Source organism: Drosophila tropicalis, unplaced genomic scaffold (genome assembly GCF_018151085.1).
Source record: "Drosophila tropicalis isolate 14030-0801.00 unplaced genomic scaffold, ASM1815108v1 contig_445, whole genome shotgun sequence".
NCBI classification, from domain to species: domain Eukaryota; kingdom Metazoa; phylum Arthropoda; class Insecta; order Diptera; family Drosophilidae; genus Drosophila; species Drosophila tropicalis.
Window position 1 is genome coordinate 261473 of NW_027172909.1, and position 144179 is coordinate 405651.

At 38.7% G+C, this 144179-nt stretch overlaps 2 protein-coding genes across 3 annotated transcripts; both read right to left on the bottom strand.

Annotated features, from left to right (window-relative positions):
* Nucleotides 1-33092: 33092 nt before the first annotated feature.
* me31B (ATP-dependent RNA helicase me31b) lies at nucleotides 33093-75074 on the bottom strand. Of its 2 annotated transcripts, none has more exons than XM_068286678.1 (6): nucleotides 74937-75074; nucleotides 74784-74872; nucleotides 58231-58324; nucleotides 57790-58168; nucleotides 45517-46164; nucleotides 33093-33402 (listed from the first exon to the last, which is right to left on the bottom strand). In XM_068286678.1, exons 2-6 carry the CDS (start codon nucleotides 74846-74848, stop codon nucleotides 33200-33202), a joined length of 1389 nt encoding a protein of 462 aa, XP_068142779.1. In that variant the 5' UTR covers nucleotides 74849-74872; nucleotides 74937-75074; the 3' UTR covers nucleotides 33093-33199. The 2 variants fall into 2 exon arrangements, with proteins under 2 accessions (XP_068142779.1, XP_068142780.1); XM_068286679.1 differs by having other exon boundaries at nucleotides 75016-75058.
* A 6634-nt stretch (nucleotides 75075-81708) lies between these two features.
* LOC137574383 (uncharacterized) lies at nucleotides 81709-82146 on the bottom strand. Its single transcript, XM_068286677.1, has one exon. The coding sequence runs from the start codon at nucleotides 82144-82146 to the stop codon at nucleotides 81709-81711; it is 438 nt and encodes a 145-aa protein (XP_068142778.1).
* Nucleotides 82147-144179: the final 62033 nt, after the last annotated feature.

Sequence of the window (144179 nt, forward strand, 5' to 3'; positions counted from 1 at the left end):
ATAAAGCAATTTGTATGTTTGACGTTGGTTTAACTTTGTCCACTTTTTGTTTTTCATGCATTTACATTAGTATTATAGTATTGATAGTAGAATTATGAATGATACCGAGTGGTTAGGTTACAGTATATTGTTTATGTAAAAGACAACTAAGAACAACTATGATTGAGTTTCGCGACGACTTTCGACTTTCAACTCTAAACTGCAATTGACTACTGACGACTCTCGCTCCGATTCGCTCTCTCTGTGTTCTTGTAGATGCTCTTTCAATTGCCAGGGACGGGTATAACCGTTCTGATTTGGACAAAATCTCTTCACATACATAGATGTTATAGCGACTTACATATGTATACATATGTACATGTATGTATGTAAACGTGATTTTTGTGATTTTGGTTTTTACTCTTTTTGGTGTCGTTCAAGAATCTGTAGTTAGTTATTTATATTAAAATTTTTTCTTGTTGTTAGGAGTTTGCTTGCATCCTTTTTTTTTGCTGCAGGTCCTTTAGGACCATGACTCGGTCGCCATGTAATGACCGGGTTCCAGTCGACAAAAATAATATTACGACGGACACGTCATTGTCAGTTGATTGTAGTTTTCAGATTGATTTTTATTCAGAAAAATATTCTTTGCTTAACCTATGTACATATGTTTACATATGTATATATTCTTATGCTGCGACTTATGCGCCACAGCCACAAAAAGAGGGAGAGTGTCAGTACATTTATACATACATATGTATAATTTGGAACGCTTGCATAAAAGTGCTCGGTCAGCGTTGACACGTTGGCTTGGCTCTAGCTTAAGTGACGCATGTGCATTGTTGCTTATGTGAATTTATGTATGTGCATATACAAATATATGAAATTGCTTTGCTATATATTTATGCGAATATGTTTATGTAAATATATAGAGGGCCAGCGGCACGCTCTTAGCCCGAGTGGATAGTGAAAACAATTTACAGGCCATACCATATACAAGCATCATTACAAAGCAAAAACAGCAGTTCGTTTTGAATTGCGACTGATAAACTCATTCATCAAATCATCCAAATTGAGCTTATCAACTGCTTCTGAGTACGAATGTAATATTGCCACATGATTTAGTCTACTTTGCACAGCTGATGATCTTAGATAATTTTTGATTCGACGCAAAACCGAGAAGCTCCTTTAATTAAAGCACGTTTATCCAAGAATCGTAATTATCAATCGAATGAATCGCACAAATTCCGGAATAAGGTCCATATAACATTTGTTTTCTCTCAAAAAATTAACTATTTCACGCGCCGTAACTTAACTTTCTTTCGCGCTTAGGATCTTTGGATTTTCTGATTTCTTCCAAGTTGTTCGCCATGATTTCTAAAATTTCATTTTGTACGTATGATGCAACCACTTGTCTTGTGTTTTTTCAGCCATGGTTCCAACTGTGACACATCTTCGGCCCGTGCTCGTAGAATTTTCATAAAATTTGAATCCTCGTCATTTGCAGCCCCATGAATCGCTAATCTTCTCTAACGCTGTACGATGGTCCATCATTTGTTTATGCGTACCGGTGGAAAGTTGCTGAACAACGTTTAATGATTTTTGATTTTTTAAAGATTCAGTGCACTTAAAATGCAAATTACTCGTAGAATGTTTTCTAAGTCGATCGGCTGCATGTTTCTAGTATGAGAATCCAGTCTGAACCCACGTTTCTTTAGATTTAAGTTCAAGTGAGTCGAGGTCTAGTACCAAGTTTTTACTACAGGCTTCAGTGCAGTTTGTACAAATCGCCCAATTTTTTTATTATGGACTAACCACAAAAAATTCACGTATAATCAAACGGGCCTCTGCTGTGCTGTGATATCGTATGAAATTCGAAAAATCTAGCATTCGTTCAACGACAAAATTAACAATATTTTTTCCCAAATTACCAATAAAAAAAGTAGATTCGTTATTGCCTTCCAACCGCGGCTTTTTACCAGACAAACGGTCACACGTCGATTGCACGATAGGTTTACTGGTCGAAGTTGTCGCACTCTCCTCTTGCCGACAAGCACTTTCACTGTTCAGCTTTAAATTCCGAATGAAAAACTGGTCTATGCTCTTCTATTAAGCTCCAAATCACTCCTTCGAAAAAATCACTTTGGTACAAGAATCGTCTGCACGGGCGCGACTCGCGATGCTAATACACTCATACATTGACACGTATTGACGCGTACATATTTTATTGTTTATACTTTTATTTATTTATTTATTTTTATTTATTTATTTATTTACGTCAACTAACACAGCAGTCGACGAAAAAGCTTAAGCTAAAGACAGATAGTAATTAAATGAAGAAGGTAGCTTAGCTTTATATACAACTAAACATCCCCAGCCCGGTGGAGGTGTTTTATTTGCACAAGGTGCCAGCTATGCCCCGATTCACAGCCAATGTGGCCAGGAATGAGTTGCAGCCAATCCAAGTCCAGAATATTTTCATGGTTTCGCTGTAGATGATTAAAAAGTATAGCGCGAAGAGAAGTGACAGAAAGATGAGGAGAAATTTTTCATTTTGGATATATTTTTTAGTTTGCCATATGAGGTAAATATGACTTATATATCGATTTCTTCTTCATGCATTCGACCTAAATCATCCTTATTTATTGTAGAAATATTGTTAATGGTTAAATAAATTCATTTTATAAATGTTATATAACCCAAAATGACTTTTTCAGCTACAGTTCTAGAAAAAAATACAATTAAGTCCTTTTTAGAGTAGTTATGGAAGTATTTTTAATTTATAACTATTTTTTTGTGAGAATAATAATAACATTTTGGAAGTATTTTTAATTTATCACTATTTTTTGTGAGAATTGTATCAAGATTAATTTAAAACAAAAAAATTTAGACATACATACTTTCAGAAAGGAAAAAGTAATGATTTGAGTCTAGATTGCAAGATTCTCGTATGTTCTTTAAAGCGAGGCATTCCAACGGAACATATATGTAAATTATAAAAAAAAATCTCCGTTCGGATTCTAATAGAATATAGTTCAAAGTATATGAGCGATAGCAATTGACTCCGGTAAGTAACGGCATATCCTCAAGCACAGCTTACAAAACTTACGGTAAGCTTACTTACTGTCGTAAAAATCAGTATTAAGAACAGGTGCCCGCAGTTTAAAGTCCCAAGCTAATATTAATAAGTTCTGCTACTGTTGCGGACGTTTTACCCCGGCGAGTGATAAGCACGGATCAATTAGTGAAAATTTTGTTACGGCATTTCGACATTGTTTTAATTGTGATGTTATACTTAATGAATCGCGGGCGCCAAATACAGTTTGCAGAGCTTGTTATGTCGGGTTAGTTAACTGGATGCATAAGAAGCAAAAAAAAAATGTAATTTGGTGTACCAATGATGTTGTAGAATCCAGGAGAACATGACCCAAAAAATTGTTATGCTTGTGCCAAAAATGTGACTGGACTTAACAAAAGACAGGCGAAAATCAAACTCTACGTCTCCGTTCCGAGTGTGTAACTGCCTCTGGATCATTCCGAAAATATTCCAGTACCAAAATACCACTGTATTTGATGATTATTCCGAGTATATCCCCGCACCATCAGTATCAAATCACCCAGTTCTTATAACACAAGGCAAGTTGGATGAAATGGTTGCAAAATTAGAGCTAACACAGAGAAAATGAGATATGTAAGCATCTTTTTTAAAATCCCATAATTTAATAGCAACAGGTTCAAGAGTCACAGCGTATAGAAATCGCAAGGAACACTTCAAAAAGTTTTTTACGGTGAACCAAGAAAATACTTTGGAATATTGTCACGATATTTTGTCTCTCATGAATGAAATGGGTGTTCAGTACAGGCCAAACGATTGGAGACTATTCATTGATAGTTCAAAATTTAGCTTGAAAGCCCTATTGCTTGAAAAAAACAATTCAATGCCATCGATCCCGATGCGTATGGAACTGATACTAAAGAGCCGTTTGAAAAAATGAAATGGATTTTAGAATTGGTGGAGTACAAAAAGTGTTGCGACTTGAAAGTCGTTGCCGGACTCCAAGGCGCCCATACTAAACAACTGTGTTTTTTATGCGATTGGGGCACTCGGTTCAAAAGCGATCAGAAAAAGGATGTCAACAGAATTCATAAAGAACTTGTATCTCCAGAAAAAATCATTTTTCCTCCACTTCACATCAAACTCGGAATTGTCAAAAATTTCTTGAATGTTGTCGGTAGAAGAGACGCTGTTTTTTGCTGTTTACGACAAAGCTTTCCAAAGATTAGTGATGCAAAATTAAAAAATGGTTAGTACACCATGAAATGGTGTATTAAAGTCGCCAAAATGTATGTAACAGGCAGAAGCAATCTTCTCCGACCCTATAAAGTATATATATTCTTGATCAGGATCTACAGCCGAGTCGATCTAGCCATGCCCATCTGTCCGTCCGTCCGTCTGTATGAACACGCAGATCTCTGAGGCTATAAGAGCTAGAGCCACCAAATTTGGTATGTATACTCGTGTAGTATCATCGGAATTTTGGCCACGCCCCCTTACGCCCCCAGAAATTACATAAAACTGTTTTTCTTAAAAAGTATAACAGCTAGAGACATCAAATTTGGTTTATATACTCAATTAGTTAGCGCGCAGTAACCAATTGTTTAAACTTTTTGCCACGCCCCCTTCCGGTCCCGTAATTTACATAAAACTGATTTTCTTAAAAACTATGACAGCTACCGACATCAAATTTGGTATGCGTACTAGCGTAATAGACGCGCAGATATTGACTATTTAAAAATTTTGTTACGCCCACTTCCCCCCCCGCAAATCAAACAAAACTGATTTTATCAAAAACTAACAGAGCTAAAATCACCAGCATGTACACTGCCTTGGTATTCGCGCAGAGTATATATATTTTCATATTTTGCCACGCCCACTTCCGCTTCCATAATTTAGAAAAAAACGATTTCCTCCTGTAGTTTTTTGCCTATCGCAATCAAATTCGGCAGTCTAATTAATCTTATCTATTTCTACCAAACTACCTAATTTTATTGAAATCGGACTTGAAACATGTAAAATATGCGTATGAACGTATTTTACTAAGCGGTCCACAAGGCTAGAATTGGCCGTTGGCTAGTGGCGGCGCTAGAGTGCTCGTGTGTTTGTAGAGTGAGCGAGATAGCACTTAGTATGAAGCATGTAAAAACAATTCAATAGACATACATTTGGTTTTCGAAATTTGAAATATTTGTTTCACCTGGTTTATGGTATACCCAAGTCGGCGAGACGACTTACTTACTTCATTTTATATCCACACGAATACTTTTGACTTATATCAAATGTTTTAGGCGTTTTGAATGGACCTGATATTCGGAGATTGGTAAAGTCTGAAGATTTCATCAAAGTTTTTCTGGCGACGATTTCATTACGTGGATATCGATAAAGGAGACCATCGTTGGTCTTTTAGGCAAAAATCGTTCGCCTAATTGTGACGAGTCCGTGAAAAGAATGCTTAATTCAGTTTCGAAAGTTGGAGTCCACATGTCGCTGCAAATTCACTTTCTTCACCACCATTTGGACCAATTAAGTCGACAGCTATCGACTGAATCATATGAACAGGGAGAGCGGTACCATCAAATTAAGGTATCAGAAAAAACGAGCTCCAGATGCTATACTGACCGAAATATGTTGGTGGACTAAGCAAATATTTCAATTGGAAGAAGATGAAAGTCAAAATGAAGAAGTGCAGGAAGATGAACGCGACAGAATGGAGTTCTCCACTGACGATTTGGATTACTTTGATCTTGATAAAAAAAATTGAACCACAACCTAAAAGAACTCGTTTCTAATTTGGCATATTTCAAAGTATATTTGTTGTTTTAAATTAATCTTGATATTATTCTTGTTTGTGTAGGGGGTGTGTTTTATTCACTTGTAAGTTTTACATTACATTAAGCTAGTATTAAGAGCAGGGCACCAAGCCCCGCTTGGAGCGAAGTGTGGGGAGTTCTTTTGTGGGGAGAGCGATGGGCATCATCGGGAGAGCTGCGCGAAGTGAAAGTTTTCTCCGCTTTCTCCGCCCCAATATTGACGGCTGTCAATTTAAAGGCCGTGGTCAGTGACGTCGCCATCGATGATACCGCCGAACAAGGGTCCACGAGGGCCTTCACGTCGAAGGTTTTCCCTCCCGTCTCGAGACGTACCATCGCCGTTGGCATCAGATGTGGATTGCGGTGCTGCAGCAGTGTGGCCAGTGTCAGCTTAGGATCGGAGGCTGGCGTTGGTGCGACCCTTCGTCTGGAGGACTCGGGGGTGACTCGGCGTACGACGGAGCATGGAGTGCGTCGACGTGGCTCCTCATGGAAATGGAGTAGTGTGTGGTGGTCCTCCTTACATACGCGGCACCTATCACCGCTCAAGCAGCTTCCTCCAGAGTGTTGGTGGGCTAGGCAGTTGGCAGTTGCTTGCGAACAAGTACTGCCCTCATCCTCTTCTCCACGTTTAGCCGCAGGAAGCGACGGCTTTGCTTCAGAGGATGGATTCCGCGACAGACTCGGCAACGGAAGGAACGTACGTGATTCCATGGGGAGCTATTTGTTGCCGTCACAATTTTGGCTACCCGATTTGTGACAAACAATGAAACCTTTTTAACCGGGGCTACTCTAGATTTCGCTGCAAGAAGGCAGCACGATATGCCTTGGTCATTGCTAACGCGCACGTAAATTGCGGCACCATAAGCCCGCTGTGACGCTGTGAATTGAATGTTAGAATTTGGATCATGGAGCACCCACCGTGGAATTCGGATCTGGTCAAGGAAGCAGTAGCTCTTTGTAAAATCCTGCCACCTGTGATGGGGTTCACTGTGCAATTGATAATCCCACCCTAGCTCTTGTAGCCAAAGCTCTTGCAGAAACACCTTGGCTTGAATTACAAAGGGAGCCAACCAGCCAGCGGGATGGAATAACTTGGCGATCTGCCCGAGGACTTCTCGCTTAGTATAAGCTGACTTGATATCTTGGGGTGAGATTACAAAATAAAACTCATCCGTAGTCGCTTTCCATCGGATTCCCAGTGTTTTTGCTGTGCTAGCCTCTTCGATATCGAGGAAATCAGCATTCAGCAAATGACACTTTGGAATGCAACTGAGCACGCTCTTCACATTCGACGTCCACTTGCGCAAAGGAAAGCCAGCTGAACCAAGAGCGTCTTGAAGTTCATTGACCATTGCGATTGCCGTTGCTTCATTGTGAGCCCCTGCCAGGACATCATCGACATACATATAGGACTTAATAATATAGCTAGCCAAAGGAAATTTGGATTGTACATCACTTGCGAGTTGCTGAAGTACTCGGATGGTTAAGAACGGAGCACAGTTAATGCCACCGTGACGGTATCCATCTCGTAATCACCAAGTTGCCCCTCTTTGTTTCGGAACAGGATCCTCTGAAATGGCGTATGGATTGGATCGAGCATAATTTGGCGGTACATTTTTGTGATGTCGGCATTGAAAACTACTCGAAAAAACGCCAATTGAGGATCTGAGTAGTGAGATCGGACTGAAGTACCGGACCAGGGTAAAGTATGTCGTTGAGACTTACTCCGTTTGTGGACTTGCTAGAGGCGTTAAAGACTACCCGTACTTTTGTTGTGGTGCTGTCGGGCTTGAAAACTGCATTGTGTGGCAAATAAAAATTGTTATTACTGCCGTCAAATGGCACCTGACGCATATGGCCCAAGTCCAAATATTCTTGGATGACAGCGTCATACTCAGTTTTTGCCGGAATATTTTTTAGGAGCCGGCCTTCGTTTTTTAGGAACTGAGCCAATGCCCCTGGTCTGGAATGATTAAGGCTGATGTTGGTTGGATCTCGAAACGGAAGTGAGACCGTATATCTCCCCGAAACATCTCTTCTTGTGGTCTTCTGGAAATTAACCTCGCAAACAGAATCAGAATCTTCTACCGGTTTGACCGGTAGATCCTCCACCTCCCAAAACCTTGTGAGAAGAGTTTCAAGTGCGACAGCTAACAGCGACCCTCGTGTTGAAAGCGGCACATGAACTAACGGGGACCCCTTGCAACGGGCCTGAAATGACCTAACCGAATCTCGTCTCTTGAGCCATTAAAGATCCGCACACTTCGGTCTGTATGCCGGAAAGGGTCACCGCTGGTATGACGTCAATGCCAAGAAGTAGATCGATCTTTGCCTTTAATCTGAAGGGTGGGTCGGCTAGAGGAAAATTGGCCATTCCTTCCAGTGTGGCTTGGGCTATCGTACATGACGGCAAATCATCAGCAACTTGGGACAAGACAAAAGCTTCTATCTCTATCTGGACTGGAGGTCCATGCCATGACCGAATGCTTATGTGACAAACCTTCAAGGTTCTATTGACCTTTCCGTTAATGCCTGTCACTTCGGCCCTGACAGTTCGGAATGGTAACTTCATGAGCCGGAACATTCTTTCGGATATAAAATTGGCTTCCGAAGCCGGGTCTAATAGCGCCCGTGAAGCATAAGTAGTGCCCTTGTGCCAAAAATCCACGATGGCTGTACCTAGCAACTTGTCTCGTGAGGACCTTGCCTCAGAGGTTAAGTATGTCCGGACAATATTGTGAGAATATTGTGCGCTGGGACCGGCGTTGGACTATTCTCCGGTCGGGCATCCTTGTGCAAGAGCGTATTGTGACGCCCCTTTCACGTGAAGCAATTGTGCTGACTCGGACCGGGTGATTCTCCTTAATACAGAGATCACAGGATTTTGGTTTGGTGGTCACCTTGGCTTCAAGAAGTGCTCGGAATTGGCTGTTAACGATAAGTCGCCTTTTTTCGCAACGATGTTTGAGTGCGTTCCATGCCGTTTCAAAACCATCATTTGTAAGCGGGAATTTTACTACAATAAGGTTGGCTTCACCCCTCGTTTTCGCTAGGATATGGTACAGCTTTTCAACGGGGGAAATTCGCGAATCGCCTATGTAAATGGCCGTAAACAAATCACGGAACGTGGGCCATTTTAGGTAATCTCCCGTAAAGACCTCTGTGTTAATGGGTGGCAGTCGACAGCCTCGTTCTGCTGGTGCAGAGGTAGACGCATGACGGTTCGGAGGAGTCGGAGCAGACGCTTCATGGATAAGCTCGCTTAATCGAGCCGTGCATCGCTCGTAAACTTGATAGCATTTGTCGTATTTAGCTTGCATGGCTAAATTTTCAGAGCTACCGTCTTTAGTATCTGGGAGTGCCTCACATTTCTCATATTCCTGCTCAACCCTCTCCCACAATGCTCGTACTCGATCACGACGGACTTGGAGCGTAAAAACGCTGACCTCGGACAGTGAAATGACTTGGGTGTCGACTTCAAATTGAATCAGTTTATCGCCGATCGAGGTAAACTTTTGCAAAGCCATAAAGTCTTTTTAGTTTCGGACCGAGTGACTCTTAGGCCGGTTACCAAAATCAGTGGAGGCGGCACCAGGGGCTTGATCTTTTTTTGGCCTGCTCGACGGGGCTCTGAGGTGGATTGCTGAGAAGTCGAACTTTTTGGTGCGGACGGGAGACTAGATGGACTAGAAAGGGTCGGAGACGCTTGTAACCGAGGAGTAGTAGGGCTGATACTCCTCTGACGCGGACCTGGAGCAACAATCGAAGCTTTGCGCGTGGCCGCAGTTTTCATAGCCTCTTTATCGTTTTTTAGCGGGCTTGTGCTCATAAACCTACAGAATGGCGGTTATAAAGTAATGAGCTGGTTTGGCACGGCTTGAAAATTAGCGAAAAACACATACTGGAACGTTTAGAAAACCTGGAACACTACCAAACCACTCAAGGAACGCCTTGAAATTGATTAAAAAACCCACAAAACGGGTTGGTACATTTGGGATAACTTGGAACGCTGCCAAAGAACCCTGGGAACAGCTTGAAACACCTTTGAATTGAAATGTAAATATGGAACACTTTGGAATTGGAACAATCCCCCAAAGATACGACGTGATACGCGTGGAACATTGTGGAATTGGAATATAACCCCAAAGTTACGACTTGGAACGCGTGGAACACTTTGGAATTGCAATATAACCCCACAGAAACGACTATGAACGTTTGGAACACTTTGGAAATGAAATATATTCCCAAAGAAACGACTTTGAACGCTTGGAACACAGCACAGCTACTTTTGGTCGTTTGCTTTGTGCCGCTCTTTGGCACATGAGCTTGCAGCTGTGCTGGTATACTGCAGTTAAGCGGGATTTATGTATGCACGTATGTATGTATGTATATAGGCTGCAAGGAGGGTAGCGGGATTTTGTTCGCGCTGATGGAAAAATATATTTGTGTGCGAAAAAATTAAGAATTTTTGTGGAATATGTATGTATGTATGTAAAAAAAAAAAAAAATTATTCGTTATCCACAATCATTTTCATTTTCCCCGACGGAACTACCTTGCAGTATTGCTTCATCGGGGGGAAACTCCACCTATGTCGGGGTTCGAACTCGAGCACAATAGTATTGTAGTTTTAGTAGGTCTCCATTGAGCCACCGACTAGGCTAATATATATGTATGTATGTGTATGGCTATGTAAAATGTTGGAGTATATGTACATATATGTATATATGTCTTTTTTTAAAATATGAAAATATGGAATGGAAATATGCAGAGGTGTGAATGGATCGGATTTCTTTATACAAATTAATAAATTTTTTTTTTTTTTTATTCTTTTGATGTGTCTAACTGATATGCCCCAACCGGTGTCCTGGGACACAAGAAATGTCTAAGTGTGGCCTTATATGTATGTGAGAGGGTGGTTCACTTTCTTTTTTTTTTTGTTTTAAAAATCTTTATTAATTGTATTGAAAATTTTTTCTCTTCGTTGGAACCACCTTTCACTTCGCGCACACTTATCTCAGGAGTGGACTGTATTTGCACAAAAACCTTTATTGTAGGATTTAAGTTAGCACTGGATAAATTTTGTAATTTTTGTTATGTCACATTCACACACTCTGCTTGCATATATGTATGTATGTACATACATACATATGTGTTAATATTTTTTGGAAATTGCGAAAAAAAAAAAATATATTCTAAATAGGCAAATAAATATGGCGCCTTATATACTTGACCTATGTATATATGCCAGAGTGCGAGAAAAAAATCTTGAAGCGGGCGAACAAATATGGCGCCTTATGCACCGGACACATATGTATATGTATATGTATGAAAAAATTGGGGACCAAAATTTTCACACCTTTGAGGAGGAAAAATTTGCGCGAAAGTAATTTGACTTTGATTAGGAAAATCAAGGGAAACAATTATATGTATGTGAGTATGGGTACGGATGCTGGAGGCATGTACATATACTCATATACATACATATAATTTGGAAAAAATTACTTAGCTTGAAATATTTATAAAATTCCACCGATGCAAATGGTTCGAGAGGATCTTGGTATCCGGCTCGAAGGACCAATGCTTGTGTAGGGAGGTTGAAAATTCCTTGTTAGGCAGCTAAATGAATTTTCTTCCAAACATTTCTTCATTCAATTGCAGCAATTCAATGTTGTGTTTTATTCACTTGTAAGTTTTACATTACATTGAGCTTGTATTAAGAGCAGGGCACCAAGTTCCGCTTGGAGCGAAGTGTGGGGAGTTCTTTTGTGGGGAGAGCGTTGGGCATCATCGGGAGAGCGGCGCGAGCTGAAAGCTACCGCCTCCCTTAACCCTTGTGTTGCCCGTTTGGGCATAAACAATTCTCACAAAAAAAAAAAAAATAAATAAATTAAAAATACTTCCATAACTACTCAAAAAAAAGGGCTTAATTGTATTTTTTGCTAGAACTGTAGCTGAAAAATTCATTTTGGGTTATATAACATTTATAAAATGAATTTATTTAACCATTAAATATATTTCTACAATAAATAAGGATGATTTAGGTCGCATGCATGAAGAAAAAATCGATATATAAGTCATATTTACCTCATATGGCAAACTAAAAAATATATCCAAGATGAAAAATTTCAACTCGCTATAAACAAAAAAAACCAGCTAACTTTGAAAAACCCAAAAAGGTTTTGCTATTCAATACATGTACTTTCAGAAAATAAGGTCCGGTGCGGTTTGATATTAATACTCTACAATTTGTTGCATAGTGTAATTAATATTTGAAAAATTGTTTTATTTGTATCTGGTCAGATAAAATTTCTGTCTCTCTCTCTTTTTTTTTCCTTTTTGAAATTGTTTTTAATTTTATGTATATATTTTTAATTAAATGAATTAGTTATGATAGTCGAATCCATAAAAATATAAATAAAATTTATATGTGTCGAAGCGTTAACAATGTTATTTACTTTACTCATGTCTTTTATAGGTTTCACTTTTGACTTTTCACTTTTATTTAGAACTGTTTGGCTAGTTCCCAGGGGGGGGTTTATTGACCGAGCTCTCTAGCCCGGGGCCCGTCTTTGTATAGGACCTGACCTGAAGACAGATTTCAACATTTGTTTCTAAATATCTCATCCTGCAAACTCAACATTCTCTGCAACATTCCATGTGTCAATCTGTAGCCGCTGCAAAGGTAATGCCAGGGCTACAATTGACACACCTTTTAATTAATTGGAACTAACTAGTAGGCCTGTTCAGTCACTTTATCAACACTATCCGACATACAGTGGCAGACACGAATTTAAGACTTTTTTTTTTTTTTAGTTCTGATTTTCTTGGCTCCTAAATAATTTAACGGATAAATTTTTTCTGTAATTTGTTGGTTATCGTGTTCAGATAATGGACCGTAAGAATGGTCTTCATAGTTTTTAAGCCGTTTTTTTCACAGGTGCATTTGAACAAAGAGAAGTCCGTTTTGTTGGGGGGCTTTTATTTAAGACTTTTTTCCAAAATCTTAAATGTAAAAGATAAAAATTTAAGGGGGGTTTCTACCTTGTGTTGTAAAAAAATTCAATTTTGCATTTTCGGATAGGTATGTGTTTCAAGAATACTGTGTAAATTTCAAGTTGAAATCTATAAAATTACGAAAGTTATCGGCCGTTAAGTGGAGCGATGTCAAGCGTGCTGGGCTCGTTCCTAATTTTCAAAGGCGTTTTTCTCAAAACTACATTTTTAGAGCTCATGGAAGTCCTACAGGGCGCAAAAATTAACCAATCGCTTTGAAATTTTTTTCACAGCTTCTTTAGGATATTGTTCATCGCTGGTAGAATTGGCGAAAAATATTAAAAAATTGTTAATTTTAAAAATTAATTAGTAACGAAAAATGGGCAAATTTTAAATTTTTTTTTTAAAAAGCTCATAACTTTTTAATTTTTAGAGCGAAGCTCTCTTAGGCATGTCGCGGTAGGAAATTAATTTTAAAAATCGTCAGACGTCAGATCTGCAGCGCGTCAGATTTTTTTCCTTGTAGCGCAATAAAACGATAATATATCCATTAACTTCTACATGCCAATGTAGTTCTGAAGGTGTGTGTTGGCCTCCCCTGCACCTGGCCCGTGGTTCAAATGATGTAGAGGTCGTCGAATATTTTTTTTTTTTTTTTTAATTATATACTTTTATTATAAATATGTACATACATATGCATATATACATTGTACATAAATATATCATCTTTCCTTATATATTATGTATGTATGTATATTTTGTATAATAATTATGTTAACAAATTTTTTAGAATATATGTATGTATGTATGTACATATATATATGTATGTATGTACATACATATATGAACGTGAAACTTTATGTATATGTATAACTTTATTATATGTACCTATGTATGTATGTACATATGTAACGTACATTTTTGATGGATTTATTTTAATATTCTTTAGTCGTTTCACCCTTACTTTTTAATACTTCGCGGCAACGACGTCCCATGGAATCAACTAACTAAGCACAGATTGCTGGGTCTATAAGATACCATTCATCCTGGACCTTTTCCCATAAACCTAGACTATTTTTTGGTTTATAACCAGCAATCCTCTCCTTTAATATTCCCGAAAGGTGTTCTATTGGGTTTCAGTACGGGAACTTAGACGGCCACTCCAAAACATTAACTTTGTTGTCTTTGAACCACTTTTTTGCCAGCTTGGACGAGTGTTTGAGATCGTTATCTTGCTGATATTCCCATTTCAAAGGCATTTCTTCTTCAGCATAAGGAAGCATAGTATTGGGAAGGATATTTACGTAGTCGATGGCACACATTTTATCCTTAATCCAAAATTACGGACCGACACCTGAGAAAGAAAAGCGTCCCCAAAGCATAATGTTTCCACATCCGTGCTTAACGGTCTTTACAGTATGTTTTGGATCATAAGTAGTGTTTTTTGACCGTCTTACAGACACCTTGTCATTAGATCCAAACAAATTGACTTTTGTTTCATCCGACAATATCACTTTTTTCCAATTGGCCCGAAGCACATGTTGAGTAGCAAAATCTATTCTCCGTTTTATATTTTGCTTGCTCAAGCACGGTACTTTTTTAGCACTATATGCCTTTAACCCAAATGATACCAATCTTGTCCGGATAGTTCTACTCATCTAGCTTGTTTTTGAGCTTTTACGAAGAAAGGAATGGGTTTTTTTTCGCTTTTCGCAAGATAACCTGGTCAAATTTTGATGTTGTGGTACGTTTCCGACCTCGATAATTTATAATGAATAGATGAAAACACTTTTTTTTTGTTAGCAATTCATTAATTCTGCGATTTCTGCCATTGACCGACCAGAGTTTTTAAGTTTTTTTATGATTCCCTTTTCTTCCTCTGAGGAGTGCGTGCCACGACCCATACTGCATATAATGTTAATAAATTAAAACAGAAATCACAACCAATTTTAATGGATATTAAATACCTTTGATGTAGAATATTAAAATAAAACCAAAAATTAACTTTTATGACATCTAAAATGTTTTTACGTGAAAAATACTGAGCGTTTCTATTATTTTTTCCAACCGAAGCACGTGGTAGTTCTATAAGCGTATAGAAGGAAAAGTTTCGGGAAAATCGGTATAAAAAGGAATGAAAATAACAGTACTACTATCCCACGTTCTTAAACAGAGATTTTCAGGCCGAATAATTTCACCAACACTGAAAAAAATGATTTCAAAAGAAAAAAAGGTTGCCGTTTCTATTATTTCTTCCAACACTGTATGTATATGGAAATACGTATGTACATATGTATGAACATACATACATACATATAAGAGTTACGCTTAAACCAGAGGGCCGGTTGTATACCCTTGCAATATTTTTGGTAACTCTTTCCTTACCTATAGCCATCAAAGTGAAAAAAACGTTTAAGCTAAAAAGGCTAATGTTTCCGAAAAAACGGCGTACAATCTTAGCATAGGAAATAACGAAGTTATTGACAAAAGTCATTGTTTTCGAAAGATCGTTCCTGTAGGAGCTATATGATATAGTCCCCCGATCTTGATCAAATTTGGCATAGTCGTTTATATGTGTAATAAACTCACCAATATTAAATTTCACGACAATAGCTCAGAAAACAACGAAGTTATTAAGAAAAGTCACTGTTCGTGACTTTGTCATTTGTGTAGGAGCTATATGATATAGTGATCCGATCCGGCTGAATCCGAGATATACAAGCCTACATGCAAAATTTCAGCTCTGTAGCTCTTACGGTCTAGGAGGAGTTTGCGTTGATCCAGACGGACGGACGGACGGACGGACATGGCTATTTGAACTCGTCTCGTTGTGCTGATCAAGAATATATATACTTTATATGGTCGGAGATGCTTCCATCTATGCGTTGCACACTTTTGACCAACATTAATATACCCTTTTTGCAAGGGTATAAAAAGTATGTGTACACAAGAGCGTCGCCTAGTACTGGCATGGGGTGTTACCTTCACTCCCCCAATATTGCGATCAATTTAGTGAGACTTCAAATCGAAATGTATTAACAAAATTCAGCTACACTTCAGTGACCCCCTAAATTCGACGAATTCCTAGAGAGCTTCGCTCTACCCGTGTGTCCCGTGACAACTCATTGCTTTTTTTATCCTTTTTTCACAATTCTACTACCAGCGCTGCGGAAAAGTGTCTAGATTAAGAAGAAATTTTCATTTTTAGATTCAGACTTCATTTACGAATGGTAGGACTTTCATAAGGACGAAATAGGGATGCCATTGGAAAATTCCCCCCCTCTCCCCCCTTTTCACGGATCGCCGAAAACAAATTTTTATACATAGAATAAAGTTTTCCCAACAACTGTGGAAAATTTCATCTAATTAAACTATCTAATTTTTATCCGATTTTAATAAAAAATATGTCATTCGACTAGAAATTCAATTCTTACGGTCCATTATCTGAACACAATAACCAACAAATTACAGAACAAATTATTCCATTAAGTTTGTTAGGAGCCGAGAAAACCAAAAACAAAACAAATGACAAAGTCACGAACAGTGACTTTTCTTAATAACTTCGTTATTTCGTGAAATTTAATATTGGTGAGTTTGTTACACATATAAACGACTATGCCAAATTTGATCAAGATCGGGTGACTATGTCATATAGCTCCTACAGGAACGATCTTTCGAAAACAATGACTTTTGTCAATAACTTCGTTATTTCCGTTTTCGGAAACATTAGCCTTTTTAGCTTAAACGTTTTTTCACTTTGATGGCTATATGTAAGGAAAGAGTTACCAAAAATATTGCAAGGGTATACAACCGGCCCTCTGGTTTAAGCGTAACTCTTATACATACATACATACATACATATGTATGTATGTTCATACATATGTATGTATGTTCATACATATGTACATACGTATTTCCATATACATATGTAGCTATATATGTATGTATGTATGTATACGTATGCATACGTTTACAAGACTAAATCTGATATGTACATACTTTTATTCCAAGACTCTCTGCACTTTGGACCAAATTTTTCTTAAGAACATCTAGATAAATATCCTTTGTCATGGTTGTTTCAATAAACTCAAGTCTCCCGACACCCGCTGAGGACATGCAGGCCCAAACCATAACGCTGCCACCGCCATGTTTTACGGTTGGTTTTAAATTTTTGTCATGGAGCTCAGTATTTGCTCTTCGCCAGACATAGGGTCGTCCATCAGAGCCAAAAATGTTGAATTTGGACTCATCAGCGAAAATAACTTGCTCCCAAAAGATATTGTCCTTGCTTATATGCTCCTTTGCAAATCGAAAGCGGCATTCTCGGTTGGTCTTACTTATAAAGGGCTTCTTTCTAGCGATTCTCCCGTGTAGATCGTTATTCCTGAGAACTCTGCGTATGGTTTCAGCAGAACACGTTTTACCAATTGTTTCCTCCATCTCAACAGCTAGTTTTGGAGCCGAAATCTTTGGGTTTTCGTGAATTTTACGGACAATAATCCGTTCATCTGTCGCACTTAATATTTTGTTTGGAGCCTTTCTCCCTTTATTTTCGACTCTGTTTTCCTGGACGAAACGGTTTATAATTCCTTTAACAGTGGACTCGGGAATGTCCACAAACTCAGCTATTTTCCTTCGAGAATGTCCTTCTTTGAAATGTTTAAGGACCAATTCCCGTTTTTCCATCGATGTACGCTTTCCCATGGCTCTAACACGTGCTTTGTCGGAAAAAATCGAATGAAAAGTGCAAAATCTACTTACGGACATAACAACTAAAGCAAACGTCAAAAAATAACCGTTATTCTAAGAAATGAATGATCGCAGCTGTTGAATAAAGTCATTGGGTCGAATAAGCTGTGACATAGAATTGTTCTTTTTTTTTTAGTTTTTGTCAACCCTATTGTAAAATTGAAATAATATATAATAAATGAAGATTGTTTTCTTAAGTTTAAACATTAACAATCATAACTGCATTTAATTTTTGTTAATATCACCACTGCAAAAAAAGTTATGTTGCTTTAAAGTTTGAAATATGAGGTGGGTCGAATAAGCTGTGAGCCACTGTATGTATGTATATATGTATGTACTGACATATGTAGATATATGTACATATACACATGTATATGTATATGTATAGGTTTTACAGGTAAATGAATATGTACATAGCACAAAACATATGTACATATGTACATATGTATATAAGATTAAATATGTTTGTATGAAAAATAATATACATACATACATATGTATGTAATTTAAAGAAAAAGAAAAAAAACATGCGCTGAGGATACTTGGCAGCCGCTGCTACAGGTAGAACCCGTGAAAAAAGTTGATTAGTAATTTATTCAACAATTTAGCAAACACGCCATTCCAAAGCTTTGCAAGAACTCTGCAAATTTTTTAGTTTGTACTTGTACTTACATACATACATACTTACATATATGCATGCACACTTGCCTGCCGAGAATGTATACATACATACATATGTACATACATAGATGTGTGTAGGCATGTGTTTTAAGGCCAAGTGTGTACAAACATTTGAATATGTATGTATGTACGCTTACGTATTCAATAGTAATGATAACATACATACATAAATATGTACATACATATAAATGCATTTATGTACATGGTTGTATATATGTACATACATACATACATGCATGCGTTTTCAAAGCTAAATGAGAAAAATGTACGTTACATATGTACATACATACATAGGTACATATAATAAATTTATACATATACATAAAGTTTCACGTTCATATATGTATGTACATACATACATATATATATGTACATACATACATACATATATTCTAAAAAATTTGTTAACATAATTATTATACAAAATATACATACATACATATATAAGGAAAGATGATATATTTATGTACAATGTATATATGCATATGTATGTACATATTTATAATAAAAGTATATAATTAAAAAAAAAAAAAAAAAATATTCGACGACCTCTACATCATTTAAACCACGGGCCAGGTGCAGGGGAGGCCAACACACACCTTCAGAACTACATTGGCATGTAGAAGTTAATGGATATATTATCGTTTTATTGCGCTACAAGAAAAAAAAATCTGACGCGCTGCAGATCTGACGTCTGACGATTTTTAAAAATAATTTCCTACCGCGACATGCCTAAGAGAGCTTCGCTCTAAAAAAATATAAAAAACGTCTTAAATTCGTGTTAGCCACTGTACATACCAAATGTGGTGTCTCTAGCTAGAATAGTTTTTGATAAAACGCTTTTTTAAATTGCGGGGGCGGAAAGGGACGTGCCAAAAATTTGAAATAAACTTGATCATTTTACATACTACATATGTACATACCAAAATTTGGTGGCTCTAGCTTATATAGTCTTCGAGATCTGCTGGTTCATACGGACAGACGGAGAGACAGACGGACATGGCTAGATCGACTCGGCTGTTGATCCTGATCAAGAATATATATACTTTATGGGGTCGGAGAAGCTTCCTTCTACATGTTACATACATTTTGGCCACTTTAATATACCATTTCACCCTATGGGTGTATGGTATAAAAACGAAAAAAATTCTGTTAGTTTTATAATGGAACGCATTCTCTAGTCAGAGAAAGGGGAGTGGATGCTTAGGAAACAATGTTCTGCAAAGATGGTCTCCAATGCCCTAGTTTACCAAATAAAACCCGGAACACGTGGCGTAAAACGTGCACAAACCGGTTCAGATTTTGGTCACATTGTTCAATACAACAGATCTAATCCGTTTGCGTTTTTCCAATTAATCAAACGAGGTCTAAAAATGTCGGTAAACGATCTTCGTTTTCGGCGAAGACTCCTAGAACAAGAGGTGAACGGACGAAGTCCAAGGAAAATCCCACTCTTGACTTTGAAACATGTAGCGGCCCTTTTGAATTTTGAAAAACCCATATGAATTAGCCCATTGCAAAGATGGGTAGTAGTGCAGAGTCTAAACAGTATGTACGTCGGTCAGAAGATACGGAATACCACCCAAAAAACATGTTAAAAACGGTTATAACGATATTTTCAAAGGTACTTTCATAAAAGTAGGTACATACTTGGTCAGGTTAATAAATTTCTTAATGACTATGTCGATTGATCAAAATCGGACAACTATATTATAGGCTGTCATACAAATGATGATGAAATAAAATGTTAAATGCGCTGAATTGCTCCTGCCTAAAATTGATGACAATTTTTTTGCGAACATAAGAATTTTAATATAAAACGTTTTTTCATTTTGACGGTAAATGAAAAGTAACAAACAAACTTGCATGGTATACAAGGGTATACAAACTTCGGCGCGGTCGAAGTTAGCCCCGGCCTTCTGATTAAAATTAAAATACCCCTCAAAAGTATAATAATGTAGCTTATCTTAAATCTACAGCCACTAAATTATTCCAATTTACTGAACACATGATGATCGAAGATTTCAAAAATGCTTTTCAAATTGATGTCTTTTATAGTGATGAAACAATTCCGACTGCCAGCAATGCCATATATTTGGGCGTCACGATAGAGAGAAGATTAAATTGAAAAAAACATGTTCAAAAAACAATACCAGAAAACTCAGAATGCTAGACTGGGTGCTCAGAGGGTCCAGCACGTTGTCCCTCGAAGCTCATCCGAATCGACAGACGACCAACACCGATTGCTCGATAACATTGACTCAATTTATAAAGCTCAAATTCGTTGAAAAGCTGTCTGAAGCTGACACAACACTAAAAAATATTAACAAAAAAAATAGTGGCTTTAGCAAGTCATTCGGTTCTGTAATTCATACCCTGCTTTTATATAAAGTGAGGTAACTTGGCGTCCCCAGCATTTTGTTTGATTGGATGCTCAAATAGCTTTGCAATCGTACACAACGGGCCCCCTTAAGTAATAATTTTTTGGCTAAAATTGTAACTTTCTACAAAGCTAAACAAATAATAACTTTTACGTATACTGAATACTGAATGCTCTAAAGTATTTCACTACGTGTGTAAGCAAAATAAATAAAAACAGCTTTGTTAGTAATATCCAAAACGGGAAAAAACTAGATCGTGTTAACTTAAATTAGTAAATTTTTATTCTTTTCATTTGTTTTATTCATTCAATTTATTAATTTACGATGCATGTTCTACAAAACTAGCTGTGAAGGATGTTAGATCTACTATTTGCTAACATTGCCTTCTTCAGTTGTAGAGTTATTAAGATCACTGTTGTTACATGTTTCTCCAGATGATCCACCAGAATTTGCCACATACAAGGCAGGGTCAATAACTTTGGGTATTGGCTTTATTTCCGTTCCAAGTTCTTTTTCAATCCTATGAAGGTCAAATCGGTCCTCGTACGTTATCAGATTAATAGCAATACCTGTAATAAAAAAAGGTTATGTAGTTTGTATTAAAAAATTAACCGCAAAATGAAACAATATAAAACAACAGGGCCGGAGCTAACTACGGCCACGCCGAAACATATACAGTGTTAAAAGAAATATTGGAAACGGCAAATTTTGTATACCCTTCCAGAGGGTATTTTAAAATAGGTCAGATGTTTGTAACGCACAGAAGAAGACCTTTCCGATCCCATAAAGTATATATATTCTCGATCAGCATAAGAAGCTGAGTCGATTTAGCCATGTCCGTCTGTCCGTCCGTCTGTACAAACAAATCTACTTCACGCTTCCATCTTAATAGCTCTCGGGATGAAACTTGATATTTGAGCTACTTAAAGCCCAGATTGGAGTATCTCTATGAAATTTACTACTATGTAGTTTTGGGTATAAAACATAAAACATTTCAATCAGACACTAGTTAAAGTCAATAAAAATCAGATCGAACGAATTAACAGAGCACACGCATCCGCACACAGATTCAACAGTACATAAACTGTTCGCCTAAGCAAGCCAATTGTTGCAAGCATGTAAAAGGGGATGGGGAAGAAGAAAAACAAGAAATGGAAAAGATTTTCGGAATGTCTTGTCTGTACATTGATGAATTGAGTTACAGAAAAGGAGTTTATGAGAAGTAAAAATATTATGGTCAAGAACTGCAAGCGTATATAATTTATGTCTAAATAGAATTATTTTAAAAGACAAAGGCAAAAAACTAAATCTATAAATAGGAATATTTTAAAATTTGTGGAAAATCTTATTTGTTTGATCTGCCCAATTGCAGATGGTTTCAATGCTCAATAGCATGTGGGATAGAGTAAGGAAAATAAGGTCTTCTTTTCGATTTTTAGAAAGAAGTCATGCAGGCTGCATAGTGAAATGGTAAATTAAAGTCGCCAAAATGTATGTAACATGCAGATGCTTTTTCGACCCCAAAAAGTATATATATTCTTGATCAGCATCAACAGCCGAGACGATCTAGCCATGCCCGTCCGTCCGAATGAACGAGTAGACCCCGAAGACTATAATCCACCAAATTTGGTATGTAGACTCGTGTCGTATGTACAGTTATCGAGTTTATTTAAAATTTTTGTCACGGCCCCTTTCGGCACTGAAAATTAAATAAAACCAATTTTCTCAAAGAATATACTAGCTAGAGACACCAAATAATACTGGTGTGTATACTAGATAAGTATGCGCGTAGATTTTATCCCTCCAATATTTTTGATAAATTAAAAAAAAGCAATGAGGTGTCACGGGACACCCGGGTAGAGCGAAGCTCTCTAGGAATTCGTCGAATTTAGGGGGTCACTGAAGTGTAGCTGAATTTTGTTAATACATTTCGATTTGAAGTCTCACTAAATTGATCGCAATATTGGGGGACTGAAGGTAACACCCATGCCAGTACTAGGCGACGCCCTTGTGTACACATACTTTTTATACCCTTGCAAAAAGGGTATATTAATGTTGGTCAAAAGTGTGCAACGCATAGAAGGAAGCATCTCCGACTATATAAAGTATATATATTCTTGATCAGCACAACGAGACGAGTTCAAATAGCCATGTCCGTCCGTCCGTCCGTCTGGATCAACGCAAACTCCTCCTAGACCGTAAGAGCTACAGAGCTGAAATTTTGCATGTAGGCTTGTATATCTCGGATTCAGCCGGATCGGATCACTATATCATATAGCTCCTACACAAATGACAAAGTCACGAACAGTGACTTTTCTTAATAACTTCGTTATTTTATATTATATTAATGAGTTTATTACACATATAAACGACTATGCCAAATTTGATCAAGATCGGGGGACTATATCATATAGCTCCTACAGGAACGATCTTTCGAAAACAATGACTTTTGTCAATAACTTCGTTATCGCTAAGATTGTACGCCGTTTTTTCGGAAACATTAGCCTTTTTAGCTTAAACGTTTTTTCACTTTGATGGCTATAGCTAAGGAAGGAGTTACCAAAAATATTGCAAGGGTATACAACCGGCCCTCTGGTTTAAGCGTAACTCTTATATGTATGTATGTATGTTCATACATATGTACATACGTATTTCCATATACATACAGTGTTGGAAGAAATAATAGAAACGGCAACCTTTTTATACCCTTGCAGAGGGTATTATAAAATTGGTCAGATGTTTGTAACGCACAGAAGGAGACGTTTCCGACCCCATAAAGTATATATATTCTTGATCAGCATGAGAAGCTAAGTCGATATAGCCATGTCCGTCTGTCCGTCTGACCGTCTGTCCGTCTGTCCGTCGGTGCGTACGCGTTTTACTCAGCCATCTTAAGAGCTATCGGGATGAAATTTTTTTTGGGAGCTTTTTTTTACCCGGGTGAGATAAAGTATGAAAATCTTTGGGATCGGACTACTATATCATATAACTCTGGAACAAAAATTTTTGCAAAAATTGGAGTATCCCCATGAAATTTACCAATATAATAGAATTTGATATAAAATCTCAGATCCCAAAATTTAACCCTGATCGGATAAATAGAACACAAGTTACAGTCTATATAAATCGGTTCAATCGCTGCCGGCAGCTCTGCTTGCTGCCTACTACGTCATCATCAAATCAACAGAGCACATGCATACACACACAGACGCAACGCTACATAAACTGTATGTGTATGCGTGCGTTGCTTTGCTTAGGGAATGAGGGAAGAAGAAGAACAAATTGTACATAGTATGAAGAGTAAAATTGTTTTGTTTGTATATTAATGAATTGAGTTGCAGAAAACAAATTTTGAACATGTGAAATTATTATTGTCAAGGACTGCAAGGGTATATAAACTTCGGCATAGCCGAATTTAACTTCTTTGATATTTTTCTTTTGAAATCATTTTTTTCAGTGTTGGTGAAATTATTCGGCCTGAAAATCTCTGTTTAAGAACGTGGGATAGTAGTACTGTTATTTTCATTCCTTTTTATACCGATTTTCCCGAAACTTTTCCTTCTATACGCTTTTTAGTAGAACTACCACGTGTTTCGGTTGGAAAAAATAATAGAAACGCTCAGTATTTTTCACGTAAAAAACATTTTAGATCTCATAAAAGTTAATTTTTGGTTTTATTTTAATATTCTTTAGTCGTTTCACCCTTACTTTTTAATACTTCGCGGCAACGACGTCCCATGGAATCAACTAACTAAGCACAGATTGCTGGGTCTATAAGATACCATTCATCCTGGACCTTTTCCCATAAACCTTGACTATTTTTTGGTTTATAACCAGCAATCCTCTCCTTTAATATTCCCGAAAGGTGTTCTATTGGGTTTCAGTACGGGAACTTAGACGGCCACTCCAAAACATTAACTTTGTTGTCTTTGAACCACTTTTTTGCCAGCTTGGACGAGTGTTTGAGATCGTTATCTTGCTGATATTCCCATTTCAAAGGCATTTCTTCTTCAACATAAGGAAGCATAGTATTGGGAAGGATATTTACGTAGTCGATGGCACACATTTTATCCTTAATCCAAAATTACGGACCGACACCTGAGAAAGAAAAGCGTCCCCAAAGCATAATGTTTCCACATCCGTGCTTAACGGTCTTTACAGTATGTTTTGGATCATAAGTAGTGTTTTTTGACCGTCTTACAGACACCTTGTCATTAGATCCAAACAAATTGACTTTTGTTTCATCCGACAATATCACTTTTTTCCAATTGGCCCGAAGCACATGTTGAGTAGCAAAATCTATTCTCCGTTTTATATTTTGCTTGCTCAAGCACGGTACTTTTTTAGCACTATATGCCTTTAACCCAAATGATACCAATCTTGTCCGGATAGTTCTACTCATCTAGCTTGTTTTTGAGCTTTTACGAAGAAAGGAATGGGTTTTTTTTCGCTTTTCGCAAGATAACCTGGTCAAATTTTGATGTTGTGGTACGTTTCCGACCTCGATAATTTATAATGAATAGATGAAAACACTTTTTTTTTGTTAGCAATTCATTAATTCTGCGATTTCTGCCATTGACCGACCAGAGTTTTTAAGTTTTTTTTATGATTCCCTTTTCTTCCTCTGAGGAGTGCGTGCCACGACCCATACTGCATATAATGTTAATAAATTAAAACAGAAATCACAACCAATTTTAATGGATATTAAATACCTTTGATGTAGAATATTAAAATAAAACCAAAAATTAACTTTTATGACATCTAAAATGTTTTTACGTGAAAAATACTGAGCGTTTCTATTATTTTTTCCAACCGAAGCACGTGGTAGTTCTATAAGCGTATAGAAGGAAAAGTTTCGGGAAAATCGGTATAAAAAGGAATGAAAATAACAGTACTACTATCCCACGTTCTTAAACAGAGATTTTCAGGCCGAATAATTTCACCAACACTGAAAAAAATGATTTCAAAAGAAAAAAAGGTTGCCGTTTCTATTATTTCTTCCAACACTGTATGTATATGGAAATACGTATGTACATATGTATGAACATACATACATACATATAAGAGTTACGCTTAAACCAGAGGGCCGGTTGTATACCCTTGCAATATTTTTGGTAACTCTTTCCTTACCTATAGCCATCAAAGTGAAAAAAACGTTTAAGCTAAAAAGGCTAATGTTTCCGAAAAAACGGCGTACAATCTTAGCATAGGAAATAACGAAGTTATTGACAAAAGTCATTGTTTTCGAAAGATCGTTCCTGTAGGAGCTATATGATATAGTCCCCCGATCTTGATCAAATTTGGCATAGTCGTTTATATGTGTAATAAACTCACCAATATTAAATTTCACGACAATAGCTCAGAAAACAACGAAGTTATTAAGAAAAGTCACTGTTCGTGACTTTGTCATTTGTGTAGGAGCTATATGATATAGTGATCCGATCCGGCTGAATCCGAGATATACAAGCCTACATGCAAAATTTCAGCTCTGTAGCTCTTACGGTCTAGGAGGAGTTTGCGTTGATCCAGACGGACGGACGGACGGACGGACATGGCTATTTGAACTCGTCTCGTTGTGCTGATCAAGAATATATATACTTTATATGGTCGGAGATGCTTCCATCTATGCGTTGCACACTTTTGACCAACATTAATATACCCTTTTTGCAAGGGTATAAAAAGTATGTGTACACAAGAGCGTCGCCTAGTACTGGCATGGGGTGTTACCTTCACTCCCCCAATATTGCGATCAATTTAGTGAGACTTCAAATCGAAATGTATTAACAAAATTCAGCTACACTTCAGTGACCCCCTAAATTCGACGAATTCCTAGAGAGCTTCGCTCTACCCGTGTGTCCCGTGACAACTCATTGCTTTTTTTATCCTTTTTTCACAATTCTACTACCAGCGCTGCGGAAAAGTGTCTAGATTAAGAAGAAATTTTCATTTTTAGATTCAGACTTCATTTACGAATGGTAGGACTTTCATAAGGACGAAATAGGGATGCCATTGGAAAATTCCCCCCTCTCCCCCTTTTCACGGATCGCCGAAAACAAATTTTTATACATAGAATAAAGTTTTCCCAACAACTGTGGAAAATTTCATCTAATTAAACTATCTAATTTTTATCCGATTTTAATAAAAAATATGTCATTCGACTAGAAATTCAATTCTTACGGTCCATTATCTGAACACAATAACCAACAAATTACAGAACAAATTATTCCATTAAGTTTGTTAGGAGCCGAGAAAACCAAAAACAAAACAAATGACAAAGTCACGAACAGTGACTTTTCTTAATAACTTCGTTATTTCGTGAAATTTAATATTGGTGAGTTTGTTACACATATAAACGACTATGCCAAATTTGATCAAGATCGGGTGACTATGTCATATAGCTCCTACAGGAACGATCTTTCGAAAACAATGACTTTTGTCAATAACTTCGTTATTTCCGTTTTCGGAAACATTAGCCTTTTTAGCTTAAACGTTTTTTCACTTTGATGGCTATATGTAAGGAAAGAGTTACCAAAAATATTGCAAGGGTATACAACCGGCCCTCTGGTTTAAGCGTAACTCTTATACATACATACATACATACATATGTATGTATGTTCATACATATGTATGTATGTTCATACATATGTACATACGTATTTCCATATACATATGTAGCTATATATGTATGTATGTATGTATACGTATGCATACGTTTACAAGACTAAATCTGATATGTACATACTTTTATTCCAAGACTCTCTGCACTTTGGACCAAATTTTTCTTAAGAACATCTAGATAAATATCCTTTGTCATGGTTGTTTCAATAAACTCAAGTCTCCCGACACCCGCTGAGGACATGCAGGCCCAAACCATAACGCTGCCACCGCCATGTTTTACGGTTGGTTTTAAATTTTTGTCATGGAGCTCAGTATTTGCTCTTCGCCAGACATAGGGTCGTCCATCAGAGCCAAAAATGTTGAATTTGGACTCATCAGCGAAAATAACTTGCTCCCAAAAGATATTGTCCTTGCTTATATGCTCCTTTGCAAATCGAAAGCGGCATTCTCGGTTGGTCTTACTTATAAAGGGCTTCTTTCTAGCGATTCTCCCGTGTAGATCGTTATTCCTGAGAACTCTGCGTATGGTTTCAGCAGAACACGTTTTACCAATTGTTTCCTCCATCTCAACAGCTAGTTTTGGAGCCGAAATCTTTGGGTTTTCGTGAATTTTACGGACAATAATCCGTTCATCTGTCGCACTTAATATTTTGTTTGGAGCCTTTCTCCCTTTATTTTCGACTCTGTTTTCCTGGACGAAACGGTTTATAATTCCTTTAACAGTGGACTCGGGAATGTCCACAAACTCAGCTATTTTCCTTCGAGAATGTCCTTCTTTGAAATGTTTAAGGACCAATTCCCGTTTTTCCATCGATGTACGCTTTCCCATGGCTCTAACACGTGCTTTGTCGGAAAAAATCGAATGAAAAGTGCAAAATCTACTTACGGACATAACAACTAAAGCAAACGTCAAAAAATAACCGTTATTCTAAGAAATGAATGATCGCAGCTGTTGAATAAAGTCATTGGGTCGAATAAGCTGTGACATAGAATTGTTCTTTTTTTTTTAGTTTTTGTCAACCCTATTGTAAAATTGAAATAATATATAATAAATGAAGATTGTTTTCTTAAGTTTAAACATTAACAATCATAACTGCATTTAATTTTTGTTAATATCACCACTGCAAAAAAAGTTATGTTGCTTTAAAGTTTGAAATATGAGGTGGGTCGAATAAGCTGTGAGCCACTGTATGTATGTATATATGTATGTACTGACATACAGTGTTGGAAGAAATAATAGAAACGGCAACCTTTTTTTCTTTTGAAATCATTTTTTTCAGTGTTGGTGAAATTATTCGGCCTGAAAATCTCTGTTTAAGAATGTGGGATAGTAGTACTGTTATTTTCATTCCTTTTTATACCGATCTTCCCGAAACTTTTCCTTCTATACGCTTTTTAGTAGAACTACCACGTGTTTCGGTTGGAAAAAATAATAGAAACGCTTAGTATTTTTCACGTCAAAAGCATTTTAGATCTCATAAAAGTTAATTTTTGGTTTTATTTTAATATTCTTTAGTCGTTCCACCCTTACTTTTCAACACTTCGCGGCAAACGACGTCTTATGGAATCAACTAAGTTAGCACAGATTGCTGGGTCTATAGAATACCATTCATCCTGGATTTTTTCCCATGAACCTTAATTATTTTTTGGTTTATAACCAGCAATCCTCTCCTTTAATATTCCCCGAAGGTGTTCTTTCGGGTTGAAGTCCGGGGACTGAGACGGCCACTCCAAAACATTAGCTTTATTGTCCTTGAACCACTTTTTCGCCAGCTTGGACGAGTGTTTGGGATCGTTATCCTGCTGATATTCCCATTTCAAAGGCATTTCTTCTTCAGCATAAGGAAGCATAGTATTGGGAAGGATATTTACGTAGTCGATGGTACACATTTTATCCTTAATCCAAAATTACGGACCGACACCTGAGAAAGAAAAGCGTCCCCAAAGCATAATGTTTCCACATCCGTGCTTAACGGTCTTTACAGTATGTTTTGGATCATAAGTAGTGTTTTTTGACCGTCTTACAGACACCTTGTCATTAGATCCAAACAAATTGACCTTTGTTTCATCCGACAATAGCACTTTTTTCCAATTGGCCCGAAGCACATGTTGAGTAGCAAAATCTATTCTCCGTTTTATATTTTGCTTGCTCAAGCACGGTACTTTTTTAGCACTATAAGCCTTTAACCCAAATGATACCAATCTTGTCCGGATAGTTCTACTCGTCTAGCTTGTTTTTGAGCTTTTACGATGAAAGGAATGGGTTTTTTTTGGCTTTTCGCAAGATAACCTGGTCAAATTTTGATGTTGTGGTACGTTTTCGACCTCGATTTTCTTGTTTATATTTATAATGAATAGATGAAAACACTTTTTTTTTGTTAGCAATTCATTAATTCTGCGATTTCTGCCATTGAACGACCAGAGTTTTTAAGTTTTTTTTATGATTTCCTTTTCTTCCTCTGAGGAGTGCGTGCCACGACCCATACTGCATATAATGTTAATAAATTAAAACAGAAATCACAACCAATTTTAATGGATATTAAATACCTTTGATGTAGAATATTAAAATAAAACCAAAAATTAACTTTTATGAGATCTAAAATGCTTTTGACGTGAAAAATACTAAGCGTTTCTATTATTTTTTCCAACCGAAACACGTGGTAGTTCTACTAAAAAGCGTATAGAAGGAAAAGTTTCGGGAAGATCGGTATAAAAAGGAATGAAAATAACAGTACTACTATCCCACATTCTTAAACAGAGATTTTCAGGCCGAATAATTTCACCAACATTAAAAAAAATGATTTCAAAAGAAAAAAAGGTTGCCGTTTCTATTATTTCTTCCAACACTGTAGATATATGTACATATACACATGTATATGTATATGTATAGGTTTTACAGGTAAATGAATATGTACATAGCACAAAACATATGTACATATGTACATATGTATATAAGATTAAATATGTTTGTATGAAAAATAATATACATACATACATATGTATGTAATTTAAAGAAAAAGAAAAAAAACATGCGCTGAGGATACTTGGCAGCCGCTGCTACAGGTAGAACCCGTGAAAAAAGTTGATTAGTAATTTATTCAACAATTTAGCAAACACGCCATTCCAAAGCTTTGCAAGAACTCTGCAAATTTTTTAGTTTGTACTTGTACTTACATACATACATACTTACATATATGCATGCACACTTGCCTGCCGAGAATGTATACATACATACATATGTACATACATAGATGTGTGTAGGCATGTGTTTTAAGGCCAAGTGTGTACAAACATTTGAATATGTATGTATGTACGCTTACGTATTCAATAGTAATGATAACATACATACATAAATATGTACATACATATAAATGCATTTATGTACATGGTTGTATATATGTACATACATACATACATGCATGCGTTTTCAAAGCTAAATGAGAAAAATGTACGTTACATATGTACATACATACATAGGTACATATAATAAATTTATACATATACATAAAGTTTCACGTTCATATATGTATGTACATACATACATATATATATGTACATACATACATACATATATTCTAAAAAATTTGTTAACATAATTATTATACAAAATATACATACATACATATATAAGGAAAGATGATATATTTATGTACAATGTATATATGCATATGTATGTACATATTTATAATAAAAGTATATAATTAAAAACAAAAAAAAAAAATATTCGACGACCTCTACATCATTTAAACCACGGGCCAGGTGCAGGGGAGGCCAACACACACCTTCAGAACTACATTGGCATGTAGAAGTTAATGGATATATTATCGTTTTATTGCGCTACAAGAAAAAAATCTGACGCGCTGCAGATCTGACGTCTGACGATTTTTAAAAATAATTTCCTACCGCGACATGCCTAAGAGAGCTTCGCTCTAAAAAATATAAAAAACGTCTTAAATTCGTGTTAGCCACTGTACATACCAAATGTGGTGTCTCTAGCTAGAATAGTTTTTGATAAAACGCTTTTTTAAATTGCGGGGGCGGAAAGGGACGTGCCAAAAATTTGAAATAAACTTGATCATTTTACATACTACATATGTACATACCAAAATTTGGTGGCTCTAGCTTATATAGTCTTCGAGATCTGCTGGTTCATACGGACAGACGGAGAGACAGACGGACATGGCTAGATCGACTCGGCTGTTGATCCTGATCAAGAATATATATACTTTATGGGGTCGGAGAAGCTTCCTTCTACATGTTACATACATTTTGGCCACTTTAATATACCATTTCACCCTATGGGTGTATGGTATAAAAACGAAAAAATTCTGTTAGTTTTATAATGGAACGCATTCTCTAGTCAGAGAAAGGGGAGTGGATGCTTAGGAAACAATGTTCTGCAAAGATGGTCTCCAATGCCCTAGTTTACCAAATAAAACCCGGAACACGTGGCGTAAAACGTGCACAAACCGGTTCAGATTTTGGTCACATTGTTCAATACAACAGATCTAATCCGTTTGCGTTTTTCCAATTAATCAAACGAGGTCTAAAAATGTCGGTAAACGATCTTCGTTTTCGGCGAAGACTCCTAGAACAAGAGGTGAACGGACGAAGTCCAAGGAAAATCCCACTCTTGACTTTGAAACATGTAGCGGCCCTTTTGAATTTTGAAAAACCCATATGAATTAGCCCATTGCAAAGATGGGTAGTAGTGCAGAGTCTAAACAGTATGTACGTCGGTCAGAAGATACGGAATACCACCCAAAAAACATGTTAAAAACGGTTATAACGATATTTTCAAAGGTACTTTCATAAAAGTAGGTACATACTTGGTCAGGTTAATAAATTTCTTAATGACTATGTCGATTGATCAAAATCGGACAACTATATTATAGGCTGTCATACAAATGATGATGAAATAAAATGTTAAATGCGCTGAATTGCTCCTGCCTAAAATTGATGACAATTTTTTTGCGAACATAAGAATTTTAATATAAAACGTTTTTTCATTTTGACGGTAAATGAAAAGTAACAAACAAACTTGCATGGTATACAAGGGTATACAAACTTCGGCGCGGTCGAAGTTAGCCCCGGCCTTCTGATTAAAATTAAAATACCCCTCAAAAGTATAATAATGTAGCTTATCTTAAATCTACAGCCACTAAATTATTCCAATTTACTGAACACATGATGATCGAAGATTTCAAAAATGCTTTTCAAATTGATGTCTTTTATAGTGATGAAACAATTCCGACTGCCAGCAATGCCATATATTTGGGCGTCACGATAGAGAGAAGATTAAATTGAAAAAAACATGTTCAAAAAACAATACCAGAAAACTCAGAATGCTAGACTGGGTGCTCAGAGGGTCCAGCACGTTGTCCCTCGAAGCTCATCCGAATCGACAGACGACCAACACCGATTGCTCGATAACATTGACTCAATTTATAAAGCTCAAATTCGTTGAAAAGCTGTCTGAAGCTGACACAACACTAAAAAATATTAACAAAAAAAATAGTGGCTTTAGCAAGTCATTCGGTTCTGTAATTCATACCCTGCTTTTATATAAAGTGAGGTAACTTGGCGTCCCCAGCATTTTGTTTGATTGGATGCTCAAATAGCTTTGCAATCGTACACAACGGGCCCCCTTAAGTAATAATTTTTTGGCTAAAATTGTAACTTTCTACAAAGCTAAACAAATAATAACTTTTACGTATACTGAATACTGAATGCTCTAAAGTATTTCACTACGTGTGTAAGCAAAATAAATAAAAACAGCTTTGTTAGTAATATCCAAAACGGGAAAAAACTAGATCGTGTTAACTTAAATTAGTAAATTTTTATTCTTTTCATTTGTTTTATTCATTCAATTTATTAATTTACGATGCATGTTCTACAAAACTAGCTGTGAAGGATGTTAGATCTACTATTTGCTAACATTGCCTTCTTCAGTTGTAGAGTTATTAAGATCACTGTTGTTACATGTTTCTCCAGATGATCCACCAGAATTTGCCACATACAAGGCAGGGTCAATAACTTTGGGTATTGGCTTTATTTCCGTTCCAAGTTCTTTTTCAATCCTATGAAGGTCAAATCGGTCCTCGTACGTTATCAGATTAATAGCAATACCTGTAATAAAAAAAGGTTATGTAGTTTGTATTAAAAAATTAACCGCAAAATGAAACAATATAAAACAACAGGGCCGGAGCTAACTACGGCCACGCCGAAACATATACAGTGTTAAAAGAAATATTGGAAACGGCAAATTTTGTATACCCTTCCAGAGGGTATTTTAAAATAGGTCAGATGTTTGTAACGCACAGAAGAAGACCTTTCCGATCCCATAAAGTATATATATTCTCGATCAGCATAAGAAGCTGAGTCGATTTAGCCATGTCCGTCTGTCCGTCCGTCTGTACAAACAAATCTACTTCACGCTTCCATCTTAATAGCTCTCGGGATGAAACTTGATATTTGAGCTACTTAAAGCCCAGATTGGAGTATCTCTATGAAATTTACTACTATGTAGTTTTGGGTATAAAACATAAAACATTTCAATCAGACACTAGTTAAAGTCAATAAAAATCAGATCGAACGAATTAACAGAGCACACGCATCCGCACACAGATTCAACAGTACATAAACTGTTCGCCTAAGCAAGCCAATTGTTGCAAGCATGTAAAAGGGGATGGGGAAGAAGAAAAACAAGAAATGGAAAAGATTTTCGGAATGTCTTGTCTGTACATTGATGAATTGAGTTACAGAAAAGGAGTTTATGAGAAGTAAAAATATTATGGTCAAGAACTGCAAGCGTATATAATTTATGTCTAAATAGAATTATTTTAAAAGACAAAGGCAAAAAACTAAATCTATAAATAGGAATATTTTAAAATTTGTGGAAAATCTTATTTGTTTGATCTGCCCAATTGCAGATGGTTTCAATGCTCAATAGCATGTGGGATAGAGTAAGGAAAATAAGGTCTTCTTTTCGATTTTTAGAAAGAAGTCATGCAGGCTGCATAGTGAAATGGTAAATTAAAGTCGCCAAAATGTATGTAACATGCAGATGCTTTTTCGACCCCAAAAAGTATATATATTCTTGATCAGCATCAACAGCCGAGACGATCTAGCCATGCCCGTCCGTCCGAATGAACGAGTAGACCCCGAAGACTATAATCCACCAAATTTGGTATGTAGACTCGTGTCGTATGTACAGTTATCGAGTTTATTTAAAATTTTTGTCACGGCCCCTTTCGGCACTGAAAATTAAATAAAACCAATTTTCTCAAAGAATATACTAGCTAGAGACACCAAATAATACTGGTGTGTATACTAGATAAGTATGCGCGTAGATTTTATCCCTCCAATATTTTTGATAAATTAAAAAAAGCAATGAGGTGTCACGGGACACCCGGGTAGAGCGAAGCTCTCTAGGAATTCGTCGAATTTAGGGGGTCACTGAAGTGTAGCTGAATTTTGTTAATACATTTCGATTTGAAGTCTCACTAAATTGATCGCAATATTGGGGGACTGAAGGTAACACCCATGCCAGTACTAGGCGACGCCCTTGTGTACACATACTTTTTATACCCTTGCAAAAAGGGTATATTAATGTTGGTCAAAAGTGTGCAACGCATAGAAGGAAGCATCTCCGACTATATAAAGTATATATATTCTTGATCAGCACAACGAGACGAGTTCAAATAGCCATGTCCGTCCGTCCGTCCGTCTGGATCAACGCAAACTCCTCCTAGACCGTAAGAGCTACAGAGCTGAAATTTTGCATGTAGGCTTGTATATCTCGGATTCAGCCGGATCGGATCACTATATCATATAGCTCCTACACAAATGACAAAGTCACGAACAGTGACTTTTCTTAATAACTTCGTTATTTTATATTATATTAATGAGTTTATTACACATATAAACGACTATGCCAAATTTGATCAAGATCGGGGGACTATATCATATAGCTCCTACAGGAACGATCTTTCGAAAACAATGACTTTTGTCAATAACTTCGTTATCGCTAAGATTGTACGCCGTTTTTTCGGAAACATTAGCCTTTTTAGCTTAAACGTTTTTTCACTTTGATGGCTATAGCTAAGGAAGGAGTTACCAAAAATATTGCAAGGGTATACAACCGGCCCTCTGGTTTAAGCGTAACTCTTATATGTATGTATGTATGTTCATACATATGTACATACGTATTTCCATATACATACAGTGTTGGAAGAAATAATAGAAACGGCAACCTTTTTATACCCTTGCAGAGGGTATTATAAAATTGGTCAGATGTTTGTAACGCACAGAAGGAGACGTTTCCGACCCCATAAAGTATATATATTCTTGATCAGCATGAGAAGCTAAGTCGATATAGCCATGTCCGTCTGTCCGTCTGACCGTCTGTCCGTCTGTCCGTCGGTGCGTACGCGTTTTACTCAGCCATCTTAAGAGCTATCGGGATGAAATTTTTTTTGGGAGCTTTTTTTACCCGGGTGAGATAAAGTATGAAAATCTTTGGGATCGGACTACTATATCATATAACTCTGGAACAAAAATTTTTGCAAAAATTGGAGTATCCCCATGAAATTTACCAATATAATAGAATTTGATATAAAATCTCAGATCCCAAAATTTAACCCTGATCGGATAAATAGAACACAAGTTACAGTCTATATAAATCGGTTCAATCGCTGCCGGCAGCTCTGCTTGCTGCCTACTACGTCATCATCAAATCAACAGAGCACATGCATACACACACAGACGCAACGCTACATAAACTGTATGTGTATGCGTGCGTTGCTTTGCTTAGGGAATGAGGGAAGAAGAAGAACAAATTGTACATAGTATGAAGAGTAAAATTGTTTTGTTTGTATATTAATGAATTGAGTTGCAGAAAACAAATTTTGAACATGTGAAATTATTATTGTCAAGGACTGCAAGGGTATATAAACTTCGGCATAGCCGAATTTAACTTCTTTGATATTTTTCTTTTGAAATCATTTTTTTCAGTGTTGGTGAAATTATTCGGCCTGAAAATCTCTGTTTAAGAACGTGGGATAGTAGTACTGTTATTTTCATTCCTTTTTATACCGATTTTCCCGAAACTTTTCCTTCTATACGCTTTTTAGTAGAACTACCACGTGTTTCGGTTGGAAAAAATAATAGAAACGCTCAGTATTTTTCACGTAAAAAACATTTTAGATCTCATAAAAGTTAATTTTTGGTTTTATTTTAATATTCTTTAGTCGTTTCACCCTTACTTTTTAATACTTCGCGGCAACGACGTCCCATGGAATCAACTAACTAAGCACAGATTGCTGGGTCTATAAGATACCATTCATCCTGGACCTTTTCCCATAAACCTTGACTATTTTTTGGTTTATAACCAGCAATCCTCTCCTTTAATATTCCCGAAAGGTGTTCTATTGGGTTTCAGTACGGGAACTTAGACGGCCACTCCAAAACATTAACTTTGTTGTCTTTGAACCACTTTTTTGCCAGCTTGGACGAGTGTTTGAGATCGTTATCTTGCTGATATTCCCATTTCAAAGGCATTTCTTCTTCAACATAAGGAAGCATAGTATTGGGAAGGATATTTACGTAGTCGATGGCACACATTTTATCCTTAATCCAAAATTACGGACCGACACCTGAGAAAGAAAAGCGTCCCCAAAGCATAATGTTTCCACATCCGTGCTTAACGGTCTTTACAGTATGTTTTGGATCATAAGTAGTGTTTTTTGACCGTCTTACAGACACCTTGTCATTAGATCCAAACAAATTGACTTTTGTTTCATCCGACAATATCACTTTTTTCCAATTGGCCCGAAGCACATGTTGAGTAGCAAAATCTATTCTCCGTTTTATATTTTGCTTGCTCAAGCACGGTACTTTTTTAGCACTATATGCCTTTAACCCAAATGATACCAATCTTGTCCGGATAGTTCTACTCATCTAGCTTGTTTTTGAGCTTTTACGAAGAAAGGAATGGGTTTTTTTTCGCTTTTCGCAAGATAACCTGGTCAAATTTTGATGTTGTGGTACGTTTCCGACCTCGATAATTTATAATGAATAGATGAAAACACTTTTTTTTTTGTTAGGAATTCATTAATTCTGCGATTTCTGCCATTGACCGACCAGAGTTTTTAAGTTTTTTTATGATTTCCTTTTCTTCCTCTGAGGAGTGCGTGCCACGACCCATACTGCATATAATGTTAATAAATTAAAACAGAAATCACAACCAATTTTAATGGATATTAAATACCTTTGATGTAGAATATTAAAATAAAACCAAAAATTAACTTTTATGACATCTAAAATGTTTTTTACGTGAAAAATACTGAGCGTTTCTATTATTTTTTCCAACCGAAACACGTGGTAGTTCTATAAGCGTATAGAAGGAAAAGTTTCGGGAAAATCGGTATAAAAAGGAATGAAAATAACAGTACTACTATCCCACGTTCTTAAACAGAGATTTTCAGGCCGAATAATTTCACCAACACTGAAAAAAATGATTTCAAAAGAAAAAAAAGGTTGCCGTTTCTATTATTTCTTCCAACACTGTATGTATATGGAAGTACGTATGTACATATGTATGAACATACATACATACATATAAGAGTTACGCTTAAACCAGAGAGCCGGTTGTATACCCTTGCAATATTTTTGGTAACTCTTTCCTTACCTATAGCCATCAAAGTGAAAAAACGTTTAAGCTAAAAAAGGCTAATGTTTCCGAAAAAACGGCGTACAATCTTAGCATAGGAAATAACGAAGTTATTGACAAAAGTCATTGTTTTCGAAAGATCGTTCCTGTAGGAGCTATATGATATAGTCCCCCGATCTTGATCAAATTTGGATAGTCGTTTATATGTGTAATAAACTCACCAATATTAAATTTCACGACAATAGCTCAGAAAACAACGAAGTTATTAAGAAAAGTCACTGTTCGTGACTTTGTCATTTGTGTAGGAGCTATATGATATAGTGATCCGATCCGGCTGAATCCGAGATATACAAGCCTACATGCAAAATTTCAGCTCTGTAGCTCTTACGGTCTAGGAGGAGTTTGCGTTGATCCAGACGGACGGACGGACGGACGGACATGGCTATTTGAACTCGTCTCGTTGTGCTGATCAAGAATATATATACTTTATATGGTCGGAGATGCTTCCATCTATGCGTTGCACACTTTTGACCAACATTAATATACCCTTTTTGCAAGGGTATAAAAAGTATGTGTACACAAGGGCGTCGCCTAGTACTGGCATGGGGTGTTACCTTCACTCCCCCAATATTGCGATCAATTTAGTGAGACTTCAAATCGAAATGTATTAACAAAATTCAGCTACACTTCAGTGACCCCCTAAATTCGACGAATTCCTAGAGAGCTTCGCTCTACCCGTGTGTCCCGTGACAACTCATTGCTTTTTTTATCCTTTTTTCACAATTCTACTACCAGCGCTGCGGAAAAGTGTCTAGATTAAGAAGAAATTTTCATTTTTAGATTCAGACTTCATTTACGAATGGTAGGACTTTCATAAGGACGAAATAGGGATGCCATTGGAAAATTCCCCCCCTCTCCCCCCTTTTCACGGATCGCCGAAAACAAATTTTTATACATAGAATAAAGTTTTCCCAACAACTGTGGAAAATTTCATCTAATTAAACTATCTAATTTTTATCCGATTTTAATAAAAAATATGTCATTCGACTAGAAATTCAATTCTTACGGTCCATTATCTGAACACAATAACCAACAAATTACAGAACAAATTATTCCATTAAGTTTGTTAGGAGCCGAGAAAACCAAAAACAAAACAAATGACAAAGTCACGAACAGTGACTTTTCTTAATAACTTCGTTATTTCGTGAAATTTAATATTGGTGAGTTTGTTACACATATAAACGACTATGCCAAATTTGATCAAGATCGGGTGACTATGTCATATAGCTCCTACAGGAACGATCTTTCGAAAACAATGACTTTTGTCAATAACTTCGTTATTTCCGTTTTCGGAAACATTAGCCTTTTTAGCTTAAACGTTTTTTCACTTTGATGGCTATAGGTAAGGAAAGAGTTACCAAAAATATTGCAAGGGTATACAACCGGCCCTCTGGTTTAAGCGTAACTCTTATACATACATACATACATACATATGTATGTATGTTCATACATATGTACATACGTATTTCCATATACATATGTAGCTATATATGTATGTATGTATACGTATGCATACGTTTACAAGACTAAATCTGATATGTACATATGTATGTATGTATGTATGTACTGACATAGATATATGTACATATACATAGATATATGTACATATACACATGTATATGTATATGTATAGGTTTTACAGGTAAATGAATATGTACATAGCACAAAACATATGTATGTACATATGTACATATGTATGTATATAAGATTAAATATGTATGTATGAAAAATAATATACATACATACATACATATGTATGTAATTTAAAGAAAAAAGAAAAAAAACATGCGCTGAGGATACTTGGCAGCCGCTGCTACAGGTAGAACCCGTGAAAAAAGTTGATTAGTAATTTATTCAACAATTTAGCAAACACGCCATTCCAAAGCTTTGCAAGAACTCTGCAAATTTTTTAGTTTGTACTTGTACTTACATACATACATACTTACATATATGCATGCACACTTGCCTGCCGAGAATGTATACATACATACATATGTACATACATAGATGTGTGTAGGCATGTGTTTTAAGGCCAAGTGTGTACAAACATTTGAATATGTATGTATGTACGCTTACGTATTCAATAGTAATGATAACATACATAAATATGTACATACATATAAATGCATTTACATGGTTGTATATACATATGTACATACATGCATGCGTTTTCAAAGCTAAATGAGAAAAATGTACGTTACATATGTACATACATACATAGGTACATATAATAAATTTATACATATACATAGTTTCACGTTCATACATACATATATATATGTACATACATACATACATATATTCTAAAAAATTTGTTAACATAATTATTATACAAAATATACATACATACATATATAAGGAAAGATGATATATTTATGTACAATGTATATATGCATATGTATGTACATATTTATAATAAAAGTATATAATTAAAAAAAAAAAAAAAAATATTCGACGACCTCTACATCATTTGAACCACGGGCCAGGTGCAGGGGAGGCCAACACACACCTTCAGAACTACATTGGCATGTAGAAGTTAATGGATAAATTATCGTTTTATTGCGAAACAAGAAAAAAAAATCTGACGCGCTGCAGATCTGACGTCTGACGATTTTTAAAAATATTTTCCTACCGCGACGTGCCTAGGAGAGCTTCGCTCTAAAAAATGCCCTTTTTTAAATGTTAAATTAAAGTTTTTTCAAATGAAAATATCGGTTAAATTTACATTTACATTAAATTTAACTCATTTTCACATGGAGCAGGAGGGAGACATGCTAATTAGTTTAGGTTTTTAGTTTTTATGTCCTTATGGTAAAATAATTTTAGTGGTTCATTAATCATATAAAGGAGTACATATATGTATGTATAAGAAAAATTTTGTTGTGTGCAATATTAAGTTCCGAACTTGCAAACATGTACTCAAATTTTTCTCCTCACTGTATACGGCAAGCTTATTTAGATGTTTTTTCTTTTCTTTTTTTTTAATACCCTTGCAAAAAGTGTATATTAATTTTGGTCAGAAGTGTGCAACGCATAGAACGAAGCATCTCCGACCATACAAAGTATATATATTCTTGATCAGCACGACGAGACGAGTTCAAATAGCCATGTCCGTCCGTCCGTCCGTCCGTCCGTCTGGATCAACGCAAACTCCTCCTAGACCGTAAGAGCTACAGAGCTGAAATTTTGCACGTAGGCTTGTATATACTGCAGGCGTTGTATATCTCGGATTCAGCCGGATCGGACCACTATATCATTAAGCTCCCATACAAATCCCAAAGTCACGAACAGTGACTTTTCGCAATAACTTCGTTGTTTTCTATGCAATTATCGTGAAACTTAATATTAGAGAGTATTACGCTTATAAGCGGTTGTGTCAAATTTGATCAAGATCGGATGACTATATCATATAGCTCCCATAGGAACGATCGGTTGAAAACAGTGACTTTTGTAAATAAACGCTTATTAGTTTAATATATCTGTTAATGACTGTACCGAATTTGATAAAGATCGGGTGACCATATCATATAGCTCCCATATGACCGATCGTTCGAAAACAGTGACTTTTGTAAATAACTTCGTTACTTTTAACGCGACTGCTTTCAAATTAAACATTTGTTAGTTTAATATATCTATTAATGACTGTGCCGAATTTGATAAAGATCGGGTGACTATATCATATAGCTTCCATAGGAACGATCGGTGGAAAACAGTGACTTTGATCAATATCTTCGTTATTTCCTATGATTGTAGGCCATTCTTTCGCAAACATTAGCCATTGATGGCTAATAGGTAAGGAAAGAGTTACCAAAAAAGTTGCAAGGGTATACAAACTTTGGCGCGGTCGAAGTTAGCCCCGGCCCTCTGGTTTATATATTGCGATATATACTGCTTGAAGTCTTTTGCAGCTGGGGGTGTGAATAAAAAGTGTGCCGATCGGGCTGCTGCATACGCTGCTGTGTCTGCGTTTTCGTTTCCCTTTATTCTTTAATGACTGGGGACCCAAAAAAAAAAGATAATCTTTTTCGTGGTGCAGACTCCTAATTTCTTTTATAATATTATGACAGTTTAGATTTTTTACTGCAGAAATCGCGGAGAGGCTGTCAAGAAAAATTACGAATTCCGCTTTATTGTTCTGTGCAAATATACAAGCTATTAGGATAGCTAAGGTGCGGGAAATAAGCAAGTGGGATACTATATTCCTATCTATACCAACCATAGATCGCAAATAACTGTTGACACTTTTCCATTGTCTGCAAATAAGTGTCTTTCTCTCAAACAATAAAAAAGACTCAGACAGAAACTGTTTTTGTCGCGACTGACTTAGATCGCTCGCGCTCTGATCAAGACAGTCATTTCTGTTTTCATTTCGTTCAAGTTAAACACTGATCGATTGCTTGAGTTAAATGAACCAAATTGTCTTGTATGGGTAAACACACGCGATTGATGCGTTTTTATTTACATTTATGTATATGTATGTATGTATGCATTTACATGCACACGATAGGCAAAGATCATTTCTGTTGAGTTTTTTAGTCACACTGTCTTTTGTTGAGACTCACACGAATGAGTCAATGCAAAGCGCTTGGCAAAAACCAATTTAAAACAAAACAAAAAATGCCGCTCAGAGAGAGATCATTTCTGGACAATCTTTTCGGTTATAATACGAAGCAGACCATATGAGAAAAAACGATCAACTGTCATTTGAGAGCTATGATACCAACTAAAACAAATAGGATATTAAAATAAAACAAATTTATTTTTAAAATTCTTTAATTTATAAATATAAACTTATGGCAAAATTAGAAAAAAAATCAAACAAAATATTTTCAAACGAAATAAGTAACTTGGACAAATTGTTAATTTGTGTCCTAATTTTAAAATGAAAAATAACCAGAGGGCCGGGGCTAACTTTGACCGCGTCAAAGTTTGTATACCCTTGCAACTTTTTTGGTAACTCTATCCTTACCTATTAGCCATCAATGTGGAAGAACGTTTTATCTAAAAAGGCTTAAGCTTGAGAAAGAAAGGCCTACAATCATAGGAAATAACGACGTCCAGACGGACGGACGGACATGGCTAGTTTAACTCGTCTCGTCGTGCTGATCAAGAATATATATACATACTTTGTATGGTCGGAGATGCTTCGTTCTATGCGTTGCACACTTCTGACCAAAATTAATATACCCTTTTTGCAAGGGTATAAAAACGAACAGAAACATTTTTAAATTATTGAATAGCCCTCTCCTCTGTTTTTCACCATTTCCAATATACGAGCGCTGCCATTTAATTAAGCATGTTTTGCACCATTTAGATGTCCAATTTGTCCGTCTTGAAAAGTGGCTTTTTATAAGCCTTTTAAATTTGCAAATTGTTTTCCGTGGTCATAAAGCTGTTGAATCAAGATGCCTAATAGATTTTTTATCGGATTTGGGTTTAGTCTGCTTGTTGACCAGTCTAAATTAAGAATTAGAGAGACTTTTAAATAAGCTTCTATGAGCTTTGTTGTACGCTAAAAAACAAATGTATCCTGTCCACATTGCACAAAGAAGATCTTGGACAACTCAACATAGTTTTGTGCATTTATTTTATGCGTTATAAAACACTTTCGAGTACTTTCAATAAACTGGAATTCCGTCCGTCTGGTTTTGGTGCGCGCAAATCGCGAATTTAATAGCGCTAGCCCTCGGGTTTATCTAAATTAAACATTTTTGGTTACTAAAAACAATATTTTTCCACACAGTTCAAACTGAGAGTACAAACTTTGTATTTGTTGGCAAACTGAAAACGAACAGCTTTATGGCTAGGTAGAAGCTCCGGTTTCATGAGTTTTTTTTTTCAATATAAAGCATTATTTGATCGCTGCAGGATTTATGCACACGTCTTGTAGATATCGATAGAGAAAAATTACTGCCTATTTGGGATGCGCTGATATTTTATTTAACGAGCATACTGCCTAGATCGCCTCCATCCAAACATCACGATATTGGACTCATCTGACCACAGTATGTTGCGCCATTTCTCTACAGGCCAATTTAGGTGGAATTTTAAGTATTCAATCCGTTGTTTTATGTTCTGTGAGAGAAGCGGAGCTTTCCGAGGACTGCGAGCGTTCCAGTTATTCAGTGTTAACTCTTATCGCATTTTAAGATTTCGGCCACGTCTTTCTAATATTTTTTTACTTTTTAATGCATTTTGAACTGGACTTTTCTTGGACTTCTCTGTAAGTTTTGCCCTCAGCTATAAGGTTTCTGATCTAAATATTCTTCTTAAAGGACATGTGCGTACAGCAGACCATTTAAGTCTGCAAATTGGAATACTTTAAGGATTCTTTTATCGCGAACACTTAACACATAAAATGGAGTAAAAAAAAAACAACCTTCGAGCAATGGTTTAAGTTTCCCGCATAAAAAGTTTTTTTCACTACTTTTATTTTGCTCGCTTTAAATTTAGCAATTAAGCTTAAAAATGATATAGCATAAAAGTAAAGTCCCCAAGTCAGGTTACAATATAATAGAGAAGTGTTAGACATTGCTAATAACGGTATTTAGAGGTGTTAAACAGATCAGAATATTATCTTGCAAGTAATAGTAATAAATATCAGCGAGTGTTTTGCGCTACTATTTTTTTGCTCGCAACTGTATATACTTTATGGGGTTGAAAATGTCTCCTTCTGTGTGTTTCAAACATCTGAGCAATTTTATATTACCCTCTGCAAGGGTATAAAAATTATCCCAGAATGGGAAGCAGCCAAGGATATCATTGGTATCAACAGAAATTAGTTGACTTCATACAACACTGACAATAAAATAAAAGTTGCGGCAACCGCCTATTCATACAAATCGAATATCGATCAACATATAGTATATATCACATGTATGTTTACATGTCACTGTTTTTCACCGATTGGAGCTATTTGATATAGTCACCCGATCTTTATCAAATTCGACACAGACATTAACAGATACATTAAACTAACAAATAATTTCGCGTCAAAAGTAACAAAGTTACTGACAAAAGTCACTGTTTTTGATCGATTGTTCCCATGGGAGCTATGACACAGTCACCCAATCTTGATCAAATTAGGCACAATCGTTTTTAAGTGTAATATAAACTCACCAATATTTAATTTCGCGACAATAGCTCAGAAAGTAATATTTTTCATATTTATTATTAGATATATTTGCATAAAAATATATATAACCGCAAATTTGAAATAATATAATTTGTTAAAAAATGCAGTTGATCACCAGAAAACCGCAGTACTGCTATTTATGATTCATATTTTAATATTTAAATTTTGAAATTGACTTTTGCATTTTTAAAACCTTATGCATACAACCTTCTAATTTTTTTGTTTATCATGGTTCATAATTTAGTTCTGATTAACAAAATGCTTACAAGATAGACAGATTAAAAATAATTAAACGGACGCTGTATAATTTAAATTGTTTATAAATAATCTACATAAATGTTTCATTTACTGTAGTGCTTTAATTATTCATACTCACCTAAATGTCCAAATCGTCCAGAGCGACCAATGCGGTGCAAGTATGTTTCCGCCATTCGGGGAAAGTCGAAATTAATTACGACATTTACGGCTTGTACGTCTATACCTCTGGTAAATAGGTCAGAGCACACCAAATTCCTGCAGAGTCCTTGACGAAAATCGTGAAACACTCTGTTTCTATGCGCTTGCGCCATTTTAGCATGAATATAGTAACAGCAGTACCCAAGCTCCGTTATTTTTTTTGCTAATAATTCAACACGTTGCGTGGAGTTGCAAAATATGATTGATTGATTTATTTGCAATTTGGAAAATAATGTATTTAAGCAATGAACCTTTTGTCGTTCTTGGACGAAGGCGTAGTATTGAGTAACTCCTTTTAATGTCAATTCTTCCATGAGATTAATTTCATATGGTTCACGTAAATGTTTCTCCATGAAATTTTTTACAGTTAACGGAAATGTTGCAGAAAAGAGTAATATTTGTGGATCCTTTGGTAGTTTCAATATAACATGATCCAGCATGCCTTGAAAATCAAGTGATAACAGTTTATCAGCTTCATCTAAAACCAAAATCTTGCAATGAGACATGTCGGCAACTTTTTTATCCATCAAATCCAAAATTCGTCCAGGTGTTGCAATAATTAACTGAACTGCAAAAAAAATTACATACAAAATCAAAACTCGGTTAGTTTTAGCCTGTTTGAGGTCAATAAATCTTCAACGCTAAAAGTAGTTGGGATTACAAAAAGCGAAAAAAGAACGTCAAAGCTTGTAACTGCAAAGCTTGCAATATAAAATTTATTTAAATATATGTTGGAAAAAATAGACCAGACAACTCCCCCTTAGAAATTATATTATTTAGTGTTAATGCAACTATGTGTTCGATTTAACGATCATTTTTTAAGTGGAAGAAATATAAGTAAAAAGAAAAAAAAGCAAGAATATGGGGAAACAACTAGGTTAAATGGTATCTATAAAAAAAAAAAAAAATAGGCGTCTAACGGTTAGACACGATAGAAGTGAAACCTTCCGTAAAACAAACTGAGAGAGAATGAGACGAAAGCAGCATTAGGAGCGGGATAATTATAGGTTCATTATAATATTGCTATAAAGGTCATATTTTATTTTCTTCATTTTATTATTATTCATCCTCAATGTTTTCAATTTCAACAAATGATACGAGTGGCTTATGATAGCTAAAATATGATACAAATGCTTTGGTTTCGATGTTGTCAACATATCTTTGAAATACCGCGTCAATTGTTGTTTTTGATCGTGTTGTTGATTCAGTGCGATTGTTACACATTTTTAAACTGAATGTTGTATTGAGAAAGTCAATTAAAGGAACCGCTGTGTCCAATGCAAAATTTACGTTAAAATAGCCACTTAAAATCATTGGAACTTTATCGTAATCTTTTCTAAGTATCCGCGATACTTCTGGTGTATACGTTATTAAATTTTCATGAATGAATTCCGTGATGCTATTTATTGATTGATTCCGTGAAATATAAATTGCCACAATTAAAACTGTTTTTCCATTGCTCAATCTGGTTTCGCATGCACATATTTCTCCCACTTTAGAGAGCTGAACAGACAGTGATTCTAGTTGCTGTGCATTCATTCATTATATATTTTGTGATACATTTTTATTTACTTTTTATACCCTTGCAGAGGGTATTGTAAAATTGGTCAGATGTTCGTAACGCACAGAAGGAGGCGTTTACCATAATTTGGAAAAGAAAAATTATTTTATTCAAAAGTTACAACAAAAAATATGAAATTTCAGAATTTCGTGCTTGATGAAAATAATAGGTACACTTTAATTGACTAAGTTTTTTTTTTTTTTTTTTTTGGTTTTGAAATCACTGAAAACCTTTTTTTTTGTTTCATTATCTGATTAATATGGAATGTATCCACCTTAATTTTACCGTTACTTTTCTCATCCGATTGGGGATACTCTTAATCAAAGCTTGGCAGGACTCTATCGAAGTCTTCTTCGACGCACTCCCACAATTGTCGGTTGTTGCCACTTTGTTCTGTTCGAGACTGATCCTATAGCTCACCCTACAAGTTATCGATGAGATTCAGATCCAGAGACTAACTGGGCCAAGCGAAAACCACTCCTAACCTAGAAAATTCGGACACTTTCGAGTCCTTGAGAGCCATTGGATCCAAAATGGACAATGATATTAATGTTTTTCGAATTAGGATATGACTACAAATGGCTAATCTATCAGTTCGTATCGCAAGAAGGGTTCCTTTGATGCGAACCAAAGATTTGATCATGTAGCAAAGATTTCCTAACGACTACTTTACATGGGCATCATCTGAAGTTAAAAAAAACCGGCCTAAAATCCTTCTTAGCAACGAAACTAAAATTTATCTTTTCGGAAATGACTGTTCCTAACATTTAAGGCGCCCTATAACCAAAAACTTTGATCACCGCTACAGTGGTGCATGGTGTTAAAAATATTATAGTGTGGGGTTGTTTGCCTTGGTCAGAACACTGTCCAATATTCCTAATATCTGACATGATGGGAGCAGCCGACTACAGGGATGTCCTGGAAAATATTATGCTAGCATATTCAGAGGAAAAAAAGTCCCTGAGGTGGGTTTATCAACAGGATAACGACGTAAAACACACCTCAAAAATTTTAAAAACTTGGTTAGAGGTCAATATAGTGGTCGTTCTCACCTAGCCCACTTAGTCTCTGGATCTGAATCTCATCGATAACTTGTAGGGTGAGCTATAGGATCAGTCTCGAACAGGAAAAAGTGGCAACAACCGACAATTGTGGGAGTGCGTCGAAGAAGACTTCGATAGAGTCCTGCCAAGCTTTGATTAAGAGTATCCCCAATCGGATGAGAAAAGTAACGGTAAAATTAAGGTGGATACATTCCATATTAATCAGATAATGAAACAAAAAAAAAGGTTTTCAGTGATTTCAAAACCAAAAAAAAAAAAAATAAAACTTAGTCAATTAAAGTGTACCTATTATTTTCATCAAGCACGAAATTCTGAAATTTCATATTTTTTGTTGTAACTTTTGAATAAAATAATTTTTCTTTTCCAAATTTTGGTAAACAATACACAAATGTTCAATAAACAAATGTGCATTTAAATTTTGGTGATTAAGGTAAAAGAAAAAAAGTTGTGCTAATTTAAAGTCAAAAAAATTAATTTTAAGGGGTGAACCTATTATATTCATCATGAGTGTATATGTGTCTCTTTTTAGTGTCGCTTTTTCGTTTCATCGAGTCTGAAATCACTCCCAACGATTCTAAAGACGTTTTCACTTCAAAAAGCTATTTGTGCCAAGTTATTTGATCCATGGGGTGTCGTTGTCGCAGTGTTAATATTTTTTAAAAATAAAAATGACTATGTGTCTTGAACAAAAACTTTATATTTTATACTTTGATGATTATCAGTTCTATTTTATCTTCTAAGGGAATGAAAATAAATGCCTTCGTTTTTACAAGCCTTTTTTTTTTTTTTGGTTTAGCGTCTTGATAATAAACCATTCAGGTAAAAAAAAAATTGGTTTTTCGAAAGACAGACACAAAAGAACAAGACTGTACCTAAACTAACTTGCATACTCTTGCAAGTTTTTTTTTACTTTTCCCTGTCAAAAAAAAAATTAAAAAAAATAAAAATAAAGGCATATGAAAAACGCCAGTTTGTAGAAATTCAGACGCATAAACAGAGACACGAACACAAAGTATAAGCGGAGGCACGAACCAAAAACAGTAACTTCTTGCGCAAAATTAACAAATTATTGATTAATCAAGTAATCAATGCATATTTAAAATAAGTTAATCAGGGCTGGTGAAATGTGCTGTGCAAAAAGGACTTTCACAAAAGTAACATCCGATGAAAAAATTATGATTCAATTATTACAACATGGTTACCACATAATCCAGTTCAAAAAGTGAAATCAAAATTATTTTGTTAATTATTATTTATTAACCAAAATAAATTGAATTGAATTGTAATAAAGTTACGCTTTTAGTGTTTTTGATATACTGCGTAGTTTTTTTTTTTTTTTTTTTTTGTATTTCAAATTCAGTTTTGTTTTCTTGAAACAATAAAAACTATGAATTTTTTAAATTAAACTTTTTGTTATTTAATAAAAACCTAATTTTTTATGTCTCATATGTATAATATATTAATAGAGCTTTATAAAAAAAAGTACGAATACAGGGACAATTTATTGATACATAATAACAGCCCTACCAAACCAACCAACTCTGTTCGAAAAAATCAATTCACTCAAAGTTCTGTGGCAACTCTTTTTTGAAGCGATAAGGATTCCGCGCGGAGTTGAAACTGACAGTGATTTCTGTAGCACACCTGTATGACTTTGCCTTGGCAAACGTTCATTATTATCTTGCCTACTTATTCGCATGGTAGTGACTTTCAGGACTTTATTTTTCATGTCTTGTAAGTCGGATATTGTAATCCCCAATCATGGCATCTGCCACAATATTGGGGATATTTGCCATAAATATTTGGTCGGAAATGTGTAATTGCCCACTGAATTGCTGCTTTTGGTGAATTAACGAAAGCCATATGCAATTGGGTGCCGTTTGTCTTCATATTTATACCCTTGCAAAAAGGGTATAATAATTTTGGTCAGAAGTCTGCAACGCATAGAACGAAGCATCTCCATACAAAGTATATATATTCTTGATCAGCACGACGAGACGAGTTCAAATAGCCATGTCCGTCCGTCCGTCCGTCTGGGTCAACGCAAACTCCTCCTAGACCGTAAGAGCTACAGAGCTGAAATTTTGCACATAGGCTTGTATATACTGCAGGGGCTGTATATCTCGGATTCAGCCGGATCGTACCACCATATCATATAGCTCCTTTACAAACCCCAAAGTCACGAATAGTGACTTTTCTCAATAATTTCGTTATTTTCTGTGCTATTATCGTGAAACTATTAGAGAGTTTATTACGCCTATAAACGACTGTGCCAAATTTGATCAAGATCGGGTGACTATATCATATAGCTGCCATAGAAACGATCGGTCGAAAACAGTGACTTTTGTAAATAGCTTCGTTACTTTTAACGCGATTGCTTTCAAATTAAACATTTCTCAATTTAATATATCTGTTAATGACTGTACCTAATTTGATAAAGATCGGGTGACTATATCATATAGCTCCCATTATTTCCTATGATTGTAGGCCTTTCTTCCGCAAACATAAGCCTTTTTAGATAAAACGTTCCACATTGATGGCTAATAGGTAAGGAAAGAGTTACCAAAAAAGTTGCAAGGGTATACAAACTTCGAAGTTAGCCCCGGCCCTCTGGTTTTGTGTTAGAGCAGCTCCACAGGACGCAGCTCTTGACGCATGTATGTAGGTTCTATTCACACTTTTTTGTTGCCGACTTTGTATATGAAGTCCATGGTTGCGTCGTTGATGATAATCATTCCAGCGTCCACAACGATTAAAGGTTCCAGATGACCTGATCGGAAGTACAATGGGCTTGAGTTCAGGCCACTAGTTGTTGTGTTCAGCCATTTGTGGGCGATCTTTTGCAGAATGTTGCGGTTACGGTCATTACGTAACCCTCGACTGAAAATTGCTCCGTATCACAATCAGCAACTACGTTTCTGTTATTGAAATTTTACAAATTACATTTCTATTAGCGTTTTGATTTTTTGTGTGTCAGTATAAACATTTTAATATGGTCTTCATTAAAGAATTCAGTCGTTTTCCTCGTCTGCGTATGTCAATGTCTCCCTCCAGTATCTGTATAAAGTCTGATTTGGCATTTTCATGGTTATTGTCGCGTATGTACTCAGTATCATCAGTATCAATATAAAGTCCATTCTGTTATTTCAAATATTATAAAATAACCTTATTACTCTAATAGATTCGTTAACCTAATTTTTTTTTTTTTATAATTTTTCCTTTAAAGGGTTTATTTTAGATTGTCTTTAGTTCCCAGGTCTGCCTTGACAACTCCGTTCTTGTACAAAGGAATAGGTTTGTTTGACTTAACCAAAAATTTGTCACCCGCTGGTATTTTTTGTCTATTCGTGATGTTTTCCTGCTGCATTTTTTTGTTTTGAGAGTCTTTTCTCAATCCCTCCTTCCCCTTTTCCAACTTCAAGATAAGATTTTCATAACAAAAATTCACAGAGTGGTGTTTTCCTTGACCTATTATACTTAAAAGTATCGTTTTATTTTAGTGGTGGTGCTTCTAAAATTGATTTTGAACCAGGAACTGTTAAACATATGTTTTTTACAATGCAATCCTGCGAAAAATGACGGTATTTTGCAAAATACTTCAACCGGTGCTATTTTATGTTTCAGATATTTTTTTTAGTATGTCAAGAAGATCGTCGAAAACGTTGAAATTTTTGCAATTTTTAAGTTCGCAGCTGTATTTATGTTTTAGTACAGTTGCGAACTTAAAAATAGCACCACTTGCTGAAGTAATGTGTTCAAGGGAGTCCTAGGCTTATTTTAAGGTTGTGAATGTTTTTAAAAGTAAAATATTTCCTACTAATAGAAACAAAAAAAAATTCTATCAATTCTATCCACTCAATTATATTTAGATAATTCGCTGAGCACCACTGCCTTACTTTCTTACTGGTGTGCTTTGGGCCGATGTCCTTAAAATGGTTAGACATTTGTAACACAGAGAGACGTTTCCGACACGATAAATTATGTTTAACGTGAAAAGTTGAGTCGAGTGAAAAGTGAAAAATGTTTTATATAAAAAGTCTAATGGACGGCCTACAATCTAGGCATGCCAAATGACGAAGTTATTGATCAAAGTTACAAATAAATTTAGGAGAGTTATTAATATCTACATTAAACTGACAAATGTTTAAGTTCGAAGCAATAAGGTCAAATGTAACGACGTAATTCATAAAAGTCACTGTTTTCGACCGATCACTCCTGCTGATCAAGAATATATATACATTATATATTCGGAGATACTTCCTTCTATGCGTTGCCCACTGATATTTACCGTCTTTATAAACGATTTGATCTTGGCCTTTTTGGCCGCAAGAAAGACCGCAGGAAATGCCACAATCCGAGCCTGCGTGGCAGACTGTGACGGCGTGACCAGCGAAACAATCGCTAACATGAGCCTGCTATAAGGTGCAATTAGAGGACACCAGGAGGCAAAGGATGATCTATTGTTGGAGCTGAATCCAGCTGGTGTCGAAAAAGTCTGACAACTGGACGGGACATCCTGAAAATTAATTTCATTGGAATTACTTTTATTAATGCTAATGAAAAAAATTTGATTAAAAAGATTATTTTTCAATGCTAATGAAATGACCAATACATTACATTTATATTGCATTGGAAGCACTGTACCTTTCGAATTAGAGTGCTGGACGGAAAGCAGCCAAGGGGTTTAAAAATAGCAAGTCCCCCGAAAAAGATTGTGTCACCAACTGCGCCATGAAGATAGCTATGTTCGACAACGCCTACTAAACCGCCGTAAAATTTGTATTCCGTTGCATAGCCGTCAAAAAAGAAAAATGTTTTATCTAAAAGTCTAAGGTTTGCGAAAAGTTCGCATCATAAGTAATTCAGACGATATTCATAAAAGTCTCTGTTTTTGAACGATCGTTCGATAAACTTTGTTCTATGGAAGCTGTATGATATAGTCACCCGATCTTAATCAAATTTGGCACAGTCGTTTATAGGTGTAAAAAACTCACCAATATTAAATTTATCATTTGAACAGTAGCTCAGAAAATAACAATAATTGAGAAAAATCACTGTTGGTGACTTTGCCCTTTGTATGGAAGCTATATGATATAGTGATCCGATCCGGCTAAATCCGACATCTACAAACTGTGCAGTATATACAAGCCTACGTGCGAAATTTCAACAATGTAGCTCTAACAATCTAGGAGGTGTTTTCGTTGATGCGGACGGACAATGCTGATCAAGAATATATATACTTTATATGTTCCGAAATGCTTCCTTCTAGGCGTTGAACATCTCTTAAATTTAAAAACAAAAATCGAGGTATTTTAATTCTAACTTCTGATAAAGGAAAGAAAAAGTTGGGAATGAATAAAATGGACTATGATCCTAAGATTTAAAAAAAAAGTTAATGTGTGAATAAACAACAACTGATTGACCTTCATTGAAGTTGATCGAATATAAAAAATTTAAATGGATTTTTTGACAAACAGCATTTTTTAAGTCGATGAGCACACTATCGGTTAAACCGCGTTTGTAACAAAAATTCTACATGTAAATAAGCAGGTCGTCACGAAGCGTTCTTCTTTTCCTCGGATGATCCTGTAACCCAGCATCGTGCTCACCGACAACACATTTTTTTTTCCTAGAGCCTCAGCAGATGCGCTGCCACGAATCGATATACCTATGTATAAACACTTTCGTAGAAGCTATCTAATATAAATTAAAACTAAACTTATATTTACTTCTCAAATAAAGTTTTGCTTTAAAAAGATATTTAGAACTGCGATGACAATTTCGATCATACCGTTTCTTAGTACATTTACATAATTATTAAAGAAGCGAAAAATTAAAGTCCAAAACTAACTATTTTCGGGTGGGGGTTGAACCAGGATTCCGTCCATTTGAGGCAGGACCTCTACCGCTCAGAGTACCAAGCTGCTGGAAGTCCACTCAGCGATTTACTTATGTATAAGTGTCCTTCTATATTTTAGTCCTATTGTTCTTCAGCGATGAGCAAAAAATTGTGAAAAAGTATCACAGGGTTTTCCAGTTACATTAATTTTTAGAAGCCAACGTGTTAAGTTTTGCGAACGAAATAAGTAAATGGGACAGATTGCTTTGTTGTCATTTCTGGTTAAATAATGAAATTGCTACTTTGAATAACAAATTTTTTAAAACTTTTAAAATTAACAAAAAAAAAAAATTGATTTTTGGTTTTATTATATTTGTTGCTATTCTTTTTTTTTTTATTCAAAAAATGCCAAGTTTCGCACTCTTATCCGATGGAGAGGAAGATTTGTGGCACTGAGTGATGTGGAGATCTTAATTAGCAAAATTGCAGAACATTTTGTCGAAAATTAAAACCGTGGAAAATGACGAAAAGACCGGGAAAATTATGAAAGAAACCCCCATTATGATAGCCCAATATTCAGTGACAACTGAATATGAAATCTAGCGATCCAATAAAATATCAGCGCATCCCTAATAGGTAGTAATTTTTGTCTATCGATATCCACGAGATGTGTGCATAAATCCTGCAGTGATCATATGCTTTATATTAAAAAAAATATAATAAAAAATCATAAAACCGGAACTTCTACCTAGCCATAAAGCTGTTCGTTTTCAGTTTGCCAACAAATACAAAGTTTATACTCTCAGTTTGAACTGTGGGGAAAAATATTGTTTTTAGTAACCAAAAATGTTTCATTTAGATAAACCTGAAGCCTAGCGCTATTAAATTCGCGACTTGCGCGCATCAAAACCAGCCCATGTGTAAAGAAATTTGTGTTTGAATTTATGGACGGAATTCCCGTGTATTGAAAGGACTCGAAAGTGTTTTATAACGCACAAAATAAATACACAAAACTATGTTGAGTTCTCCAAGATTATTTTAGTGCAATTTGGACAGGATGCATACATTTTCTAGCATGATAATGCACCCAATCATGCAACAAAACGGTTTTCTTCGAGCACTATATGCCTTTAAGCGTTTAAATATTAATCTATCATCTGCTAATTAATGGATTATTTGTAAGCTCCTCCGATGAAAGAAATGGGTTTTTTTTTCCACTCCCAGCATGATGATCTGTTCAAATTTGACTTTGTGACGCGTTTCTAACCTCGATTTTCTTGCTTATCAGATGTCTCACAGCAATCTCTAAAGATTTTGAGGCAGATTGTTTTTGAAATCTACCAAATGAAAAGCCACAGAAATTACGGCGATTTCATTTGTGGTCACTGTTACCTCTAGAAATATCAGCTATCACGATAAACGATAGTTGCTATTTCGTTTGCGGATGAGTCAAGTAATCTTGTAAATCGTAAGAAAAAAAATAAACGTAACATTTGCTCGCATTTTTGAAACATTTATTAAAATAAATAAGTCCGTTGAAAAGCAATATAAATTAACTTATTTCTAAGAGCTCCCAAAGTTATAACAACCATGAAAACAACCATTTTTAGCCATCGCTTGAATGCAGATCTTTGCAAAAATTATCAAAGTTTATTTCAGCAATGTTTTATTTATGTTTAATGTCTATATTTATGGCGCAACAACTGCTTATCAAAATGTTGGAGGAAAAGCTTGGAGATTTTAAAACTAACAAACGACATTTCTGTGACTCCCACATTTGCTTTTGTGTTGGTTTTAGGTTGTTATCGATTTTTGTGACACCTGTATATTCACAATAAATAGCGGAAAGCGATTTCACTTTTGAGCAATACTATTTCTATTTTTGGGTATTTTTAAAAGCAAATCATACAGAAAGTATGTTTATTTGATATTTTACTAAAAATTTGAGGTATGTATATATATAATAATAAATATACATGTATGTATAAGCAACATTTTTAAAAAGGAAGTGCCAATTAATGGAGCGGCGGTGTGTAGATCACTCAAATGCTTCCTGTAGTTTAAAAATTACAGCTACCGTTAAGTTTTATAACCCGCAGAAAGATGCAAGAATAAATAAGTACTTGTCGGCATTGACCAAACTAATAAAATTAAATATATTGAATATGGGAAAAAGTGCAAATTATTGTGGCGAACAATATTCTCAGACACAATAAAAATCATAATGATTATGCTATTAAGGCGAGCGCGCCTTTGTAGCTTTGATAGAAAAATGCACATGACAAAAATATTTTTAAGGTTGTTTTCTCTTTCATATTCTTGCATCAGAGATCGACTTGAACGATTGAGGCAACATTTGTTCACTTTCATTTTGCGAAGTTTATTCACACACATACATTGACAATTTGGGTTGGGTTTTGGTTAAAAGTCAATACTTTTGCTTAGCGATGCTGGCCAAAACGAAACTTTTGAGAAGGCCATTTTTATTCAAATTTTCTCTCATTCATGGTGAAATTATGAGATTAAACGCGTATTTAGCCAAAGGAATATGGTTAAAATCAAAGCAAATGTTGTCGTGTTTACAAACAACCTTCAAAATCTCTAAGATATTTTTATCGTAGTTGTATGCTTCTATTTTCAGGTAGAATATTAAAATAATGCACAGACTGTTAAGTGGTTCAAAAAATAATTGTAGCGCTTATTAAATACCGACCATTTTAGTATGAGCTTACCTTATATAGACATAAAGGCAAATGTAATATATACGTTGATGTCTGATTTGTCCGATGAAGTGTTTTGAAATGTTTGCACAAGTCAACCACATGTCTATATATAGGGTCGCAACCAAATTGTAGCAAGCAAGACGACTAGACTGACTTCTTTTCACCGAGATCATAAAAAACAAACCATTTATATACGCACAGCAACAAATAGAAACACTTTTCATGGACACTTTGTTATGGGGGTCGTAAGTAATACATTTCAATAATGTTGGACTTAAAAAAAATATCAAAGAAGCTAACATCGGCTATGCCGATGCAGTCTTGCAGTCTTTGGCAATAATATTTTTACATTTTGAAATTTCTTACCCTGCAACTCAATTCATCAATATACAAACAAAACAATTTTACTCTTTTTAATACAATTTGTTCTTCTTCTTTCCTCATTCCCTAAGCAAAGCAACGCACGCATCCACATACAGTTCATGTAGCGTTGCGTCTGTGTGTGTATGCATGTGCTCTGTTGATGACGTATTAGGTAGTTGACAGCAAGCAGCGCTGCCGGCAGAGCTGGGAGCAGCGCAGCGATTATTATATTGACTGTAACTTGTGTTATATTTACCCGATCCGATTCAAATTTTGGGATCTGGGGTTTTATATCTTATATTATCACACATGTAAATTTCATAGCGATACTCCAATTTTTATGAAAATGTTTGTTCTGGAGCTATATGATATAGTAGTCCGATCCTGATTATTCTCATACTTGATCTCCGTCAGATAATAAAAAGCACAGAAAAAAGCCCGATATCTCTTAAGGTGGCTGAGTAAAACGCATTCGCACGGACGGACATGGCTATATCGACTCAGCTTCTCATGCTGATCAAGAATACATATATATACTTTAACGGGTCGGAAACGTCTCCTTCTGTGCGTTACAAACATATGACCAATTTTATAATACCCTCTGCAAGGGTATAAAAACGTATACAAAAAGACATAGACAAACCTTTTTGGTATATACGGAGAATATCGTCCTTAAGTATTGTTCCACCGGTAGTAACCATAACACGAATATCAAGATGCTTCGCAAGTTCAATGCATATTTGGGATGTTTGCAAAGCCAACTCTCGGGTCGGAACCATCACCAACGCTTGTATATAATCTTTAGTAGGATCTATTTGCTCTAGAACAGGAATACAGTAAGCTCCTGTTTTTCCAGTGCCGTTTTTGGCACGAGCCAACACATCTTTTCCACTTAAAGCGATAGGAATCGCAGCTTCTTGAATTGGAGACGGCCGCTCCCATCCTTTTTCGAATATTCCCATAAGAAGCTCTCTTTTCAAACAAAATTCTTCAAATTCATTTCCTCGAGTATCTGTCACATCCTAAAAATATATTTTTTTTTCTTACCATGGTATAATTAGTTTTTACATTTCAAAAAACTTACTGTGGTCTTAAATCGGTTGTCTTTGGGAGGAAGTTTTAATTTTGATTTCCATCCCATATCATCATTACTTATAATTTGATGATCGTTTATAACTCTGAAAAAAGATTGAAGCATAAAAAAAGTAATAAACTGAAAAATAGAAAATGTTTGTATGACATTTAAAAATAATTGGTTGGTTTCTCAATTTTACCGATTTTCTTTAGATTAACAATTTCTGTAATCTGGTTAAAGCCTACTTTTCCTTTACCTAAAACATTTACCTCATAGATAGCTGTAGTTTATTAAGTATGACCTGTTTGGCTTTTTTTTCCATGTATATTTGTGACTTGCGCTATATGCATGCTAACTAGTATTAAATTAACGCTGCACATAGGTAGATTTTACAAAATTAGGCGGCCAAAAGTAAAAAAAAAAAAATCATTTTAAGAACAAACTATTGATGCACATTGTTAGGAGATACTTCCGAGAAACTAACCTCATCATTCCCACCCACCTTTCAAAAAAGCGAATTCGAATTAATTACAGGTAGTCAAACTTCGATTATCATTCACAGTGTTCATATTTAATTCTCGCCGTTTTCAGTGATACATTTTTCCATAGTCAATATTTATTTTTGCAAAGTTACTATCAAAGTAATTGTGATGGATATCAATAGTCCAGATATGTATCTTTATGTGTTATGTAGTACTCACCAATTTTAAGAATGTTTTGCATACATTAGCATTATTATAAAAGACCCCATTTTTTGAGACAGATTTTAAAAAACAAAATAAATTTCAAAGGGGCTTATAACTACTTTCCCTGTCCGTCCCTGTAATATTTCTTAATTTAATAATTTATGCATAGTTTCAATAATTATATGAAAATATAGTTGGCCACCTATAGCCACCTATTCACGAAATATAGTTAGTCAAAGTTAGCCCATATTCAATAGAAAACCTTGCCATTTTAGTATTAAGTTAAAAACCAGAGGGCCGGGGCTAACTGGCCTACAATCATAGGAAATAATGGGAGCTATATGATATAGTCACCCGATCTTTATCAAATTAGGTACAGTCATTAACAGATATATTAAATTAAGAAATGTTTAATTTGAAAGCAATCGCGTTAAAAGTAACGAAGCTATTTACAAAAGTCACTGTTTTCGACCGATCGTTTCTATGGCAGCTATATGATATAGTCACCCGATCTTGATCAAATTTGGCACAGTCGTTTATAGGCGTAATAAACTCTCTAATAGTTTCACGATAATAGCACAGAAAATAACGAAATTATTGAGAAAAGTCACTATTCGTGACTTTGGGGTTTGTAAAGGAGCTATATGATATGGTGGTACGATCCGGCTGAATCCGAGATATACAGCCCCTGCAGTATATACAAGCCTATGTGCAAAATTTCAGCTCTGTAGCTCTTACGGTCTAGGAGGAGTTTGCGTTGACCCAGACGGACGGACGGACATGGCTATTTGAACTCGTCTCGTCGTGGTGATCAAGAATATATATACTTTATATGGTCGGAGATGCTTCGTTCTATGCGTTGCACACTTCTGACCAAAATTAATATACCCTTTTTGCAAGGGTATAAAAAAATTAAATTAATGTATTTTAATAGGAAACAATAATATTTAATTATTTTTTCCATTTAAAGTGTATTTTATTGAAAAAATATTTTTGGCCGCCTAATTTTGCAAAATCTACCTATGTGCGCTGATCACTGCGCTGTACCTACACCTGGCATCGAAAGTTTTACGCGTCTTTCTCGAAATTTTTTTTTTCAACATGTTACATCGTTCTGAAATGTTCAGCATATGTAAACACCTTGAATAGATTTAAATTAAACTATGATATTTAAGAAAAGATGCGTCGTTTTTTACCCTTGCAGAGGTGTAAATTTTTTCTGTGCTTTTTATCACCTGGAGCAGAACAAGTATGAAAATCTTAAGGATCGGACCACTATATCATATAGTTCAATACGAAAAGTAGGTGAAGGAGTTGGAGTACTTGGAGTATCTATTATTATAAAACCCCAGATCGCAAGTTACAGTCAATATAAATCGACAGCACTGCAGACAGCCTAAGTCATTGCTTGAAATCCACTGAGCAGCTGAGCAGCACGCAGCATGCAGCCTAGGGAAGATGAAGAAAAAGATATCGAAATTATATTTGGAAGGGTTTGTCTGTGCATTGAAATAGAAAAACAATTTGGAACAAGTAGAAATATTATGGCCAAGGACTGCAAGGGTGTATAAACTTCGGCAGCCGAAGTTAGCTTCTATCATATCTATTTACTAAAAGAGGACCAGAAAAAGGTGATTTTCATAAAATTTTGTTAATTGTCGTATAAGATTGTTGGTTTTCAGTATTAAAATAAAAAATTTTTTATTAGGGTTAAGGTGAAATTTTTAATTTAAGTGGCCTAACTATACAACAATGTACAGTATGTAAAAAATGGCTGTATGTAACAGGTATAGGGGAGCTTTTCCGACCCATTGTCAAAGATACCCTTGCAGTCCTTGGCCACAATATTTTTCCATGATTCAAACTCTTCTTTATGACATGATTCATCACTGCACTTTATCGTACTTTATCTGCTCCGGGCTATAAGTAGCTCAAATATCAAATTTCATCCCGATATCTTTTAAGATGGCGTGAAGTTGATTTGCCCATACGGATATGGCTATGTCGACTCAGCTTCTCATGCTGATCCAGAATATATATACTTTTTGGTGGATCTGGTCCCAAGCGAAAGTCTACTAATAGAGTGGATGGCCTAATAAAATTGTTAAGCCTTAAAGATCGGTTTAAAAGTGTAGTTACTATTAGGGTAGAGTTAGAGACATATGTATGTATTATGGAGAAAAGTTAAGTGTCCATGCTTACTGCAAAAATGAGAAAAACGCGTCTTTTGTGGTCGGCCGTAAGCCAATTTAGCCTGCAGTGCGCCGAAAACTTTCAGTACGTGCTAAAGAAGTTGTTGGTCCCGGCAATAGAAAAGCATTGGTCGTACAGCTCGGATGCAATTTTCCAAGACGACACTGCGTTATGCCATCGAGCCAAATGTGTAAGTAATGTTTTAATTTGATGCTGATACTACCTTTACCAAACACAAAATTACTAAAAAAGATTCTTTCGTTTTCTAAGGTAATAAAAGTGTTTAAGGACATAGGTATTTCATTTTATCCTTTTAGCATTGAATTTTTGTAAATTTTTCTATATTTTTGCTTGAGGCAAAAATCAAGGATATCCATAGTGAACAAATATTATACTCCATAACGTGTTTTTCCTAAAAAAGAAATCTTATTCTCTTAGTTTTATCTGAGCGATTCCAAAACAAACATGAAATTTTTAAGTGGTGCGTTTTTTACGATCGCCAGTGTATAATACACCCATGTACATATCAGAGAACGGCAAGGGTACACCCTAACAATAAGTGTACTCGAAACATTTATGCGTTTGCGACACTTAGAGTGTGATCGGCACTCTAAAATAAGGTGGTTGCCATATACTGATAATTTCGAACATGCACATACGCACAATTACAAAACGGTTTCGTGTTCTTTTTCTGCATGTATACATGAGATGAGGTCGAGCAAAATGCTAAAGCAGAAGGAATGAGTGAAATTAAGAGCACAACACTTGAGACAAACAATATGTGAGAGACATATGTGTTGTTGTCATTTTTGCATTGTGTGAAATGAAAACAAAAAGCCGTGTTTTGCTATCTCATTGCGTGCTATATACTCATATGTACTTATGTATGTATTTAATTTTAATGTTTACAACAAAGGCGTTACATACTTTATAATTATTATATATCAAGCGATTTTATGCAATCAGTGCTCAATGCCCTGCTCATGCATAAAAGGTGAAGACACTCGAAATCATATACCCTTTTTGCAAGGGTATTAAAAGAATTTAGGGTGAGCACGAAAAACATAAATGCTTCTAAAAGCTAAACAATCCGCTGGTATTGAACCACTTATATTTAGTCAAATAGGATACAAAAGTACCCCTTAGACCTAACAGAAATTTTATTTCTCTATGTTTTAAATACACGCTCTGATTATAATCTGCTTTACCGCGTAATCAGATCAGTGGCTCCTGTTTCTTTTTATAAGCCGTCTAGCTCGTAATCAGCTGTAGATAATCATATTTTATTCGGTGGGCAGCTTTTTATTTGGGCTATCGCGGAACAGGGTATGTCCTGGTGTCGTATGGGTCACTTGACTGTACTTCGCGTTGTACGTTTTAAAGTCTAGACAATACTATGATTTTATGCTTGAAAACTGTCAACAGTTTTGCTGTGTGCTTCTGCTTCGGAATGTACTTATTAACAGCCGAAGCAAGAGCAACAGCAATAAACCGAACACAGAAATCCCGACAGCAAAAGCAACAGCATGTAACCGAAATATAAAATTTAGCACCGTTTTTAACCGTAGCAGCAAAAGCCAAAAACATTGCTAAAAATTTAAGCACCCTACCGCCAATATTGTAAGGTATCAATCAGCTTGCTTTAAGTATGTGAAGGTCTGAGTAATGGTTTAATTGATAGACGGCAATTAATACAATATAGTACAACTTGGGTTCGAATCCCAAATATGCATAAACAACAAAATTAGAAATGGGAATGCGAATCATATTGATTTTGAAATTATTTATTCTCAAGGGTCTTTTACCTGCAAGTGATTACGAAGCTTCTTACTTTTAAACGTAGTAGTGAGGTTGGTAAGTGCCTATAACGGTTTAATAGTAGGTAGTAATAACGTTAGTAGGTATTTAAATTTTGTCTGAATTTAAATAACAGTAATTGTTCAACGTTTCACGACACATAGTGAAATGCGATTACCGACATACAAAAGTTACCTATAGCTGTGTTCAAGTCAATATGGACATTTCCACGGTGTAGCTACAGACGTTCGTACACATTCAAAGTGAACAAAAAGTTATGACTCGACGCTATTTTAAAAAATTTTTTACTTTATTACATTCCTCTTGTCTTAAACTTTATTTAATACTCAAGAAAATGTAAGCTGTAGTGCATTTTTTTTTCTTTTTAATTTTGAAAAATGTGACGCAGTTTGCACGGACAAAAACGGAAGTCTTTTTGGGAACCATTTGCATAATGAAGGATTTCAGCAAAACTAGAGATAGTTTTAAAGTAAAAAAAGTAAGTTTATATACCCTTGCAGTCCTTGACAATAATAATTTTACATGTTGAAAATTAGTTTTCTGCAACTCAATTCAACTCCACAATTTTTCTTCCCTCATTCCCTAAGCAAAGCAACGCACGCATACACATACAGTTTATGTAGCGTTGCGTGCGTGTTTGTCTGCATGTACTCTGTTGATTTGATGATGACGTAGTAGGCAGCAAGCAGCGCTGCCGACAGCGATTGAACCGATTTATATTGACTGTAACTTGTGTTCTATTTATCCGATCGGATTGAAGTTTTGGGATCTCATGTTTTATTTTCAATACTATCATTAGCAAATTTCATGGGGATACTCAAATTTTTATGAAATTTTTTTGAAAATGTTTCTTCTAGAGTTATGTGATATAGTCCAATCCTGACAATTTTCATACTTGATCTGCTCCAGATAATAAAAAGCACACAAAAAAAAATTTTTTTGACGATGCAGTTCAGCTTACCAAATGTACTGCACTTAGCACTTAAGACGGTAGCATGTCGCACATAACGTGTCGAACGGACAAACTTTAAAATTTTTTTAAAATTCGATTAACAAATTTTTCGTTATTTGTTTTTTTTTTTTTCTTTTATAATTGAAACTATACTTGCTCCCAACTTTTCAACTTCTCTTGATTTTTGGGTCTCTTGAATTTTGAGACAATGTAAACTAATCCTCTTTTTGGGTGTCGAACGGAACTTATAAAAGTGTGCAAAGAAAATTCGATAATATACAAATTACGCGGGTTGCATTATAGTCCCGATTCTTTTTTTTTTATTGATTGTAATGGTTGAAACATTTTTTCTTAAATATTTTACCTTGTAAAAGGTTATCTACAAAAGATAGATAACAAAGAAAAAAAGTTATTAAAAGTGCTCAAATAAAAAAAAGGAACATATATTATCACTTTGCATTCGATTTGCTCATTAAATTAAAATTTAAACATTTTCAAATAAGAATTAAAAAAAAAAGTTTCAAGACGGTTTAATTTTTTGCTTTTATTTGCCACCCACTTTCACCCTATTTCGGGTCCTGCGAATCGAACAGGAATCACATAAAACTATTTTTTTAAAAAATATAATAGCTAGAGACATCAAATTTAGTTTGTATACCCGTTTAGTTAGCGCGCAGAAATTAATTGCTCAATTTGCCACGCCCCCTTACGCCCCCAGGAATCACATAAAACTGTTTTTCTTAAGAAGTATAATAGCTAGAGACATCAAATTTTGTATGTAAGACTAGCTTAATAGACACGCAGATATTGGCTATTTAAAAATTTTGACACGCCCACTTCCGCCCCCGCAAATTAAACAAAACTGATTTTATCAAAAACAAATAAAGCTAAAGTCACCAAATTTAGTATGTATACTGGCTTAGTATGCGCGCAGAGGATATATATTTTCATATTTTGCCACGCCCACTTCCGCCCCAATAATTAAGAAAAACCCGATTTCCTCCTGTAGTTTTTTGACTATCGCTATCAAATTCGGCAGTCTAATTATTCTTATCTATTTCTACCAAACTTCCAAATTTTATTGAAATCGGATTAGAAACATGCAAAATATGCGTATGAACGTATTTTACTAAGCGGTCCACAAGGCTAGAATTGGCCGTTGGCTAGTGGCGGCGCTAGAGTGCTCGTGTGTTTGTAGAGTGAGCGAGATAGCACATACTATGAAGCATGTAAAAACAATTGAATAGACTTACATATGTAGGTACATTTGGTTTTCGAAATTTGAAATATTTATTTCACCTGGTGTATGGTATACCCAAGTCAACGAGTCGACTTACTTGCTTCATTTTTAGATATGTTAACAAAATTAGAGCAACAACTTGTAGAGCAACAACTTTTAGGTCAGTACATATTTTCCACTGATGTTTTCTATACTAAACACAATCCGAAATTAGTTTCATTGAATCGATAAACAATCGCCATTCCTTTAGTTTGTATGTGCAATTCATATGTTCCATTAACCCAACGATATTTTTGCAGTATGCAAACGTATTATTGCCGTTTATTTCGAAAAAGTCCAAACGTCTCTTCCTATATCCGTACACTTTTACATCCTTAGACAAAAGGATGCCTTTGCGACAATTTTAGTTGTCTTACCATCTCATTTAATCGAGCTTGGGATATCTGGACATGTTGGCAAGTTTTATCGAATTGGGGATGGATCATACGTTGAAAGTAACTCTTCAGGTTCGGTGACAAATGTTGGCGGATTAAATCTTTCTGTTGGGGTTTGACAGCTTTGTAATTGGAATATACTCCGATTGAGGTACTGTGCAGATTGAATACTTTTATAGACCATAGAACTCTTCTTTAGTTTTGCGAGTTTATTCTGAAATGCGTAGCAGTTATCCGTATAGTGCCATTGTGAATCCTTTTTGACCAATTCTGCAAATTGTTATTGCATTGTGAGCAGATATTGCTTGGTGCCCAATTTACGTCTCTAATCACTGGTAAATTAAAGTACTCCTCATAAATTGCTCCAGTTTAAGGAGATATTTTGCGTCTACTCCTAGGGCTCGTAAATTTCCCACACACGTAGTAAAATCCAGCAAAACTTGTGGGACACTTGTTCGCAAGTCAAACTACGATTAAAATCTATGCTTACACGATCAGTAGAGGTAATTTTTGCTCTCATAAGTAACCACTGATATCAGTAGAATGGCGGTAAAAGGCTTACGTAGTTAAAGCTCATGGGAAATAAATATTTCTAATATCAAGGGCGTAACCAGTATTTAAATTTGTAAGGGGTAAATTGATTTTAATCCACCCATCCCCTCCCCGTGCTCAATCCAGGCTACGCCCTTGACAACTGTTGTCAAATAATTTATATGCAGTTATTATACCGACTGTATACATATTTTCCAACAACTAAAGAACTACAGTTAGTTTTCTTTTGTTAACATATATTAAAAAAGTTCAATTTGATTGTGTGGTTATATTATAAATCGTAAATTAGATAGGTCTGGTGTCTCTTCTGCTGCCATTGAACAAAATAAATTCTCATATAATGATTAAGCTTCAAATGAAAAAATATCAATTTTAGCAAAATGCGAGAAAGACAACATACAAAAAAAAAAAATAGGGTCACGATTCTTTTTAGAGGCTAGATGTCTTTCCAACATTTGTAGTTTCTAAAAAACTTTGCTGAAGAAAGTTTTTTAAAAAATGATTATTTTAGAAGTTAGAAGCAAATAAAAAAATATCCTTTTCGAAAAAATGGCAACTTTGATGAAAAACTTCAGCAAATATTTTGTATGAAACCATCGTGATAACTTAAAAAACTAATGATGCAGTTCGATTCGCAGGTTCCGAAATATGGTGAAACCATCGAATTTTGCCATTTCTTTTTTTTTCTACTATCACAGTGATATTTAATTTTTATTTTATACATTTTAAACAACAGGAGACAACGGGAGGAATAGTGATTAAATTCCGTTTGTTTTTATATTGGTTTTTCAAATTTTGTAATGACTATTGCGAAATATTTCGAAAAGTGCCCGTTCATAATTATAGTAGTAGTGACAACAAAACCACAACCCGCTTAACATCTCCCAATAAGTCCTCGATCGTATTAAGATCTAAGGACTGAGGTGGCCATACCATAGCATCGACGAAGTCCCCTTAAGGCGTTGTCATCGATTCAATGCCCTGCCAATGCGAAAACGAACTCAAAAAATCATTTTTGAATTGAATTAATCTGTTTATTTATTCGGTTTATTTCCCAATAGTCATTAAAAACATTAGAAAAACCAAAGTAAAACAAACGGAGAACCACTTTTATCACCTTGTATCCTATTCTGTGAAATATATGAAATAAAATTAATTTTTAATGTTTAACCAGTCGAAAATTTAATATGAATGTCGCAAAGTGCTGCGCTGCACGAAATGTATGGGAATGGAATCGACAGTGTGTACTAAGTAAGCGATTACTAAATTAACAAAATTCTGACTGGGACACAAAAAACAAAAAAAAAAAGGGAACAAATAATTTTTTTGGATTAAAAAAATGGGTTAATCTCTTACTTTAGCTGTTGTTTTACCAACGAAGCAGTCACCTTAGCAATGCTGCTGAGATAGAAAGAGAGAGCCGAATTTATTATTTTTGTTTTGATTAAATGGATTTATGTTATTTTAAAACCTATTTTCAACATGGTTTCAGATTCAGTTTGAGTTTTAGAAACAGTTGAATTGGTCGAAAAAGGAAAATCTGTAGTCCATGATATTATAAAAAGATAAGGGATGATTAAGGGAACTATTTAAAGATTTTACTTAGTGATGAGAAGAAATTTAACCTGCATAGGTCCGATGGAAAGACGTATCTACGATGTGGGCAAAATACCGATCCCAAAAAAAAAAAAAAAACAAGAAAAAGGCACGGAAGAAGCTCTGTTATGGTCTGGGGATGTATGTCGAGCGCGGGAGTTGGAAATTTGCACTGATGGGATAATGGATAAATTTGGGTACCTCAATTTTTTTTTTTTTTTTTTAACAACGTCAAATTGGGTATTTTAAGCGACTTGCCAAACAAAATATAAATTTGTTTTATTTTCGTTGAAATTTGTCTGTGTCCGATTATGCGTTGAGCACTATAGTCTGACTTTTTTTTTTCGTCTTAAAGACAGTTACCTCGAACATAATGTTGATCTTTTGTTTTACTAGAACTTTAAGACCTTGAACTGCAAATAAAACCAAAAATTCACATGCACACTGCGCACCTATTCAATTTCCGAAAAAATTTCACTATAAAACTGAGAACCCTTTTGCCTGACTATGCGATGAAGCCACTGTATATTTTGATCTGTGTCTGACCAGAAAAATTCTGAAATATTATAAAAAAAGTTTTTTTTGTGAGCCCGATGACACCTCCAATTTCGCCACAAAAATTTAAAAAGGTAAGTATGTATGTAAAAAGATTTAAACAATGAAAATTAATGGCAACAAACAAAAAAAGTGGTGGGAGAAAAGTCTACACCCACCGACACTTCTCCTGTTAATGACTTAAAAAAACAATGACATTTTGAATATTTCAAGACTCTTTCCACAAATTTCGTTTTTTGCTATGAGTTTTTTAAACCGGATTGAATTGCAGTCCTTGGAAAATAATATTTTAACTTTTTAAAATTTCTTTTCTGCAACTCAATTCTTCAGCGGTTGAACCGATTTACAGTGTTGGAAGAAATAATAGAAACGGCATACAATTTTTCTTTTTTTGAGTCTATCTTTGGCAAAACACAACTTTTTTTTAAGCTGAAGGTTTTTTTTTAAAGATACTGTTGCAAGCAATAAAAAAAATAATGTTTTATGTTTTTTGAAATAAATTTAATACAAAAACAAAGGCATATTTTTTCTTTCCCTTGGAAGATAAAATAGAAACGATAACCTTAAAAATACAAAATATAATGTTGTGGTTCAAGGCACATATTAATTTTAGTTTTAAACAAATAGTTAAATTAATATTTAGTCGTTCCACCCTTATTTTTCAACACTTCGCGGCAACGACGTCCCATGGAATCAACTAACTTAGCACAAATTGCTGGGTCTATAGAGTACCATTCATCCTGGACCTTTTCCCATAAATCTTGCTTATTTTTTGGTTTATAACCAGCAATCCTCTTCTTTAATATACCCCAAAGGTGTTCTATTGGGTTTAAGTCCGGGGATTGAGACGGCCACTCCAAAACATTGACTTTATTGTCTTTGAACCAATTTTTTGCCAGCTTGGACGAGTGTTTGAGATCGTTATCTTGCTGATATTCCCATTTCAAAGGCATTTCTTCTTCAACATAAGGAAGCATAGTATTGGGAAGGATATTTACGTAGTCGATGGCACACATTTTATCCTTAATCCAAAATTACGGACCGACACCTGAGAAAGAAAAGCGTCCCCAAAGCATAATGTTTCCACATCCGTGCTTAACGGTCTTTACAGTATGTTTTGGATCATAAGTAGTGTTTTTTGACCGTCTTACAGACACCTTGTCATTAGATCCAAACAAATTGACTTTTGTTTCATCCGACAATATCACTTTTTTCCAATTGGCCCGAAGCACATGTCGAGTAGCAAAATCTATTCTCCGTTTTATATTTTGCTTGCTCAAGCACGGTACTTTTCTAGCACTATAAGCCTTTAACCCAAATGATACCAATCTTGTCCGGATAGTTCTACTAGTTATTGGTGCATCTAGCTTGTTTTTGAGCTTTTCCGATGAAAGGAATGGGTTTGTTTTCGCTTCTCGCAAGATGACCTGGTCAAATTTTGATGTTGTGCCACGTTTTCGACCTCGATTTTCTGGTTTATATATATAATGAATAGCTGAAAACACTTTTTTTTTTGAGCAATTCATTAATTCTGCGATTTCTGCCATTGAACGACCAGTTTTTTAATTTTTTCATGATTTCCCTTTCTTCCTCTGAGGAGTGCATGCCACGACCCATACTGCATATAATGTTAATAAATTAAAACAGAAATCACAACCAATTTTAATGGATATTAAATACCTTTGATGTAGAATATTAAAATAAAACCAAAAATTAACAATTATGACATCTAAAATGTTTTTTACGTGAAAAATACTGAGCGTTTCTATTATTTTTTCCAACCGAAACACGTGGTAGTTCTATAAGCGTATAGAAGGAAAAGTTTCGGGAAAATCGGTATAAAAAGGAATGAAAATAACAGTACTACTATCCCACGTTCTTAAACAGAGATTTTCAGGCCGAATAATTTCACCAACACTGAAAAAAATGATTTCAAAAGAAAAAAAAGGTTGCCGTTTCTATTATTTCTTCCAACACTGTATGTATATGGAAATACGTATGTACATATGTATGAACATACATACATACATATAAGAGTTACGCTTAAACCAGAGGGCCGGTTGTATACCCTTGCAATATTTTTGGTAACTCTTTCCTTACCTATAGCCATCAAAGTGAAAAAACGTTTAAGCTAAAAAAGGCTAATGTTTCCGAAAAAACGGCGTACAATCTTAGCATAGGAAATAACGAAGTTATTGACAAAAGTCATTGTTTTCGAAAGATCGTTCCTGTAGGAGCTATATGATATAGTCCCCCGATCTTGATCAAATTTGGCATAGTCGTTTATATGTGTAATAAACTCATTAATATAATATAAAATAACGAAGTTATTAAGAAAAGTCACTGTTCGTGACTTTGTCATTTGTGTAGGAGCTATATGATATAGTGATCCGATCCGGCTGAATCCGAGATATACAAGCCTACATGCAAAATTTCAGCTCTGTAGCTCTTACGGTCTAGGAGGAGTTTGCGTTGATCCAGACGGACGGACGGACGGACGGACATGGCTATTTGAACTCGTCTCGTTGTGCTGATCAAGAATATATATACTTTATATGGTCGGAGATGCTTCCATCTATGCGTTGCACACTTTTGACCAACATTAATATACCCTTTTTGCAAGGGTATAAAAAGTATGTGTACACAAGGGCGTCGCCTAGTACTGGCATGGGGTGTTACCTTCACTCCCCCAATATTGCGATCAATTTAGTGAGACTTCAAATCGAAATGTATTAACAAAATTCAGCTACACTTCAGTGACCCCCTAAATTCGACGAATTCCTAGAGAGCTTCGCTCTACCCGTGTGTCCCGTGACACCTCATTGCTTTTTGTATCCTTTTTTCACAATTCTACTACCAGCGCTGCGGAAAAGTGTCTAGATTAAGAAGAAATTTTCATTTTTAGATTCAGACTTCATTTACGAATGGTAGGACTTTCATAAGGACGAAATAGGGATGCCATTGGAAAATTCCCCCCTCTCCCCCTTTTCACGGATCGCCGAAAACAAATCTTTATACATAGAATAAAGTTTTCCCAACAACTGTGGAAAATTTCATCTAATTAAACTATCTAATTTTTATCCGATTTTAATAAAAAATATGTCATTCGACTAGAAATTCAATTCTTACGGTCCATTATCTGAACACAATAACCAACAAATTACAGAACAAATTATTCCATTAAGTTTGTTAGGAGCCGAGAAAACCAAAAACAAAACAAATGACAAAGTCACGAACAGTGACTTTTCTTAATAACTTCGTTATTTCGTGAAATTTAATATTGGTGAGTTTGTTACACATATAAACGACTATGCCAAATTTGATCAAGATCGGGTGACTATGTCATATAGCTCCTACAGGAACGATCTTTCGAAAACAATGACTTTTGTCAATAACTTCGTTATTTCCTATGCTAAGATTGTACGCCGTTTTTTCGGAAACATTAGCCTTTTTAGCTTAAACGTTTTTTCACTTTGATGGCTATAGGTAAGGAAAGAGTTACCAAAAATATTGCAAGGGTATACAACCGGCCCTCTGGTTTAAGCGTAACTCTTATATGTATGTATGTATGTTCATACATATGTACATACGTATTTCCATATACATACAGTGTTGGAAGAAATAATAGAAACGGCAACCTTTTTTTCTTTTGAAATCATTTTTTTCAGTGTTGGTGAAATTATTCGGCCTGAAAATCTCTGTTTAAGAACGTGGGATAGTAGTACTGTTATTTTCATTCCTTTTTATACCGATTTTCCCGAAACTTTTCCTTCTATACGCTTATAGAACTACCACGTGTTTCGGTTGGAAAAAATAATAGAAACGCTCAGTATTTTTCACGTAAAAAACATTTTAGATGTCATAAAAGTTAATTTTTGGTTTTATTTTAATATTCTACATCAAAGGTATTTAATATCCATTAAAATTGGTTGTGATTTCTGTTTTAATTTATTAACATTATATGCAGTATGGGTCGTGGCACGCACTCCTCAGAGGAAGAAAAGGGAATCATAAAAAAACTTAAAAACTCTGGTCGGTCAATGGCAGAAATCGCAGAATTAATGAATTGCTAACAAAAAAAAAGTGTTTTCATCTATTCATTATAAATTATCGAGGTCGGAAACGTACCACAACATCAAAATTTGACCAGGTTATCTTGCGAAAAGCGAAAAAAAACCCATTCCTTTCTTCGTAAAAGCTCAAAAACAAGCTAGATGAGTAGAACTATCCGGACAAGATTGGTATCATTTGGGTTAAAGGCATATAGTGCTAAAAAAGTACCGTGCTTGAGCAAGCAAAATATAAAACGGAGAATAGATTTTGCTACTCAACATGTGCTTCGGGCCAATTGGAAAAAAGTGATATTGTCGGATGAAACAAAAGTCAATTTGTTTGGATCTAATGACAAGGTGTCTGTAAGACGGTCAAAAAACACTACTTATGATCCAAAACATACTGTAAAGACCGTTAAGCACGGATGTGGAAACATTATGCTTTGGGGACGCTTTTCTTTCTCAGGTGTCGGTCCGTAATTTTGGATTAAGGATAAAATGTGTGCCATCGACTACGTAAATATCCTTCCCAATACTATGCTTCCTTATGCTGAAGAAGAAATGCCTTTGAAATGGGAATATCAGCAAGATAACGATCTCAAACACTCGTCCAAGCTGGCAAAAAAGTGGTTCAAAGACAACAAAGTTAATGTTTTGGAGTGGCCGTCTAAGTTCCCGTACTGAAACCCAATAGAACACCTTTCGGGAATATTAAAGGAGAGGATTGCTGGTTATAAACCAAAAAATAGTCTAGGTTTATGGGAAAAAGTCCAGGATGAATGGTATCTTATAGACCCAGCAATCTGTGCTTAGTTAGTTGATTCCATGGGACGTCGTTGCCGCGAAGTATTAAAAAGTAAGGGTGAAACGACTAAAGAATATTAAAACAAAACCAAAAATTAACTTTTATGAGCTTTTAAACGTTTTTGACGTGAAAAATACTGAGCGTTTCTATTATTTTTTCCAACCGAAACACGTGGTAGTTCTACTAAAAAGCGTATAGAAGAAAAAGTTTCGCGAAAATCGGTGTAAAAAGGAATGAAAATAACAGTACTACTATCCCACATTCTTAAACACTGATTTTCAGGCCGAAAAATTCCACCAACATTGAAAAAAATGATTTCAAAAGAAAAAAAGGTTGCCGTTTCTATTATTTCTTCCAACACTGCATATTGACTGTAACTTGTGTTCTATTTATCCGATCAGATTCAAATTTTGGAATCTGAGTTTTTATATCCAATACTATCATAGTAGTAAATTTTATGGGGATATTCCAATTTTCATGAAAATGTTTCTTTTAGAGCTATATGATATAGTGGTCCGATCCTGACAATTTTCATACTTTATCTGTTCAAATACCAAGTTTCATCTCGATAGCTCTTAAGATGGCGGCGTGAAGTTGATTTGCACAGACGGACGGACAGGGCTATATCGACTCAGCTTCTCATGCTGATCAAGAATATATATACTTTATGGGGCTGGAAACGTCTCCTTCTATGCGTTACAAACATCTGACCAATTTTATAATACCATCTGCAAGGGTATAAAAATCGGATAACATGTCTATTTTAGAGTACGTTGACAAAAGTCATTAAAGATACAAAACTAGGCAGAAATTGGTACGCAAACTAGCTATTGACGTAACGACACGATCTTTTACATCTATAGTCATTTTTTATGATCATCTAAAAGATGATGTTCTTAAAAGAGATCTGAAAACAAGAAAAGATTTATTTAAGTCATGGCCTGACGCCACAGAGGACTTCTACTTCGAGGGGTTAGACAAGCTTTTATTTTTGGGACTATTTTTTAAAGACCTTAATGGTACCTTTAATAATGCTTTATATATTGATGTTATTTTGTTTCAAATACCGTATGTTCTTTTAGTCCGGTACCTACCCCATCTGTTCCCATTTTTTTACGGTAATTGAATTAAAATTAATTTTAGTTGTAGATTTTTTGAGCCACTGTGCAACTACTAACATACATACATATGTACATATGTATGTATGTACATACAAAATATACATTTTTGTGTTCACAATGCGGTACATGCACACATACCATGTATTTCAAAATACATTTGTTGCGGTATTTTTGTGCCGCATATGGAAAACCTGCACAAACTTATATACATACATATGCATGCATGCATACATACATATGTATGTATCCACAATCATTTCCATTATCCCCGATGGAACTACCTTTCAGTATTGGTTCATCGGGGGGAAATTCCACCTACAAATGTATATATGTACATATGTCGGGGTTCGAACTAGAGAACACCAGAATTGTAGGTTTAATAGGTCTCCACTGAGCCACCGACTACATATGTACATGCATTTCAGAACATACAATATGTATATGTACATATTGCACATTCATACATACATATTTGTGAACATACATATGTACATACATACCAATTACCATCTTAAATAATAGATAAATTTATGGTATTAATCTATAAGTAATACAAACCCTTTATTTATTAAATTCGTATGAGCAGCAGCAACTTTTTCCGTCATCATAATGCGTTGACTCATTTACAACAATATGCAGATGAAAACCTGTAATATTTAAAAATTCAAGGAAATCAAATGATTCTTTTCACACAAAATATTTTTAATTTACTTAATGTTTTATATTTGCAAAAATCTTCGTGAATTGAAAAAATATATTAATCGCAACAAGAGTAATGTCAAACACTAACAATTATATGAGACTAAATTGACGACAGTGACAGAATAATGTAGCGGCTTACAACATGCTATCAATAATGCCAACTGCAAATATTTTTTCTAAAGCCGTCAGTAAATCTAAGTTATAAAGCGAGTAAACATCCCAATCTTTTAGTACATTTCGGAATATCAAAAAAAAAACAGCAAAATCTAAATTTGAGAATTATTTAATAGCATATACCCACAGGGCAGCATACATATGAACTACTAGGTTGTAGGACCTACCATTTTTATGTTGTCGCAATATATTTGAAGTAAAATTTTTTTGGTGTTTGAATTCGATGCAGCGACTTTGTGGCTGAAATAGAGAAATATATTTAACAATGAAGAAGTAAGTTAGATAGCATTATATGATTATAATATGATTTTTAGATTCATACGCATTTGTTGGTAAACGCAACATTTGTACATCCACTATTCGTAGTTTGCACAAACATCGTTGATCAGCTTCAAATGCATGCGAAACTAAAGCACTTAAATTTTGATAGCGGCAACGGACAGTCGGGTTCATTGATACTAAATAATTATACTCTAACCGAATGAAATATTAAAAAAGTCCACTCATTTCAAAACAGCTACAGAAAACACTGTCAGTTACATATCCGGTGCTGCAGAACTTCGAGAGATTTGCTTTTTTCGAACATGGTTGGTTTTGATAGGGCTGTAATTGTGTATCAATAAATTTTCCCAGTATTTTTACTTTTCTATTAAGTTCCATTAATATATTATTTAAGACATAGAAAACGATATAATTATTTATATACCCTTGCAAAAAGGGTATTTTAATTTTGGTCAGAAGTGTGCAACGCATAGAAGGAAGCATTTCCTACCAAATAAAGTATATATATTTTTGATCAGCATGATGAGGCGAGTTCAAATAGCCATGTTCGTCCGTCTGGGTCAACGCAAACTCCTCCTAGACTATTACAGCTACAGAGTTGAAATTCAGCCGGATCGGACCACTATATCATATAACTCCCATACGAACGCCAAAGTTACGAACAGTGACTTTTCTCAATAACTTCGTTATTTTCTGAGCTATTGTCGTGAAACTTAATATTAGTTAGTCTATAGCAGTTTTTAACGACTGTTCCAAATTTGATCAGGATCGGATGACTATAGTTACCATAGGAACGACCGGTCGAAAACAGTGAATTTTGTCGATAACTTTGTTACTTTCTACGCGACTTTTGTCAGTTTTATGCATCTGTTAAAGACTGTCCCAAATTTATTCAAGATCGGGTGACTATATCATATAGCTCCCATAGGAACGATCGGTGGAAAACAGTGACTTTGATCAATATCTTCGTTATTTCCCATGCTAAGATTGTAGGCCATTCTTTCGCAAATTTAAGCCTTTTTAGATAAAACGTTCTTCCACATTGATGGCTAATAGGTAAGGAAAGAGTTACCAAAAAAGTTGCAAGGGTATACAAACTTTGACGCGGTCGAAGTTAGCCCCGGCCCTCTGTTTTTGTTTTTAAATTACCATAAGCTTAATCCAAGAAATTCATAATTTTTATTGTTTTAAGAAAAAATATTGAATTTGAAATAGCGGCCTCACATATTCGGCACACCACAACAATATCAAATCGTTGTTTTTTCGTGCACAATGCACAAAAATAACACGATTTATTAAAAAGCAAAGATCGTCACTTAATTAAAAATGCTTTTATTTATGTTTTATACCATTTACTTTGGTTAATACCAAATTATTAATACAACAATTTTGATTCACTTTTCGAACTGGCCTTTGTGTCAACCATGTTGTTGCCAGCGGAATTCTGCCTGATAACAGTTCTAGTGATTTGCTACACCGCACTGTGGACCAAAATCCAGATTTTGTGGCATTAACTAAAAGGAATGCAGTTACAGAGTTGAAACTTTGCACATATAACCATGTTAGGATGCAGAATAAAAAAAAAAAATTGGATTGATTTGACCACGCTCTCTTGACCTCCCATACTAGCCCACGCAGCGTATACGTAATGTGATTAAAATTAATTTGGTATTAAAATAATTATAGCAATTAAAAGTCAACAACTTAAATTTTAATCTTTTGTTTTGAACTGTTATTAATAAACAAAAAATTTTGTTTCTTGATTAAGAAATACAAACTATAAATAAACAACTTTGGTTTTATTTTAAATAAGATATTTTTGACGTTTGCTTCTAAAATAGATGATAATATAAATTTACCTCGGAAAAACTCGGAAAAAGTAATCATAACAAAATTTAATGCATAGTTTGAGCTGTAATTTACTATAATTAGAAACAGAACAGAAAGTTAGTTTCCATTCCACAATTGACGCACACGTGGGTTAACTTTTCTTTATTTTAGGACATAAACAATCATTACACAAAAAAAAAACAATTAACATATACAAATTAAAATTTCGTGCAGTATTTACATTCTACATACCTTGATTAATGTTATCCATTACAAATGTTATTTTAAAGTTTGTTTGTTAATTTTTTACACAGGCTCAAAGTTTGCCTACAATTTCCCGCTTTTTTGGCAGAGTGAACAGCTGACTAAACACCAGACTTTAAAAGTGTGCCAAAAATTCAGAGGTGCAGTAAAAACAAAAATATTCGATATATTCAAAGTATTCTGTCCAACAAGAAATTGTTTAAATACGATTTTGTTTCAACAAATTTTTAAGGTTAATGCCACAAAATCTGGATTTTGGATTGGATTGTTAAATTAAACAAATAAGTGCATCAATCCTTTCACTGTTTTAATGCAAAATCATCAGTAACTAAACAACTTGCTTAACGACATTCAATTATACCCCACACCCATAGGGTGAAATGCTATATTAAAGTTGCCAAAAACAGGCAGAAGCAAGCTTATCCGACCCTATAAAGTATATATATTCTAGATCAGGATCAACAGCCGAGTCGATCCATATCCGTCTGTCCGTCCGTCCGTCTGTCTGTATGAACCAGCAGATCTCGGAGGCAATATGAGCTAGAGCCACCAAATTTGTTTTGTATATTCGTTTAGTTAACTCGCCGAAAATAATTGTCAAACTTTTTAACACTTCCGCCACCAATAATGAAAAAAAACTGATTTTTTCGAAAACTAACTAGGGGTTATGGATAAAGATCTTAAATTCTAGTCTCCTTAATCTGAATAGATCTTCAATTGGATGGAAAAACTGTCTTTACCCGTTCGCACCACGGTTTCACACAGTTTAATTCATACCTTTCAGCCGTGTTGGAAAACAACACGAAACAACCACTCGATATTACAAGTGGGATTCTTAATTTTTATATCCTCTTTATATTTAACAAAAATTAAACCTAAAAATTCTAGAAAATTTACGTGCGACCTTGCCGGTAATCGATTGTTTTAAATGTTATAGTGCCAACAGTGCGTATGAATGATTTCTGCATTAAGTTTTGAGTTTCTATCCTTATCTACTTGGATTGGCCCCTTCCTTTAACCTTGGGAAGACAGACTTTTTACCCTTGAATTCAAGTGCTTCAGGTTCCATTTGAATTTGATTTAGTTAAAAGTGGAGCACAAAGGAGACCAGCAGACCCGCTGCAATGTATTGTATGGAACCCAGATTTGCTTATAAATGTCCAAAAAACGACAAACTTCACAAGTAACAACAACATCAACAACAAGGACAAGAACAAGAACATGAAACAAATGGAGCTAAGTTTTCCATGCTTAGTATCCGTAAGTAAGCGCAAACGATTATTCAATTTGTTGTCCTGAGAACCTTTAATGTCCTTCTCAGTTGACGCTGCGACGCCGTCTCACTTGAACTCTTGTTAACAAATTCAAAAATCGTTAGGCACTTTGGCAATGACCTCGTTTATGTCCTTGTTAGAAAATGCCAGCGAGTGGCACACTGATGACATTAAGTAGCTGTCGGGATGCTCTGGATTAGATAGCAAAAGTGCCTGATGTTAGTATAAAGTAGATAAACAAAAGCGGTTTCTGATACCCCTTCAACCACCCCATACCCACCACACCAACCCTTCCTCTAGCCGATGCCTTTCGCAGGGTCTCGGCCTGCCATATCCACTTCTGAGAAAATGTGTTTGTGTCTGCGGTTCCATATGAAAACGTGGATGTGGATGTGAATGTGGGTTTCATCTTTTCAGTAACATTTTGTCAACCGCACATTATCTCGGTTCACGGTCAAAGGAGGATTAATCGTACCTTTTGACTCAAGAATATTGTTTCGGGAGTTGACTTGAGTTCAACTCGATGAGAATTTTGAGCTGTTGAACGACCTACATAAAGTGTGATAGAACTTAATTGGCAACCAAAGTAAATACTATATTCTTAAGACTTCAACTCTTTGATTTATGTACATTTGCATATATACTACTCATACGACATGTTGTTCACAAGTTTTGCTTGAATCGTATCCTAATCATGGATAAATATAAGCAATTCGTACGATTTGAGGTTCAACCACTTGTGGGTCAAATTCAAAGCCTATTTCAGTTTCGGACAGAGCTCCGAATGTTTAGCATTGTAAGAGAGTGTTCTTTTTTAAGTTCGTCCACTTGTCTCTTTGTTCTCTCCCTTCTTCACTCTCTTATTTTTTTATTTTAGCTACTTAATACAAGTTTCTTTTACTTTATTTAAGCAAAGTTTTACCGCCAACAGATTTCAGTTTTTCAGGTTCTTCTTGTATTTCTGGTGTTTTCGTTTTGCTTAGACAAAGTTTTGTATATAATATAATTTTTAGTAAATATTAAATATCCAAAAAGGTTAAAATTAATTAAAATGTATGAGCCTTGTTTTTGCTTCTCGCTTTTTTTTTCTTGGGATTCTCTTTAATGGTTTGCTTGACACGGTTTTTGGGTGTTTGTGTATGTTCACTGGGTGTCTGTGATGTTGTTTTTATACCCTTGCAGAGGGTATTATAAAATTGGACAGATGTTTGTAACGCACAGAAGGAGACGTTTTCGACCTCATAAAGTATATATGTATATTATTGATCAGCATGAGAAGCGGAGTCGATATAGCCATGTCCGTCTGTCCGCCCGTCCGTCCGTGCGTATGCGTTTTACTCAGCCATCTATCGCAATGAAATTTTTTTGGGGGCTTTTGATTACCCAGGTGAAATAAAGCATGAAAATTGTCAGGATCGGAATACTATATCATAAAGCTCCAGAACAAACATTTTCATAAAAATTGGAGTATCCCCATGAAATTTACTACTATGATAGTATTGGATATAATAACTCAGATTTCAATCCGATCGGATAGATAGAACACAAGTTACAGTCAATATAAATCGTTTCAATCGCTGCCGGCAGTGCTGCTTGACGCTTACTAGGTCATCATCAAATCAACAGAGCACATGCATACACACACAGACGCAACTCTACATGAACTGTATGTGTTGCTTTGCTTAGGGAATGAGGGAAGAAAAAAAACAAATTGTAGTTTGTATATTGATGAACTTTTTTTAAAATGTAAAATTATTATTGTCAAGGTCTGCAAGGGTATATAAACTTCGGCATAGCCGAATTTAACTTTTTTGATATTTGTTGTTGATATGCTTGTTGTTGTGTGGCTTTCCCCCATTATAAACAGGCAGCTGAAATAAACCTCTTTGGGGCAAACAACGAAAATGCCAAAGGAAATTCCGAACTCATAAAAGACAAAAACGCCCGTCCACATTTGGATATGATATGGCTTGGTTCAAATTATAATTCGTAATACAAAGGACATCATGTTTACTTGTTTAAGGTAGTTGGAACATTAAGGATCAATTAGCAGATAAATGTGAAGTTTCTAATTCAGGTTGAATAAAACTCGAAACTAACGAAAGTTGAATAACAATTTTTAACAACTTTACTAGGGATTCCAAGTAAGACTATTGCCAGGATCTTACTCTCGACCACAACAACAAACGGTCATCTCATTTTTATTTTCCAATTCATTTATTCTATACTCTGATCGATGTATGTGAGAATTTTAAACTTTTATAACCCACCCTCGCAATCATTTGAGTGAAAAGGTATGTGGAAAAGAACGATGAGAAATTTACCAATACAAACACAACAGAATAAAGACGACATTCATATTTATTACCATTCGATCCCTAAGGAAATATTTTATTCGTTTTCCTGTCAGTCCTTGCTGTCCAACAGTTCAGTATGTGTGTGTGTCTTTTTTTTAGTTCGTTTATTTAAGAAAAATAACAACAAGTAACGATAAATTTAAATAACAACAAAAAAAAAGAAGGAAAAGGAGGATAATTCTGAAAGAAAAGATGCCATCGCGGACCTGCGGGACTGCCGTGGAGAATTGTTTCACAGGACGATGACGGGCCTATTATGCCCATCCCAAGTTTCTTAGACGTTCCATTACATTGCTGCATATATACACACAATGCTGACCACTTCTCCTGGCTCTCAGTTATTTGTGGGACCACGTTTTCTACTGTGGGCGTCCGTTCTAGACTGGACTCTAGTTCGAATCTCTCTGAGAAAAATCTTGGACAACTGAATAAGACATGTTCCGGCTCCTAGATCGTGTCATTACGACATAGGGAGCATTCGGGGCTGCTGTCTTTGCCAAAACAATGAAGGTATGACCTGAAACAGCCATGACCGCTCAGAATTTGGGTTAACTCAAATGTTACCTCGCCGTTTCGTCTGGAAAGTGGGGATCAGTCCATCTACCCTTTGTAGAAGTGGACCATCTGCGTTGCCACTCTTCCATGCTCGCTCGTCTTGCAGCTGCTTTTGCTTCGCTTTTTCCCGCCTGTGTCCACGGTTTGCCTCCTATTAAGTGCTAGCAGATCAGTTGGAGTCATCCCAGCTATGACCAGAGCCACCTCGTCAAAGACAGTTCGGAAGCCACGACATACCCGAATCGCTATCAGTCGGTATGTTAACTCCATCCCGCGCCGATATGTTGACTGCTCCATCGCGGATGCCCATACAGGTGCGCCATATAGCATATCCGACGTTAGTACGGACGCTAGCAGTAGCCGTTGCATTTGTCTTGGGCCCCGTTTGTTGCGCATGATGCGATTTATAGCTCGCCCAACGTCTGCAGCTTTTGTGCTGGCGTGCGTCAAGTGCTCTCTAAAGCTGAGTCGATTGTCCAGCATTACTCCCAGGTATTTTAAAGCCCTCACCGATTAGCTCTTTCTACAGTTTTTCGGCTGCTTATTAACACAGCCTTCATTTTGTGATCTGCCAGTTGGAGTCCTGCATTGGCGAGCCACTGCTTCTGTAGTTTTCTCCTCTGCTTCGTGAATGTGTTTTGCAACCGAGGAAAGCGCCACATTGTCAGCAAAACCAATGATTTGCTTGCCAGGTGGTAGAGACAAAACTCCATCATACATTATGTTCCACAATAGGGGGCCCAAAACTGAGCCCTGAGGAACACCTTCTTGTACCAAGTGCATTTTGGAGCCTTTTCTGCTGTATCGCAGTATTCGATTTCTAAAATAATCCTCCACTAGGATAATTAGATGCTCAGGAACTTGAATGGAACGCCGGGAATACAGAATCCTGCTCCAATTCGCCGAGTTTAACGCATTCTTGACCCCCCTTATGATGAAATTTCATATAGTAGAGTAGCAGTTTTTAGTCATTAGGGCCCTTCGTACGAGGTTCCCAGTAAGAATCATTTTTTAAACTTAATAAATGATGGACGCTGGGGCCCCTGGAATTCAGAAGCCCTGTAAGCTACTGGAACTTTAGACATTTTTTTCAAAAGTGAAGAAATATTGTGTAGCAGAGAACTGATTTTATTTTAACTAGGGTCCAAAACAAAAAATTGATAGTAAACAATTTTCTTTTCTTATATAGAATAAACAAAAGGCCTGAGACCCAGACGTTTAGGGGTCCCTTCAATGTACTATAATTGTATAGTTTTTCCATAGATTTTCCTACCAAAGCTATATCATTTTTTCATAATTAAAAAAACTTGAATCAAATTGAAGATAAACGAATTATTAACGCCTTTTCGTTACAGAGCAATTCACTTGAAAAACTTTTGACTGTTTGATGAGTGTTAAAATCTAGTAAAATTACGCCTTACGTACGATCAAACTTGATGTAAAACCTCAAAATGTGTACCTTTCATTTGCCTCGGAAATAATTTTTAGAGCATATAGTATAGGGGGCCCTTCAACTTGTATGCCCGGTGGGCCCTTATAATAAATTGTGCAATGCATTTACAAACAAAAAACAAACACAGAACCAACTATATCTAGAGATAATGAAATCGTCAGCGAATTGAATTTGTAGAAATGAAAAGGAAATGAAAGCGATAGCCACTTGATTAGATTTTTGCTTCTGTCATTGACTGGGGAGTTTGTAAGGAAGGAAGAAGGAGCCAAAGATATGTGTCACAATCAGCTGCCACTTTAACGTGACTGGCCTCGCATCGGCTAAAACTCTTTAATTTTGGATAAACTCAATATTTGCTTTAACTGTGTGTCTGGGCGTGGCAGTCAAGTTGAGCCGCCACTGTGGGTTTCGCTATGGTCCTAAGCTAACAGAACTTGTTTTATTTGTAATTTGAAATTGTAACAGATTTTTGGTTTACATTTCACGTAACACGCGCCTCTTACCTCCTGGTGTTCTATTGCATACTTTTGAGTATATTCACTCAAGATTTTGTGTTGCAAAACTTTCTCCGTCTGGGTTTTAATTACTGATTGTAAGATGAATTCTTTGCCATGCCGTTTTCTCCTTGTTTTACTTAGTTAACCTAATAAAATAAAATGTCTTTCTAAATATCTTCTACTTTCTCCTTCTCTCCCTTTCTATCACTCTCCATCTGCATGCCCAAAAACAAACTTTCAATCTTCTTAGTGGAATTTGAGTTGAATAAACTTTTTGGCCACCGCAGCGGCTAATTGAGTAGTTGGCCTGAATAGGGAAGAAGAATAACCCAATATTCATTCGTTGAATTTAAAATATGAACTGATTTTATTAACAAAAGTATGGAGTTTATATCGGGAATCTTAGGCTCTAGGAGGTAACAATTGTTCTTAAAATATCTTATTCTAATGAGACTCAAACCCAAGATTTCGGCGGTTGAAAATTATTATTATTTTGGGCACGGCGTCGGCCACTTCTACAATGTGTGTGGCTGATTGTAATTCTAGTCATATGCTAGATTAGTTGTTTGTGACAAAGTACAGTTGTATTATGTTTTCTTTAGTGCATTTGATTTGATGATGCCGCTTCAGATGAACACGATGTTTATTCTTAAACATTCTGCAAACATTCCGCCAAATGTGACATTTTTGACTTTATTTTTATACCATACACCCATAGGGTGAAATGGTATATTAAAGTCGCCAAAATGTATGTAACAGGCAGAAGGAAGCTTCAACGACCCTATAAAGTATATATATTCTTAATCAGGATCAACAGCCGAGTCGATCTAGCCATGTCCGTCTGTCCGTCCGTCCGTCTGTATGAACACGCAGATCTCGGAGACTATAAGAGCTAGAGCCACCAAATTTGGTATGTATACTCGTGTATTATGCAAATGTACAGAGTTAATTGGAATTTCGGCCACGCCCCCCTACGCCCCCAGGAATCACATAAAACAGTTTTTCTTAAAAAGTATGACAGCTAGAGACATCAAATTTAGTTTGTATACCCGATTAGTTAGCGCGCAGAAATTAATTGTTCAAACTTTTTGCCACGCCCCCTTAGGCCCCCAGGAATCACACAAAACTGTTTTTCTTAAAAAGTATAATAGATAGAGACATCAAATTTGGTTAATATGCTCGTTTAGTTAGCGCGCAGAAACTAATTGTTTAAACTTTTTGCCACGCCCCCTTCCGCCCCCAGAATTTACATAAAACTGATTTCCCTAAAAACTATGATAGCTACCGACATTAAATTTGGTATGTAGACTAGCTTAATAGACGCGCAGATATTGGCTATTTAAACATTTTGCCACGCCCACTTCCGCCCCCGCAAATTAAACAGAACTGATTTTATCAAAAACTAACAAAGCTAAAGTCACCAAATTTAGTATGTATACTGGCATAGTATGCGCGGAGAATTTATATATTTTCACATTTTGCCACGCCCACTTCCGTCTCCATAATTTAGAAAAAACCGATTTCCTCCTGTAGTTTTTTGACTATCGCATGTGGCAGACTTATTAATCTTAACTATTTCTACCAAACATGCAAAATATGCGTATGAACGTATATTACTACGTGGTCCACAAGGCCAGAATTGGACGTTGGCTAGTGGCGGCGCTAGAGTGCTCGTGTGTTTGTAGAGTGAGCGAGATAGCACATAGTATAAGACATGTAAAAACAATTTAATAGACATACATTTGGTTTTCAAGATTTGAAATATTTGTTTCACCTGGTGTATGGTATACCCAAGTCGACGAGTCGACTTACTTGCTTCATTAATAGCTTGTCTTAGACAAATAATATTATTATTGTCATTAGTAAGATAACTGTTGTTAAAGAAGCATGACGAGCTACATGAGAGAAGTTAACCCTAACAAATGAATGTTATCCTTCTTATAACTGACGTCCTATTCTGTTGTATAGTTTACCAAACTGGTTTGCTAATATCGCCCGATGCCTAACAATTTTTTGTTTCGGGATATCTGGGTAGGAGGGTTCCTAAAGTGTATTACTTTGTGAACTTCTAGCCTTTTTATATGGTGGAGACTTTAAAGACTAACTACTTTTACCTCTCGGCATAAGCCAATGTAGCTTTTGCTGGAATTTGAATTTTGAGTGGTTATTCGGATTAAATGTTGTCCCTTTGTAAAGATTTTGCAATATCCGCCCTTTTTGTAATACAGCCTGAATACAGCTGACAATTTGTTACCGGAATCTATTTTGGCACTATTTCTTAGATGATCATTATTTAATTTAACCATTGCCATCTGAGTATTCTCATTTTGTACTGGCTCTGGGATATATACTTTTGCTTCCTCAGATTTTACTTTACCTCCGAACTGAGGTCCTGCCGGGGGCCAAAAACTTATTTCTTTTGCCTCAGCTTTTATCTTACCTCTAAGGTGAGGTCCTGCCGGGGCCCGAGAGGTTATTTCTTGTTTTGTTTTGTTGTTGAGTTTTTTTGGACTTGTTTGTATTTATTTTCACATTAACTTTTCTTCTTCTCCCAACGCTCTTTAAACCCTGTGACATCTATTGTTGGTGCCACTACAGATTTATTCCTTTTTGATTTGTTGCATACCGAGACGATCCAACCAAATTTAGTATTTCGACCTAGTAGGCCATTTATCCATTTATCCCAGGTTTATCAAAGGTGGGGTCAGCAAGTACGTAGAATTGCCATTTGGACATATCCACGTTTGCTTTATTTTACGGAAGTGCTTTAATTTACTTTGGTAACACAATTGCCTCAACCTTAAGAAGTTTATTCCGTGGATTTCGCGTCTTCACATCTATTTTTACCTTACATTTTGACTTTTTGCCTTTTATTAAGGACACGCCACTTATTTCTGTATATTGTTTAATTTTACGTAATTTCAATATTTGAGCGGCTTTTTCAGATAATATAGTACTGTGGCGCACAAAAGAAAGCCTTTCCGTTGGCATACATTCAAGGGCATGTGCATAAGGTGATCAGCTAGCGACCCAGGATCAGTGAATGAAGATGTATGTAAGAAACTTGTTTTGGTCGCATCTCATTTCCATCAAACCAGCCGGCTCGAGGTCAATCTTGAAACGAAGAATATTTCTATTATTGGAAATAGGTTAAAGCTATTTCAAGTTCTATCGTCGGCAGACTTTGCTGAAGAACTCCAGAATTTGAAAGGCCATTCCATGTCTTTAGCTCTAATTGAAACCAAATAAAAGACTTAACATACTTATATTCTAATACATTTCTAAGTTTTTCAAATACTTGTCCAGCTACTTAGCAAACAGATAAGATTCTGAATTCTTATACCTTTCTGTGTGATAATACACATTTATTTTTCAACATCACGAACCGCAATTTAAAATAATCTATGAACTTTAAGGGCATTTCAACGTCGTTCTCTTTTCTTTGTACTTGTGTATTTTCTTATTATTATTGCGGGCCAAAGTGGATTTATTGCGATTGCCCTAGCACAACCCGCAGCAGAAGCGGGAGCAGAAGCCGTAGCTGGTTGTCCTTGTCAAATGGAATTTCGATTTACATTTAAACTGCACCAGGCATTGCGTGACGGAAGCGTTTCTCCTCCACCCATAGGAATGTATCTGTATCTGAATATCTATCTGTATCTGTATTCGTATCTGTATCTGTGCTTGTAAATACTCACATACATGCATATGCTTATGCAGGGGACTACAACAAAATATTGACTGGTTTTGGGGCCTAAATGGTGTGGCTGGTGGAGCTTGGGCGTTAATAATTTACCCTTAATAAAATGACATATTCTTATACAATGTGCATTTCCTTGGCGCTTTTCCGATGCTTCAAGTGGAAGAGAAAACGCGATGAACTCGGTATTTGTTATGCCAAAGAACAAAAATGTCAAATTCGTAAATAGTATATAGACTCTTTATGATTCATTCATTGTTTTTTTTTTTTTTTACAATCCAAACAAGAAAGATTATGAAATTTTGACAGCTATGATAGCTTTTTGAGTCTTTTTAAGAATTGATAAAGTTGATTTTAAATACATTAATTGACAAGAGTAGAGTTCATTTTGGCCTTAACGAATTTAGACTAAATATCCTGAAATTTTATTTCGTGGTTGTGTTAATTGCCAACCCACAGAGCTCACAGATTACTTTTCTTACATCTAGTCTGACCGCCCGTTAATCTGGACATCCTTTTTAGCTGACATGTTTCAGTATCATATATCCATAGGTGACTTTTGTCAGCAACGCATTTTTGCCATTTTCACCAAGACAGGTTATTACTTACCCATAACCTGTCTATGTTTCAGCTTTTTAGCTGATATGTTTCAGTATCATATATCCATAGGTGACTTTTGTCAGCAACGCATTTTTGCCATTTTCATCAAGACAGGTTATTAACTTACCCATCGACGAAAATCAGTTAACTGTATCGATCATATATACATATACACGTTCGCAGTGGCTAAGGAAAGAAAATCATGTAAGGATATACAAGCTTCGGAACGGTCAAGATTAGCTCAACACTCTGTCTTTATTAGATCTTGAAGGTTATATAAAACTGATTATGAAATGTTAAAAAATTTAACAACAATTAAAAGTTTCGCCCAAGGTTCTCATTCCAATGCCTTTATGGCAAAGCAAATTAATAAAATTTACCCATTTTGGGCATGGCGAATCTATAATCTTTTCAAATATAAGTAGTATATGCATTGTCCTTTCAGTTTCCCGCAATTTTCCCCTTTTAAATGAATGTTAATTTAAAATTGCTTGGGAATGGTTTAGAGGCTCCTAATTTAAATTCACAATTGCTTCGCTTGAATACCATATTTAGGTTGGCTCTTTTCCGCTGCAAAGCTAATGCTAGGGCTACAATTGACACACATGCCAATAGATTGGAACTAACTAGTAGGCTTTGACTTATGTGGATATTTATATTGTCTCTTGCTCTTTAGATTTTTTAACAAATACCTGTCGTTCTCCAAAACTTCAACTATCTACAAAGGACCTCGAAACTTTGGATCCAAATTTGTTTGATTTCTTTCATTGCTACTTATCAATACAAATTCTCCCAATCTAAATTTCTGTAGTTTAGCTTTGTTCTTATCGAATCTTGCTTTTTTATATTCACCCGCAACTTTCATATTTGCTTAAGCTCTCGACCTAGTTTCTTCAAGGTTAACTTCAGTTTCCGACTCGCTGATAGGAATCAAGCCTAAGGGTCGCGCAACTTTTCCAATTAATAATTCTAAAAAACTCGCTTTTGTAACTTCATTAACCGTACAAATAATTGCCAATTGAACATCACCCAGTGCTTCTTGCCACCACCTAGCTAGTTTCTACTGCTGTGAGCAAATTTTTGAGAGTACTCATCACCCTCTCGACTTGTCCGTTAGCGCGGCTTGCTCTTGTTGCTATTAAGTGAAGCTTAATATCAGCCCAGTAAAGCTTGATCAGCCATAATACGATTTGGCACTCCAAACAAAGCACTCGCCACATTATGTAAATGTATGATGTAAATACACGTACTTAGTAAATGCGTCAATGAATACAATTACATATTCCTTACGTTCGCTTTTCCTAAGTTTACCTGTAACTCCATCTGCTCTTTTCCTGACGAAGATTTAGTTACTGTAAACGTTATACAATTTTCTACAAATCTACGAACATATTTTGCCATGCCCACAAACCAGTTGTAATCATAAACTTTGTCTTATTTTTTTTCCTATCCCACCTGCATAATAGATTCATGCATCTGGTTAATTGCGGACCACCTGAAGCCGCGTGGCACAATGAGCAAAAAATGACTCTTTTCGTTTCGTTGAACAATACGACACAAGATCGTAGGTCATAGGTCTCAAATATTTCTAATGGTAAATCGTTTTCTTTTAACTTCAAATGATCTCTTTTATATCTTGATCTCTATTTTGTTCTATTTGAATCCAATCTTAAAATATTTCATTAGGCTCTATTCGTTTTTCAATAACTCTTAAGAATTCTTTCGAGTTTCTCGGAGGTAACGGATTTCTAGACAAGAAATCAACGTGAGCCATCTCGGTATTGTATGTCAAAGTCGAAAGACTGAAGCTGTGACCACCATCGATAAATTATTGACAATAACTCAGTTTTTGTCCTGGATGCTCTCAATAAACTACAGTCAGTGAAAACTGTAAAGTTTCTACCATGTTAGTATTGACGGGAATGCTTAACGGCGTTGACCACAACTAATGCTTCTAACTCATACGAATGGCATTTGAATTCACATGAACTTGTGGTCTTGCTAAAGTATTCCACTACATATGGCTTATTTATATAAATAAATAAATAAATAAACATGAACAATGAACAGATGTCATTAGAAAAGAAGATTTTTTAGCATTGAGTGAAACTCCTGATTTAGTAAGTATATCCAAAACAATTTACAACTTCTCAAGTATTTATTCTTAAGTTGAGGCTATGATCATTAAGTATTAACCCGCTTCTGAGGAGTAGCATTTCTAAACGAATCGATGTAAGTTTTTAACAAAGCGTATAGTTTCTCTTTATCCTGACCGATTAAATCGGGTTTTACTTCGTTAAACGAAACATTAGTGGGTGTAAAATATACATTAACAGTCTTAGATTTAATTATTTCTACCCCATCATTTTGAATTTGTAGTGTGCTACTAACGTTAGAATTACCAATACCTTTTTAAAGCGAAAAGATTGTTTATGTTTTTGCCACTTACCTTTTTATTATTATTTATTAACGAGCACTCCGCTTCAAAGCCAAATGTACTTGGAAAATTCTCACATCGTAACTGCATACTTGATTTTGGCTCGTCTACCACCCATAATTCAGTTCTCTTTTCGGTGCGTGAACAATGAGTAGCGATATGCCCTTTGCCTTACAGCGATAGCACGTTATGTTGTGCTTTGCCTGTGGTAAACCTCCTCGATGGTCTGGTCTCTGGGAACCTATTCAAATGCCTTGACCTCGGACTCCGCATTCGGTCATCTTGTGTACCAGCTTACCACATTTATGGCACTTTTTTAAAAAGACTTTGCCGCTTTTGCTGGCTCCTTATTTTCAATATTGTGTGCGCTCTTGTCGAGCCCAAAGACTTGCAACTCCGCATGAAGATTGCGCGTTGCACACGCCTATCAAAGTTCGCCATATGTCCAAGAACCACGGACACTGCAACTTTTTCTAAATCCATGTTCTTCCATTTCGTGAGAAGTGACGTAGCCAGGCGACTCGCATATATTACAAGAGATTCACCGTTGTTGGGACGACTATTCAGCATATTTAAAATGGCGGCGGCAGACGTCACTGTGTGTTTAAAGCGTTGTTGAAATAATTGCGCAAACTCTGGCCATGTGATTGCAGCAGAACACGCATGCGACAGCCAGTGGGCTGCACTTTGCTTGAACCCAAAATTAATGCAGACCCTTGTAATGGCTTCTTACATAACACAATGTGTTCACTATTGCGTAGCATTGGCGCCAGGCATATACGCGTTGAACTTTGGTAGTATCACAGCACTGCCGAATGACGGTTCTCTTACCGACGGTTGAAATTCCATGAAATTTGTATGTTGCTGCGTTAAGTCGAGTGTGCGGACTGTACAACGCATTACTAAGGAGTGACGACTTGTTGTCTTTTCGGATGAGAAAAAATTTAATTTAGAGGGTCCGGATGGCTATTCGTACTACTTTCACGATCTTAGAAAGGAGTAGCTTGTTTTAGATCGATTGCACAGCTGTGCTGGTGGTGTCATGGTGTGAGGAGCAATAACCTATTATGGAACCATAGAGCTTCAATTTCTGACAAGTCGAATGAATGCCACAGCATACAATGGGGTATTGTAAACGGCTCTTCCCGCAATGAAAGAAATTTTCGGACCATTGAATTGGGAATTCCAGCAGGATAACGCACCTTTTCATACGTCCAAAGTTGTAAAGTCGGCGTTTACATAAGACGCTAAGCAGGGCGTGTCCGGCGTTCCTGAAGGCCTTAAACAAAATCCGGTATGTTTAGAACACTGCAGCTCAACCTCAATCATTGCAGGGCCGCCTATGACTTATTGACTCAGTCAGTCAGGGAGTTACGGGTAGCGGCTGCATTAATAAGTGAGCCTAACCGCCGCATGAGTAGTGGATGCTGGATACAGTCGCTGGATGGAGGATCAGCAATTCGGGCATGTGAAAGTTCGCTATGTCAATTTGAAAATAATCACGCAGCCGTTGAATTTTTAAGAGCGGAGATATCTGGCGTACGAATATATAGCTGTTACTTGGCCCCCAGCCTAACTGCCGATGAGTATTGTAGCATTCTAGATGCCCTCATTGACGACGCCAGAGGCCACGGAAAGGTGGTCATAGCAGGCGATTTTAACGCCTGGTCTGTGGATTGGGGATGCGCAAGCACAAACTGGAGGGGAAAAGCCGTTCTTGAGGCGTTAGCATCCCTCGACGTGGTTCTGCTCAACAAGGGATCCCAACACACTTCTAAAAGGGGTGATGCAGCGTCTATAATTGGCCTGACATTTGCTAGCAGCGGTCTTCTCAACAGTATAAGATGGAGGATCAGCAACCACTAAACCGGCAGTGACCAAGAAGGCATTTTGTGCGACATAGGAGACAATAGCAACAGAGCAGCAACTACGCGCATCTTGTGCAAAGGGTACAAAGGTGAGATGCTAAACCCGCAGCTATTCGCCGAATCGCTGGTTATTAATATCACAAATGACCCTGGGACTGCAGCAGACGCGGTGACAACTTGCCTCATAGGAGCATGTAACAGGAGTATGGCAGGACGGATCACATATCGGCGACACCACGCACCCATATACTGGTGGTCTTACGATATCGCCGCAGCTAGAAGAGACTGCCAAATAGCGCGTCGCCAATATTCTTGGTCAGGAGGCAGCGATAATGCGGAAGCACTGAGGCAGTAGTTTAAGTCGAACTTTGTGAGACTACCGAGGCGTTGGTAGAACTCTTAAACTTATGCATGAGGTCAGGCATATTCCCAAGCAGATGGAAAATACAGAAACTGGTCCTTATTCCCAAGCCTGATAAGCCAAAAGATGATCCCTCAGCATATAGGCCCATTTGCCTGCTCGACACCCTAGGCATAGTGTTTAAAAGAGTCATTTGCAACAGACTGGAAGTGGCCGTAAGAGAGGTGGGGGGACTTGGCTCCGCTCCAGTTCGGGTTTCGCAGAGCACGCTCGACTGTCGATGCCATAAAAACAGTTGTAGACATAGCGGAGACAAGGAGTATTGCCTGATAGTCACACTTGACGTCAAAAATGCATTTAATTCCGCCCGCTGGAATAAAATTCTAGCTGCGTGGGAAGGCTTTGGAGTGCCCATGTAACACGTATTATACGTGGCTACCTCAGCAACCGGACTCTCCTGTACAGCACCGATGACGGGCCAGAACGCATAGCATCTCAGCTGGACATAATGGAATGTAATGTTCGACGGCATTCTTCGTTTGACGCTACCTGCAGGATGCACGATGGTGGGCTTCGCCGACAACTTTGCACTGGTGGTAGTGGCGAAACATCTGAGCTTGGTAGAAACTAACTGCGGATGAAACGGTTGCGTCTAAGCGAGCACTGCGTTACCAGGCTAAGTTTCAGGGAACATTTGGCGATGACTACTACAAAGGCTGCAGGTACTTGCAGGGCACTTTCACGTATCATGCTCAACTTCAGGGGCCCCAAACAATGGAGAAGGCAGCTCCTCATGACGGTTCTCAAATCCGTTATCTTATATGCCGCGCCCATATGGGCCAGAGCAGCAGCAACACCTAGCTAAACTAGAGGATTGGCAGCGACATACCAGCTGAGTGCCCTACGAGTCTGCTGTGCATTCAGGACGGTATTCACGGGGGTAGCACTGGTAATTTCGGGCATGCCACCAATCGATCTACTAGCCCTAGAGGATCAGGAAGTGTGTAGAAGCGAGGCAGCGCACGATTGATAGATGGCAAAGGAGGTGGGATGATAGATGACAGATGGCGGACTCGGCTGGGAACAAAGCTGGGTACATCCATAAACGCGGGAAATCTAATCTGGATTATGTTAGAAAGCGAATCTAACTGGAGGGCATGCAGCGGCTATGCGGCGTCTACAGCAGCTGAGCTTCGCTGGCTAGAACGCGAGAGGGCTAAGATAGGGTAAGTGGGGAATTTTTGTGCTTTTGATGCAATGGCCCACTAGCTAGTCCCGAAAGTAATGTTCCCTACACCCAAAATGCACAAGCCACCAGCAGTAACAAACTTTCTCTTCCTTTTATTTCTGTTTGTTTTTTACATATGTAGCCTATGTTATTACTTGTACTATTTATTGTTAAATTTCTATTACTTACTATACCATATTGCACCATCTAAATAAACGAATAAAAAAAAAAAAAAAAAAAAAGGAAAAAACGATACGCCGACTCCTACAGAACAAGTAGACGCATGCCCAGCACCCCCACCAACGATGATGCAGCAAGACGAGATACCAACAACTAAGTCAAAAGGGTTCAACCATCAAAAAAAGTATGAAAAACAAAACTAACTAGTTCTGGGCGGGGGTTGAACCTGGATTTCTTGACTTTTAGGCAGGAACTCTACCCCTTACACCACCGTGCTGCTGGAAGACCACTCGGAGTTTTACCTATAACTCACCGAAGCTATAACTTTAAACGCGATTTTTCAGGAAAATATAGAATAGTGCGCCGAAATATTTCACACAGCTTCAAATTACGGGGTATTCTACAACATATCCGAAATTCATCCAAATCGGTGATTCGCATACCTGAAGTGCCCTTGTAAGAGAAAAATTAACACAATCAAAAAAAAATTTTTTTTTAATCGTTCTTCTCAATAAAGCGTTACTAGTAGAACGCAAATTAGATGAAGTAGTGTGAACGTATCCGCCGAGGATCAAAAAACCCTCCTCACTCCTCACTGCTCTTCGCCGTTCACTGCTGTTCGCCCGGTGGCGTAAACATACCGCTCCCCTTGCAACATGTTGTAATTGTCACCCTGGCCATATGTAGGATGGGGAACGGAGCGCCTAGGAGCGTCGTCTCGGCGGTTGGTCGGCCATATGAAGTAGGGTGTGATGATTTTGCCCGCACCGTCGGCATCCATGGCGACTCCGGCACGCGTCAGACGAGTGCTCGTGTGCCAAGCTTTTGGGGCAGTACTTATTGATGAGCACCGTCCGGAACCGCTTTTCACCACGGAGGTTCAGTAAGCGCTGACACTGCGGGGTGCGTGAACCCCATGACAGACCCGGCATCGGTTGGAGTTCGTCCCGTGTGGAGCAGACCGCTTGCTGCTGCGGTGCGGCGAACGAGTGGGGGAGAGACGATCTGAACGACTGCAACGAAAGAAATTACGGAGGGGAAAGTTGATTAGTCGATTCACGGGAACGAACAACATGCACCATGCACGGAGACCAGGACATTCGGAAGGAACAGACAGGAACGGAGGCTATTATGGCTTTTTAGGCTCAGGACCCCTGTTGTCTGCAACAGGATGAGCTCTGCAACGGGTCTTCGCTGTTTTGAAATAAGCCACTGGGACTTGACCATCAGCCCCGGGAAGAGTGCGCTCAACTCGTTCTAAGCGCCACTTGTTGGGGGGGGAGGTTGTCTTCGGACACGATCACGAGGTCGCCTATCTGGAGACTGCGATGCGGTGATTTCCACTTATTCCGTTTGTGGAGCTCCTTAAGATATTCGCTCTTCCAACGGCGGCAAAAAGCATGCTGGATTGGCTTCAGTCGCTGCCATCGGTTGATTACCGACATAGGCTCGACTAGAATCTCCGGTTCAGCAATGGATAAGAGGGGTCCTCCAATAAGGAAGTGTCCCGGGCTCCGCAAAAAAAAACTTATCCCAACGGTATATAGGATTTTGGCTCACGGAAAGGATTTAATAGAATATCAGTGTTTACCAATTGGAGAGTTATCCGAAGAAGCACAGGAATGTAAAAACATGGACTACAAAATATTCAGATACACTAATGCTGGCAGCCTCTTCGGACCCACATATTGCATTACTGAGACACGTGCGATCAGGAAAGGAGTTGGAAAATAACATCTATAGTCCCGAAATATTAAGTTTATTAGATATTGATGTAAATATTGATAATTATTTTGAAAAAAATCAGCCGTCAATAGCAAATTTTAAAAATTAACCTAAAAATAAGTCAAGTCAACAAGTCATGATCAACCATGGAGTTGTAAGGCCTTACGAGAAATCTTAAAAGCTCAAGCAAGTAAAAACAAGTTCTGTAAAAAGGACCGAGAAGAAGTACAATAACTGAGAAGGCCTTACGAGTAACCTCTCAAGTTATCAGGCAACCAACAAGTCCTTAGAATAGAACAAGTCCGGAACACCGTGCCCAAGCGATAAAAAGAGAGAAGTCAAGCGGCTCCAGGACGATCCATAGCACATTGGAAGGCACGAGGATATATCCTACTGCCGAAATTCCAGGATCTAAATATCCTGACGAATACCAACCGCTCAGGAAAAATCCTGCGGCATAGCAAACGGCCACGAGATTTGACCTAGAGGTAACGAGCACGCAAAGACCATCTTACAAACACAGCTGAAGGCATCGAGGTGGAAATAACAATACTAGAATATCAGGATACGGCAGGAAACGTAAAAGAAAGGCCATAAGATCTATCCTAAGGCCAATCAACGTTCCAGAGATATTCTGAAGAGGGAGATGCAAGCCAAAGTATCTTCATTGCAAGTCTGAAATATTAACTAGCGGAGACACAAGGAACAAGAGAAAGACTGAAGCAAACAGCAAGGGACCCACACCATAATCAACGCTGCCCGAAATCAGGACTTCTTCAGAGAAATTGGTCATACCCAAACGAGTTCTAATTTCACCAGGGCACAAAATAATTATTGTTGGAGATATTGGAAATATCCAAAGGGTCGAGAAAGGATCGTTACACGCGCACGCCCGGTGTAACTCTTGAAAGGCCCTGCGAAGTCAATGCCGGTGTGTGTGAAAGGCCTAGAGTACGTGATGCGCTCTCGAGCGAGATCACCCATCTTTTAAGTCTGTAGTCGTCGACAATGAACGATGCAGACTTAACACCCCTTGATGTGGGACTTCCCCAGATTCTTAATCTGTGGAATCCAGAATTTGGTTCGCAGATTCCGCACCATTAGTTGATTGCCGCCATGAATGTGACGCGATGGGCGAATCTGACGAGCAGGCGCGTTAAATGGGTACTGTAGGGGAGGAGAATAGGGCGACGTTCGTCATACAGCGGCTCGGAGTCGTCCACAGGAGCGGAGTATCCCATGTTGGTCGAGGAATAGGTTCAAATTGATAAGAGTGCTGGATGATGGAAGGGGTCGCCCTTCACCAAGGGCCCGTATCTCCGAGACGTATTCTCGACGCTGGGAGACCAGAACCAAGGCGCGCTCAGCGGAGAGCAATTCGTCATTGGTTAGGTGGACCGTGGAAGGCGTCGAACTCTTTTTGGCGGCGAAGCGTAGCATTTAGGCGGTGACTCGCAATGCCCTACCATAGTCTGAGAACCACTCGCTGACGTGCGACCAGAGGCTACTGGTCGACAGCTTGGACGCGAAGACTGCACGGCTTGCCAGATCAGCGGGGTTGTCCTCGGAACGCACATGTGACCAGCCCTGGGCATTGGTGCTTTTGGAGATGCTAGATACTCGATTGGCCACAAAGGTGGACCAACTGCACGGGGGTTTATTAAGCCAAGCAAACACAGTGGTGAAGTCGGTCCAAAACTGGGAGGTTGAAGGTTGGATTGGAAGTACAGGAGCGATCGACGCCCAGAGATCGGCTTGAAAACCGCTCCGCACAACTCCAGCCGAGGCAGCGAGACTGTTTTGATTGGGGCTACACTTAGCCGTTAATAAATGGATGCTTACCTGATCGTGATAAGTAACTCGCACATAGAGGGCTGCGCTTTCTGGGACGCGTCACAGAAGCCATGAAGCTCCCACGAGAGAGGTGTTTAGCCAACGGGGGATGCAGAGTTGACTGAGGCCTGGGTAATCCTGCAGGAATTAGTGCCATTGCTGCCGCAGGAGAGGCGACAGAGCGTCATCCAGGCCAAGTTCGGTTAACCAGATTTGCTGCATGAATATCTTCACTCGAATAACAAAATGGGCTAGCCAGCCAGCGGGGTCGAAGAGTTTAGCGATATGGGACAGAACATGCCTCTTGGAGCTCGACTCCGTCAATGGTGGGTCCGCTACGGTGAAGACGTCCTCGGCGGCTTGCCAGGGGATTTCCAAGGTTTTCGCAGTGCTCGCGTCTTTCAGCTCGAGAAAGTCCTCTCGCAGCAGGTGCTCTCTTTGGAGGCAAGGACATCATCAACATACATGTAGTTCCGAAGGATTTCGCTCGCCTGAGGGTACGTCGCTTGCACATCTTGTGCCAATTGTAGAAGGACTCGGATCGCCAAGAATGGCGCGCATTTAACCCCAAACGTGACTAACCTGTTTACTGCCGGAACGATCTCGGTAAAGGATCCGCTGAAAAGGGGTATGCCTGGGGTCGTCTCGTCAGCGTTGAAAACAAAGTGAAAGAACCTCCATTTCAGTACCTGAAGCGTGAGATCGGCTTAAAGAGTGAACCCGGTGTGCAAGACATCGTTAAGGCTGACGCCTCGAGTGGAGGGGCTCGACGCGTTAAATACCACGCGTACCTTGGTGGTGGTACTGTCGGGCTTAAACACCGCGTTATGGGGGAGATAGAAATTTTTTTCATCCTGAGGCGGCGTCACCCCAATTCCTCGTACTCCTGAATGATGGCATCGTACTGCGTTTTTAGGACGGGATCATTAAGAAGACGTGCTTCATTTCGCAGGAATTGGACCAGCGCGATCGGTCTTGAATGACACAAGTCGACACTATTCAGACTTTTGAACGTTAGGGACACAACACATCGGCCGTCCTTCTTTCTTCGGGTGGTCTTCTAGAAATTCCGCTCGCAGAATACATCATCCTCCTTTTCCGGCTTGGCGGGAAGGTCTACCTTCCAAAACTTGGTGAGGAGTAATTCAAGTTTTGCTTCCGGACTGAAATCATCAATATCCTTTTTAATCCGCTCTCCGAGGATGTGGGGAAACAGATCTACACCGATAATCATATCAATAGGAGCGATCGAGACACTGTGTCGGAACCGTGTTAAGGAATGTAGCCGCTGTAATGGCTGCCGACCATTTAGACACGACCAGAGCTGAGACCTCAATCTTGTTTAGCCCGTCACACGAATGAGACAGCATTACTAGATACACCTTGTCGGCACATCCTCCATCACTCTGGCCCATGCCAGTAACGGCGGCGTCTACTGGATAAAAGGGGGGCTGGACCATTTTGGAGACATGTTCGGATAGGAAGGTGGAATTGTCCCCCGAGTCGATCAACGCACGAATATGGTGCTCGACACCACGATTGTGAAGAGTGGCAATCGCAGTGCCTAAGAGCCCTCTCCCAGGGGTTTATGCAAAATAACTTTGAGCATTTGTGAGCTGACCGCTCGTGAACGGACGCTCTGAGGCGCTGAATGGTGGGACTTGCGCAGCGGAGGCACCAAGGTGTGATGACGCTCCTTGCACGTGTGACAATTATGTGCACTTGAGCAGCCCTTCACTTGATGACCGCGAGCAAAAGAGTTCAAACAGAGTCCCTGCTGTGTAATGGTTTCCAAACCCCTCTGAACAGGCATGTCAAGGAAATTTGGGCAACGCCGTATTGGGTGATTTTCCCGATGACAAAGCTTGCACGACGCCGGTTTGAGCTGAGTTTTCGCGGGAAACGCTTGGACCTTCATCGTCGCAGAGGATTTGCGGGGGCCAATGGGGGTAGCTTGGACACTTGGGGCCGACTTATGTTCTTCGGTGGCATTCAGGACACGATACCGATCGGTGAGAAATTGGTTCAAATCGTACCAAGTGGAGACCGCAGCCTTATTTGGCACTGATTGTTTCCACAGGAGGATTGTGGCCTTCGGCAATTTGCTAGTGCATATGGCGATGAGTAAGACATCCCAATTCTCAGTACTAACACCCGAACGCTCAAGAGCGGTTACACACCCTTGAAATGCAGTCTGCAGCTCTCTCAATGCTTTGCCCGATTCTTGTGCCACCGCGGGAATCTGAAGGAGTTGTCTGGCTTGAGTCATGACAAGCAGACGGCTATTTTCGTACCGTGCGGTGAGGTTCTTCCACGCGGCTTGGAAACCCTTATTCGTCAGGGGGGGACTTAGACCCGATGGTTCTCGCCTCCCGTCGCGTGTTGGCGTTCAAGAGGTACAGCTTCTCCACTTCTGACAAGTACGGATTGGCGATATAAATGGCAGCGAACAAATCGCGGAAGGTAGGCCATGCTAGGATGTCGCCATCAATTGTCTCCACCTCACACGGAGGAATTCGATGACCGGAGGCCTCGACGGAGGTCGATATATATATATGGGCACAATAATGGCTGGAAAAAATTATATATATATTTGTTTATAAATCTGGACGTATATATATTTATGGGCACAATAATGGTTGGAAAATATATATATATGTGTATATTTATTTATAAATAAGGACGGATATATATTTAGGCAAAATAAAGGAATCGGAAATAATGTAATTTGAAATTGGCGCAGTTAACTCCAAACGTGACAGTTTGTATCTCATAATCGTGAATACTGCCGGAACGATCTCAGTAGAAGATCGGCTGAAAAGGGGTATGCCTGGGGTCGACACGGATTTGTCGATACATCTGCGTTATGTAAGCGTTGAAAACGAATTGAAAGAACCGCCATTTCAGTACCTGAAGCGTGAGATCGGCCTGAAGAGTAGGCCCGGTGTGCAAGACATCGTTAAGGCTGACGCCTCGTGTGGAGGGGCTCGACGCGTTAAATACCACGCGTACCTTGGTGGTGGTGCTATAGAAGTTTTTCCCATCTTGTGGTGGCGTCACCCAAATCATATGGCCCGATTCCTCGTACTTCTGAATGATGGCATCGTACGGACGGGATCCTTGAGAAGGCGTGCTTCATTTCGCAGGAATTGAGCCAGCGCGATCGGTCTATACATCATCCTCCTTTTCCGGCTTTGCGGGAAGGTGTGCCTCCTCCCTTAACTTGGTGAGGAGTACATCAAGTTTTGCTTCCGGACTAACTCGCGTCTGCGCAGCGAAACCTAAGGAGGATCAGGCATAATAGCTCCACACAGAACCCCTCCAAAGATATTTTCTAACCCGACGAAATCACCAATATACTTTTTAATCCGCTCTCCGAGGATGTGGGGAAACAGGTTTACACCGATAATCATATCAATAGGCGCGGGCTTGTTATGGTACGGGTCAGACAGGGGGCGATCGAGACACTGTGTCGGAATAGTGTTAAGAAATAGAGCCGCTGGAATGGCCCCGGACAATTTGGACACTACCAGAGCTGAGACCTCAATCTTGTTCAGCCTGTCACACGGAGGAGATAGCATTATCAGACACATTTTGTCGGCATATCCTCCATCACTCTGGCCCATGCCAGTAACTGCGGTATCTACTGGATAAAAGAGGGGCTGGACCCTGTTGAAGACACGTTCGGATAGGAAGGTGGAATCGGCCCCCAAACCGATCAACGCACGAATATGGTGCTCTACTCCACGATGGTGGAGAGTGACAATCGCGGTGCCTAAGAGCCCTCTGCATGGGGTGGATGTAAAATAACTTTAAGCATTTGTAAGCTGGCCGCTCGTGGACAGACACTCTGTGGCGCTGACTGATGGGACTTGCGCAGCTGACAGTTATGCGTTCAAACAGAGTCCCTGCTGTCTAATGTTTTCCAAACGCTTCTGAACAGGCATGTCAAGGAAACTTGGGCAAAGCCGTATTGGGTGATTCTCCCGATGGCAAAGCTTGAAAAATGCCGTTTTGAGCTGAGCTTTTGCGGGAAACGCTTGGACCTTCATCGTCGAGGAGGATTTGCGGGGGCCAATGCGGATGGCTTGGACACTTGGGGCCGACTTATGTTCTTCGGTGGCATCCAGTGCGCGATACCGATCGGTGACAAATTGGTTTAAATCGTACCAAGTGGATACGACAGTCTTATTTGGCACTGATTGTTCCCACAGGAGGATTGTGGCCTTCGGCAATTTGCTAGTACAAATGGCGATGAGCAAGACATCCCAATTCTCAGTACTAACACCCGAACGCTCTAGAGCGGTTACACACCCTTGAAACGCAGTCTGCAGCTCTCTTAAGGCTTTGCCCGATTCTTTTGCCACCACGGGAATCTGAAGGAGTTGTCTGGCTTGAGTCATGACAAGCAGACGGTTTTTTTCGTACCGTGCGGTGAGGTTCTCCCACGCGGCTGGGAAACCCTCATTCTTCTTCTTCGTAGGCCATGCTAGGATGTCGCCATCAAACGTTTTCACCTCACACGGAGGAATTCGATGGCCCGGAGGCCTCGACGGATCGGTTTTCTGACGCATAACACCTGCCGTCTGCGCCGAGAGCTGTTCGATGCGTTCTCCGAACAAAGTTCTGCATCGCACACACACCGCGTAAGCGTATTCGTGTTGATGTGGCTTATGTTCTCTATGCTTTTCTCGTCTGTTTGGAAAGTATTCTGTCTCGACGGTCGACCAAAGGGATTTGAGCTGCTCAAAGTGCATTTTAATGGAAAATAAGGGCTTTTCAGACACTAGAGCTTCCCTCTCACGAGCTTCGAGAATCGTTAATGCGTCGCACGCCAAAACGAAATCAGAGAGGGACATTCTGGATTGTTCTCTACGCTGTTGGGATACCGATCGGGTGACGGGATCTGAGGCTGGATTGAAAGTTTGTAACGGCCTTTGTGTTCACTCGAGGCTGCGCGGAGACGGAATCCTCGGAGGCCATACTTTCTCCGGAGTTACAGAGGGAGACGAGGGACCGTTAGACTTCGGCGCGGTATTGACGACCTTCCGACGAAGTCCGAGTTTGCGCGCCTTTTGTTTTGGAAAAACAAAAAAAAAAAAGAAGAGAAGTGGACTGTATGAATACGAGAGAATTTTCATACTAAGGATCGTAGGATGAGAGGGAGATTTTTCTCGCGTTTGGTTCGGACACGGAGCCCGTTTACTGAAGGTATATGCGGATATAATATACGAACGCCCGAATGCGGATCGAAATGTTTACGTAGACAAAGCGGATTGATTACAAAAATTTAGATGGGCTTACAAGTATCGATGGCAGTACGTATAAAAACAAAAGATGGATAAAATATATAAATAAAGATATATCGGGAGAAGAATATAATTTTATATTATTATTCCTGTAAATATATATATATATGGGCGAATAATGGCTGGAAAAAATTATTTACAAATATGTATGTATTTATAAATATGGACGGATATATATATACTTGTTCACAATAATGGCTGGAAATAAATTATATATATATGTATTTATAAATATGGACGCATATATACAAATATTATAAATACAGTGGTGGTCAGTAGGTTAGCCCCTTTTTTAATTTTTAACTTTAAATTTGATTTTCTCGGCTCCCAAGAAATTTAATGAAGATTTTTCAGTTATTTGTTGGTTATTGTATTTAGATGATGATCCGTAATTATTGTCATGTCAACTTTCGTCGTTTATTTTACAGGTGCGTTTGAAGAAAAAGCCCCCACCCAATAATCGGTCAATAGTTTAGCCCAGTCTCTCCAAAATCTTATTATAGCCTTTTTAGCTTAAACGTTTTTTCACTTTGATGGCTTTAGGTAAGGAAAGAGTTACCAAAAATGTTGCAAGGGTATACAAATTTTGACGTGGTCAAAGTTAGCCCCGGCCCTCTGGTTTAAGCGTAACTCTTATACATACATACATACATATGTATGTATGTTCATACATATGTACATACGTATTTCCATATACATATGTAGTTATGTATACGTTATGCATACGTTTACAAGACTAAATCTGATATGTACATATGTATGTATGTATGTATGTACTGACATAGATATATGTACATATACACATGTATATGTATATGTATAGGTTTTACAGGTAAATGAATATGTACATAGCACAAAACATATGTACATATGTACATATGATATAAGATTAAATATGTATGTATGAAAAATAATATACATACATATGTATGTAATTTAAAGGGAAAAAAAAAAAAAAAAAACATGCGCTGAGGATACTTGGCAGCCGCTGCTACAGGTAGAACCCGTGAAAAAAAGTTGATTAGTAATTTATTCAACAATTTAGCAAACACGCCATTCCAAAGTTTTGCAAGAACTCTGCAAATTTTTTAGTTTCGTCGGCCAGCATTGGCAAATGTACTTACATACATACATACTTATATGCATGGACACTTGCCTGCCGAGAATGTATACATACATACATATGTACATACATAGATGTGTGATTGACAATAACAGAGAAAAGTGCGGACGCCTTTACCTGTGTTTACCAAGTTTGAACGTTTTTCCTCCTGAAATTTAGGAACTTTTGGTATCGCCGGTATCAAGTGCAAGTTTCTACTCACGTGTGCCAATTGGTCTGCCGTTCCGTCGCTGCTTGCTGGGATTCCGATCTTCAGTTTTTTTTCCCCCGGTCGCTGGGTCGGTGTTCCTGGGCCTGCCGGAGGGGAGCGGGGGGGCCTTTTTCTTTGCCCGCCCATTTACAGCTCAAGTGGTATTGGTGAGGTGGACTTTTTCACGCTCATTAGTTGCGTTGTGTACTCTTTTGGCACGTGCAGAAAAAATACCAGCTGCTGCCAGGTTTGCCACACATAGATATAAATCTAATCAGCTGAGTTACCAGCACCTGTCTGGCTCGCCTCAATCAGCTGATCGTAACCCAAGCTCTACCCTTAATAAATTCTTCTGCATACTTCCTGGCTGTCTCTGTTATTCGCCGTAACAGACATTCGGATACTAGCAGAGTTCTGAAGGCGCGGCGACAAACGGTCTGCTTGGCGTTGGGTGTGAGTCTTAGCCGCTGGTGCAAAATTCCTAGGTTCGACTCCCACCTTTGGAAATTTCTCTACATCGTTTTTTTATTCCATAATTATTTATTTATTTAAACGAAATTAAATTTGTATAGTCTGGCCATAAATTGTTTTCCATAGTAGTTCCATTGAATACATAGTTCTGTTTACTGTTCTTTGTCTATTGTCGGGCTACGTCAATAGGGGCAATTGTTGGTGTCGCCGCCGAGTTGGAGCGGCATAACTCCCAGCGTTGCGGCAAGAGGAAGCGCGGCCGAGTCAATGATGAAGCGGACGCCGCCACCGCAGCGGCAGCAGGTGGCAAGACCTCTTGCACCCGCACCGTCGGTGCCTGTGGCAACACCAGACGCTGCCCTAGTAGTGGATGGTCACGAGTCAACGCCGAAAAGGCTTAGAAGCCCATCTGTTGGGGCTGAGGGGACCAATGGCGAGGCAGCCAATAACGGGGCCTGCATTAAAAAAAGCAAGGTGGGGCAGGTGCGGCCTACTTGCAACGAGTTGGAGGAAATGGGCCATATTCTGGCCTCAATTGCTACCCATTATAGCAGAGATAAGGATGCTAGTGGCAAAATTAACCGCAGCACACTAACGAGTTTAGGGAGAAGGTTGCTCGGCTGCAAGAACTGAACGTAGCAGTGATCGCCTTGCTTCTAGACAAAGGGCCGATCTCGCAATTGCCAGTGACGTGTGCCACTTGCAGCAAGTCTCCACATACACGTGTGAGTAGGCAACAGCAAACCGAACTGGTGAATTCACCGTCTAAGCGGGATAAGCCTTGTCAAACGTCACCATTCGATGCCTCAGGTCGTCACCAAGCGAGGCCACACCAGCAGAAGACGCAACAGAAGAATCGCCAACACCTACAGAAGTCGTCTACACGGTTTCAGACGGCGCAGTACCAGCAGGGGCAGCAACAGCTCCATCAGCAGAGTCAATCCAGTCAAATTGGATCCCAGCAACAAGCGATGCAGCACCAGCAGCTACCATCGACTGATGTGCAGCAGCCTAGGGCACAGCAAAATGCCCAAAGCAGCCAAGAATGGGTAAAGGTGGGCCCTTTGAGGTCCTCCCGCAAGCCTAACGCGAAAACCAGTGGGAAACTACAGAAATCCCGCCCGGAGGCGCTACTAATTCAGGCGAACGAAGGCTTGAGTTATAGCCAAGTTTGAGAGCGCGTGACGAGGCGCACTGACGGGCAGCTGGATCACGTCCGTGAGCACGTAAAGCGAGTTCGACGCACCGCTAAAGATGGGCTTCTTCTGGAACTCCGGAAATGCACAGCGGACACAACTCAGTCTTAAGTCCTTAAGGAGGCTATCAGTCAAGTCCTTGGCGAGGAGGCAGGCGTGAAAGCTCTAACCCGCCATAAGGCTGTAGCCATTCACGGCATGGACGAGCAAGCAACGCCCCAGGAATTAGTGGCTAATCTGGCTGACCAAGCCAAAGTCGAGGCGACGTCGTTTAGAGTAAGAAGCTTCCGGTCTAGTTTTCGGAATGGTTTGTGCTCCCGAGGCAGTGGTGTTGAAACTCCTAGAGGTGGGCAGAGTTCGAATTGTATGGGATAGCTGCCGAATAAAGGAACTAGAAGCGCAACCTGCGCACTGTTTTCGTTACCTATGTGTTGGCCACATCGCCTCAAACTGTCCAAGCGACACAGATAGGTCAAATTGCTGCTTCAGGTGTGGCAATCCTGGTCACAAGTCTGCAGACTGCTCGGCCGCCGTCAAGTACTTTTTATGTGCCGAGATGGGCTTGAGTCCCTTAAACCACATAGCGGGTAGCCGCGCGTGCCCATCCAGTGGTGCCCAGAAGATGCAGAAAGACGTCAAATGACTCAGCCCCATTTGAAGTTCTTGCAGTTGAACCTGAATCACTGCATAGCGGCTCAGGACCTGCTTCAGCAGACTGTGCGTGAGTTGTCGGCGGATATAGCTCTACTGAGTCAGCCCTATAGAGTAGGAGAAAGTGGTCGCTGGGCCAAGGCAGCGTGCGGCAATGCAGCGATTTGGTGCTGCGGTAGTAACGTGCTAGTCATGCAGAACGTCCTATCTGCGGACGGCTTTGTCAGAGCGCGGATCGGCAGAAACTGGGTGTACAGCTGCTACCTTGCACCCAGCCTGTCACTGGAGCGTTTCGGAAGCATTCTAGACAGCATCTCGAACGACGCAAGAGGACGCCAAGGTCTCATCATCGGTGGGGATTTCAACGCGTGGGCCACCGAGTGGGGCAGCACCCGTACTGACGCCCGCTGCCGTACTCTTCTTGAAGGTTTTGCGAATTTAAGCATATCTCTGCTTAACGTCGGCACACAATACACTTTCCGAAAGGCCAGCACAGGATCGGTGGTGGATCTTTCCTACGCCAGCGACAGTATTGCTGCATCGGCTGTTTGGAGCGTAGGCGTGGCATACTCTGCCAGCGACCATGAAATTGTGACATTCTCCATAGGCAGAAACAGGCACCCGCCAGCGCGAACGTTACCGTTTCGGAAATCCTTCAAGTTGGACACTTTCAACCCGAATTTGTTCGCTGAAAGCCTGGAAGGACTCACGGAGTGCCCCAACCCAAAAGCAGAAGAGGCTGCGAACCTGATCATGTCGAGACTCGATGAAGCGTGTGTTGCCAGCATGGCCCAGCGTGGGTCATTCTCGCGCCACCACACCCCAGTCTGCTGGTGGAACGAGGCAATCGCTGATGCCAGAAGGGCTTGTCTTCGAGCGAGACGGCTATATCAGCGGGCAAGACATTCGCTCAACTTCGAGGCACTCGGTCTGGAGTACAGAAGGCAGAGGAAAGCGCTTAAGGTGGCGATCAGGGATAGCAAGCGAGAATGTTTTCTCGAGCTATGTGATTCGGCAGAACAGGACCCTTGGGGCAAAGCCTACCAGACGGTGGTCAAACGAGTACACGGAAACAGGCAGTCATCCCCATCAGACACAACCACTGTACGCTCCATCGTCAGCAGCCTATTTCCCGACGCCCCGGAGTTATCGCATGTGTCTCCCTTGGGGACACACCTACAAGTGGAAGAATGCTCGCTCGCTGAGGTCATCGAGACGGTAAGGCGTCAAAAGCCAAATAAAGCCCCGGGCCCCGACTCTATCCCCAACACCGCACTTAAACTGGCAGTAACGATACACCCTCATGTATTCACGGAGTTGTACTCAAAATGCATAAGAGAAGTAGTCTTTCCTACCAAGTGGAAGTTACAAAACCTTGTATTGTTGCCCAAGCCCGGAAAACCACCAGACGAGGCCTCCTCGTATAGGCCCATTTGCCTGTTGGATACAGCTGGCAAGGTGCTGGAGTCGATGCTTTGCTCGAGACTGGAGTCGGCGATATTAGCAGGCGGGGGCTTTACCGAGCACCAGTTCGGATTCAGAAAGGCCAGATCCACAATCGACGCAATAAACCGTGTGGTACACCTGGCAGCTGAGGCAATCGACGGCTCTAGATGGAAAGGCGGCAGTAAAGAATACTGTATCGTGGTGACGCTTGACGTGAAGAACGCGTTTAACTCTGCAAGGTGGGATCGCATACTGGACGCGCTGGCAACATCCAATATCCCAAGCTATTTGATGAACTGCGTGCGGAGCTACTTTCGTGACAGGAGAATCCGATACTTAACGGATGATGGCCTGGAAGAAAGAGGGGTATCGGCTGGTGTTCCACAAGGATCCGTCCTGGGCCCCTTGTTATGGAACACCATGTACGACGGAGTCCTGCGCCTTGAGTTCAAGCAGCACACACACATTGTCGGGTTTGCTGACGATGTCGCACTGGTGGTCTCGGCCAAGGACCTTCACGTCGCCGAAGAGCGTTGTAGCGTGGCGTGTATTGCTGAATACGCGTGGCCCGAGGCAAGGACGGCGCCTGCTACTATCGAGCGTCGTAAAATCCACTGCCCTGTACGCAGTTCCTTTGTGGGTTAAAGGTGTGGAGGTTAGGAGCTACAGGAGGAGCCTCGAGTCGACTCATCGTCTGAGTGCTATTAGGGTGTGTAGCGCTTTCCGCACCATATCCGATGACGCACATCTGGTGATCGCTGGAATGATGCCCATCGATGAATGTGCGGCAATTGCGTCGGCCACGTTTGTACCCAACCAAGAAGACAGGCCCGACTCATGGTATGGCAGCACTCCATGCGCAGATGGCAAGAGAGGTGGGACTCCTCGCCCAAGGGACGGTGGACTCATGCACTAATCCCGGACATCACACAATGGGTGTCGAGGAAGCATGGTGAGGTTGACTATTACCTTACTCAGCTCATGAGCGGCCACGGGTGCTTCAGGAGTTACCTGAAGAGGTTTCACCACGATGTCTCCGACGAGTGCACATGGTGCGGCGCTGGCATCATAGAAGATGCGAGTCATGTGCTGCAACACTGCCCAAGATTTGACGAGGAAAGACACCGGTTGGAGAGGGTCATGGGCGAGCCGGTGACGCAGTGTAACCTCACCGGGATGATGGTCGCAAACTCTAACGTATGGCAGGCGGCCGCCGCCTTCGCCGCACACGTGATGAAGAAACTTAGGCAGTTGGAGAGGGAAAGGTCGGCGAATTAAAGAAGCACACGGTCTGCGAAGCAATACCGACAAGTCGTCCCGCAGTAACCGTAATCCTTTTTTCATTATACCCGACTTCGTATGTTTGTTCCCTTGTTATGTTATTTGTAATTATGTTAGCAATGTTTTAAATGAAATAAAAAAAAAACATAGATGTGTGTACGCATGGGTTTTAAGGCCAAGTGTGTACAAACATTTGAATATGTATGTACGCATACGTATTCAATAGTAATGATAACATACATAAATATGTACATACATATAAATGCATTTACATGGTTGTATATACATACATGCATGCGTTTTCAAAGCTAAATGAGAAAAATGTACGTTACATATGTACATACATACATACATAGGTACATATAATAAAGTTATACATATACATAAAGTTTCACGTTCATATATGTACATACATATATATATATACATACATACATACATTCAAAAAAATCTGTTAACATAATTATTATACAAAATATACATATATATGTACAGATGATATATTTATGTACAATGTATATATGCATATGTATGTACATATTTATAATAAAAGCATACATATAATTAAAAAAAAAAAAAAAAAAATCGACGACCTCTACATCATTTGAACCACGGGCATGTAGAAGTTAATGGATAAATTATCGTTTTATTGCGCTACAAGAAAAAAATCTGACGCGCTGCAGATCTGACGTCTGACGATTTTAAAAAAAAATTTCCTACCGCGGCGCGCCTAAAAGAGCTTCGACCTAAAAATTTTTTTTTTGTTGTGGTAAATGTGCGAATGAATTATGTGTATATGGATATGTACATATGCGCGTACATCAACAGATGACGATGTATGTATGTAGGTGGATCCGCGCGTGAGGAAATTAATTTTGCAATTGAACCAATTCGAACACACAGGAATTCGCGGTGCATACGTTAATTGCTATTTAAAATTTTTTTTTTTTTGTTTCGTGGTAAATGTGCGAAGGAATTATATGTACATATATGGATATGTACATATGCGCATACATCAATGGATGACGATGTATGTATGTAAGTAGATACACACGTGAGGAAATTAGTTTGGCATGGAAATAATTCGAACACATATGAAATCGCGAAATTACTATTTTTTCCCCTTTTTTTTTTTTTTTTTACTAAAACAATAATAATTTTAATAATTTTTTTCCTGTTTTTTAAACTTTTTTTTTTTTAAACAGCTGTGGAAACTACATGTACATGTGAATGTAAACGAGTTCTACATATATAAAAAAGGTTGAATTGGACAAGTGTGAGGAAAAGAAAATAAATAAAAATGGGTAATCGTGGAGTGGAAACCAAAAACGTTGGACAAACACGCTAACGATTGGGAACTACCATGTAACCTTGGAACAGGTCATACACATAACATACAATATATAAAAGTGTGTAGGTCGCTATGGAAAAGCGGGAAAACCTCACACATTTTTTTTAATATGTAGGGGCAGATGAAATGAATAATGAAATCTTGTACTTATCGGAATTCCGCCGATGCAAGCTGGAGGAGCGGAAGGATATCCAGCTCGAAGGACCAATGATTGTGGAGGGGCGGAAGGATCCAAAGTAAGCCACAAGTGGTTGGCGGGTGCCAATTTCTTCCTGGGTCTTATTTGTTTTAAGTGACAAGATGTCCCGTCACACACGAGAATGCTTCGGTTTGGAAGCAAATCAAAGGAAAGAACTCGTGTTCGGATGCTCGTACTAGATTAAATGGCGATGCCCATGGGAAAAATCAAGTCACCCCTCCTGGTGTGACCGTAGTTGCCGAGGATCGAAAAACCTTCCTCACTCCTCACTGCTCTTCGCCGCTCACTGCTGTTCACCCGGTGGCGTGAACAAAGGTAGTAACATTTATTTCTTGGCTCACTCATTTGTATGGTGCTGTGTATGCTTATATGGGAGCATCACACTGAAAACTTTAGGTGAGTTCCGGGTCCATTAAACATTATCCGATCGGCCCCAAACTTTTTAGAGATTTTTTTATTTTAATTTGCAGGCCTTTAGTATGCCCGAATTTGGAGTTAACAACGGAGCACCCGCGGAAAGAGATACGTTCTTCCACTAGTCGCGAGATGCGTCTCAAGACAATTGGTGAAAATCGTGTGTGTGTGAAGTTCGCAAGTGAACAGAAAATTGTTAAAATTGCATGCATTAACGTGTAATACATATTCAAAATCAAGGTTGTTGGCGAACGATTTTCACAAAAAGCAACCACTACACTAAACTTGTAGTAGTGGAAGTTGGTGTGACGAGTACGAATGGACGGTGAGCGGTCGGCGTCACCCAGAAATACGGCGCCGTTTAGGCAAAAAGTCAGCGGCTGAAGTTGAGAGCAGCTCGAGAACGGTGGTGACTCGAGAGGAAAAGAGATAGCAGACAGCGGACACGAAGTTGATGATAATTAGTGTTCACTGTGGAAGCGGACATACGGAGAGAGCAGACAGCAGACACGAAGTTGATGATAACCAGTGTTTACTGTGAGAGCAAACAGAGGGCACGAAGTTGATGATAACCAGTGTTCACTGTGGAAGCAGACAGACGGAGAGAGCAGACAGCAGACACGAAGTTGATGATAACTAGTGTTCACTATGGAAGCAGACAGACGGAGAGAACAGAAAGCGGACAACACAAACCGTTACAAGAAGCAGACGACGCCGACACGGCCAAACGAGAAGGCAGGACGAAGTTGAGATAATTGTGGATCGAGACAAAGAGAGACCAAGACAGACGAGTGATCAGCGACAGCACAGTGAGTGGCAACAGAGAGCGAACACAAAATCTATAAGAAGGCTGAGTGAGTTGCTACAGCGATATTGAGTGGCTCCATAGAGCAAGACGACTATAGTTGAGTGAGCTGTTTAATTATTGTCTTGAGTGTGAGTTATCTGCTTGCACGAGGAAACCACACCGGTGGCAAAAATATTGACGAAATTGATGAGTGCTGCAGAGAGCACATTTCTAAGAATCGTCTGAATTAAACCATAACCTACCACAATTTGACCTACATTAACATAGTGTGTAAATCTTGCTAAGTCGTAACAAATTTGATTGATTGATACTAACTATATATTAATATACCAATCTTGTTAAACAATATACCTGTAATTGTGTGAAATGGATCGAGGTGAGATTCTAACTTTGTGTATTGAGGAGTTACGCACTAAATTAAGAGAGAGTTAGGTCTAGAGACTACAGGCCTTAAAGCAGAGCTACAAACGCATCTACTCGCTCACTACGATCTAATAGAAACTGAGAATGACGGGCAGGAGGCAGATTTCGCCTCGACTATAACAATTCGAGAAGTCCCGAACACAGATGGGCAAGGGTCATGGTTCACACTAAAAGATGTGGAGGAAAGCGTTTACGAATTTTGCGGTTTAGGTTCGATTGATGTTGTACAATGGACTAGGGAGCTAAAATAAAGTGGAGTCAGTTACAGCTTTTTGTGTATGGAAAAAAAACAACTGTTAAAAGGAGCTGCATTGTCGTTTATACGTAGTATGAGAGATATTTGTAGTTAGGAGTCCCTGAAAGTAGCTTTGAAAAACGAATTCAGAATAAAGGTTTCATCAGGTGAGAATTTGTACGAATTTTTGTATTAGTTAATGGAAATCGCAAAGCCGATCGATTTGGATGACGAAAGTTTAATCGAGTATTTCGTAGAAGGAATACCAGACATGAGAGCAAATAAGGCATTATTGTATCAAGCCAGAACAGTGGATGCGTTAAAAGTTCAAATAGAGAAAACAACATTGGAGTCATCTTTTCACAAGCAAGGTAAAAATAATAGAAAGAAAAATTCGATAACAAAAGGTGATCGCAAATGTTTTAAGTGTTGTGATCCTTCACACATGATGAGAGACTATAACAAGAAAACGTTTACTTGTTTAAATGTGGCAAAACAGGCCATCGCTCATTTGAATGTAAGGGAAAAGATATCACCAATGTTGTAGATGATAAATTAGTAAAAGCATCAGGTAAATTTACTGATTCGGGTTTGGAGTTGAAAGAAGTAACTTTTCAGAAGAATGGGAAAAAGCGGCTGTGCTGCGATTACAGAAAGCTAAATGAAAAAGTGGTGCGAGATAATTTTCCTATGCCACAGATGGATACCGTGTTAGACAAACAAACAAACGGGTTTTCCCATGTTCCAGTTGAGGCAAAATCTCAGAAGTACACAGCATTCGTAACTCAGAATGGTCAGCATGAATTCCTATATGTACCATTCGGAATTTCCATCTCTCCAGCAGTTTTTACAAGATTTATAATGGCAGTAATGAGAGAATCAGTAAAGAATGGAGATGCAGTTTTAATTAAACTTAAAAGGGTGTTGAAGACAGCTGCGGAAAATGGGTTGAGAATACACTGGGAGAAATGTCAGATACTACAGAGTAAAGTAAATTTTTTGGGCTATATAGTTGAAAATGGAAGTATTATGCCAAGTAAGGAGAAGACTGATGCCATTTCAAGATTCCCGATCCCATGATAAGAAGTCAGTTCAACGATTTTTAGGGTTAACATCGTATTTCCGTAAATTTATCGAAGGATACGCAGTAACAGCTAAGCCCTTGACCGACATTTTACTAAGAGATAACAAGTTTGAGTTTAAAGAATTGCAAATGGTAGCGTTTGAGCAATTGAAGTTAGCATTGATCAAAGGTCCAGTTTTAAAGATATACAATCCTAAGCTAGAGACTGAGATTCACACTGATGCCTCGAAACATGGTTTCGGAGATGCGCTTTTACAGAAAGATTCAGAAGATGGTTCATTTCATCCGGTACAATATATGAGTCGGAAAACTAAACCTTGCGAAGAGAAGTATGATTCATATAAACTGGACGTTTTAGCAGTTATTGGAGCATTAATAAAGTGGCGTATATATGTGTTAGGACTTAGATTTAAGATTGTCACAGATTGTAATGCGTTCACGATGACAATGAAAAAGAAAGAGGTTCCGTTGCGTGTAGCACGTTGGGCAAGATTTCGATTATCAGATTGAACATCGCTCAGGTTCAAAGATGCGGCATGTGGATGCCTTGAGCTGTTTATCTTGTTTTCTGCTAACTGACAAAATTGGACTAAATTAATCAGGAACTTAGTTCAGGAGAAGGGATATGATTTTTACATTGAAAATGAAATATTGTTAAAGGACCCCAATCCAGAACTTATACTTATAATACAGATTGCACACAGACAAGGACATTTTGGAGCCAAAAAGTCTCAGGATATCGTAGAAAAATCGTATTATATTCTAAACTAAAAAAAAAGGTAGCCCGTGTTGTCGAGTGTTGCGTGGAATGTCTTATCGTTAATTCCAAAACCGGTAAAAAGGAAGGATATTTGATGCCACTAAGCAAAGGAGATCAACCATTGATGACATATCACATTGACACGCGTATCACAGAGATGCGTAGTTCTGATGTTCCCAAAATAAGAAAGCTGATAATCGATTCGTTTGTAGAAGAATTAGACCGTGGTCGTAATGAGATTAGAGCGGAGTCTCGAAAGAATATTAATGAAATTCAACAGGGAATGAAAAGGACGTTTGACAAAAACAGGAAATGGGAAAGAGAATACAGTTTAAACGAGTTAGTGGCGATTAAACGTACGCAGTATGGGACAGGTCTAAAGTTGAGAGGTAAATACTTAGGACCATATAAAGTCACGAAGGTGAATAGGCACGGTCGATACGACGTTGAGAAAGTTGGCGATGGTGAAGGACCTTGTGAGAACTCAACAGTGGCTGAGTTCATGAAGCCTTGGCTAGGATCATTCGGGTCGAATGACTTGTCAGGACAGCCGATTGTAGGAAATGAAGTGTCAGGCGGGCATAATCATGGCAATCGTGCAGTACCTAGTGAGCGAGACAGAACGACACGCAGCGGCCGCACCTATCTGGTCGTCTCACTCATTGAAAAGTAAAGCAGAAGCGTCGATCCAAAAAGCACTCGCAATCGTACTATCGCCTCGATCACGTCGCACACCCAAATTTAACACAAAGAAACATTGTTAATAAAATAAGACTAAATAAGCAAAACACATCCTTAAATAATATCGAGATAAATAACCGGGATAAATCCAATTCCACATATATATATATTATTTGGAGCGTTTGCATCAAAGTGCTTGGCCCGCGTCCACACGCTGGCCTGGTTCTAGCTCATGTTATGTGAATATGTTTATGTGAATATATCAATGTATACACATAAAAATATTCAAGTGCACACTTATTTTTTATTGCGTACATATTTTATTGTTTATACTTGCAACAAAGTGTGCTCTTTGTATGGTATGAATATACTACACCTCCCCTTTTTAGAAAATAACGTAATATTATGGAGTTATTTATTAATTACTGATAATGATAAAGTTAGAAAAATTGTTTTGTGTCTGGCCAGACAAATTGTCTTTCTCATTTTTCTTTTTTTTTTATTTTATTGTATCTATATACTTTTAATTAGATGAAGTAGTTATAATCAGGGACCGTAATCATTATAAGTTATATTAAAAAACTTATTTGATAATCATTACATTTCGATTTTTTTAAATTTTCTTCAAAAAAGATCATTAATTTTGAGTAATTTAATAAGAATTATCCATAAAAATCTTTTTTGATCAAAAAAAAATAAAAATCAGAAATAATGATTAAAAATGATCTTTTTTGAAGAAAATTGAAAAAATTGAATTTTTAAAAATCTTTCCAAAAATGCATAGATTAAATATTTTGGTGTAATCTATTCTTTTCTAAGTCCTCTATAAGTAAATGATTTTTTTCATTTAAAGAAAAAAAAAATAATCATTATTTACGGTCCCTAGTTATAATAGTTGAATCCATTAAAAATTTAATATATTTCCTTTTTTTTTATTATTTTTACAGATTTTTAACTATCCTTATGTACTGTTTGTATCTTATTTTTATTGTTCCTAATTTTTATGTTGTTATTTTTAAATATCTCTACAACTTCGAATGTTCCTAAATAGGTTGAATCAAGCTTATGACCAGCTTCGTTTTTTAAGAAAACTTTATCTCCTATTTCTATTATAAAATCTGCTGACTTATTATCATAAAAGTTTTTCGGGTTTTCTTTATGTTTTTTATCCCCTTGCAAAAAGGGTATATTAATTTTGGTCAGAAGTGTGCCTTTTTGTGACTTTTCTCATAAAATTACAATAACTTCGTTACTTTTAACGCGATTGCTTTCAAATTAAACATTTCTTAATTTAATATATATATATAATTTAATGACTGTACCGAATTGGATAAAGATCGGGTGACTATATCATATAGCTCCCATAGAAACGATCGGTCGAAAACAGTGACTTTGATCAATATCTTCGTTATTTCCTATAATTGTAGGCCATTTTTTCGCAAACATAAGCCTTTTAAGATAAAACGTTCTTCCACATTGATAACTAATACATAGGTAAGGAAAGAGTTACCAAAAAAGATGGAAGGGCCCTCTGGTTTAACATTATTTTAGCTCTATTGTATGCTAGTTCTAATCTAAACTTAACTTCTCTAGTATAATCATCTACATTATATAATGGTTCTATTCTATTTAACTATTAAAATGGATTGGTAAATTATTTCGTTTACCAAATACAAGTTCATAGGGACAGTATTTGTGTGTTACTGATGGGGTTGCTTAAAACAGTACACAAAATATTGTAACCATTTGTCCCAATCAGTTTTATCTACTGATGTATATGATCGAATGTACTCATTGAATGTCCTATGACTTCTTTCAACGGTATCCAAGGCCTCCTGGTGGTGTGCAGTAGACGTAATGTTGTCTATTTTTAAATATTTGCACAAGTCATTTATTATTAACTTTTGTATTCTGTTTCCATGATGAACGTCTTCATTGGACCGTACTTCAGAATGAAGGATTCAAAAATAGCGTTCGAGATTGTTGTAGCGCTTTTATTGGGAACTCGTATTGCTACTAATTGTAAGTATTTCGTCAAGTCACATATTAGAGTGACTGCATATTCGTTACCATTTTCGGATTTTGGTAGTGGACTAATGGTGTCTACTATTACCCTATCAATACTTTGGCCAAAGTTTTTGTAATGCCTGTATGGCCACCCTGTATTGGATCAGCATGGTATGTAGACAATATTGCTTCTTTACCTTTATCTGTTGCTATAATGGTCACCGGTTGGAGTAGTGCTACTCTTAATGTTTTCAATATTTTATTGCCCTTTTCTTTAAAAGATTCTATTGAAAATGTTTCAAAGATCTTTTCACTCGGTGACAATTTGAGTTGTTTGATGTGGAGTATACCGGGTATATAGTATATAGATTTCCACACATAAATCGTGTGTTATGCGCAAGGTCACTACTTTTCGTACTTCATAATTGCAGAGTACTTCATGTATTTTGTCTTGGAAGCATCATTAGGTACGTGAAGGTAAATACGTTTGTGGTCTATGGTCTGTTTTGACTCTGATGTGTTTACCATATATATATGGGCGAAAGTGTGTAATAGCCCAGTGTATCGCAGCTAGTTCTTGCTCAGTAGTACTTTTATTACTGAATAGGGATTCCGGAGGAGAAGAATAACCCAATCTTCATTCGTTGAATTCAAAATATGAACTGATTTTATTAACAAAAGTATGGAGTTTATATAGGGAATCTTAGGCTCTAGGAGATAAAAATTGTTCTTAAAATATCTTATTCTAATGAGACTCAAATCCCACGTTATCGGGGGTTGAAAATTATTATTATCTTGGGCACGGCTTCGGCCACATAACCTCCTGCCGTTGTGATATTTTGGGTTAGTTTAGAATTACAAGTGTTTTTCTACAATGTGTGAGACGAATGGTAGTCATATGCTTAGTTGTTTGTGACAAAAGTACAGTTGTTTTATATTTTCTTTAGTGCATCTGATTTGGTGAAGCCGCTTCAGATGAACACGATGTTTATTCTTAAACATTCTGCAAAGGGCCGTCAAATGTGACGTTTTGGATTTTTTTTTATTAAGTTGTCTTAAACAAATTATTATTATTAATATTATTATTAGTCCGATAACTGTTGTTAAAGAAGCATGACGAGCTATATGAGAGAAGTTAACACTATCAAATCAATGTTATCCTTCTTATAAACTGACTTTCTATTATTTTGTATGATTTACCAAATTGGTTTACTAAGATCGCCCGATGCCTAACAATTTTTGCTTCGGGATATCTTCCCACTCCTGATGTGTATTACTGTGCTAGCTTCTAGCCTTTTTATATGGTGGAGACTTTAAAGACCAACTACTTTTACCTCTAGGCTTAAACCAATGTGGCCTGGTATTTGAATTTTGAGTGGTTATTCGGATTAAATGTTGTCCCCTTTTGTAATACAGACTCGGACAATTTGTTACCTTTATTTTGACACTATTTCTTAGATAATCATTATTTAATTTAACCATTGCCATCTGAGTATTCTCATTTTGTACAGGCTCTGGGATATATACTTTTTCTTCCCCAGATTTTACTTTACCTCCGAACTGAGGTCCTGCCAGGGGCCATAAACTTATTTCTTTTACCTCAGCTTTTATCTTACCTCTAAGGTGAGGTCCTGCCGGGGCCCGAGAGGTTATTTCTTGTTTTGTTTTGTTGTTGAGTTTGTTTGGACTTGTGTTGTATTTATTTTGACATTTACCTTTTTTCATCTCCCAACGCTTTTTAAAACCTGTAACATCTATTGTTGGTGCCACTACAGATTTATTTATTTTTGATTTGGTGCATCCCGATACGATCCAACCAAATTTAGTATTTTGACCTAGTAGGCCATTTATCTTTCTAACTCCCGGTTTTAAGATTTGGGTATATACGTCTACCCCTATTATCATGTCAACCCTACCAGGTTTATTAAAGGTAGGATAAGCAAGTACGTAGAATTGGCATTTTGACACATCCACATTTGCTATTTTTAACGGAACATTTTTTATTCACTTTGGCAAAACAATTGCCTCAATCTTAAGAAGTTTATCCCGTGGATTTCGCGTCTTCACATCTGTTTTTACTTTGTATTTTGATTTTTTGGCTTTTACTAAGGAAACGCCACATATTTTTGTATATTGTTTAATTTTACGTAACTTTAATATTTGAGCGGCTTCTTCAGATAATATAGTACTCTGACAACCACTATCAACCAATGCTCTTAATGTTTGAAACCCTCCATTTATTTTCTTAATTTGTATTAGGGCTGTGGCCAATAATTTTTGTTGTGCCGTTACACAGGTATTAACGCTCTCCTGATTTTCTTCAAAATGGAGTAACGTATGGTGTCATCTGCTGCAAAATGAGCAGACCATTTCATTATTGCGTCTCTTGTTGCTTGAATGCTTCAAGCATCGTGTACACAATTGTACTTTTTTTTTTGCTATTTCCAGCCTTTCTTGAGGTGTTAGCGCTTTAAATCTATAGTACTGAAGTGCGTTATGCCAGGGGCCTTTGCAGATCGGACAACTATCATTGAACCCCACAGCCGACGTTTTTTCTAATGGTTTTTTCTCTTCTTTGCTCATGGCACTTAGCGAGCAATATCTTTGCTCCAAGTATTCCATGGCATCAGATAACAATTGTATCTGCCTTGTTTTTCTAATCTGACTCTCGAATAATTGCAGAGCGTCTTTATCAAATTTCCGAAGTATAAGTTGAGTAAATATTATGTCAACTTCAACGGATAAATTGGTTTTAATTTTAATTAAGTGTATTGACTCATTAATTATGTCAATCCCTCCTTTTACACTCTTTGCGGATTCATTGTTGATCATCGGTAAATCAACGATCCGATTTAACTGCTCGGAAAATACCCTCGGATTATTTTCATACCGCTTGGTTAACAGTTCCCAAGCGGCACTATAATTGTCAGCTGAACCTGACAATAGATGAGCTACCATGCTCCTTGCTTCGCCTTTTAACGCGGATTTTAAATAATTGAACTTAAGAGCAAGACTTAAATCTTCTCTTTTTGCAATTAATTCCGTTAACAGTTCTACAAACAGGTCCCATTCTCTAGGTTCTCCAGAAAATGTGGGTACCTGTATTTTTAGCAATACCGGTAGTTCGCCTCTCCCTATTGTTCATTTTCATTTCTAACACTGATAGCGAATACCGGACATCGAATTTTAAATCATCCATAGTATTTTTAACTCTTGCATTATTTGTCAGTACCTGGCACGCCTGAACTTTCTCCCATAAATAATTGATCTTATTAACATATACTATGCATGTCTCATTGCCTGTTGAATTGTCTAAAGTGCGTAAATTTTTGACTACTCTGTCCAAATATTCCTGGAGCTGTTGGGCTCTATCCAAAAATATCTCCTGGTTAACATTAGCGTCCTCATTACTAGAGGTCGCATCCCCGCGCGACTCTTCTTTGCTATCTTCAAACATCTCTGTACTGTTCTCTCCTGCTTCTACGCACACCGACTTACTAGTGCCTGGTTTTTCTGACTCTCCTGTGGCTATAATTTTGGCAACTATCGTTAACGCTTCTTCATGTATTTTATTTCTGAAATAATCATGATCGAAATTTGGAGCAGTCTCAGTCAATTTTTTGTTGTTAGGTATCCATGGATTCCTTATCTCTTTTACTTCCTCTACAACTTTGCTAGTTATGCTTCTAGGATCTAGTGCTTCCAACTGCCTTAATCTGGGATGTAACTCTGCCTGCTTCTTTAACACTTTTGCAGCCTTATTTGTGAACATGTTAACTTATGCGTATATTTGGATATCGATAATAATTAAATATGTAGGTTGATGTAAGTACTCATGACTATTTTAATTTATATCTTATCTGATGATCCTGTTCGCTGCTGCTTGTCCGCCAATGGGTAGAGTTCGCCGTTTTTATTTTTTACTGTTTCGTCGCTCAGATGCTGTTGTCCAGGGCCTATGGGCTCAGGCGGTACCGGTGCCGGATATCGCAACAGATTTCCTTATACTGGCACTTCTCCAGCCTCTTCTTTGCAACTGTCTTGTTACTCTGCTGCTGTTGGTAGTTGCCGACTTGCTACATATACATATGTACATATGTATATACCTATACACTAGTTAACTATTTTTTTTTTTCGATATTAGGGCTTCGAATTCGCCACACACGAACTTTATATTGTTCTTTTTTTTTTTACCGCCGCCGAAATTATTGCAGTTGCTCGACTAGCCAAACTGCCTTTATATATTCGGTCGCACGCACTTTTTATTTATTAAGCAATATTTTGCTTTAATTTTATACTCTGTCTCTTAACATTGGTGAGGGAAAACAAGATATATTTTTTTTGCTACCTTTAGCTGGTCTAAGCATTTACACTTGCATTAGATCTCAAACTCTTAATGAGCTGACTGAACCTCTGAGTCTCTTACCACTGGTGGGGGAAAACTACAGAGTTCTTTCTTTTGCTGCCTTTAGCTGATCTTATCATAAGAATTCAGACTTTAAGGAGCTGATTCATTCTCTGAGTCTCTTACCACTGGTGGGGGAAAACTACAGAGTTCCTTTTTCTCGAAGGACCAAAATGAATAGGGATTCCGGAGGAGAAGAATAACCCAATCTTCATTCGTTGAATTCAAAATTCAACTGATTTTATTAACAAAGGAATGGAGTTTATATAGGGAATCTTAGGCTCTATGAGATAACAATTGTTCTTAAAATATCTTATGCTAATGAGACTCAAATCCCACGTTATCGGGGGTTGAAAATTATTATTATCTTGGGCACGGCTTCGGCCACATAACCTCCTGCCGTTGTGATATTTTGGGTTAGTTTAGAATTACAAGTGTTTTTCTACAATGTGTGAGACTGATTGTAATTCTAGTCATATGCTAGATTAGTTGTTTGTGACAAAAGTACAGTTGTTTTATATTTTCTTTAGTGCATCTGATTTGGTGAAGCCGCTTCAGATGAACAAGATGTTTATTCTTAAACAATTACTTTCACCTTTAGTGAATGAACGGGACGCGTATGCTACTGGCAACTGCTTATCGCCATAAGTTTGAGTTAGCGCTGCTCCACATGCATATTTGCAAGCATCTGTGGGTTCTATTAAGGATTTTTTTTCGATATTTAAATACTTTTTGGCATTCTTCAGACCAAACAAAATCTACGTTTTTCTTAAATAGTTGAACACAACGATAACAATCGGACGTGCATGATCTACGAAATTTTTAATAAAACGTCTGTAGAGTTGCATAAAGCTACGAATCTTCTAGCACTATCAGCATCTGTTGGTACTGGGTATTTTTCCTTTGTCGGTACATTTGTGACCCAAGAATGAACATTTTTCTGGATGCAGTTTTAGCTTGTGTTTTCTGCATATGTCAAAAATATCCTTTATGTTTTTGACCATGTGTTTCTCAGAACAGCCGATGACTATTAAGTCATCCATGTCACAAGCATGACGGATTTAATCCAGAGAAAGCAATTGTCATCATTCATTGAAAGGATTTGGTGCTGTTTTCAGACCATACGGTGGTCTAGTAAACTGATAAGATCCATTGCTAGTGGAAAATGACGTAATGCTTCGCGATTTTTCTTCTAGTTCTATTTGGTGAAAACAGGACATTAAATCTAGACATGAAAAATATTTGGTTCTGCCTAGTTGATCAAGAATATCGTCTAGTCTTGGTAATGGGAATTTATCGGACAACAATTTTTTGTTTCTTTGACGATAGTCTATTACCAATCGCCATCCTTTCTTCTCCGATCCTGGTAAACCCCTTTTTCGGTAGTAACGGTAGTAACGGACCAGTAGTAACGGACTATTATACTCGGACACTGATGGTTCAACTATTTTATCTTCAATGAGTTTATCGACTTGTCTCGTTATTATACCCTTGCAAAAGGGTATTTAAATTTTGGTCAGAAGTGTGCAACGCATAGAACAAAGCATCTCCGACCAGACGAGACGAATTCAAATAGCCATGTCCGTCCGCCCGTCTGTCCGTCCGTCTGAATCAACGCAAACTCCTCCTAGACCGTAAGAGCTACAGAGCTGAAATTTTGCATGTGTGACCTTTTAATTTTGTTTTTTATTAGGCACTTTTCTGTTTCCTCATGGTCGCCTTTTAGTGAATTTATCAAATTCAATGCGTCCATTAAGCTCTAAAGATTTTCTCTTCTGCCATCAAACTGTGGATTAAGGTTTGAGGCCATCCTCAAAGAATCAGTGACTGTTTGAGTCATTTTTGCGTTTTCTATTGAAATGCCTGGTTTATTAAGAGTTATTTTTGTTTGATCTGAGCTCACTGATGGTTCTTCTTGATCCATTACTTCATCAGCCGTTAACTGGGTTTTGTCTTCCAGTGATATTGAAATTTCCAAATTAGTTGTTTGTTTATATTTAATATTATGTCTTTTTAATACAGATTTTTCCCTTTGTTTGCAGTCACTAGAGAATGCATTTTCGGCTGTTTTACGGCCTGCATTTAGCTTACTATAGTATTCTATTAATACTACTCTAATATTTTCTAGGCTCTCTATTATTATTTTTGAGTGTTTTTCTACTGTACCTTGGGATGTTTCCCTATTCTGCGAGAGGCACTTAGAAGATGTATTTAATTCTTGTGCATATATTCTAGCTTTTGTTATTATGTCATCCCAATAAATCATAGGTTGTTGAAAAGAATGTACACTCTTTTTTTTTTTAATTCCTTGAGAGATCAATTGTCTCTATGGGTTGGTCGAATAGGTTATGTACCCAGTCGGGTAGAATTCTGATTTTTCGCTTTAGGCGGTTGTATGCATCTACTATGGATCTTTCTATCAAGTAGGCTAACCTTGATTTAAATTTTCTATTATGTACTATCCAGTATTTTATTTCTTTATAGTTTGATTTCACCTCTGATAAAGAGGAAGACTAGAAATGGAACGTATTTGTTTAAATGTTCAAGTTCTACTCGACCCATTTTTTATACTGTATTTAGGCCATCTGGTCTACTCTGGTATTTTTTTTTAATTTTCTTATTATGCATTGCATACATTTTAAAACCAGAATTATGGCTACTAATATTAGGATAGCTAACAATGATATCCCTATTTCTTTTAAATTTTCTCTATGATCTACTATTTTTACGCTGTTAACGACATTCTGGATTCTGGATTTTGGATTCTTGGGAACCCATCTTACTAAAGAAATTTGCTTTTTGGTCGTTTAGACCTGTTTTTGAAAAACCTCAAAATTTTTTCCTCACTTCCGCGAAATGAAAAATTAAGAAGTTTACCATTTATATATTAACTAAACGCAACTTTTTCCCAAAGAAAGTATGTTTATATGAGTTACTTAAAAAATTTTGGAACAGATTTAATCTGGATATCTTTTTTTAGGCCGAAAAAAAAGTGGCCCAGTTATGACTCACCTTAAGAAATTCACTGAAATAAGAAAATACGAAAGGAATGTCACACCAATTGTTGTGATTTAATTGTTTACTTATTAAGAAGGCCTTCAATGGCAAAAATAATGAAAAACACAAATGAACATTGACTTAAACTATATAAAGTTTTTTTAATCCCAAACATTACTTAATTTGTGTTTTTACCAAATGAAACAACCCCGAACCTTCCCGCTCGAGATCTTCCAGAATATTTTCGGACAAACTGGTCTCATTAAGTAAATTTCCTTTCCTTGTTTTTATACAACAACAAAAATGTTTGAATTTGACAATTTTACATAATCCTATTGCAAAAAAAATTTGGGACATAACTGGGCACCCCAGCTGAGTCATAACCGGGCCTTTTCATGGTTTAAAGTATACATGTATATTTTTTATAGACACTACATTATCACATGAATCCTTATAGAATCACAAAATGTACGGCAAATAGAATATTTTAATGCATTACACTCACATTTTCACTGTTAATTTTAGAAAATTTTGGTACTTTGAAAAAAATCAAAGAAACTTTTTTGCACGTTTTTCAACACGATGTTTGGTACGCGTATATACAATGCGATTATTAACGTTGGTGTCAGTCCAAAAACTGCAGAACGTCTAACAAACATGATTTACAGGACTCAATCTTTCATTCAATACCGCATTTCAAAAATATTTGAGAATGTCACAACTGGGCCTGAGTCACAACTGGGCCCTCTCCCCTATTTAATTCTTGTGCATATATTCTAGCTTTTGTTATTATGTCATCCCAATAAATCATAGGTTGTTGAAAAGAATGTACACTCTCTTTTTTTTTTTTTAATTCCCTGAGAGATCAATTGTCTCTATGGGTTGGTCGAATAGGTTATGTACCCAGTCGGGTAGAATTCTGATTTTTCGCTTTAAGCGGTTGTATACATCTACTATGGATCTTTCTATCAAGTAGGCTAACCTTGATTTAAATATTCTATTATGTACAGTCCAGTATTTTATTTCTTTATAGTTTGGTTTCACCTCTGATAAAGAGGAAGTCTAGAAATGGATATCCAAGTCCTCCGGATGTGACGGTTCGGTGCACGTGCTTTTTTTAAATTTATTTATTTTTGTGTGTTTGTGTTCTCCTTTTTTTTTTTGATTATGTTTGTTTGATATTATTATATTTTTTTAGTCCATTAGGTAAAAATGGAATGTACCTGCTGCGTTTGTGTAGCAGCATATGTTTGGTACACTTTACAAGAATCACATTTGTACTCTTGTGTCTCCTTTCACTGGGAATCCTTCTCCAGCTAGATCGGAGTATGCTGTTCTCATTCGCAATAGAGTTAGCGAGTTTTGAGGGGAGTGACTTTGCTCACTTCTAAACACCGATGTGCTTAGGTCTTACTTTAACCTATTGTCACGGTCGCCATGTAATGACCGGGTTCCACTTGGTTTGAAGTTTTTAGAAATGAACTCGTCAGTTCCGTTTGGTGGTAATATTCAGATTGATTTTTATTCCAAAAATATTTTTTTGCTTAACCTATTGTTACATATGTATATATTCTTATGCTGCGACTTAGGCGACATTTACAAAAGAGAGGGAGATTGTCAGTACATACATGTAAGGTTTAGATTAATTTAATGTTTATTATAATGGTTATTTAATAGGTTCATGTAAATGCAATTAAAAGTTTTAAATGGGCTTTTTACACAACTTCGAGACAACTTCGTACTTTGGGTAACGACCAACGAGAGAGACTGCCAACTGAAAGCCGATTACCCAACGAACACTTGCTTCCGAGTCAGACTACCCAGCAAACAGTGAAGTATGATGCTTTGCCAGCTATCTGGTATCTCTATCTCTTACATTCGGCCCTCCTGTTCATCCTCATCTGTCCCAGATAATAATATCTCGTCATTTTCGGAAGCAAAACGCCATAACTTCATATTATCACAACTTGTTGATGTGATATTTGGTCCTTCGACGCTTGACGCTTTTCTCACGTCATAGCGGCCATTTCGTTTTACCTCAGTGACTTCATATGGGCCTAGATACTCGCTTGCCAGCTTACGTCCTGCGACGAACTGTGTCCTCTTGATCGCTACCATATCTCCCACTCTATAGCCGTGCTCAGGCCGACGTCTTTTATCAAAAATCTTGGCACACGCCCAGGTACCGGATGGCTCGCTTTGAGGTGATTGTGGAACCTTCTACTTGCACTGAGGCATGCTCAACTGTTTTCCTACTGCTGATCAGGACCGCCTCCGTTTTTTCGACTGCCAGGGCTAGGCCAACCGACTGAAGCCACCGCGTGATGCTGGCTATAGCTTGCGAGGCCACTGATTCTGCCTTCTCCAGCTCCTTGGCAACAACAGCAATAGCCACGTCGTCAGCATATCCGATGGCTTCGCAACCTGGCGGGAGTGGGAGACGCAGCACTCCGTCGTACATCAGATTCCAAAGAAGCGGACCCAGAACCGAGACTTGTGGCACTCCAGCAGACACAATTCGACTCTTAGGGCCGTCGGAGGCGCCGTATCTCAGGATGCTCTGCCTAAAAAAGCTCGCTTTGAGGTGATTGTGGAACCTTCTACTTGCACTGAGGTATGCTCAACTGTTTTCCTACTGCTGATCAGGACCGCCTCCGTTTTTTCGGCTGCCAGGGCTAGGTCAATCGACTGAAGCCACCGCGTGATGCTGGCTATAGCTTGCGAGGCCACTGATTCTGCCTTCTCCAGCTCCTTGGAAACAACAACAATAGCCACGTCGTCAGCATATCCGATGGCTTCGCAACCTGGCGGGAGTGGGAGACGCAGCACTCCGTCGTACATCAGGTTCCAAAGAAGCGGACCCAGAACCGAGCCTTGTGGCACTCCAGCAGACACATTACGACTCTTAGGGCGGTCGGAGGCGCCGTATCTCAGGATCCTCTGCCTAAAAAAGCTCGCTTTGAGGTGATTGTGGAACCTTCTACTTGCTCTGAGGCATGCTCAACTGTTTTCCTACTGCTGATCAGGACCGCCTCCGTTTTTTCGGCTGCCAGGGCTAGGCCAATCGACTGAAGCCACCGCGTGATGCGAGCTATAGCTTGCGAGGCCACTGATTCTGCCTTCTCCAGCTCCTTGCCAACAACAACAATAGCCACGTCGTCAGCATATCCGATGGCTTCGCAACCTGGCGGGAGTGGGAGACGCAGCATTCCGTCGTACATCAGGTTCCAAAGAAGCGAACCCAGAACCGAGCCTTGTGGCACTCCAGCAGACACATTACGACTCTTAGGGCCGTCGGAGGTGCCGTATCTCAGGATCCTCTGCCTAAAAAAAGCTCCGAATGATGGCAAGGAGGTACGGGGGGGACGCCGAGTACCATGGATGGTACTGAGTATGCAACTCCAATCCGCGGTGTTGAAGGCGTTCTTTACATCAACCGTGACAACAAGGCAATATTGTTTGGAGCCTCCTTTCCATCTTGTTCCTTCGATGGCGCTGCTGGCGATGCCAACCACCTTGCTGCGTCAATGGTGGATCTTGCCTTGCGAAAACCGAATTGGTTGGCTGAGAGACCGCCGCACTCGCTGACGTAAGCGTTCAGTCTCGTTCCGATGAGGCCTTCAAACACCTTGCCTATAGAGTCCACCAGGCATATCGGTCTATAGGAGGGCGAAGTATCTGTTGGCTTCCCCGACTTTGGAAAATGGGCCAACTTCTGGATCTTCCATTGCTCGGGAAAGACTCCCTCGGTGAGGCAGCGGTTGAAGACGGCTGCGAAGACATCTGGTCGTAGAGACAGGGCCAGTTTAACGGCTCGGTTCGGGATCCGATCTGGACCGGGTGCTTTGCCGAGTTGGAGCGATTTGGCCACCGCCAGGACTTCATCTGACGAGATCGCATCAATGGTGTGTGATGCTGGAACTGGATGCCATGCAGGCTTCGTTCGCCATTTCTTGTGCCGTGGTTGCTGTGAAACTTTGCCGGGACAGCATTGAAGAGAACGCCTGGGGGTCCAGCGTGTCTTCTTTGAAGGACATGTCGACAGGGAGGGGGTGCGCTGCGTGCTGTCGTCTGTCCGCTTCACAGCCTATAGTAACACAGATCACCTCATGGTCGCTCACTGTGTAACAATTATCGAGTTTTCAGTCTGATGTCCTCGCAAGGTCAATGCTTACGTACGTAAGATCTATCACTGATCCCCTACCAGCCCGATTGAACGTGTTTTGGGTGCCATGGTTCAATAGTTCGACGTCTAGGGAGGCCAAAAACGTCGAGCAGAGCGCGGCCACGGGTGTTAGTGGAGGAGCTTCCCCATTCCTGTGCCCATGCGTTGAAGTCGCCCGCGATTATGGTGGGGCTGTGTGTCCTTACGTCGGTCATCAGTTCATCTAGCGCCTTGCAGAAGTCCGTAAGGCACAGACTGGGCGGCGAATAGCAACTGTACAGCCATATCCCTTTGACCTGTGCCCTGATGAAGTGCTCGCCAGCTAGCCTGGAGGCCGGGCTGCCACATGCCCAGATGGCGGCCTTGCCCGACGTGCTATACGCCCAATTGGGTTTGTCCTTGCCACCATGTGTCCAAATTCCAGGCACCTGTAGCATCTTGACGCCGAAGTGCTTACGCGTACCCTGCATACCGAGTATCCAATCTTCAGGTGGGCTGCTTTCAGGATTGCTTCTGCTACCGCTCCTAGGACACAGATTGTTGGCCTCTGATTTCCCCCGTGCGCTGGTCGCAGACTCTCAACATCTGCGGGGACACTTTTCAGACTCAGCTGGTCGGAGACGGCCTGAACGAGCATTCGTAATGGCTCGCTTGCCTCCCTCCTTTTCTGTCTTGATGCGTTCGGCTATTTCCTCCAGTAACGCTCCCATTTCTGCCAACTCGCCCTTGCCCCTTACTTGTTGCAACTTAGATTTCTTTGGTTACATCGCACCGCCTGCTGGTGGACTCTGGGAAACTTCAAGCAGCCTCTTTGGCGTATCGGTCGTGCCAAACAACTCATCTACTGCTACTCGCTCATGACCGAACAGAGCCTCTATCGCAAGCTGACTGCCTGGACTGTCGACGCATACAGATTCAGACCATAGAGCCGGCCCTGAAGCGAACGCCATTGATTGACGCCGCCCACTTGGCCGGGCCATCAAGCCAGCCGATCTCAAGCCCTCCATGCTTGAAGCCAGGTATTTCCCCTTGGGGTTTTTTGGCAGTTATGCCGCTCCCTGCTCGGCTCCACACACTTGAGATTTCGGTCCAAGTTAATTGAAAAATTTCCCACAGGGCGGATTTGAACCTGGTACTTTCGCCTCCAAGGCAGAGTGCTTGTCTCTGACAATTAATTTCTATACCAAAAAAAAAAAAAAACAAAAATATTCCAATTAAATTTTTTTTTTTTAATTTTTAAGCTCCGTTTTAAAGTTTTCAGCGATTTCGCAGAGTTGGCATTGATTTTTATTCAAAAATATTTTTTTGCCTAACCTATTGTTACATATGTATATATTCTTATGCTGCGACTTAGGCGACATTTACAAAAGAGAGGGAGATTGTCAGTACATACATGTAAGGTTTAGATTAATTTAATGTTTATTATAATGGTTATTTAATAGGTTCATGTAAATACATAGTCAATATATATGATGAATTTAATAGTTTTAAATAGGCTTTTTACACAACTTCGAGACAACTTCGTACTTCGGCTAACGACCAACGAGAGAGACTGCCAACTGAAAGCCGATTACTTAACAAACCAGACTACCCAGCAAACAGTGAAGTATGATGCTTTGCCAGCTATCTGGTATCTCTATCTCTTACATTCGGCCCTCCTGTTCATCCTCATCTGTCCCAGATGATAATATCTCGTCATTTTCGGAAGCAAAACGCCATAACTTCATATTATCACAACTTGTTGATGTGATATTTGGTCCTTCGACACTTGCCGCTTTTCTCACGTCATAGCGGCCATTTCGTTTTACCTCAGTGACTTTATATGGGCCTAGATACTCGCTTGCCAGCTTACGTCCTGCGACGAACTGTGTCCTCTTGACCGCTACCATATCTCCCACTCTATAGCCGTGCTCAGGCCGACGTTTTTTATCAAAATTCTTTTTATAAGCTTGTTGAGCGTTTTCAATGTTTTCTTTTGTTCGACGACGCATTTCTTCGCGCTCGATGTTAAACTGCGAAATGAGCTCTTCATTTAGGACCTCTAATAATCTTCCATCCGCGTTATTGTGCATTTTGGTCCCAAACATTACTTCAAACGGTGATGACTTCAACGATGCATCCACATGGGAATTAATCGCTTTCTGGACCTGTGGCACAAACTTGTACCATTTTGCGGAATCATGAGCCGACAGCTTTGCGATGATACTCAAGATCGAACGGTTTACTCTTTCGACTTGGCCGTTACCTCTGGCTACGCCTGTTGTTGTCCACACGTGCTCCACCTTGTTTTCATTAAGAAACTCAGCAAAGGCATTGGATGTAAACGCCACTCCTCTGTCGCTGAGTATAATCATACGCCTTGGGAAACCGAACACAGCAGACCAGTCTGTGATCTTTTTAACAACTTCTTCGTAGCCGGTTGACTTAGTTGGGAACAGCATTAGCCTTGATAACGCCTGTCCTGTGCTCGCTGCTTTCCGTTGAACGTTCTCCAAATGCTCTCTGAAGCATAGACGGGTGTCTAGGCACACGCCAAGGTACCGGATGGCTCGCTTTGAGGTGATTGTGGAACCTTCTACTTGCACTGAGGCATGCTCAACTGTTTTCCTACTGCTGATCAGGACCGCCTCGGTTTTTTCGGCTGCCAGGGCTAGGCCAATCGACTGAAGCCACCGCGTGATGCGAACTATAGCTTGCGAGGCCACTGATTCTGCCTTCTCCAGCTCCTTGCCAACAACAACAATAGCCACGTCGTCAGCATATCCGATGGCTTCGCAACCTGGCGGGAGTGGGAGACGCAGCACTCCGTCGTACATCAGGTTCCAAAGAAGCGGACCCAGAACCGAGCCTTGTGGCACTCCAGCAGACACATTACGACTCTTAGGGCCGTCGGAGGTGCCGCATCTCAAGATCCTCTGCCTAAAAAAGCTCCGAATGATGGCAAGGAGGTACGGGGGGACGCCGAGATCATGGATGGTACTGAGTATGCAACTCCAATCCGCGGTAATGAAGGTGTTCTTTACATCAAGCGTGACAACAAGGCAATATTGTTTGGAGCCTCCTTTCCATCTTAATCCTTCTATGGCGCTCCTGGCGATGCCAACCACCTTGCTGACTGCGTCAATGGTGGATCTTGCCTTGCGAAAACCGAATTGGTTGGCTGAGAGACCGCCGCACTCGCTGACGTAAGCGTTCAGTCTCGTTCCGATGAGGCCTTCAAACACCTTGCCTATAGAGTCCACCAGGCATATCGGTCTATAGGAGGGCGAAGTATCTGTTGGCTTCCCCGACTTTGGAAAATGGGCCAACTTCTGGATCTTCCATTGCTCGGGAATGAGTCCCTCGGTGAGGCAGCGGTTGAAGACGGCTGCGAAGACATCTGGTCGTAGAGACAGGGCCAGTTTAACGGCTCGGTTCGGGATCCGATATGGACCGGGTGCTTTGGCGAGTTGGAGCGATTTGGCCACCGCCAGGACTTCATCCGACGAGATCGCATCTATGGTGTGTGATGCTGGAACTGGATGCTGGGCTATGCTTGGGGAAACCGCTGTGTAACAATTATCGAGTTTTCAGGCTGATGTTCTCGCAAGGTCAATGCTTACGTACGTAAGATCTATCACTGATCCCCTACCAGCCCGATTGAACGTTTTTTGGGTGCCATGGTTCAATAGTTGGACGTCTAGGGAGGCCAAAAGCGTCGAGTAGAGCTTCCCCATTCCTGTGCCCATGCGTTAAATTCGCCCGCGATTATGGTGGGGCTGTGTATCCTTACGTCGGTCGTCAGTTCATCTAGCGCCTTGCAGAAGTCCGTAAGGCACAGACTGGGCGGCAAATAGCAACTGTACAGCCGTATAGCTTTGACCTGTGCCCTGATGAAGTGCTCGCCAGCTAGCCTGGTAAGGAGCTGCGAGGCCGTGCTGCCACATGCCCAGATGGCGGCCTTGCCCGACGTGCTATACGTCCAATTGGGTTTGTCCTTGCCGCCATTTGTCCAAATTCCAGGCACCTGTAGCATCTTGACGCCGAAGTGCTCACGCGTACCCTGCATACCGAGTATCCAATCTTCAGGTGGGCTGCTTTCAGGATTGCTTCTGCTACCGCTCCTGGGACACAGATTGTTGCCCTCTGATTTCTTCCGTGCGCTGGTCGCAGACTCTTAACATCTGCGGGAACAATTTTCAGACTCAGCTGGTCGGAGACGGCCTGAACGATTTCCTCCCATGTAAAGAATATCCAATCTGGTCAGATTCGATAGTGCCCTTGCCTCGACTTGACATTCAAGCGCGGATCCTATGTCCTCCTTCAGCTGGGTGACATTCTCTGCTCCTGCTGCGTTTAGTTCCAGTAGGAGGTCTCCTTTGGCGGTACGTCTCACGGAGCGCACGCTTTCGCCCACTGCCTGCAGCTTGGTATCCTGGCTCCTTGTCACCAGCTTTAGCATGTCGCTATATGTCATCTCACTCTTCCGTTGTACCAAAATAGCGGCAGGACGCTTCTTCGGTAAAGTCCGTGTCGGTCGTAATGGCTCGCTTGCCTCCCTCCTTTTCTGGTTTGATGCGTTCGGCTATTTCCTCCAGTAACGCTCCCATTTCTGCCAACTCGCTCTTGCCCCTTACTTGTTGCAACTTAGATTTCTTTGGTTGCATCGCACCGCCTGCTGGTGGACTCTGGGAAACTTCACGCAGCCTCTTTGGCGTATCGGTCGTGCCAAACAACTCATCTACTGCTACTCGCTCATGACCGAACAGAGCCTCTATCTCAAGCTGACTGTCTGGACTGTCGAAGCAAACAGATTCAGACCATAGAGCCGGCGCTGAAGCAAACGCCATTGATTGACGCCGCCCACTTGGCCCCGCCATCGAGCCAGCCGATCTCAAGCCCTCCATGCTTGAAACCAGGTATTTCGCATTGGGGTTTTTTGGGAGTTATGCCGCTCCCAGCTCGGCTCCACACACTTGAGATTTGGGTCCGAGTTAATTGAAAAATTTTCCACAGGGCGGATTTCAACCTGGTACTTTCGCCTCCAAGGCAGAGTGCTTGTCTCTGACAATTAATTTCTATACAAAAAAAAAAAACAAAAATATTCCAATTGAAATTTTTTTTTTTTTTAATTTTTAAGCTCCGTTTTAAAGCTTTCAGCGATTTCGCGGAGTTGGCAGGTGCCAATGTCGGGACTTTAAAGCCCGGGTTGGCCTGACCAGTGCTCAGCTGATACCTGCACCACGAGTCGGCTATCCAGCTGTGGAAAAAAGGTGGGGAGAAAAAGAAAGAAGAGGAAAAAAAAACACCAAAAATATTTGTGTATGTAAATATATATATTAGAAGAGATGGCTCAAACCAGGAGACACTTCAGTTTGTGTTATCGATGTCGATGATGGTGATAGAAGTGCGGCCCCCCACTTCTACACACGCGCGCGAGAGATGCAAGGAGAGCAATTTACGCCCCTCACCCCCCCTGAACGGATGACCGCAGCAGCCCCAGCAGGTTTTAAAACGAAATCGCGACCGGGTGCCAGTCGATTCGGGATAACCATGAGTAGGCCTGCGTAGCCAACACCGTCTCACACTGTCCGCTTTACTATGCAGATAATAAACGTCCCGTAGACTAGCGAAAAAACCGGATTACAACGGAGCGTCGAATCAGCGTTGTTCCTCTAGCTTCGAGTTCCGTTTGGTGGTAATATTCAGATTGATTTTTATTCCAAAAATATTTTTTTGCTTAACCTATTGTTACATATGTATATATTCTTATGCTGCGACTTAGGCGACATTTACAAAAAAGAGGGAGATTGTCAGTACATACATGTAAGGTTTAGATTAATTTAATGTTTATTATAATGGTTATTTAATAGGTTCATGTTAATACAGAGTCAATATATATGATGCATTTAATAGTTTTAAATCGGCTTTTTACACAACTTCGAGACAACTTCGTACTTCGGCTAACGACCAACGAGAGAGACTGCCAACTGAAAGCCGATTACTTAACAAACCAGACTACCCAGCAAACAGTGTAGTATGGTGCTTTGCCAGCTATCTGGTATCTCTATCTCTTACATTCGGCCCTCCTGTTCATCCTCATCTGTCCCAGATGATAATATCTCGTCATTTTCGGAAGCAAAACGCCATAACTTCATATTATCACAACTTGTTGATGTGATATTTGGTCCTTCGAAACTTGCCGCTTTTCTCACGTCATAGCGGCCATTTCGTTTTACCTCAGTGACTTTATATGGGCCTAGATACTCGCTTGCCAGCTTACGTCCTGCGACGAACTGTGTCCTCTTGACCGCTACCATATCTCCCACTCTATAGCCGTGCTCAGGCCGACGTTTTTTATCAAAATTCTTTTTATAAGCTTGTTGAGCGTTTTCAATGTTTTCTTTTGTTCGACGACGCATTTCTTCGCGCTTCGTGCATTTTGGTCCCAAACATTACTTCAAACGGTGATGACTTCAACGATGCATCCACATGGGAATTAATCGCTTTCTGGACCTGTGGCACAAACTTGTACCATTTTGCGGAATCATGAGCCGACAGCTTTGCGATGATACTCAAGATCGAACGGTTTACTCTTTCGACTTGGCCGTTACCTCTGGCTACGCCTGTTGTTGTCCACACGTGCTCCACCTTGTTTTCATTAAGAAACTCAGCAAAGGCATTGGATGTAAACGCCACTCCTCTGTCGCTGATTATACGCCTTGGGAAACCGAACACAGCAGACCAGTCTGTGATCTTTTTAACAACTTCTTCGTAGCCGGTTGACTTAGTTGGGAACAGCATTAGCCTTGATAACGCCTGTCCTGTGCCCGCTGCTTTCCGTTGAACCTTCTCCAAATGCTCTCTGAAGCATAGACGGGTGTCTAGGCACACGCCCAGGTACCGGATGGCTCGCTTTGAGGTGATTGTGGAACCTTCTACTTGCACTGAGGCATGCTCAACTGTTTTCCTACTGCTGATCAGGACCGCCTCCGTTTTTTCGGCTTCCAGGGCTAGGCCAACCGACTGAAGCCACCGCGTGATGCTGGCTATAGCTTGCGAGGCCACTGATTCTGCCTTCTCCAGCTCCTTGGCAACAACAACAATAGCCACGTCGTCAGCATATCCGATGGCTTCGCAACCTGGCGGGAGTGGGAGACGCAGCACTCCGTCGTACATCAGGTTCCAAAGCAGCGGACCCAGAACCGAGCCTTGTGGCACTCCAGCAGCCACATTACGACTCTTAGGGCCGTCGGAGGTGCCGTATCTCAAGATCCTCTGCCTAAAAAAGCTCCGAATGATGGCAAGGAGGTACGGGGGGGACGCCGAAATCATGGACTGAGTATGCAACTCCAATCCGCGGTGTTGAAGGCGTTCTTTACATCAACCGTGACAACAAGGCAATATTGTTTGGAGCCTCCTTTTCATCTTGTTCCTTCGATGGCGTTGCTGGCGATGCCAACCACCTTGCTGACTGCGTCAATGGTGCATCTTGCCTTGCGAAAACCGAATTGGTTGGCTGAGAGACCGCCGCACTCGCTGACGTAAGCGTTCAGTCTCGTTCCGATGAGGCCTTCAAACACCTTGCCTATAGAGTCCACCAGGCATATTGGTCTATAGGAGGGCGAAGTATCTGTTGGCTTCCCCAGCTTCGGAAAAAAGGCCAACTTCTGGATCTTCCATTGCTCGGGAAAGACTCCCTCGGTGAGGCAGCGGTTGAAGACGGCTGCGAAGACATCTGGTCGTAGAGACAGGGCCAGTTTAACGGCTCGGTTCGGGATCCGATCTGGACCGGGTGCTTTGCCGAGTTGGAGCGATTTGGCCACCGCCAGGACTTCATCCGACGAGATCGCATCTATGGTGTGTGATGCTGGAACTGGATGCTGGGCTATGCTAGGTGAAACCGGACGGTTGGGGAATAGGCCGTCGATAATTTGTGAGACTTCTTCAGCATCAGCTGGGATGAGCTGGCGGTTTGCATGTATCCGCTTGACCACTATTTTGTATGCTCTTCCCCATGGATCGTGTTCTGCGGAGTCACACAGCTGCAAATAAACTTCCCTTTTCGCGGAAAGGATGGCCTTCTTGAGGGACCTTCTAGCCGAGCTGTAATGGGCGTGGTGGTGTGTCCAGTCCGAGTCCATGCGCTTCCTTGCTCGTTGGTATTTCCTTCTTGCGGCCATACAGAATCTCCTCAAATCTCCAATTTCTCCGTTCCACCAGAATACTGGTTTGTGGTGGCTTCTGAATGGTCTGGATTGGGCCATACTTGCCGTGCTGGCAGTTGCCAACATACTGCAGGCTTCGTTCGCCATTTCTTGTGCCGTGGTTGCTGTGAAACTTTGCCGGGACAGCATTGAAGAGAACGCCTGGGGGTCCAGCGTGTCTTCTTTGAAGGGCATGTCGACAGGGCCGCTTCACGGCCTATAGTAACACAGATCGACTTATGGTCGCTCGCTGTGTAACAATTATCGAGTTTTCAGGCTGATGTTCTCGCAAGGTCAATGCTTACGTACGTAAGATCTATCACTGATACCCTACCAGCCCGATTGAACGTTTTTTGGGTGCCATGGTTCAATAGTTCGACGTCTAGGGAGGCCAAAAGCGTCGAGCAGAGCTTCCCCATTCCTGTGCCCATGCGTTAAAGTCGCCCGCGATTATGGTGGGGCTGTGTATCCTTACGTCGGTCGTCAGTTCATCTAGCGCCTTGCAGAAGTCCGTAAGGCACAGACTGGGCGGCAAATAGCAACTGTACAGCCATATAGCTTTGACCTGTGCCCTGATGAAGTGCTCGCCAGCTAGCCTGGTAAGGAGCTGCGAGGCCGTGCTGCCACATGCCCAGATGGCGGCCTTGCCCGACGTGCTATACGTCCAATTGGGTTTGTCCTTGCCGCCATGTGTCCAAATTCCAGGCAGATGTAGCATCTTGACGCCGAAGTGCTTACGCGTACCTTGCATACCGAGTATCCAATCTTCAGGTGGGCTGCTTTCAGGATTGCTTCTTCTACCGCTTCTGGGACACAGATTGTTGCCCTCTGATTTCCTCCGTGCGCTGGTCGCAGACTCTTAACATCTGCGTGAACAATTTTCAATTTTCATCGTGCGACAAAAAAGTTTCTCGCGGCCGGCGATTTTTCGGGGGAAAGGTTTCCGAAGTGTTGGCGGCGGCGGCGACTTCTCTCTGGCGGGGCATCCTAGGCTGCTGTTGCGGCTTCTCCGTTTGTTGCCCTCTGGAGACGAGGGACACTTTGGTGCACTTGGGACATGCCGCTATTGGTTCAGGGTCGCTACTGCTGCACAGAATGCTGCTCACTGCCTACTGCAATTCTTTAAGTCTGTCGACTTTCTTTCTGAGAGCATTCGTAATGGCTCGCTTGAACGTTCTCCAAATGCTCTCTTAAGCATAGACGGGTGTCTAGCCACACGCCCAGGTACATGATGGCTCGCTTTGAGGTGATTGTGGAACCTTCTACTTGCACTGAGGCATGTTCAACTGTTTTCCTACTGCTGATCAGGACCGCCTCCGTTTTTTCGGCTGCCAGGGCTAAGCCAATCGACTGAAGCCACCGCGTGATGCTGGCTATAGCTTGCGAGGCCACTAATTCTGCCTTCTCCAGCTTCTTGGCAACAACAACACGCAGCACTCCATTGTACATCAGGTTCCAAAGAAGCGAACCCAGAACCGAGCCTTGTGGCACTCCAGCAGACACATTACGACTCTTAGGGCCGTACGGGGGGGACGCCGAGATCATGGATGGTACTGAGTATGCAACTCCAATCCGCGGTGTTGAAGGCGTTCTTTACATCAACCGTGACAACAAGGCAATATTGTTTGGAGCCTCCTTTCCATCTTGTTCCTTCGATGGCGCTGCTGGCGATGCCAACCACCTTGCTGACTGCGTCAATGGTGGATCTTGCCTTGCGAAAACCGAATTGGTTGGCCAAGAGATCGCCGCACTCGCTGACGTAAACGTTCAGTCTTGTTCCGATGAGACCTTCAAACGCCTTGCCTATAGAGTCCACCAGGCATATCGGTCTATAGGAGGGCGAAGTATCTGTTGGCTTCCCCAGCTTCGGAAAAAAGGCCAACTTCTGGATCTTCCATTGCTCGGGAAAGACTCCCTCGGTGAGGCAGCGGTTGAAGACGGCTGCGAAGACATCTGGTCGTAGAGACAGGGCCAGTTTAACGGCTCGGTTCGGGATCCGATCTGGACCGGGTGCTTTGCCGAGTTGGAGCGATTTGGCCACCGCCAGGACTTCATCTGACGAGATCGCATCAATGGTGTGTGATGCTGGAACTGGATGCCATGCAGGCTTCGTTCGCCATTTCTTGTGCCGTGGTTGCTGTGTAACTTTGCCGGGACAGCATTGAAGAGAACGCCTGGGGGTCCAGCGTGTCTTCTTTGAAGGGCATGTCGACAGGGCCGCTTCACGGCCTATAGTAACACAGATCGCCTCGTGGTCGCTCGCTTTGTAACAATTATCGAGTTTTCAGGCTGATGTTCTCGCAAGGCCAATGCTTACGTACGTAAGATCTATCACTGATCCCCTACCAGCCCGATTGAACGTGTTTTGGGTGCCATGGTTCAATAGTTCAACGTCTAGGGAGGCCAAAAGCGTCGAGCAGAGTGCGGCCACGCGCGTTAGTGGAGGAGCTTCCCCATTTCTGTGCCCATGCGTTGAAGTCGCCCGCGATTATGGTGGGGCTGTGTGTCCTTACGTCGGTCGTCAGTTCATCTAGCGCCTTGCAGAAGTCCGTAAGGCACAGACCGGGCGGCGAATAGCAATTGTACAGCCATATCCCTTTGACCTGTGCCCTGATGAAGTGCTCGCCAGCTAGCCTGGAAAGGAGCTGCGAGGCCGGGCTGCCACATGCCCAGATGGCGGCCTTGCCCGACGTGCTATACGCCCAATTGGGTTTGTCCTTGCCGCTATGTGTCCAAATTCCAGGCAGATGTAGCATCTTGACGCCGAAGTGCTTACGCGTACCTTGCATACCGAGTATCCAATCTTCAGGTGGGCTGCTTTCAGGATTGCTTCTGCTACCGCTTCTGGGACACAGATTGTTGCCGTCTGATTTCCTGCATGCGATGGTCGCAGACTCTTAACATCTGCGGGAACAATTTTCAGACTCAAGTGGTCGGAGACGACCTGAAAGATTTCCTCCCTGGTGGTTTCGCCATCCATGTCCAGAATCTCCAATCTGGTCAAATTCGATAGTGCCCTTGCCTCGACTTGACATTCAAGCGCGGATCCTATGTCCTCCTTCAGCTGGGTGACATTCTCTGCTCCTGCTGCGTTTAGTTCCAGTAGGAGGTCTCCTTTGGCGGTACGTCTCACGGAGCGCACGCTTTCGCCCACTGCCTGCAGCTTGGTATCCTGGCTCCTTGTCACCAGCTTTAGCATGTCGCTATATGTCATCGCACTCTTCCGTTGTACCAAAATAGCGGCACGACGCTTCTTTGGTAGAGTCCGTGTCGGTCGCCTTGTCGTCACTGTCTGCCATGCAGGCTCTGTTTGTGGCACTATCTCCTGGTTATCGTGCGACAAAAAAGTTTCTTGCGGCCGGCGATTTTTCGGCGGAAAGGTTTCCGAAGTGTTGGCGGCGGCGGCGACTTCTCTCTGGCGTGGCATCCTAGGCTGCTGTTGCGGCTTCTCCGTTTGTTGCCCTCTGGAGACGAGGGACACTTTGGTGCACTTGGGACATGCCGCTATTGGTTCAGGGTCGCTATTGCTGCACAGAATGCTGCTCACTGCCTGCTGCAATTCTGTCGACTTTCTCTCTGAGAGCATTCGTAATGGCTCGCTTGCCTCCCTCCTTTTCTGGCTTGATGCGTTCGGCTATTTCCTCCAGTAACGCTCCCATTTTTACCAACTCGCTCTTGCCCCTTACTTGTTGCAACTTAGATTTCTTTGGTTGCATCGCACCGCCTGCTGGTGGACTCTGGGAAACTTCACGCAGCCTCTTTGGCGTATCGGTCGTGCCAAACAACTCATCTACTGCTACTCGCTCATGACCGAACAGAGCCTCTATCTCAAGCTGACTGCCTGGACTGTCGAAGCAAACAGATTCAGACCATAGAGACGGCGCTGAAGCGAACGCCATTTATTGACGCCGCCCACTTGGCCCCGCCATCGAGCCGCTCCCTGCTCGGCTCCACACACTTGAGATTTGGGTCCGAGTTAATTGAAAAATTTTCCACAGGGCGGATTTGAACCTGGTACTTTCGCCTCCAAGGCAGAGTGCTTGTCTCTGACAATTAATTTCTATACAAAAAAAAAAAAAACAAAAATATTCCAATTGAAATTTTTTTTTATACCCTTGCAGAGGGTATTATAAAATTGATCAGATGTTTGTAACGCACAGAAGGAGACGTTTCCGACCCCATAAAGTATATATATTCTTGATCAGCGTGAGAAGCTGAGTTGATATAGCCATGTCCGTCTGTCCGTCCGTCTGTGCGTACGCGTTTTACTCAGCTGTCTTAAGAGCTTTTTTTCGAAGGTTTTTATTACCCGGCAAAAATAAAGTATGAAAACCATAAGGATCGGACCACTATATCATATAGCTCTAGAAGAACTAGATGAAACATTTTCATAAAAAATCGAGTATGCTATGAAATTTACATATTGGATATAAAACCCCAGATCCCAAAGAGGCCTGCGTAGCCAACACCGTCTCACACTGTCCGCTTTACTTTGCAGATAATACACGTCCCGTAGACTAGCGAAAAAACCGGATTACAACGGAGCGTCGAATCAGCGTCGTTCCTCTAGCTTCGAGTTTTTTAATGCATATGTAAATGTACATACATACAGTTGCGAACTTAAAAATAGCACCACTTGCTGAGGTAATGTGTTCAAAGGATTCCTAGACTTATTTTAAGGTTCAAGGAACATGTGAACATGTTTTTGAACGTAAAATACTTTCCACTAGTAGGGAAGCAGAAAAAAAATTCTGTCAATATCCAACGTTTTCAAAAATTTTTACAAAAGTCCTTGATATACTCAAAAAATACCCGAAACTAAAAATAGCACCACTTTTCAAATATTTACTCAAAATTAAAAAATAACAGAAACAAACAAAATTAATTAATAAGTTATGATAAGAGATTCAAAATATTATTAAATTATAAACTTAATACTTGGTTGCATTGCTTTTATTGGCAATAACTGCTGCAAATCGTCTTGGTATTGAGTCAACCAGGTCTTGACAGCATTTGACCGTTATTTTTGCCCAGGACTCCTTGATTACCTCCCAAAACTTCTAAATTTTTGTTGGTAATGAAACAGCAACTGCTTTTTTAATATCAGACTAAAGATTTTCAATGACACTCAAGTACATTTAGATAATTCGCTGAGCACCACTGTCTGCCTTTCTTACTGGTGTGCTTTGGGCCGATATCCTGTTAAAAGGCTCTGTTTCAAATTGATCGCAATTCGGATCATTCTGTTGGAAGTACCAACCAGTTTTCCATCTTCACGATATGATTTTTCCTCCAAAACCTGGTTTTGGATGACGTTTCGCTTTTTTCACGGGGCAGTGTTTTCTCCGACCCATTATATTTAAAAGTCTCCGATTTTTTTTAGTGCTGGTGCTTTTAAAATCGACTTTGAACCAGGGACTCTTAAATATGTGTTTTTTGCTATGCAATTCTGCGAAATTTAACGGTATTTTGCAAAATACAGCAAGTGGTGCTACTTTTAATTTCGGGTATTTTTTGAGTATATTGAGAAGTTTTATAAAAATCCTTGAAAACGTTGGATATTGATAATCATTTTTGGTGGCATCCATTAGTAGGAAATATTCTACGTTCAAAAACATATTCACATGTTCTTGAACCTTAAAATAAGTCAAAGAATTCTTTGAACACATTACCTCAGCAAGTGGTGCTATTTTAAAGTTAATTTATGTATGTGAATATATCAATGTTTACACACAAACATATTCAAGTGCACACTTTTATTTTATTGCGTACATATTTAATTGTTTACACTTGCAGCAAAGTGTTACAAGTTGAGCTCTTTGTATGGTATGAATATACTACAGCTCCCCTTTTTAGAAAATAACGTAATATTATGGAGTTATTTATTAATAACTGATAATGATAATTAATGATTGATTAATGTTAATGTATGTATGTAAGTTAAAAAAATTCTTTTGTGTCTGGCCAGACAAATTTTCTTTCTCATTTCTCTTTTTATTTTTTTATTGTATCTATATACTTTTAATTAGATGAAGTAGTTGAATCCATAAAAAATTTAATATATTTCCTTTTTTTTTTATTATTTTTGCAGATTTTGAATCTATCCTTATGTACTGTTTGTATCTTATTTTTATTGTTCCTAATTTTTATGTTGTTATTTTTAGATATTTCTACAACTTCGAATGGTCCTAAATAGGCTGAATCAAGCTTACGACCAGCTTCATTTTTTAAGAAAACTTTATCTCCTATTTCTATTATAAAATCTCCTGACTTATTATCATAAAAGTTTTTTTGATTTTCTTTGTTTTTTTCACATTATTTTAGCTCTATTGTATGCTAGTTCTAATCTAAACTTAACTTCTTTAGCATAATCATCTACGGTTCTATTCTTTTTATGCTATTAAAATGGATTGGTAAATTATTTTGTTTACCAAATACAAGTTCATAGGGACAGTATTTGTGTGTTACTGATGGGGTTGTGTATCGCAGTTAGTTCTTGCTCAGTAGTACTTTTATTACTTTCATCTTTAGTGAATAAACGGAACGCGTATGCTACTGGCAACTGCTTATCGCCATAAGTTTGAGTTAACGCTGCTCCACATGATTATACAAAATTCTTTGCTAAAATCTGGATACTGCAGCAGCGTGGGTTCTATTAAGGCTTTTTTCAGATATTCAAATCCCCTTTGGCACTCTTCAGACCAAACAAATTCTACGTTTTCTTACACAGTTGTGTTATCGGACGTGCATGTTCTGCGAAGTTTTTAATAAAACGTCTGTAATAGTTACAAAAGGCTACGAATCTTCTAGCACTATCAGCATCTGTTGGTACTGGGTATTTTTCAATGACGTCATATTTTGTGTCATCTGGCAATATTCCTTTGTCGGTACACTTGTGACCTAAGAATGTCACTTCGTGCATGAGAATGAACATTTCTCTGGATGCAGTTTTAGGTTGTGTTTTCTGCATATGTCAAAAATATCCTTTAGGTTTTTGAGCATGTGTTTTTCTCAGAACAGCCGATGACTTTACTTATTTATTTATTTATTTATTTATTTATTTGTTTATTTATTTATTTATTTATTTATGTATTTATATATTTATTTATTTATTTATTTAATTATTTATTTATTTATTTTTTTATTTATTAAGTAATTAATTAATTTATTTATTTATTTATTTACGTCAACTAACACAGCAGTCGGCGAAAAAGATTAAGTTAAAGACAGATAGTAATTAAATGAAGAAGGT

Bases quoted from the DNA above. Each gene is read 5' to 3' on its own strand.
- me31B (XM_068286678.1), bottom strand. From the start codon at position 74,848: ATGAGTCAACGCATTATGATGACGGAAAAAGTTGCTGCTGCTCATACG. The intron at 58,325-74,783 runs GTTTGTATTACT...ATCTTTTTTCAG, and splicing joins ACGAATTTAATAAATAAAGG to AGTTATAAACGATCATCAAA. The intron at 33,403-45,516 runs GTGAGTATGAAT...TTTTTATTACAG, and splicing joins TGGACGATTTGGACATTTAG to GTATTGCTATTAATCTGATA.
- LOC137574383 (XM_068286677.1), bottom strand. From the start codon at position 82,146: ATGCTGGACAATCGACTCAGCTTTAGAGAGCACTTGACGCACGCCAGC.